This window comes from Anopheles coustani, chromosome 2, assembly GCF_943734705.1.
Source record: "Anopheles coustani chromosome 2, idAnoCousDA_361_x.2, whole genome shotgun sequence".
NCBI classification, from domain to species: Eukaryota; Metazoa; Arthropoda; class Insecta; order Diptera; family Culicidae; genus Anopheles; species Anopheles coustani.
Genome location: NC_071289.1, coordinates 24,549,654 through 24,693,832, shown reverse-complemented (window position 1 = coordinate 24,693,832; position 144,179 = coordinate 24,549,654). Strand labels below are relative to the sequence as shown.

General features: G+C 41.9%; 7 protein-coding genes across 7 annotated transcripts; 2 read left to right on the top strand and 5 right to left on the bottom strand.

Moving 5' to 3' along the window:
* Positions 1-25,642: 25,642 nt before the first annotated feature.
* Positions 25,643-26,842, bottom strand: LOC131264135 (fibrinogen C domain-containing protein 1-like). Its single transcript, XM_058266424.1, has one exon. The coding sequence runs from the start codon at positions 26,840-26,842 to the stop codon at positions 25,643-25,645; it is 1,200 nt and encodes a 399-aa protein (XP_058122407.1).
* Positions 26,843-30,184: 3,342 nt separating this feature from the next.
* On the bottom strand, positions 30,185-31,636 carry LOC131263244 (aurora kinase B). The gene is made up of 2 exons (XM_058265411.1): positions 30,742-31,636; positions 30,185-30,662 (listed from the first exon to the last, which is right to left on the bottom strand). Exons 1-2 carry the CDS (start codon positions 31,558-31,560, stop codon positions 30,582-30,584), a joined length of 900 nt encoding a protein of 299 aa, XP_058121394.1. The 5' UTR covers positions 31,561-31,636; the 3' UTR covers positions 30,185-30,581.
* Positions 31,637-51,123: 19,487 nt separating this feature from the next.
* On the bottom strand, positions 51,124-58,219 carry LOC131264134 (uncharacterized). Its single transcript, XM_058266423.1, has 5 exons — positions 57,143-58,219; positions 55,177-55,394; positions 54,308-54,854; positions 53,858-54,109; positions 51,124-53,216 (listed from the first exon to the last, which is right to left on the bottom strand). Exons 1-5 carry the CDS (start codon positions 58,217-58,219, stop codon positions 51,390-51,392), a joined length of 3,921 nt encoding a protein of 1,306 aa, XP_058122406.1. The 3' UTR covers positions 51,124-51,389.
* Positions 58,220-68,713: 10,494 nt separating this feature from the next.
* On the top strand, positions 68,714-71,166 carry LOC131262469 (transcription initiation factor IIB). The gene is made up of 5 exons (XM_058264478.1): positions 68,714-68,843; positions 68,923-69,025; positions 69,109-69,383; positions 69,455-69,829; positions 69,906-71,166. Exons 2-5 carry the CDS (start codon positions 69,009-69,011, stop codon positions 70,187-70,189), a joined length of 951 nt encoding a protein of 316 aa, XP_058120461.1. The 5' UTR covers positions 68,714-68,843; positions 68,923-69,008; the 3' UTR covers positions 70,190-71,166.
* A 311-nt stretch (positions 71,167-71,477) lies between these two features.
* Positions 71,478-72,635, top strand: LOC131264133 (transcription initiation factor IIB-like). The gene is made up of 4 exons (XM_058266422.1): positions 71,478-71,494; positions 71,588-71,832; positions 71,914-72,288; positions 72,352-72,635. The coding sequence occupies exons 1-4, from the start codon at positions 71,478-71,480 to the stop codon at positions 72,633-72,635; spliced, it is 921 nt and encodes a 306-aa protein (XP_058122405.1).
* A 2,702-nt stretch (positions 72,636-75,337) lies between these two features.
* On the bottom strand, positions 75,338-102,983 carry LOC131265109 (breast cancer anti-estrogen resistance protein 3 homolog). The gene is made up of 13 exons (XM_058267371.1): positions 102,941-102,983; positions 98,945-99,073; positions 98,720-98,860; positions 96,277-96,415; positions 82,105-82,168; positions 81,674-81,922; positions 77,896-77,998; positions 77,620-77,791; positions 76,419-77,542; positions 76,085-76,353; positions 75,824-76,016; positions 75,545-75,752; positions 75,338-75,470 (listed from the first exon to the last, which is right to left on the bottom strand). The coding sequence occupies exons 1-13, from the start codon at positions 102,981-102,983 to the stop codon at positions 75,338-75,340; spliced, it is 2,967 nt and encodes a 988-aa protein (XP_058123354.1).
* Positions 102,984-107,433: 4,450 nt separating this feature from the next.
* LOC131265822 (uncharacterized) lies at positions 107,434-125,840 on the bottom strand. The gene is made up of 6 exons (XM_058268152.1): positions 125,234-125,840; positions 109,952-110,321; positions 109,740-109,867; positions 108,631-109,673; positions 107,886-108,224; positions 107,434-107,793 (listed from the first exon to the last, which is right to left on the bottom strand). The coding sequence occupies exons 1-6, from the start codon at positions 125,838-125,840 to the stop codon at positions 107,434-107,436; spliced, it is 2,847 nt and encodes a 948-aa protein (XP_058124135.1).
* Between the last annotated feature and the right edge of the window lie 18,339 nt (positions 125,841-144,179).

The window sequence follows — 144,179 nt, the reverse complement described above, 5'->3', positions numbered from 1 at the left end:
AACTTCATTTTGTCGCCGAAACATTCCTCAATTGAGATGAAGAACAACAATAAAGGAAAAGTCGTCCTGTCAGAATTTAGAGCAAATATTATCCTTTTCTTGCAAACGCAATCGAGCAAATGTGTGGGCATTGAACAGAGTCAGCAAGCACCCAAAACCTTCACATGAAAGGACTTTCGTAAACCACAAGACCATTGGAGGGACCGGAGCGAAAAAAAGGAAAAACTTGCCGCATGATAAAGAACGATGTTTCTTGCGGAGAGAGCAACGAAAAAGGTTAATTTAATTTATGTAGAGGTTTTTCTCGATCCCTTCCCTCTGATCCTCTCTACCGTATTAGATATTTGGGAGGCGGTCGGGGCTTGTTTCTTCTTGTCAATCTTCTAGCTGTTCCTTCAAGGGAGAAGTGTTTTAATTTAGGACTTGCACTTAAAATTCCTGATCTATTTTTGTCCCTGGCATAAATTTTGAATCTGGGCCGTTTAACAAAAACATTGAATCTGATGTTTTAATGCACCTACTCAAGCATTCAAAGAAAAACACCCTGGTGAAATGGGTCCATTGAAGTGTTATTTCCAATTAAATGAACCTCAAACAGTTTCATGTTAAAATGACTTAACAGATCAAAGAATCACTTCTAGCATGGGGTAATTCTTCTTTTCATGAAACCTTTTTATTCATGTCAACGCTATCCTTCGAATCGGCATTAGACTTTCCATCTTCCAACGTCAGTGTCCTCATTGATCGAAATACACGAAAAATTATAAATATATATGCCAAATCAGCGAAAGAGAAACAATCAAATCATTGGCGATGGAAAAACGAAAAAAACACAGACAAGAGGATGGAGCTGACGAGTTTTTCCACTTTTTGATTTTCAACTGTGAGTCTAACCTTCGTGTGCTTTCATCCAACGGCGAATCTCTTTTATGGGCAGTCTGACGCAAAAAGGATTACCAGCTTGACTGGGCTTTAGCGCAACAAGTTATTGTTCTGGACAAGCTGCTTCGTTTCCTCCGTTTCCAAAACACATTTTCGGTGCGAATTTCATTGAATTTGTACCAAATTGTTGGACAACATTTGTTACCTTACAAAGAGTGATAATTGAACATTTGGGAGATAACCAATTATTGATGTTTCAATATTTTTGGAGATCTAATAATTATGTTGCAGTAAGTTTTTACAATAATTCTATCAAGAATTTCTCTTCGCTTGTATGTTCTTTTAGTTAATGACAATTATTCAAGTATTTCTGCAAGATTAAATTTTCGTGGTGAAAAACTGTTGCAAACTCTGAAGGTCGTTTATTCCAATCTGTCCCAAGTAGGAGTATTGAAATCAACCCCACTATGGAAATAATTCAATCTTGCTGAACAATTAGCCATTCTAAATGCTGTGTAAGCGAGATATTATCAAGAGAAAACTCTCTCCACTCTCACATGTGATAATAATGATGCCTTTGTGTCCGTAGAACTTCATAGTAAACTATCACCTACAACATGAGTCGGTTTCACATTTTCTTACCCACAAACTCCATTCGCAAACTTCACTTTTGCTGACGCTATTGATTACCCTGCACCATCAGGCTCTGAAGCATCCAACCACGATATGTGCCAGAAACAATGCTACCTATGCCAGGAATACTGTTATCTAGAACGTCGTTCAGTTCTTGCGATGCTATTCCTAGGTACATGTCCTTTTCTTCGCATCAGCTTGAATTTCCCCCCACGTTTTCCCCAAAGACGAAGTCACATGTTGTGGCGAACCCCGTAGCCTTAACTCTTTTTTATCTAGGAAGGATCAGCACAGCAGAACCACGAACTATTCTCGGGCTTAAGACAAAAGTTGATGGTATAGAAAACTGCACAAAATAGCAGTTTATCAATACCGATGATAGTAGAACAATAGTAACCAAGTGTAAAGACGACGGATTGGTCCATCCGTTCGAGTACTTTTCCCAGCATCCTTGTTATCTGTGGAAAAGGTGAAGTAAAATGGATAAACCTGGTGAAACCCCTTGGGAAATTCAATGATGATAAACTTCAACGGATCAATGCAAAACAAAGGAAAGTACAAATTCAGCTACCAGCACGCTTCCAGCTGTCCCGTACATATCCATAATGAATACCACAGGATTCCGTCCAAATGGCTGCTGCGCTCCTTTTCTGTTTCGGGACTTAAGAGAAATATTCACTTTGCATATAAGTAGAGATTTGACAATCGATCTAGTCGTATTCTACCTGTATATATCGATTCGAAAGCTGCAGCTACCGTGCTTTTAAATAATTTTACTGAATTTTTTTAACTGTCTCATAAATTTCAAATCGGATTTATACTTTAAAACGGTTCTGTTCAGATTTCAACTCAAACTGCTAAATAAAAATACTTCAAAGACAAGCCAAAAGCTAGTAAGGTACCTTAATATATAGCCCTAGTTTCCTACAAATAAATTTAATAAAAAGTTCCATTTCGTATAAATCATAAATTATCAAACCGCAGTGTACAACAAGTAAATTCAATCAAAAATGTTATTGCAAATTGATTTCCACCAGAATCGCTCTATCAACTGCACTCGAGTAAATCATTTTTAAAGTCAGGCTCCTTCGACACAGATCGTTATGGGCCATCCATTATTTATACGTCCTTGAAGACTACTCATCAAAGTCGACCGTCAGGCGTGATAATTTACGCCGAATAAATATTTTCATAAATATTCGTATGTCTCGGAACGCCCATGCCGATGGACCGTTGCGTAGCCCCAACCTGGGTCATTATCGTTATTCAACATTTTGGAACGCTTTTAACACCAAATCGAGTCATCAATCAAGCGCACTTTCGGTTGATCATCGAAACGGACACAAGCGCCAATCGCCACAATGTCAGTAATTTAACATTCATGGATGGAAATTGGATGCATTATTCATGTGGCGAATGCAGCTCCTACTGTCGCCTGTGCGTGTGAGTTTTTAAGCTCATTATTACGCAGACTACTGGCGCAATCTTACACACTGTATGTTTTGTCGACTTTTCATGTTGAAAAAAGAAAGTGAATGAAAACTACAGGCTCAATGGCTTTGTTACCTGCACAACTAAGCTAATAGCATAATAGAGCTCAACCATAAAAATTGTCGATCGATGCTCGATTCAATTTGCATAGCATATTCCCACCTGCTCGCCGAATGCCAATGAACTACACCATCGTCATACCAACCAACTAGTGCATTCCCATGCTTGAGGTTGAAAAGTAAATCCCATGTGCTAGACGCTCCGCTTTCTCATGGCGAATCCTCTTAGCGATGCACCGGCGTCCCTAACGCAACGAGGCGGGAATTAGAAATTGAGTGCAGATTGTGCATCGACCTGACCCGTTTCAAACGATGCTGACATTTTTAGAGCGTGAATCTGAAGACAAGGGAGGGAATAGAAAAAAGCTTCGTATGCGGTGCCACCGTTCAAGTGAGTTTAGTCATGAATTATGAATCCACTTTTGCAGCTGCATCGACTCAGTGTTGACGATAACTGAACGCAATATGAACTTGAGGATAAGAAGAATCCGTTAAAAACAAAAAAAAACAAGTCGAGATATTAATTGCTTGTTTTTGATTTTGTATAAGTATACGCGCTTGGATAACCTGTAGACACTAGAGTCGTTGAAAATAAAGGAAAAATAGTTCAAGAGAAAACAAACCTATCCTGCTTTCCACTTCATAGCCTTGTAATTAATCAAAACACAATCAATATAGATTTAAATGTTTTATTTTTCTTTTCTTACTGCGTAATAGATATAAGCATTAAAATTAATTATATATACTGTACCACTGAAATCCATCAAAGAGAGAAAAAGCTGATTTATCATATTGTTTTTACTGTAAATCCAAACACTTCACAATAATAAGCTAAAATGCTTCAATTTCTATTTAAAACAAAATTCTTTTTATACGCTACCACGTTTCGGTATCGCTGTTCTGTAGGTATATATTTTCTTTGATAGATGCTCGGCATGCGCAACTAGAAATATTTAGAGCTGAATCAAAGACTCAAAAAAAACAAGCACATCTCCATGTATGCACGCTAATGTTCCACTTTTTCTGCAATTACCGCATCAAAGTGACCGTCTCGTCGAACATAGTGGTTCTGTGCGGCAACATCGGCGCGCATTAGAGCTGATGTTTTTCTCGTTAGCCATGCCAGTGTCTCCGGGAAAATAAGAGTAAGTTTCGCGCACTCTACCCGATGCCTGTGGTTTATTTTATGGTTGTCGGATTAGCTCGCGCGCGGGCATTGGTTTCGCATACCGGTATAGCTCACCGATGCGGGCTGTGTACGAGACCGTGCTGTTGGGCTGCTTCTGTTGGATTCGCTTTTGCCCGGTCGTCGTTAATGAATAAATCATAAATCAATTTATGTTCTCGTGGCGCTTTGCCACGCGGTGTATGATGATGTCTCGTGCGATTGGCACAAATCGAACCGACAGTGTCCTGTTACCACACACACTCACACACGGAGTCATACTGGCGCGACGGGTTGTTTTTTTGTATGCATGGCTCCATTTTCTATCCCTGGTTTATTGATCGATACCCGATAGTTTCCCTCACGGGGTTCGAAGACCTTTCCAGCGATATCGGTGGCTTCAAACTAGCTACTGCTTGCTCTTTTCCTCGCTTTTAGTCACCGTTTTACCTTTTCGATGCTTTCTAAGGGTTGGACGGTGTTTGACGCTTGACCGGGTCTAGCTTTTCGGTTGATTAACCTACTACCAATTTATTGCCGCATTAGCGGCCAAATCAGTGTACGGAGGATTGCAATGATTTTTTATTTTTTCTTCTTTTTCGGTTCGCTTGAGCCCTTGATCGATTTGGCCTGGATCGAGTGGAGCTAAATAAAATACTCTCCCTTGTATCTTCATCCACTGGTTGGTTATTAATGAGTTCCGTCTCGTTTCACACCCGCGTGGCAATGACGGTGCCGGGATAAGCCGATGATGACGAGACAGTTTTAAATCACACCCGGGTTCAATGATTCATTCGAAATAAAATCAAAATCTTGAGGCTAGACTTTGCCCTCGGTTATAAATCGATTGAGGTTCAGTGAACTGCAACCACAAGAGGAATGAATTTGAAATTTGTTTCCCTTTCTTCTTTTAATTATAATTAATTTGAATAAGTACGTATTGAATCGGAGAAAAGCTAACTGATTAATGCTATATGTTTAAACCTTTTCTTTATGTTGTGATAATATCATATTTTATGAGATTTTATTTATTTACTCATGAAATATTGTATTGAAATACGAAGACCAATTCTATACACATGAACATAATAAAGCCAAAATTTTATTTATTTTGCTCTTATTCTCACCTGGCACGTATATTATGCGAAAACTTTCCCTTCCATCTGTTTCACCTACAAGCCTACAAGAAATGTTATTCGTAAACCACCAGGCGTCTCCATCGCTATTGAGTTGGTAGAATAACACCTTTCTGTCACTGGTGAACGCATGGAGGCCCGGACCGTTCACCTTTCACTTTATTTATTCACCTAATGAACTCATCCAGCGAAAACATTTACTGATAAAATTATGCTCCTCCAGTAATTGGTGGGCCACACACGCAGTTCACTTCCATGAAAACCCCCACCGTCAAGCGGAAAACATTCCCGCACAGTCTCCCTTCCGCTAGCAATGCTGTGTCACTATCACGCAACATAAGCAACGTTAATCACATTGCCAATTGATGGTTTGAAGCGTGGCCAATGTGGACGTTAGCCACAAAATGGAGGCGCCTGGTCCTCAGCAGGAGCATCGAACGAAAATAACACTTGATTCGGGGTGAAGTGGAGGGATCGAAAACGAAAAAAAAAAAACACAACCATCCACTCATCGTCACACGCAACTTGAACGCCCGACCAGCGGGTAGCATATCGCCTTTAAGCGCTACGATTACACCGTTTCAGCTCGGGCAGACTATTAGCCGGAAACGGATCTCTGAAGTGTTCGTTACCGTTCGCTCAACATCATCATCATCCACTTCCAACCATTTAGTGACCGTTCCCCGTGGCATGGTCCTTTGCCACATTCGCCTCAGGTTGAGTGGCACAAGCTACGATCGTTTCTGCGCAAACATCAGCTACATAAATGCATTATCGTGGTTTTCGGACCGTACATCACTTCTCTTCTCTTTTTCTCTGACACATTCACTCATCCAAATTCCGTATGGTCGGAACAAAAAAAAATTTGCTCGCTTGATTCGGTAACAACCTTAATAGGATGAATCACTCCACGGAGCATGGCTCAAATGTTTGGGAAACATGATAAAAGTAGGCAGAAGCAAACGGTTCGGCTAAACTGATGGCGATTTAGTCGGGAAAGAAAATAACAAAACAGAGAAAACACCGGTGAAACTTATGTGTGTACAACCTTTCTCGACAAAGCTGAAAGTAATTTTTAACGAGCTGATTGCTTTATACAAACCAAAAAAGACAAAAAGAAGTCATGATACAAAAAAATCAGCCCTTCTCAAACACTCAGTGTCAATTAAATTTCCATAAACTGGAAGGCCCATTTGATACATCGACAATTTTGATTGAATTGCGATATCAATCCATAACATGCTTATTTACGCCCTTTGAACATCGAGGTAATTGAACCAAAGAGGTATTAAAGCCCACATAAAACATTTCCCATTAAACATGCTATTATTTTACAACCATCTCCCGTACTGAATGTACCAACGAATGTAACTTTAAAAACACCCCCTGTTACTACATCCCACGTAATCAGTGCGCAAACACGTGATGGTTACACGGTACAATGAACACATCAACCGCAAGCTATCATGACAGCGGAGGATTAAAATAAATGATAGCGTTCACTCTTTCCATGCGAGTAACAATAACTGTCGGTATTTTTATTGAAATACACACGAATCTGGGTGCAAAGATTAACCTTTCGAATGGGGCCGAACTTCATCAAATAGCGATAATTCACAGAGCATTTGTATATGCAGCATTGACTTTAATTTGCCACCCGAATTTGAAATTAAATGCATTTCCTCATTATCCTCATTATGTTTCCCTATAGTTCTGTTGACGATTGCAATTGTAAATCATTTTAGTTCATGATAAAAATAATACTTTATTCTTAAATAAGTCACTACCAGCCATAGCGAGCTGTTTGATACCGAAAAAAATGTATGTAAATATACCATCACCAGACGGAAAACAGACTGTGTTGTGTGCAAGTATCTGTAATGAATTAAAACATTTTGAACAGGTAGATAGACCAACTAACATGGTTTCGGTGCACGATGTTTCCTAATAAAGTAATTCTATCTACAAGGAAAGGTTGATAACTTTGGTTTTCTCGTTAACTTCGTGATATACCGCGCTAATGCAAGCCTTAGTACCAGGAAGTTATATCCACCGGAAATGCAAATCATCACAAACATGAACGCATTATTCCTGGCCCAGTAGCTAATCTGGTCAGGACCTCCCCTGGAGCGATATCCACCGGACATGGAAATAAACAGATACTATTGAGGCAGATGCATACCGGATTTCCCGCAGGATCAATAAAGTGCACACCGTGTCATACCGTGGCGCTCACGACTACCAATATGTAAGGAACCAAAACTACCAACACGTGCCTGAACAGTGAGCGTAAGCTGACCTTGGATAGTCGGCGATGCGGAACTGGCACCAAGGAAAAGTATTTGATAGTGTTTAGTTTTGTTCCTTTTGATTACTAAACAACGGAAGAAAAAAACCCCGTCAGAACAGAACTACACGAGAACTATCCCGATGTTAGCTGATAAGAAAAGTAATGTAGAGAAACGAACAGGGAAACAAGCTGAAATAAAAAGGGCTTCTTCCCTCGTAGGTCAACGATGGTGGATGGAAGGAATCAGACCGGAACATTCGATTGGGCCAATCGGTGCCAAACGGAAACGTCCTGCAACAGACACAACCTTCACGTGGGTTGAGCGACGGGATACGGGTAAAGAAAAAAAGCGAAAAACGATACCGTCTTACCTGCAGCCTTGCTTTTCCGGTCCGGTAATACAAGTCACACTGGAAATATTCACGACGTCAGCTGCGTTTTTTTTATTCCTCGCCAGGGAAACTTTTCCCTCCGGGTGTTTCTTGATCCATTTTCAAGGGGAATGAATTTTGCACGAACCAATGCACACGAACGCGTACCGATAAACCCCTTTTTCTGCCATCGTAGGCGAGCAAACGTTGTGTTGTGAATCCGACTCCATCGGTCGTTTGTCCGGTTGCTTGGATTTTACCTGAACCTGAAGGAAAGCAAAAACGTGCTTGATTTTCCGTCCCCTAGTTTAGCAGCTTCGCTAGCTTGAGCGAAATTTGATTTTTGCAACGGGTTGTTCAAACGAAACAAAGACCCTGTTTTTTTTATTTGCAAGTCTATTTGTTACTGTAATGGCTGTATGATTATAACGATTAGTGTTTCTTTTCGTTGACCATCGTTCTAATACAAAACCATCTTAGTTGAAGTAAGAAGAACTCGTATGTTCAGCCAAATTATTCGAAAACAATGAAATACTTCAAATATTGTTTCAATAATTATTTCTACAAATTTCTCGAAACTCCATAAGGTAAACACAAGTTTAGGAACAATAAATTGTATGAGAAAATTTTACAGCATATTTTCAACTTGTGTCATTCAAGATGAAAAAGGTCTCCCAAAGGAAGCACAATATTGATCTATCGTATTGATGGGCCGTGCACTTGAAAATCCGTTTAATCCTTATTGCTTTTAACTATGGATCCAATGGGAACACTCACAAGGTTTTTTTTACGAAAGAACAAACGACGACTAAGCGTTTAACGACATGCTCGTGCGTCTGCATGTCCATCGTCTAGCCATTTCGTTTAATATATTTGCGTTTTTAACTCCAGCTAACCTCCCATCGACCATGTGATTCTTTCACACCGACATAATGACCCACATTAATGGTTTGCGGCAAACAGCAAACACCAAGACGCATTCAATGCACAATCAGGACAAATTAGAAGGTTTGAACCAGCAATGGTGTTGCGATTGCTTCAGGAAAAATCCGAGTTTCCGTTTAAACGCAACAATGCTCATCATCAGTAGATGAAAAAAATGCACCATGCAAATACTATCACACGGGGAACCAACATGTAGAAAGAAAGAAATATGTTGACCGGAGTAGAAACGGCCTGAAACGGCCATTAACATCTCCGGTAGGAACGAATGGCTCGAGATCCGGCGCCGGTTTCGGTCTGGCGCACGGTTGAAACTAAAAACAACATAAACAGTCAACAGCGATCCTGGGTGTCGGTGTACCAATGCCGACGCCTCCCGGACCGGACGCTCGCTGCATTGGTTGGCCACCGGGGAGTGTGAGCTCGAGGGGCGAAATTAATGCCAACGGTCAAAACGGAATCCACGCTCGGGAAGGATTTTAAACGCTTCCACACGCGCCGCAACAGCTACGATGGAAAATCCAATTTAAATGTAAATAACACCGATCGGAAGATAAAGTCGCAGGTCCACTAGCTATACTAGCACTTTGACAACGGTAGCAACACGGTCAGCTTGTCCGGGGCACGACCTTCATCGCCTGCTTCGTCATCAACAACATCAACAACAGAATCCGCCACAAAACAGCTATCCTGTCTCTAGGCTCTAGCCCGTACGGACACGATGCGGCGGTAGGTCGATATTGAAAAATGCCACCAACAATATTGCTGGCGACAGTCGCTTCATCCACAACGAAACCTCCACGGTGGTCACTTGTCACCGGAACTGGCTTCGGCACAGGTCGGATGGATTAAGCGTGGCCTCAATGTTTCTCTGTAAAGCGGAACCGGAGGTAAGTAAATCATTATTACAAGCACTGGCTTTTGTCCCTCCAATTCTTTTCGCCTCAATTTTGTGCGATACATTTTTCATGCAAGATTCAACTCAAGTGATGGTCGCTCGTATTGATTTTGATGAAGGATACAATCCTAAAAATAGGAAGCATCTGGGATCATCTTCTTGTTTCTGTTTATTCATAACAAGCTTCAAAAAGTTTTTGGTCCCTGCATTTCTTTTCAGGATAATGAGATTCACTTTAGCCTTTATTTAGTAGACACATTTAGTTTTTGATTCATTTGCTGTGATTCGGCTATAATGCTAAAAAAAGTAACTATAGACACTTAAAATTATTGTTAACCACATTTTTACGAAAACATAACTTGTTTTGAAACACACAGTAAAGTTATAAATTGCTTAATATGTAATTATTTGATCCCCAAACATTTCATAATGTAATTTTATGAGTCAAATCACACTTATTTAGCAGAGCAACGGAACAGCCATCATCTATTTGTTTAAATTTGTTTACATTTGGATTTCAAAAAAAAGTGAAAACGATCTTATTTTACAGCTGTGATCTTGAGCAAAACCCAAATAATTTCCATGATGACGAAAATGAATTGATAAATCATATCATAGTCAATAAATAGGCATTAGATGAGGACTTTTGGACGCTGTAATTGAACAATTTTTCATGATGGGACCCTCATGCTCACCATGGCGCGAAAAAGGAATTTCAGCTATCAAATGGAATTTTCAAATATTTCCCTCCATCCACAAAGGAACGAGCGCTGTCCTCAAAGAAGTCGATAATCGCTCGTTGAGTGTTTTGGTTTTTTTAGGGTGATAAACGAAATGTCTTCACTTGCTGGCCCCAGATTCGGGTGCCAAATACGATACGAAGAATGTCCTTGCGTCTATACTGGCCAACCACAAAATGCCGAATGCCGCTTGGAGTTTGTAATTAATTTTCTTAATCACATTGTCATCATGCCTTGCCCCGGAAACAGCGAGATGCGGGGAAAAAAAATGCTGCTGTGTACTTTTCGATAGCGGGAGACAAGATTGTCCCGTGCTTCGAGTTTCCCGAAGTTGTTGCAAAAATAGGTCCATTCGAGACGTTGCCACGGCCGCGGGGGAATTGCGTAGTGACGAGACAAAAAGCGATAAGAAATGGAATAAGCTAGATTAAACATTCCATCTTATCGCACAGATTCAATTAATTCGAAGAATTCCATCTTCCCACCAAACGATCGGTTTTAGCTTCTCTTTTAGTGGAAAATGGCATTTTCCTTCCGTCCTGCTTATAAAGTAGTGTTAAACAGAAACTTTGGCACGGCCTCTATGGTAAACTCTGAGTTTAGCAATTATTTTGTTATGATTATGGATGCAATACGCGACGAAGCAGGAGATCAGTGGAAAGGGAACAATTATTTACACATTGAAGGATCAACCGTGCCACGTTTCAAGAGGAAACGAAAGAAGTTGGAAAACTCTTCCACCACGGCAAATTGAATCTGGTTAATGTTGAGAAAATAAGAAAAATATCAGTAAAGATGCTATTGTCCTTCACACTTTTCATCAGGCAACAGAGATATCTATGCAGAAACAGCTCAATGGCATCTCAGAAATGTATGCTTCCTCATCTGTTCAAGTATGGCAAGCTGAACTCGATCAGCATTCTTTAGAACTATAATTAAAATTACTTAACAAACCGATAGGATTACACTCAATCAATTACAGAGTGTTTAGCCCTTCGATGAATTGTTAGCACAAATTATTCAACACATTGCGTTACGCAGTACACTCGATAACGATGACACCTTCTTATATATTGTGGTCAATTGTGGTAAATTTTCCAGCTTGGATGATTTCTTACCATCAGCTGGAACTACCCAAGTTGGCCAATGTTGTGCCCAACTTCATTCGACTATGTAGCTTTCATAGAAACTTGAAGCCTTTAAAAGATTTACCTTCACTCTCCTAAATCGTTGCAGTTACGTTACCTCAAACGTGCTCTAGTAGGAAAGCGTAGGTTACATCAGAATTATCTTCCTTTTATGTTGGTTATTTCTTGGTTTCCAGAATGTATGTCCTTGAGTTTGCGTTTCTTCATTATTTTCCTCCGATGAAACACAACACGCAATATTGACCAATGAATTTATTATATTTATTAATAAGAAAGTGTATCGATATCGTTACTTTATCGGCTGGACTTTTTTCAATCCCGGAAATTAGAATTTCTTTATATGATCGTTTCACACAAACACATTCAAAAAGTATAATAAATTGTTAGCAAAAATAATATTAAATGATAAACATTTTTTCCAATACCGCCACATACCTTCCTAGAAATATCTTACTTCCGGCGAATGTTCTCTTTCTCTGTTTGCTTCAACAAAACCTAAACCGTTCAATGCAACAGGATAAAATATGGGAGTAAAAAGCTCACCAATAACCTTGGCAGCAAAAAAAAAACTCGTCGTCTGATGAAAGTTGGAAGGGAAAGTCATATCGAACGGAAACTGGAAAAAAACGCTGAATAATCAAAAATAAAGCGAAGCAACTTTTTATCGACAGACCCGCCAAGTTAGAGGACTGGCAAACGAACCACTTTCGCTTTTCATCCCTCGCTCCCCACGTCGAGCGCGTAAATACGCCTCTGTCCACGGCACTTCCGGTCGTAAATTATTTCGATGCCATCCCGGTCAACTCGAGAAAGCCCGGTTATTCCGTGGACCCATTTCCATGTAGTAGTAATTTATTGGCCATACAGTTTTGCGGCGACGGGTTTGACGTATTATTTATTGAATGTCCTTCCAGTCGCCTTCTCATGGTGGATTACGAGACGGATGCAAGGGACGGATGATGGGATACCGCTGGGCGGAGGGCAAATTGCAAATTCCTGTTTTGCCTCCCCGACCCGGAAGAGGTGGGCTTCTTAATCTAAATCTCTTATTCGCTGCCCAATGTCGAAACCTTACTACGACTTTCTGTGCAATCCGCGGGGCGGAAGATGGAATTCCGTTTGCAAATTGGCACTCCATTTTCACGCCCCAGCTGCTCGAGGTTTGAAGCAGAATTAATGCGTTCTCGATGGTATCGGATTGGAATTGTTTTCTTCAACTCCCGAAGAGTTGCATTTTGGGACAGAAAAGTTTCGAAAGGGATTTAAAACTCTTTCGAGTTATTTATCTAAACAAAATTGGTTTGCCCTCGGTTAGTCAGAGGATTTCTAAGTCAATGTAAAGGATTTTTTCTTTGTTTGTCAATTTAGTCACATTTCTCAATAATGAATTTGTGAAACTGGCAATAAATCCTACAAATTTTTCTGCACCGATTGAATCAACAAAAAAATTGCTCACGGCTAAAGTTTGCTGACGTCTTGGTAGTTATAATTCGCATAATTCCATGAACATCGATAAATTAAATGAATAAATCATGGATAAGCATTAAACATAAAATAAAATAGATAATTGAAAATTACTTACACTACATCACGTTATTTATTCTCTGAATTTTCAAACGAAATATGCATTACTATTTTGCATCTAGCAAACTTGCTTCACCCTGAGAAATAATTTAATGTGGCTTACCATAATTCTAGCCACTTCCTTTTCTACACAGTGGTAAAAAACATGTTTCACGCTGATGACTACACCACTCACTCAAGTTAAGCAGTGCATCCGACGCAAAAACTACTTCCATCCGCAGTGAAGCCCGGTTTCCCGGGTCAAGTACTACCAACCGTGTTAAAAATAGCTCGGATAAGCTGGAAAACATTAATACCACTCAAGTTTACTTTTTCTGCTCCACAAACAGTGAACCACCATGCAGCTTTTGAAACACGAGTTCCTGGTTAGCAGTAATGGAGATTTAAATGTTTGCTTTGTTGCGCGTTTGCGGTCACACTTGAAAAACGTCCTTATTTGTATGTGCTATCCTGAAATCTATTAAAATTATAACAAACTCGACAATCGTAAAATTGAAACAAGACAAAATTATTTTATTTATCTAACGAATAACAGTTCGTGTCTCATATGTGCTAAATTATCTGATGTTTAATACTTCAACTGAAAGTAAACAACATTTACACGTACAGTATAATCCAAAAATGTTTACACTTGGTTCAAAGAGCCAAAACAGCCAGTAATGTTGAGATTCTATCAACATTTGTTGATCGCTAACGTTAGGCAACGTTTGTTGTTTTACATCACTACCGATGTTTGACCACGCGCATTGAAACAATTTCTATGCTTTGGAACGTGCGCTTGCATGAATATTTACTATCCCGTTGTATGCCGGGGAACGCTTCCGTCCCGATCCGGATTCATTAACAAAGGAGCAAGAAATTTCGTTTCCCGATCAGATGGATCGATAGTTTTCGGTAGCAAACATTCCCAACGAACTCTCCCCTTCCAAGAAAGGCCCACCGAGCAGCTAATCGATGAAACGGAAGGATCGCGTACCGACGGTCCTGTTCCGGATCATAAACATGTCGATGTTCGTTACGCTCAATGCATGCCAGTGGCCCATGCGGGGCCACGTTGATTATTTCACACGATCAGCACACCATCCCCGAGCCGCTTGCATCCGTCTCGTCGTTGGCCAGCTTTTCGCGCAACGCTTTAGCAAGGTGGTCTTTCAATGCGAATGAACGTACCAACCTTTCCGGAGCGGGATTCCGTCGACACCGTTCCGGACCGCCGTAAAGCACAATATTTGTTTTACGAGATTTTTATTGAATGCCGTAAAATGCACCCACTCCATGGATTCAATAGGGTAAAGTTCGAACCAGACACCGATGGATAGAGAGAGAGAGAGAGAGGGAATTCCACCAAGCAGCCCATTTTCCGCTCGCGGAAAGCTGTTTTGTACGGAAAATTAATGAAACACTAGCAGGACGCATAAAAAGCAACACTCCAGTTACTACCTTTGCAATCACAATTTGTAAACCGTGTTCGTTCTGTTTCCGCGTCAAGTGTCAGCCATTTTTACGTGGAATAAATGTTATTACAGACGCTGAAAAAAAAAGAAAAACAACAACCAAACATTGCGGAATTTTAAGACTATTGGTAAAGAGTTCGTTGATGTTCGCACTAAAATGTATTTATGAAGAGACTCCATTAAATTCGAACGTGACCTTGAGCATAATACTTACGGGAAAGGTACGCTAGAGAATAAACAATCGGCATCTAACAATCACTCAAACAATTCGAGATGAAAAAATCTGGCAGTTAACCACTCTTGAAACTAACTCCATATGTTTTCTATTTTGATTAAAATTCAATAAAAATTTGGGTTCCCGAGATACTCTTAAATTTGGGCCGTCGTGACCCGAACACGAGCCAAAAAAATAGTACACAGCACAATGTTTCCTCATGTTTTGTATGGTATTTTGCTTTTGATTGATTTTTATGGTAAATTGTGGTTAAATGACATAAAATGTGAATGTTTTTATCAGTTGAACTGTAGTTGATAACAAATTTACTTAGCTTTTTTTTCAAAATGGTCAGAAACTACTTTGCTACTATTATCTCGCAAGGTTAGGACTAGTTTAGATTTCTATTCCTGTTATCCTTGATTTAGCAACAGTTTTCCGAAGCGACTCTTCAGAGTTTATTTTAGTGTATTTGTACTGCTTCTGAGATTGAACTCTTGTAAATGCATTGACTAACGCTAGCACACTAACACAACCATTGCGAAAGGCATGATTTGTCCAATTGCCGGAAAAAGTTGTTTTATGTCGCCTGGATTCACTTAATTTTGAATTCATCAGAAAACGGAAGCTACAGAAAATCAAACTCGTTAAGCCCAAGCGAAAAAGCTAAGGCACAAGGAGTAAAAGTTCTAAATCTACTGACTTCGACGACTTCTTTTGCGGTTGACTATTGGCAAAAAAATACCAAATTAAATAAAGATGCAACTTTCAGTTACGAAGTTGATTCTGCGGTTGACTTTTACTTTTCAAACATACCTTCCTTTTCCCTCTGCTGAACTTATAGTTCAGGTAAGCTAGGTTAAACTAAACGTTGTCGTTAACGATTTGATTCTTCAATCTACGATCATGCGAGTGGACCATTTGGCAACGTCATAATAGCAATGCAAATCCCACGCTAATGCGTTGTTTGTCAAGTGGCTCACGTATCGTAAATCAACATATCATTATCCCGTTGCTCCAAGCTTCTTTTTACTTACCGTTTTCCCTTCACGGGAAAGCTTCACATGTGGCATATGGTAAGACAACCTGTTGCATTCCGAAACGAACCAAACTCAACGTTAAGCTGATCGTTCTCATCGGGAAACGGAAGGCTCCATGATGCAGCCGGATTTATTCAACATCACCTCGTGAACCCCTTCCCCTCCGCGGCTGGCAAGGAGTACGTCAAAGTAAACTCTAAAATACGGCAAATCGTCGACAAACAGTCACGGAACTTCCTCTTCCGATCGTGAAGATGGATCTGATTAACACCAATACCGACCGCTTTGAGGTGAGTCAACGAAGCGAAGTCAACAAGTTGAAAAGTATATCAAATTCTTTAGTAATCGAAAGATAATAACATTGTATTCTGATTGGTGCATTCACGAATGGTACGTAATGATTTGGATAATTTTACATTACTTATTTTATTTTATTTTTTAGGTGAATGTTCGCCATGTAGTACTACACATCATTTTTTACAAAGTTTTTAAACCAATCTTCTCTCAAATAATTACAGACAAATAGTTGATCTACGGCGCCCCACTCATTAGTTCAATCTATCAAGAATCTCACCATATGAATATGAAAACCAACTTTCCGATAGAAATGTTGAAGCATACGGCAACATGCTCTTCATTGCTTGGCAGAAAATTACTTTGTTAAACTATTTCCATCGAGCGTAACGCACTGATTGGCAAATCCATTTGAGGCTTAGAACTTCCAAGGTTAAAATGCATTCAACAACGGGAAACGATAGAGAAACCGCTAACGAATGGTTTGAAGCAACAACATCCAACCATTGCATTGCTCGATCGCCTTCATGGGTCGATTATTCGTGCTACTGGCAACCACCGCAACTAGCACTTCCTCCGAGAAACACACGGAACACCTATCGTGATTGTGCCCAGGCTAAACTAGGCTAACCTCAAACAGAAGTACCAGACCCATCCGTTTCTCGAAGCGAAGACGCCCCACGGCGAGCGAAGGGAGAGGAATTTAAATTCGTAATAAATTATTCATTGCACCAGGAAAGGCAAGCAACGTTCCATCAATTGTGGTGCTTGTTTATTCCGAGCCTTCCTTGCCGGTACCGGGAAGGGGGATGCGAAATCAAGTTGAGTACTCTCTTAAAATTTATCTCCATCAACGAGCGCACCGTTAAACAACGGATGCCTCCAGAAGGCACATTCCATTCGTGCCTAATTAATCCACCTCCGTTGTGCACGACTGCACAAACAAACGTCTGACTGGTTCGGGTCGGCGGAATTGAAGAAATCTGTTGCTGCAATGCTGCCACCACGAGGCACCATCAGCAGCCAAGTCAGCGTTGCCCACGGCAGACCCGGTCCTGGTAGTCGTCGAACGCAAAATCCTTCCTCAATTCCAGAGCAGTCGTTTGGTGAGGAACTTTTCGGAAACTAGTCCACAGACCCGGCGACGCGTGTAATGCTCCGCATCCTGGAAGCTTAAAACAGGAACGAGCGAAGAAGATTTCGAAAGGGAGAGAAACAAGCACTTGCAGTCAGCTGAATATCGTAGGACTTCAAAAAAGGGACGCAAATTAACATCGCTGCAATCTAGTTCTGGAACTGTTGCCGGTACGTGAAAAGATTCCGGTCGCCCGCTCCGGAGCAACAAATGGATGCTAATCAGAGAAACCTTAGGAGGGAGATCTTCCGAAAGAACCGCCTTTTCTGTAAGTGTCGGTCAACGGACAGGAAAAACACTTGCACCATCCAGCGCAGAGAACCGATGGGCGACGGACGAACTTTTGCCTGCAGGTTTTTTCTTTTCTATTCTTTATAAACCCACTCTTAACGCTGCACTTTCTACGAGGACAACCTCGCGGATAACAGAAACGATAATGGGCGGCCCTTTTCACGAAGCCGAGGCGCGCGGATTCTTGGAGCAAACAAAAACTTTACATTTTAAGAGCAAGCCAGCGGGCGAAGCGAACCGATGGCCGGAAAGAAAGCTGGACGGAAACCGGGTCCCAACCCAAACCCCTCCGCGGTACGGAACTTTCCCACGGTCGGATTAATTGCATTCCGTTAAATGACATTGTATTTTCAGCGAAAGCAAACAACTTCCAGGGGGCAGCATAAATTCCGCTTAATTTGAGTGTTTTCATGCTGTCCCCTCCCGGGGGACCGTTTGTGAAAAGCGGGTACTCGCGAGGGAAGCTTTGCAGCCTGCCCGGTGGACTAATGAGGGCGAGCTAATTATCTAGACATTGTGCAATAGAGTACGTCTTATCAGAGACGTTTCCCGCTCGCATCGGACCGGGAAAGTGGAATCGCGGAAATTAAACTCATTATGGTAGTTTGCAACTTTAGCCTTCAGTGTGGCGTTGTGTGTAACGTTACAATTTCATCAAATATGATCAAAAGGGGTCGATTATTCATTTAAAATGCAGTGTATTGAATGATTTCAGAAAGTACACGTTTAAATTATATTTATTGAATCTTCCACAAACTATTTAAAACATCACAAATATTTATCGATATATTAGTTGTTAGCTATGAAATAGAAACTGAAGATTTTAAAATATTGGAACTGTCAGTTACATCGTTAAAATATACTTAATTTTATATCAACTCTTAAGTTCGACTCATTTCTACCATATTTGTAAATCAAATTTGATTTGGCGATTTTATATTTCTTCAGTTTATGATGAACAAAAGTACTTGTTACTCTATCGGAAAAATCAATATGAGCAAAGCTCGAATCGATAAAACACCAAAAAAATTGAACCTGTACTTGTACTAAAAATTGAACCAAAAATTGATTGTGAGGCTTCCTTCCCAAAGTTCCCTTGAGCAGGGGAAAACTAATCGAAACTCCGTTGTCTTTTCTTTTCGCACCATCCAATGAGTCGGGCATGGCGTCAATGTGTTTAATTGATGGCAACATCGGTCAACCGCTGAAATATACGAACATTTCTGCACAAACACTCAAAAAATTGACAGCGAATAAGAGAAACTTTTTCCCTGCCCAACGCTCGATAAAGTGTGTGCGTGTGTGACATACACCTTGTCGCAACATCACGGTGGCCAATTAGTAACTTTTCACAATTAAATCACCAATTCACCTGCACAACTCACAACTCTGTTTTTCTCATTAATATGTTGAATATCGTCCGCGTTCGAACCTTAAGCGGGATCGACTAAGTTTCCAAGCGTGGCACAGATCAAATCCCAACGGGCCAAAATGTGTCCAATTAAACAGCTCTTTAGCGAAGTAAATGATTTCTGATATACGACTGTTACACTTCCCTGTCGATATCTCTCAATTTAAAATGCTTCCAGAAGTCTGCAACCTGTTTTTTTCATGGCCCTCCCTTGTGTTTTACTTTTCCAATCAACCGTCCGCTCATGTCGCCACTAAACTCCTTCGAAAAAAGTCGTCCGGGAACGAGCCAAGGGAACGGAAAAACTTTTCACTCAATCAACCCAAAAAACCGCAACTTTCCGATGACCCTTCAGGACCCGGTACGCGGTTCAAGTGGAACAGACCACTTTGGCACAGCGTGAAACGGTTTATTTTTTACATCCTTTCGATACGCGATTTATTTTCTCCCTCTTTCCCCTTTCGTCGGCCAGCTTTGGCTATGTTTCTGTCGTTAGCCGCTGCCTGCTTCCGGAAAATCTCGTTTGTTCATTTCCCTCAACCAACCGGATGTCCGGGTATTACCGTTGTTTGCGTTAAACTTCATCGTCCGCAACGAGCACACCGACGGTTCAGTGAAAGCGCACGTTAACATCGAACACTTTTCCGGCGCATTGGGTGTGCGGTGAATTCAATTTTCCCGCCCATAATCAACACCACTTTCGTGTGCGCTGTGCTTGTCTCTTTCGCCGAAAAAACTTTTCCCACTTTCTTTGACTAGCTTCCATTCACTCTGTTAGTTGCAAAAGTCACGGAAAGTACAAAACAAATTTTTAAAAATGATTTCATCCAAAATAATAGAAAAAAACATATTTTCAAAAAATGTTGGTTGTTCAGTAATAAATGATTAGTAAAACAAATCTCCTTTTTTCATTACATGGGCAAACGGGTTGAAAATAATTTAAGTTCATTTACGATTTGTCCTTTCCCCGCCTTGAAGACGTTTCACAAACCAAAATGGTAAATATTATACGATGGGAAAAGACCGTAAAATGTTGTTCGATCGACCAGAGGCAACCATGCGTTCGTGCGCTTCGTTCCAGCTCAAGTAACGGTCCATGAAAAGTGGCAAATTTAACGTTCCACCCGCCATTTTCTACCGGCCACAAAATGGCAATCCCCAAATCCCGATCGTTAAACGCCTGCCCGGTCATTAATGAACGCTCTATGTGCAACGGGCAAATTTATTCCACCGTTACGACGGAATGACGATCCATCCGGAATGGCTTCCATGACATCTTGCATCACCGTAATACACGTCGGGCGCGAGAGGAAAAAGGGAAAGTATCCCGCCGCGCGCCCCGAAAGGTTTTACCCGTAATCATCTTCATTTTCTATTCTATTGAGCATTTAAAAACGTATAATCAACGAACAAGCGCGCCCATCACGGTGAATTGATTTTCCTTGACGCCGGATCGAGGCGAGTGCGACGCCTTATTCCGATCGGAATCAAAGTCAGCAAAATTCCTACCAAACGCCGCTTCAATACAAGTAACATTTTCCTTCGTTTTCCCAATACCCAGTGTAGGGGAACTGGTGCATGGGATGCCGGTGCGACGGATGGACGTTCGTTCGCCTCATTACGAGCGTTTCTCTCTTGAAGGTGGCGCATTTGAGGTACGTAGAAGCGGAACTGGCATCCCCAGATCCCTGGGACTGGGTTATTAATTTATTTTAAGAGCTATTAAATTTAATATCGATCACCAACCAGGTTCACGTCTGCCAGACAGTTGAGTTTGAGGGTGGTGAGGGCAAATGCTTTGTTCTTCGGATGGTCGTCCAATCACGGCAGGGTGAAATTTCGGTTCGTCGTAAATGAATCCGGGCTAAACTGATTATTGCCTTTGCTGGTGCTAATAATTTAAATTCGAGTATAAAATTATTCCTTGCTTCTCATTCGATTTCCATGTACGAATCCAGTTTTTAGAATTTGTTTTACTCAAATCATTGTAAGTCTTAAATTCAAATAAATTATTTGATAGAAAAGTTTTACTTTCATCCATCGATTTGTAGATAAAAAATTGTCCGCAATTAATTACAATCCTTCTGACATCGATCGATTCATTTAATTCCACGACCACGACCTAAGTTTTCCCAATCGATTGGATTCGTTTCGTAGCTCCGGTTCCGGTGGGAGACTTTGGGAAAGTTCCTAATTTAAATGGATGCTGCTAAATAAATTTCCATTTGATTTGATTTTTTTCTTTAATTAATGGTTCTCTTTTGTACCCGAAACAATTCTGCCCATCTTTTGGCTTCAAGAGGACTCATTAGAAATTATTCATCTAAATCTCATCGATGATGGGGATACTTGAAATGGAAGGCTTTATTTTACGGTTTTTAATTTTAATACACTCAAAAACCCTTCAAGATACCACTTGACGCAATGGTGTTGATTGAAAAATAATGTTTATTTATCTAGATCACGATTTCACTAAGAAGCTTACCAGTTGTACGATGTTATGATGCGCTGTATACTACAGTAACCATAGGAAAATACATTTTTCCTGCAAAAAACCTGAAAAAATGGGTTATCGAGCCCTTTCATCTTCAGTGCTACCTGAAGGCCTAGACCTTTCGGTTTAAAGGTCGCCCATCGAACCCTATCAAACAGGTTCAAAGCAAATTAGCTTTCTTTCCCCCCTCAAACCTCGATCATGATTGTCGGCGACACTCCAGAGGTGCTTCAACCAGGTTTAATAGAAAGCAATTTTATCAAAACCTACCGAGCAACCGAGCAACCGAGCAACCGACTTTGCCGACATCCGACGGTGTACCAGGCGCCTCCATTCCGAAGTGGGTAAGTCCGGAGCGAAAATGCCGGGAAGGAAAAATGGTATTGACCCCCGGGAAGGAAATTGGCGGGGCCACAGCAGAGGCCGTGCAAATGGGGAAGAAAATAATAATTTTCACTCCACTCGGCAAGGAAATCAGCGGTACGTGCCGAAGACGACGCGGACCCGGATCGCGTTCAATTAATTCGATAACGTTAACCTTCGCTGGAAATGAGATGGCCAAGATCCGGATGGTGGCACGATAAATGGGGGCTCAAATAATGGGAAAACCTGGAAGCTTGGTTCGTGCTTAGCAGTCGACACAAAGGTTGTGATCGCCAGCGCAGATTTGCTTGTGTTACGAAAGTAGCTCGTTGAAAAAAGAGCAAAATAATAAAAAATCGCACTTCCGGAGTACGTGCGGTACGGGTAAATTAACTTTGCTTGGGGTAATAGCCACCGGTATGGTGTGGTATTTTATTCCCTAACTTAATTTGGCAGTCACTGAATAGAGCTGCGAACCAGTTCTTACTTGAACTCTATAACTTTAAGTTCTATTTGCGATTGTTGACTTCATCGTGTTGTTTGAGTTTAAATTTCAATATCAATCCACCTTCAACATAACTGGAAAAACTGTTATAATTATACCTTTTTCGTTATTATATAGAAGAAATAGAGTAGAAATAGATAAAAACCCAAAACATAGTTTTCATTTCTCACATTTGCGAGATTTCATTCGAAAAGCTTGCTTAAATAATTAATTTGAAGGACTAATTTCATTGTCTGGCTCTCTAAGAAATGTGTACTATCAATTGGTTGAATTAAATTAAAATTAAATAGTTGTAATACGTCACGTGTTGTGTCTGTAATTTTTTCTGTTCGTCTATTGAATTTTATGCCTCAAAATATTCTAAATTAAAGTATTATAAACAGTTCTTAATATCAAGAACCAGGTGCTTATTCTCAATTAACTTTATAATTATTACCTAGCAAATTGATTCCGTGTTAGAAAATTTAACATTAAACACTAAACGGCTTCGTTAAGTACACGAGATCGATATTGAACGCATTGCCAAGTCGTGGAAAGCTGGCAATCTACGGTACAATCAGCCATTATGGTCAAGGAAAATGGCACCACACGTTCGAAGAGGCGCATACCATTTTGTTATTTGCCGCGTTGGAGTCACAGACTTTCCAACGTGAAACCAGTCTCAAACTATCGTTACCTCTATGGACCATCTATCGATAAGCGAGACGTAAAGGTGACTCTAATTAGATGTTCCTTTTCGTATGCTTGCACAGATATTATGCGTATACTATCATGAAAACTACTTTGCATCAACCATGTTCTGTGTTAGTGTTCTGTATGCGACTAACGGCTACCTGATGGTCCGCAATACGAAATCATGACCTGTGGTAAGGTAGAGTGTTAGCCTCACATTCCAAACCGTTACCCTTAGGGGTGCCTTAAAATGCAATGACGATGATTTAGCCGTGCATTGCGGAACTTATTTTCTAATATGTGGGGATGAAATCCCACGAGTCTGACCACTCCAGTCGGGGCTATAAAAGATAATTAAGAGATTATTCACACGGCTGGCCGAGATACTATTGGATTTTGTTTTTCTCCGCTGCTCGTTCCACTCCCAACTCCGTCTCTCCGGGAACAATCGATGGCAAAAATGGACGTAATAGCCACTTCCGCTAGTTGGAGCTCTGCATCACAAACACTGCCGGCCCCAATATCGTTCCCGCGGGAGTCCTGATGAGTGTATGCCTGATGGTGGTTTCCCAGAACCACAGGCTTCCCGAAATTCACTTAGCCACCACAGGCATTCCGGTGGAGCCTGGTTGAGTAGTCCACTGCGTCTGCCTGCTACGAAACTTGGCCACCACAAAGCGTTGGCTTAATCACATAGCCACTTTCCAGCCCGGCAACATGCTTCCGTGACCTCGGGTCACCTGCACGGGTCCGCCTGGACACACAGAACAGGATGAACGAGATTGAATTTTCAATTTCAACCGTACAGTGTTCGAGCTTGTAAGAGCGGGAGAGAGCACGGCTCGAAAGTACTCCCACCGTAATGGACGGGGGAAAAATGTCCGGCAGCATTCTTTCCCACCGCACCATAATGGCACTCCAGGGCGTCTATTGGAATGGAAAATCTTTCCAATACCACCACTGTGATCGAACCGTGCGAGCGAATGGTTTCCACTCGATAGACGAATGCAAATTATGTCCAACACAAAGGTGACCGGAAAGAATTAAACCCGCCCCACACAGGCGGATACTGGCGTCAATGGGTGCAGATTTGTGGTTTGAAGACTTGATACGTTTTATCGTGCACCTCATACACGGTCACCAGGGAAAAAAAGCTTTCGAAAACCTACTCAAGTATGAAAATCTCCTTGACAATAGTAAAACCATCTATGACCTTTGTATATTTGAAAGCTTTAGAAACATCAGTTTAGAAATCGACCGGATGGATTGGAGCAGTTAGAATGTTTATTGCTGGAAAAGAAAGTATAAAACTTGTATTCCTTTGATCTAGCCAATAAAGGCGCCCCGATGTTAAATGTAGCTACACTACTTAAAACGCTCCCTGTTAATCAAAAACACGGCACACAGTGCTGTTGCGCGTGAACCCTCGGCATTCGGTTGGAAAGTGCCGGAAATAAATTAAAATTTATTCACCTTGGCACACTAATTCAATCTTGGCCCCCCAGAAGCTATCATGACGCTTATTCACTTACCCGGCAGTGGAGCAAGCAAAGCAAAACATGAAAGAAGGAAATGTATGCTTCTAGAATTCCGAAACAGCCTACAGAGGCAGGAGGGGGTTTGAATGGGTAGCGTAGTGCCTTAAAGTAACTTAATTATGTAACATGCTTGTTGCTGTCTTTCCATCGGTAAGAAATGCCACCATTCAGGTATGCTAACGAGATGATAGCATTATAACATTATAATGAAAAATACAGTACAATACAACGAAGTGGGAAAATGGGTCAGTTACGTTGAGCAGAATCAGAAATCCGTTTTTTCCATCCCTTGTTTGCTACAATAGGCAAAATTGAGTTTTTCCAAAAATAGTTTTATTAAGTTGATTTGAATTGGATTAAGTTTTATAATCAACATGTTCATGTTACAAGTAACGAACATTTTGATTTTAATAATAATTGTTAAAATGTTTTACCAAGTGGACAACTTTTTAACGAAACTTATACAATCGACTCCATTAACTGATATAAAGTATATTTTCATAAAAAAAATTAATTTAGCATAACAATTTTATTCAAACACATTTCATTGTGGCAAAGCCTTAGTAAAGGCAAAATTATAGTATGATATAAGCTGAAATGTGACATTATGTATCGCTTCATTCACGTAAAAGGATTTTTGTTTTATTGATTCAACCGTATATTTATGATTTGCTCTGAATTGTTCGTGAGTTATATTTGTTCTTAAGTATTTAAAATAATGTTCCTCCTTTTTTGGCCTATATATTCGTTTTAAAACGGGCTTCATTATATCGTCTACTCCAAAATGCAACTCTTATTCGGATGGTTACGAACATTTCATATAGTTTTTTAATTCATGTAGTTGTGTCAACTATTTTATTATAAAACTTGAGGGGTGAAAGGTGTTACAAAATCAATAGTAAAGGACCTCTCGAACCATCATCCTCGAATAGGCCAGACATCGGCGCTCGTGCGTTGAAAAGTACCAGTACATAGACGATAGACTGTTCAGCGAGTTCTGGTAACGCCCGTTTAGATTTGCCTTGGTACACATGACGTACCACCATGCCCCTTGCCGATCAACGGCGCAGTTTATCGGGTTGTCATACTCGTCATTATTGCGATCCGCGGTGGTAAACTTCCCACCCAAGTTGTAGGACATCGAATCATCAGCGGTACCATTGTATTTGCCCAACTGTTTCAGCACGTACTGCTCTTCCTCGCTTCCGATCACAAAGTCATCGTAATGCGCGTACCCGTAGTTGCCTGAAAAGTCCGTTACCTCGACCAACAACTCGTGTCGACGATGGAAAGTCATCTGATGAAGATTTTCTAGACCCAACCAAAACTCGCCACTAAGATCACCGAAACCGTCCCGGTACTTGGTCCAATTTTGGTAGAAGTCTTGCTGCCCGTTGTACCGATACTGGAACACAGTCCAGCCTCCGCCATGTTTATTCTGTTCACAGTAAACGTGCAACGGTTTGGAATGGGGCTTTAGCTGGATTTGGTATTGTCCCGACAGCCCCGAGCGTACTTCCCGGCACGATCTGTAGGTTTGATCATCCGCCTTAGCTGCAGGGATCAAGTCGGTAGAAGCTTCCTCTTGGTCGGGGAGCTGCACGGCATCGTTTTGATTGTTTCCAGCATGATTCGGGTTGCCGATTAGCCTGTTTTCGACAAGCATTACATCATTGCACTCGTTCTGCATTGTAGGCACTGTATTGCGCAAAGATTCCTGCAACTGGTTCATTTTGGCCACCAACACGTTCTCCATCGCACGCAGTGCATTCTGGTGAGCGTTCTCTCTCGCCTTCATATTGTCCGCCATTCGGTCCATTTTGTCCTCCAACGCCGTTATTCTTGCTTGCAAACTCCGGGCAATCGCATCCAATTTTTGCTGCAAACTCACCTCGCTCCCATTCACTTTACGCTCCAGACTTTCCAGTTTCACCACAACGTCGGGAACCACTGGTTCCTGCGCAAAGGGTTGATCGAGCCGGTTCTCCCCTGCCTGCCGGCCATGCTCGGCGAGATGCTGTTTGTTCCCGTTCAGCTTCACGCTGTGGTCTATGTCCTGCAGCTTGTCTTGGATAAAGTTGAGCTTGCTCATTAGATCATCAATGCCGAATCCACTGGCAGACGGGAGGACCAGCGCTGACCAAAACGCCACGAAACACGTCAACAAAAAACACCCGCGAGCACTCATGTCTTATCGCAGCAGCATGCGACTTCGAAACACGTCCAATAGCGACTGATTCTAAATATTCGCCTGTGTAGATGCACTATCAAACCGAATGAAGATCACGTTCTACGTTCTGCTCGTGTCTTGGTTTAAACTCGTGGTTGGCGGGAAGAGCGCAGCTGATTACGCTCAGCTGAGCCCTCTGTATAAACAAAGGGTGACTAGGAAGAATTCTGAAAATTATTTTAAAAATAACATCAAAATAAAAAAAAATAAATAAATGAATCCAACGAATGTAAACGATCACTTAAAAAACTAACAAAACAATTTAGGAATGGAGATAGTTAACAAAGGTATTCTTATTTTGACAACGTTTTTCGATGGTAGAAAATATGGAATATAAAAATAATATAACGAATTTATCTACACGTTTACATTCCCCACTTATTATAACACCTAAGTATCAATCATGCGTTGGATTTTAATATTATCGAAACTCTCGCAATCCACAATAGTGTAGATGGATTGAAGGTACAATGTCTTATCTTGGAGTATTTTGTTTTTGATGTTCCAATAAAATCCCCGCGCTTCCCATGACTGAATAAGAATGAGAATGTTTGAGGTAGTCTGGAGCCTTATCACTGTTCGGAATACCAGTAAAAAATCATTTTGTACCAGCGCCAAAATAACAATAATCTTTAAACAAACAACCATTACAATGTATTTAAAGCCATAATCACAAACACCTAAGGAACCTCATTTATGCTACATTAATTAAAAAGGTCAATATAAACTAACGTGACCAAGTCAAGGAACGTGCAAAACGTATGTTATAAAGAGATTGCGTTGGGAAAAAGGCGAAATGTGTGCAACCTAAAAAAGCTGCATCAATCCGAAAACCTAGAGCTCTACTTACTTATGAAAATGTAGGCTTGACGGTGAACGTCCGCTACCCGGGAATCATGCGCGAGAACAAAACATGAAGTTTCCCTGCCCCACCTTGTGATTGTTTCATTTTTCTGCGACGTTTGATAGAAATGAAGGGGAAAACGATTGACTTTATCAGTAAAAGTTTGATTAATATTTAATTATACTTCGTTCAAGAGTGGTTTAAACTAATCATGTGTCATTTTTCGCTTTCAATATAAAATAACAAATTTCACAAAACCCGTTAAGAAAATATTTTGAATTTATTTTGATAAAAGTTGAAAAGGGTTTTTAAGTAAATTTGCATGAATAATGGACAATCGTATGAAACGACCGTTTTAATACAATAATTGGCACAATATGGTAACATATTCCCACTAATTGACTAGCAAAAGCCGCGGTTTCTATTTTACTTATTTTGATGTACTGCCTGTTTCTTTGTTGTATGCATTTTTCGTTAGAAAAAGCACGTACTCTGTGATGAACGACCGACCAACCACAAACCAATTTATCCTTGAAATGGAAGAACAATAAACGAATAATTAACAATGTCCAGTGGGAAAGCGCGCAACAAAGTAGAGGGATCATCCCGAAGATCTGCTATATACTCATGTTCCAGTTTGTGAAAAATATGCCACTAACAAAGTGGTGGGGTGATGTTAAAGCACAAAAAAACGGTGACTTTCCATCCTGCAAGGGAAAGTATGGTGGAGTGACCCCAAAAGGACACTGCTTTATTTATTTTGCCCTCCCCCATGTTGCTGTCAACCATGATGGTGTGTCGCAAGCGGAACATTTTTCCATTTAGATTATGTCACACTGCAGATTGCATTCTTCTTCTTTGAATAAGGTAAAAAATAAAACTGGTGTGACTTGTAAAAATGTTCTTGATATTTGTTGGCTTATAAAGTGCCAAGAGAACTTACAATGCTACTAGAAAATTGAAAAAAGAGTAAATGTATCGCCGTAGTCTTTTTGGTCAAAACATTTTTCCCATCTCCACCATTTTTCTATAAAGCGAAGCAGGATAACCATTCCATTCCAGGATAAATTCCCATTTGTATTCCAATTTATGATGGATAACTTTTTATCTCGCGTACTTCCCGTGTACGGTGTTCTACACATTCAATCGTCGGGAATACCCTGTCCCATTCTAAACCGTATTGTTGCATTTGGTCCTTTGGAGCCTCCCACAGACAAGGATCACACGCGAAATGAACCGGCTACACATGATAGTGGACCTACCCGTCCGTCAGCATGATGAAGAACACCCTAGCGACCTCACGGGCCACGGTCACCAGAAGGAAGTGCAGGACGAAGTGTCCTCGAGTGAAAATTCGCAGGATTGCGGTGGTGAGCTTTTACAACACGCTTCCACGTTGTAGCGAGCACAATCCTGAATGCCGTTGGTAAGCCCAGGCAGTTGATAGTTTGCTCGTTTTGTACTTTTGGCGAACATTTTTCCAGTTTCTTGTGATGGAGTTGTGAGTCGATTGTCAGACGTGATTTTCATTGGACATTCTTTGATCATTTTTATTTCCCGCAGCTGTAACAAACCCATCTTCACTGTCATTCGAGTTATGTTTCGGACGGTGGCAATACATTGCTACCCTTACTCAGGCTCGTTTGAAAAAGGTCCTTATCTCTTGGGTTTCTGCTCATAGTTGACTGTACCGGTTCACCATCTCATCTTTACAGATAGATCTTTTAGGCCAAAACAAACACTAAGGACGATCTGCTTCCCAATTTGAATCAACCTACATGAATAGAACGTAGCAATACGGTGGATCGATTCTTATTTATGAGATGAGAACCCGTACAAAGGGATGACAAACACGTCGGAATGTGTTTCGTTTTTAAAACGATGATCACGGTTTTCATCGATTACATACTTTTTTCAGACGCATCATTTAATATGTGCTAGCAACAGGTCAGTAGAATAAATCTAAAAGTTAGCGAGCAAGCTCGGTTCCAAGCATGTAAAGAACCGTAAAAGCCTCAAAATTTACACAACTCAAACGATAGAAGTCATTGATCCTTGGAAAATGATTTCAAACATTCCATTTGATTTTGAATTTTGTTTTCTTAAAAATGTTTGAAACCAATGGATTCATTCTGTAAAACATTAATAACGAAATAAATATTTCAACTGCATACTGTAATTATAAGAGCATCGATTAGAAATGAATTAGCTAAATCCATGATTGTCATCATTAAATCTTTAAAAAATGATAGCTTATCATTCTTAAAATTTAGTTGAAAAATAACCAAATCCTATTTTGTATGAAGCTCGTGTAAAATTATATTCATTTGCCACTTGTTCAAAGGTAGCGCTTTTGGCTAATCCCGTTTTGTAATAGAACTTCTAACCTACCCAAAACCTTCGAAAATCAATTAATTGTTCATTTCCTCCAATATAGCAACCGCACACCAAATAAAAGAAAGATCGGAAATAAATTCGATGAATGGGACTAAACCGGTTGAGACAAAATATGTTTTAAAATGTTTGAAGTATGGGAATCGAAGTAATATAGCTTACAAGCAATTTAACATACAAATATCCAACCAAGCTGAACTAATGACAAGTAGTACAAATAGTTGTGAATTTGTCTAGACAATCTAGGTTTTTAATGCTTCTTGAATTATATTTAAACAGTTTGGGAATAGAGGAATATTCTAGATTCTCGAATGATTTGTTTAGACTTGTTTGTCGATAATGAACTGTTTTGCGAATATAATATTATTTCTGCATCTGTAAGACCCACGGATGATTCATGACGTTGCGCAGCGTAATACGGGAACTGCTTGGAATGCGCAAGAGCTGAAAAGAAAAAAAAAAACAAATTAAGCACCCGGACAACGATCTGCCATCTGCAAGTTACTTCACGGCTATAGCCTACCTTCGAGATGAGATCGATTGCCCCCTTACTCAAGTGGCGCGGATAAACGATATCGATCCGTCGGATCTTTTCATACGTATTCTGCGTGTTCTGTGATTCAAACGGCGGGTTACCTACGAGAAACTCGTAGCACAGAATACCCAAACACCACTGATCGACCGAATCGTCGTAATGCTTGCCGTCCACCATCTCCGGAGGAAGGTAATCGAGTGTGCCGCACATCGTCTTGCGCTTGTTCGACTTGGTGTGCGCGGACCAGCCGAAATCGGCCAGCTTGATGTTGTCGTCGTCGGTGAGCAGAATGTTTTCTGGCTTCAGATCCCGGTGGATAACATGGTTCGCGTGGCAGTAGTTGAGAGCATCGGCCACTTGCGATATGTACCGCGCCGAACGACGTTCATCAAAGCGTCCCTTTGGCGAAGCCTTCAGGTGCTTGTACAGCTCGCCTTGAGCGGCCAACTCGAGCGCTAGGTAGATACGCCGATCGTCATGGAACCAGGTGTAGAGACGGAGAATGTGTTTGTGTTTGAGACGCGATTGAATTTCGATCTCACGTAGCAGCTGCTTTTCGACGTTCCACTTAGTAAGCTGCGACTTGAACATCACTTTCATTGCCACCATAAAACCGGTCTCGCGTTCTCTGGATAGGTAGACGCGACCGAATTTACCACGACCAAGCGGACGGCCGACTTCAAAGTCGGCTGTTGACCACTCGTACGGATTCTCGTAGGCAGGGTGCTGCATCATTTTGATGGTCGTATGGAGCACCTCCGAGTGGGTTACATCTCCGTTATCACTAATCGTTTCAAAAACATCCATGGTGGGTAAATTGGAGACTATCTTCGTTCTTGAGTCTCTGTTAGACGCGCGCGCAGTTTGTTTTCGACTGTTTCCGTTGACGTTTACTGTTTTGAATTGAAGAAGTGCCTAGAGTTGGAACCATAACCATGCACCTAGTCCAAAGCAGTTCCTTTTACAGGAACGACAGAATTAGAGTCATGATCCGGACTCAAAACATTACAGGCTAGTTCCGGTTTTCGTCGACCTCGATAGATGAACAGATATCCGACATACACCGCGTATATGTGGTTGTACATCTCAGGAATTTCGAGGCGAATGTAGCCGAAAGTCTCAAAGCTTCTATAAAAATAAACCAACCAACATCTCAGGAATTTACATCGATGTTATAAACCCAATCTGCTGTCAAATTTTCTAAACCGCGTATCTCCGAATCCGTGTATGTCGAGTATCATCTGAAAATCCCTATTTTACAGCCTCTTTTTAGTTTAACCGTCACCCGTTCAACCGCCTACCCGGGTAGTTTTTGGAGTTTTGCTTTGTTCTAACTTTTGATTGGATTGACGTATCGGCATGAAATTTTTAGAATGCCTAGAAAAACTCATTTTCTATCGTTTTGCTAAAGAAACAAATTTTTTCAAGGAATTTAAATAATTTTTATTTGCGTTTTTCGGTTGATACCCCTCAAACGTTCAACCGGACTACCCGGGTAGTCCATACATTTTGTATGGGAGACTCCGTTTTCCTGTACTTAAGACTTAATAACTTTTTATCTAGACGTCGGATCGATTTGAAATTTTCAGTGAAGGTACTTGAGAGTGTTTCCAAAAATATTGTATAATTTTTATATTTTTAAAAATTCATTAAGTATGTTAATTTGAGGTTCCAAAAAATTTCACCATACACATTTACAACCATTTATCTGTGTAGTTCATATATTTGACATAGAAGATTGCTTTTTCTGTATTTTAGTACTGATGTATTTGCTCGTAGATACTTAACTACTTTAAATTTTTTGGAAAATTGCATAAAATATCATAAAAATTAATAAACTCACAGTCGCTTCATGCTATCTTCATGCTTCAACTGGGAACAGAGTTTTGTCCGTTATTTAATTCTATTTTCGTCAGAAATGCTGTTCCTAGTAATTCTTCTATAAGTCTGTTCGGTTTTATCTATTCTAAGGATTGAGTTTTTCCATAACGCTCACTTTTACTCAGCTTTTGTTGTACTTTGAATCACACACATAGGCGATTAGAAGCGGATTAATATACGTGTTTGTGGCGTACATTTTCTGAACAAAATGATGTGAAGCATACTTGTATTTAATATTAGATTAAGATTTTTATACCTAAACGTAAGGCATAAATATTTAAATGATCGAATTCGTGTTTTCGAATGAAACAATCCTACTTGAACATTGAACATTTCTAAAACACTTTTGGAAAAAAAATTGAATAATTTTCTGAAAATTTCAAGCAATTCAGCTTCAATGATCAAAGATATGTATACTGAAATACAGAAAATGCAAACTCCTATATAAAATGTTGAAGCTACACAGGTTTGGGTCATAGATGTGAAGGGTGAAATTTTTTGGAACCTCAAATTAACATAGTTAATGAGTTTTTAAAATTATAAATGTTATACAATATTTTGAGAAACACCTTCAAGTATCTTCACTAAAAATTTCAAATCGATCCGACGTCTAGAAAAAAAATTATTAAGTCTTAAGTACAGGAAAACGGAGTCGGTAAAATCCCAAATGAAGCCCCCCCGGCGCCGCATCGTCATCATTTTTTCCACGTTTGCGCCTGAAAGTTATGCAATAGGTGGCACATCAATTCAGTTTGAATATTTGAACCGTTGATGTTCCGTTAGAAGCTGTAATGATTTGAACTAATCGGTTAAACTGAGCAAGTTGGACATCATAAACCAATGAGTCGGAGTGAAAAACTGAGTATGAAACGGCGGCGCGCCCGCAGCGAGCGTAGCGAGCGGACTGCGCTAGGTCTACCGAAAAAGGGAGTTTGTTATAAATTTGTGAAATAAGGTAACTCATACCGCACCCCTAGGTTGATGGCGTAGCCGAATTTTCATACACTCATGCAAGTTATGCATGAGGGAGTTTATGTTGTACATCCTTTCCAGTATAATAATCATCTTTAATTTAACGAGATTTCAATTCAAACGGTTCACACAACGGCATTTGTTTCACCAATTGCATACCTTTAAGGTACATCCGCTCACAAATGGTGTAGCCACGACAGCGATTTTGGCTGGGGGGGCTTCATTTGGGATTTTACCACGGAGTCTCCCATACAAAATGTATGGACTACCCGGGTAGTCCGGTTGAACGTCTACGTATGTAGGTTTGGTTGAACGGGTGACGGTTAATGAATAAGTCCAGTTCCGAAACTTGAATTCGAAACTCCCACCACTAGTTTTAGAAACACGGCTTTTTGTTCGTGTCGCCTTTTTGAAACGCACTGACGTGCGTCACCCGAACAGAGAGCATCTTTTAAATTAAAAAAAAAACTAGTTCGGTCTCCGAAATTTGACGGTAAGAAAATTCGCATAATTTATTTAATGCCATCAAATAAAAACTGTAAAGAAACAATCGCCGATTAACTGGGATTTGACCGAGCAATCGTCGAATAATCGAATTCCACCGATAATCGAACTGTTTAAAAATAAACTTCAACAATATTCTGCTGTTTTTACTTTGCCCGAGAAGTGTGAGTATGAGTAGAGCAAAACCAGTCAAATAAATGCCTTATGTAATCAACAAGTCAAATAAAAACCAACATTTGTGCCATGTTTTCTAGAAATTCACAGAGTTTAAGACAAAATAAAGATAACCCAAAGGCTAAATAAAAAAAATAAAGATCGTCCTCTATCCTCCAAGGCCGTTTATGAGAATAATTTTCATATTCAACATGTTTGTAGCTTTACCGGCCGAGAGAAAAACGATATTTTTTATAAAGAATCGTTATGCATGTGAAAAGCCCAAAAGTGCGTTTGAAAAACGCCCACAAGATACACCACAGAAAACCGTAATCAAAACGATAAATTGTTTTTGAAGATGAAACCACCAACCGCAAAATTCGAAGCATTCCTAATCCTTTCCGCATGCCACCCGGGAGTAAAAATTAAATATTTTAAAATGATGTAGCTTTTAATTAAAATTTGGTACCCTGCAGAACCATGAAGATAAAAGGTTTCGGGGTGTTTTTGAACCGGTCACCGGTTCCTTACCTATTTCCTTGGACAAACGACAGTGGAAAAAAGGACTAGTGAAAAACCTCTCTTAATTATTGCTTCTCTCACATTCGGCACAGAAAACTAAATCCTAGAGAATTATTTTCACAAAATGGTAACTTATGAGTAACAAACTTTTCTTACTAACCAAAAACTTTTTCTTACTGGCTATTTTCAAAGATTCCAGTGACTAAACGAAACAAAAGGAGGTAGAGTATATAAATTGCGTTAAATTTAAAATCACTGGGTTTTTATTAAAATCTCATTTCTAAATAATTCCTGGATAAAATTGAACATAATTGAAGTCACTTCTTAAAGATTAATAGTTTTATCAAGTATGGAATATGCCATTATTTCGCAATCACATCTAGTGGCTGTCAATTAACATGTGCTTTACACAGATGGCTTCCCAAAGAGAATACTGATACTTTTGTCCTTATTTAACTAGTCATCAATAATAAATATATGCCACGTGCTATAAAAAATATTTCTAAATATTCAAATAATTTCTGTTTTTTTAATCTTTTTTGTCGTCTTACACTCCTCGTTTTTTATGTGGACATTGAATATGCACAGTTACTTCTGAATGTAATAATAAGTTATGTTGTGAAATTAATTTTTTTTGTCACATTTTTTGTTTTATATACAACCAATATGTATCCAGATTGCCATGCCTTTCCTTTAAGTGACAGTTTTCTTTCAGGACCTTCCCTCACTTTGATTGATATAAGCGATAACGATTAAGTGAAAATATGCCAGTTTTTTTTTTTGCCGTGGGTTCGAATCCCAACATAGACCGGGCCCTCCTCTGTACGAGAGGACTGACTATCCACGTGCTCAAAGGGTATAAGTCTCGTAAGCCCTTAACGGGTGGCATGACCAACAAGGTCGTTACGCCAAGAAGAAGAAGATGCCAGTTGTTATTCGCGAAGCAATAACATCTTCAGAGTCAAAGTGGAGGCCGTTTTTCAGCATATCTCACTTATGCACAACAACACTTTTTTTAAGAAAACTGAAGCTATATTTCTATTAAAATGTTTACATGCATAGAGATTTTCCTTAACAGGATGGCAACTACTAAGAAAATAACTTACGTCTCTTAAAGAGATGAACAAAGTTTTTGTAATGGACTGGTTGTAGCTTGAACGCTTGTAATGCACAACAACACTTCGTCAATGAAGTTTTACAAGCTAATGCTCAATAAAACAGACTTTCTATACTGCAGTGAAATGATTTTAGAATAGAAGAATAGAACATAGATAAATGTTTATTACTTTTAATTTTAAATTTTTAGTGATTAAACTACCTCACGCAGCATCATTTTTGTAAAGGCCATTGAGCGCGAATCATTTTTCAAATACCACCAATGCAGTGATGTCCAATCATCTGTTACGTTTTTGTATGGTCCATTGAGATTAGAATCGCTGCAGACTACGTACCACCAGGCACCATGAGTTTTCTCGGCACACTGGTAAGATGAAGCTTTGTCATTGTCCCTATCCTTTGTGGAGAATTTCATGCCATTGTGGTACTTCAAGGAATCTCCAGCCGTTCCATTATAATTTTCAATATTCAGTTTAAATCCCTCCCCTTCATTTCCAATCCTGAATTTGTCGTATCTTGCATAACCATAATTTCCCTCGTAGTCCCTGATTTCCAACAACAGTTCATGTCTTCTAGTTGACGTCAACATGTGGAGATATTTTAACCCCAACCAAAATTCACCGGTGAGATTTCCAAAACCGTCACGATAATCGGTCCAATTGCGGAAGAAGTCGACATCACCATTGAAACGATGTTGGAATGTAATCCACCCTCCCCCGAAAGCTACCTGTTCACAGTAAACCTTTACAAACTGACCGGGTGCTAGCTGAATGTCGTATGTTCCTGACACTTTGGGTGCTGACCGGCATGAACTATGAGCAGTAATTGACACAATTTTCGATTGATTTCTGATGAACTCAGTCTGAAAATCGGTCATCTTTTTAGTTTCATTTTGAAAATTTTGCATGGCGGATTGCAGCGTATGCTCATAAGAACTATTCTTCTTCGCTATCAATTTGTTCTCCAGTTGTTCAAATAGAGTTCTCGAATCGGCCTCTGTGCTCTTCACAATCCGCCCCACTTCGTGCAACGACACTTGCCTGGTCTGAATGGATTTGTCCAATTCCTTCATAGTACGATCTATTTCCTGCAAACATCGATAGAACGCTTTGATATGTTGCTCTAAAATTTCTTATTTTCTCTTATGTCTTCCAGCCACATACCTTCATTCCAGATTGAGCCTCTTTCAACGTGTTGTCCATTTCCTTAAAGATGGTCTCAAATTCCAACAGTTTGTTATGGAGGTTGTCGTCTCTCTCTTTAAACGTACGTTCAATTTCCTGCATTGATAAATAATTAGCTTCATGCACAGATTCAACAACATTTCTCTTAATTCACCTTCAATGCACGTTCCAATTTATCTAGTCTATCCCGTTGTTGGCCATCGTCGGGCTTTACTTCATCCACACTACGGGAAACCTCTTTTGGTGTGTTCTGACATCTTTGATCTTTCATTTTCAAATGTTGTTCGATATCCTGCAGCTTATACTGCGGGAAGATGATTTTGCTTAAGAGCAAATTCATACCGAAGCTATTCGAAGCAGATGTAAAGTGAACTGAACACAGTACACCAACCAATAGCAAAATCACACGCGCACGAAATTTCATCACTAGCAGATCGCGAAACAGGAACAACTCACAGATGGACGCACTTTATTTTCTGACGTTCGTGTGCGGAGTTTGCCGATGTTTTATAAGGCCCTGGAACATTCGATAGAGCGCAAAATAAGATGATAAGATGATCGTGGTTTTTGTGAGCATTGGAGAAGTAAGTTATAAGGTAACCCTTGAAGGTGTAGGCGTTGTTTTAAAACAACCATACTTTTAAACAACATTAAAACCTAATGCTTGTAATACGAACGGTTGCAATGGTTGTAGAAATATTACGCATCAGATTCGTTGGTTTCGCTTTCAATAAAATTACAAAATAAATCGATTTCAACACTATAACTAAACCAAATGTAACATTTCACATTCATCTATCTTAAAGAAAAACATTTCTCTTTTTTCATCATGATGCCTCTTTTATATATTAATACATATCTTCTTCTTCTTGGCGTAACGACCTCTTGGTCATGCCTGTCTGTTGAGGGCTTACGAGACTTGTTACCTTGTGCGTACGTGGATAGTCAGTTCTCTCGTACAGGGGAGGGTCCGGTCTCGATTGGGATTCGAACCCCCGCCGTCGAGGTGGTGAGCCCCTGAGAGAAGAAAAAATGGAATCCTTGAGAAGTATGGTGAGAAAATGGAATCCTAGAGAAGTATTTCCACAAAATGGTACTTATAAGTCACAATCTTTTCTTACTGGCTAAAAACTATATGTTCCAAATGTTCGAGTGGGTAAACGAAGGCAAAAGGAGAAAGAACAGATAAATTGTGAAAAGTGTGAATTTATTGAGCTTCCAGCAACATTTCACTCCACAACAATTCCTAGATATAATTGAACATACTGGTGGTCACTTCGTAAAGAGCATTAGTTTTATCTAGCGTCGAAAGTGCCATTATTTCACTATCACACCTAGTGGGAGTCAATTAACATGCGGTTTACACACATGCCTCCAAAAAAGGAATACTGATACACTTGTCCTTTTTTACTAGTAACCAATGATAAACATAGAGCAAGATTTAAAAAACGATTATTGTATTATTCAGTATTTTGTTTAACTTATAATTTTAAACGATTCAAATCGAAAACATCATCTGATCGTCTTGTATCACGCACTACCCGCTAGACATTTCAGCGCAAATACCAAATACTCTTCATTTTTATATGGGCCGTAACTCATAGTAAAAAGCAGCAGTTTTTTTGTTCGTGCTGAGGATGTTTGAGGGAAACCGGAAATGTCTAGCGGAGATGACAATTTTTTTCTGAAAATTTGAATAATTTCTGTTTGTTAATCTTTTTGTCATCTTCTTCTTCTTATTTTAGCGAGGATTTACTCCAGTACGGCTTTTGAATCCAGCTTCCTGGGCCTTCGCAAGCTAACCTGGAGACATAGACCTCTATGGTATTAAGGTTTTTGTCATCTTACACTCCTAGAATTTTATGTGGACATTAAAAATGCCCAGAGGTAATCGAATGCTTTAATCTTTGTAACCATACCATACCATACGATGTTGTGACATTGAATTTTTTAAATGCCTTTTCTGTTTGAAATATAACCATTATGTATCTAGATTGCCATGCCTTTCCTTTACGTGGCAGTTTTCTTTCAAGACCTTCCCTCACTTCGATTGATATAAGCGATAACGATTAAGTGGAAATATGCTAGTTTTTATTCGCAAAGCAATAACATCTTCAGAGTCAAAGTGGATGCCGTTTTTCGTATCTCACTTATGCACAACAACACTTGAACATGATAAACTAACACTCAATAAAACAAACTTTCTACGCCTCAGTGAAATAATTTCTCAATAGAACATCGATAAAAATGTTATTGTTGGAAACGTTTCGGTCCAACGAAGCTAGCCGAACATAAACGTCGCCGCGACGGCGATGTTTTTGGAAAATATAAAAAGGATCGAATGATGCGCCTTCGATCTCTTGTTAAAACGTAAGCGAGAAAGCCAGACGATTTTTTGGCTATTGTTGTTACAATAAAAACGGTCTGTTCACAAAGGCAAGAAAAGCTGGATAACTTCTATTCTCGGTTCACGTAGAGCCCGTTAAAGACGATTGTCTTGAACAGTTATTATTGTTCTTTGAATTTTTGTGATTAAACTACCTCACGCAGCATCATTTTTGCAGAGGCCATTGGGCGATATTTATTTTTAAAATGATGCCAATGGATTGTTGTCTCATTATTTGTTACGTTTTGATATAGTCCATTGAGATTAGAAAAGCTGCACCTGTTGTACCACCAGGCACCATGACACAATTCGGCACAATGTTTGGTTGAAAAATTATCATTGTCCCTATCCTTTGTGCTGAATTTCATGTTATTGTGCCATCCTAATGAATCTCCAGCGTTTCCACTATATCTTGCAACCTTCAGTTTAAATCCCTCCGCTTCATTGCCAATCTTAAATTCAGCGTATTTTGCATAACCATAATTTCCCTCGTAATCCGTGAGTTCCACCAACAGTTCATATTTTCTAGTTGACGTCAACGTGTGGAGATATTTCAACCCCAACCAAAATTCACCGTTGAGATTTCCAAAACCATCGCGATAATCGGTCCAGTTTCGGAAGAAGTCGACTTCTCCATTGAAACGACGTTGGAATAAAATCCAACCTCCACCTAAACTTGCCTGTTCACAGTAAACCTTCAAAAACTGACCGGGTACTAGTTGAATGTTATAATAACCTAATTCTTTAGGTACTGACCGGCATGAACTATAAGCGGTAACATCCTCCATGTTCGATTGATTTGTGCTAAACTCAGTCTGAAGATTAGTTACCTTCTTGGGTTCACTTTGCAAATTGTCCAGTTGTTCAAATCGAGGTCTCGAATCGGCCTCTGTGCTGTTTACAATCCGCGCCACTTCCTGCAACGAAACTTCCCTTGCCAGTGTTGTTTTGTCCAATTCCTTCGCAGTGCGATATGTTCCCTGCAAACATCGATGCAACGCTTTGATATGTTGCTCTAAACTTATTATTTTCTCTTATGTCTTCCAACCACATACCTTCATTTCAGACTGAACCTCTTTCAACGTGTTGTCCATTGCCTTAAAGATGGTCTCAAATTCCAACAGTTTTTTATGGAGGTTGTCAATTTCCTACATAGATAAATAATTAGCTTCTTGCACAGATGCAACAACATTTGTCTTTATTCACCTTCAATGCACGTTCCAATTTGTCTAGTCCATCCCGTTGTAGGCCATCGTCCTGCTTTACTATGGGAACCTCTTTTGGGGTGTTCTGACAGCTGTGATCCTTCATTTTCAAATTTTGATCGATATCCTGTAGCTTGTCCTGCAGGGAGTCGAATTTGCTTAAGAGCAAATCCATACTAGAGCTATTGGAAGCAGAGGTAAAGTGAACTGAACACAGTACACCAACCAATAGCAAAATCACACGCGCACGAAATTTCATCACTAGAAGATCGCGAAACAGGAACAACTCTACAGCTAGACTCACTTTGTTTTCTAATCATGTGTGGAGTTGGAAGACGTTTTATATAGCACCGGAACATTCGGGAGCGCGCAAAATTAGGTGATAAGATGATCGTGGTTTTTGTGGGCAATGGAGAAATAATCTCCAAGCTAACCCTTGAAGGTGTAGGTGTTGTTTTAAAACAACCGCACTTTTCAAAACCATTACATTTCAATGCTTGTAATGCGAACGGTTCTAACGGTTGTACAAATATTATGCATCAAATTACTTTATTTCGTTAATAATTAAATGAAAACATAAATCGACTTCAACACTATAACTAAACCAAAACTCAAATTTCACAATCATATATTATCATCATTAAAACAACGACAAAGCAAATAGAAAGCGATTTCAACATTCTGAAGTATTTTTTGAAAAGTTTTGATGGCAAAAAAGTAAGAAACCACTTCAGTTCATACAGCCTGGATGTAGAAACCTCGTAAGAGTTGTTTAAGGGTTAACAAAAGTCACCATTTGGGGTTTTCCTTCATTTAATTATGATTGAACATTTTGCTACGGTTTGCAAAAAAATCGACGCGTGTCTGTTATCAGTCAGCTATAGCTCCTGATCCTTATGAACTCCTTATCTAGCCCCATTCCGACCGTCTCGCCAATCTGCCTATGACTATAAACAATAAAAGAATAAGATTTGTTTTGCGATTTTTTTTCTGGTTGCATGACCTAAACCTTGAACATTTTGCAATGTTATATGTAAACTGACATGGGACATCACATTGAAAGAATATGAAATAAAGGGAAATTCCATGAACATGTTTTACGCTTCCTTCAAACAGCTTTGAAAAAGTATTGGATTATTAGTTGTTGCAATGAATGGAAACATATATTTTTCGTCGTAAGTGACTTAACAAGTTATATTATTTTGACCATGATCAGTTTTCTTCGAAAATCGAAAACACCTAGGATGAACATTCGAAAGCGCGCAAAATAAGATGATAAGATGATCGTGGTTTTTGTGGGCAATGGAGAAGTAAGCTGCAAGCTAACCCTTGAAGGTGTAGATGTTGTTTGAAAAGAACCATACTTTGAAACTAAATTACATTGGGAACGGTTCCAACGATTGCCGAAATATTATGCATTAGATGCATTTTTTTCGCTTATAATAATGAAAAGATAAATCGATTTCAACACTATAACTAAACCAAATCTAACATTTCACATTCATATATCATCATCATTAAAACAATAACAAAGCAAATAGAAAGCTATTTCAACACTCTGAAGTATTTTTAACACAGAACATATTGTGTACTAGATACAATAATAATACATAAATGGGGGTCCGCGACAGCCGAGCGGTAGCGCCGGTTAGAAAATCGGCCCATCAGCGCCGGGGCCCACCACCTCGACGGCGTGGGTTAGAATCCCAACCGAGACCAAACCCTCCCCCTGTACGAGAGGACTGACTATCCACGTACAACAGCGAAACAAGTCCCTTAACCGGCAGGCATGATCAAGAGGTCGTTACGCCATGAAGAAGAAGAAGAAGAAGAAGAAGAATAATACATAAAGCGATGGGTTGTCCATCAAACAAAAAGTTTCATTGACTAAACAATTGGCAACCACTTCAGTTCATATAGCCAGAATGTAGAAGCATCGTAAAGTTTGTTTATACCCTTATTAGACGAGGGCTTTTTCTGTCTTTATCTTTACCCAGTATTTTTCTGCCAAAATTGGCTTTTGTCATAAAAATGCTGTCCGCTCGTGTAATAACGCAAAGTTCCACAAAATGTGTTTTGCAGTTAATTGATCATTTTCATGTTTGAATTTAGCGTATTGTTCATCCTAGAGTAACGAACAAAATCTGTAGCAAACAACAGAGCAAAAAGTAAACAAATCGCCACTTTGACATAAAAATACTAGTCGAAAGAAAATCGGAACCGGGCACGACAGCAATTTTGCTGTCAATGGCCATATGACACTATCTTCCAAAATCGACGGACAGAAATATTCCTCGTCTAATAAGGGTATTAAGGGTTAACAAAAGTCACCATTTGGGTTTTCCTGCATTTAATTATGATTTTGAACATTTTGCTACGGTGTTCGAATAAACATGCGCGTATCTGTTATCAGTCAGCTATAGCTTCAGACCCTTGAGAACTCCTTATCTAGCTCCATTTCGGCCGTCTCGGTGATGTGCCTGTGACTATGAACAACAAAGGAATAAGATTTATTTTGCAGTTTCTTGCGATTTTTTTTTCTGGTTGCATAACCTAAACCTTGAACATTTAGCAATGCTATATGTGCACCGAAATGGGACATCACATTGAATGAATATGAAATAAAGGGAATTTCCATGAACATGTTTTACGAATCCTTCAGACAGCTATGTAATTTTGACCATGATCGGTTTTTCTTTGGAAATCGAAATCACCTAGGATGAACATTCGAGAGTTCGCAAAATAAGATGAAAAGATGATCGTTGTTTTTGTAAGCAATAAAGAAGTAAGCTGCAAGCTAACCCTTGAAGTTGTAGGTGTTTTTTTAAAACAACCGCACTTTGCAACAATATTACATTCCAATGCTTGTAATGCGAACGGTTCTAACGGTTGCCGAAATGTTATGGATTAGATACTTTTGTTTCACTTATAATAACATGAAAACATAAATCGATTTCAACACTATAACTAAACCAAATCTTACATTTCACATTCATATATCATCATCATTTAAACCAGTGATGTCAAACTCGTTTTCAGTGTGGTTTGAGCCAAACAGTCAATCATCACCTTCAAATTTTTTAAATATTATATTACTTTTTATAAAATTTATAATTTTCAGTAAATGATAAGGTTTCTTTAACACTATTGTGCATTTTGATTTTTAGTAAATTTAAGATTAAAAAAAAGTAAATGTGCATTATTACAACAGCTAACTTATTGCTCCACTTCTGTTATTTTATTTAGAATGCTCTTGTAGTTCATGACGTTTGTTTTGTATGAACACCATGTTTTCGCTTGTCTCGAAAATCTGTGTGAAATCTTTGCTCTTGTCAACCGTAATATATCGGCGTGATGTGGATCAAAGTTATATATCACTTTCTTATAGAAATTGTTTAAATTGACGTTTGTTCAGTTCTCTCGCTCCCAATTCATTCAATTCACCAAAAAACATTTTGCTATTCAAACAAAAGCTAATACTGAAAGATCCGATCGGATTTGTTTTATTTATAACTTTAAGCGATTTAAGGTGAAAACATGACATCTATGCTATGAAAAATATTTCTGAAAATTTAAATTATTTTTGTCTTTCAATCCCAGTGTCATTTTACACTCTTTGCTTTTTATGCGGGCATAAAATATGCGCAGAGCTAAGCAAATGCTTCAATTTTCGTAATCATAAATTAAGTTGTGAGGTCCGCAACAGCCGAGCGGTAGCGCCGGTTAGAAAAATCGACCCATGTACGAGAGGACTGACTATCCACGTACAACAGGGAAACAAGTCTCGTAAGCTCTTAACGGGCAGGCATGACCAAGAGGTCGTTACGCCAAGAAGAAAAAGAAGTTAAGTTGTGAAATTAAAATGTGTTGGTTACCTTTTGTGTTTCAAATCCATCCAGCCTGTATCTAGATTTCTATGCTTTCATTAAAGTGACAGTTTTCTTTCCATACCTTCCCTCACTTCAATCGAAATAAACGATGATGATTTAGTGGAAATATGCCACTTTTTATTCGCAAAGCAATAACATCTTCAGAGTCAAAGTACAGGTCGTTTTTCTCACTTATGCACAACAACACTTCCTCAATGATGTTTTACAAACTAAAGCTCAATGAAACAGACTTTCTATACCGTAGTGAGACCGAGTACCGACAATTGAATATTTATAAAATGTGTATAGTTTTCAGCTGAATTTGTGATTACACAACCTCACGCAGCATCATTTTTGTAAAGGCCATTGAGCGCCGATCATTTTTCAAAAACCACCAATGAAGAGATGTCCAATTATCTGTTACGTTTTTATATAGTCCATTAAGATTAGAATAGCTGCACACCTTATACCACCAGGCACCATGGGATGAGTTGGCACATTGAAAATTTGCATTGTCATTGTCCCTATCCTTTGTGGAGAATTTCATGCCATTGTTCATATCCAATGAATCTCCAGCCGTTCCAGTATATTTTCCAATCTTCAGTTTAAATCCTTCACCTTCATTTCCAATCGAGAAATCGTCGTATCTTGCATAACCTTGATTTCCCTGGTAGTCCTTGACTACCACCAACAGTTCATGTTTTCTAGTTGACGTCAACTTGTGCAAATATTTTAATCCTAACCAGAATTCACTGGTGAGATTTCCAAAACCTTCGCGATATTCCGTCCAATTACGGAAGAAGTCTACCTTACCATTGAAACGATTTTGGAATACAATCCACCCCCCACCGAAAGGAGCATGTTCACAATAAACTTTCACAAACTGACCGGGTGCTAGTTGAATGTCGTATATTCCTGACACTTTAGGTGCTGACCGGCATGAGCTATAAGCAGTATCCACAATTTTCGATTGGTTTTTGATAAGTTCATCACTTATCTTCTTAGTTTCACTTAGCAAATTTTTCATCGAGGCTTGCAACGTGTTGTTCATTGTCCTAAAGCTGGCCTGAAATTCCAACAGTTTTTTATGGAGTTTGTCGTCTCTCTCTTTAAACGTGCGTTCAATTTCCTGCAATGATAAATAATTAGCTTCATGCACAGATTCAACAACATTCGTCTTTTTCACCTTCAATGCACGTTCCAATTTGTCAAGTCTATCCCATTGTTGGCCATCGTTCTGGTTTACTTTATCCGCACTATGGGAAACCTCCGTTGGGGTGTTCTGACAGCTATTTCTTATTATCAAATTTTGTTCGATATACTGCAGATTGTCCTGCATTATTTTGAGTTTAGTTAGGAGAAAATCCTCCTTGATGCTATTGGAAGCAGAGGTAAAGTGAACTGAACACAGTACACCAACCAATAGCAAAGTGACACACGCACGAAATTTCATCACTAGAAGTTCGCGATACAGGAACAACTTGATAGATAGACTCACTTTAGTTTCTGACGATCATGTGTGGAGATTGCAGATGTTTTATAAGCCCTCGCAACATTCGAAAGGGCGCAAAATAAGACGATAAGCTGATTGTGGTTGTTGTGGGTAACGGAGAAGTAAGCTGTTGACTAAGGAAGCCTTGAAGGTGTAGGGTTTGTTGTTAAACAATCGTACTTTCAAACAGCATTACATTCCAATCCTTATGATGCGAACGGTTGTAACAGTTGTAGAAATATTATGCATTATATTCCTTTGTTTAGTTTATAATAGAATGTAAAAATTGATCGTGTAATCAACATTATTACTAAACCGAATCTAATATTTCAAATTCATAGTTCTAAAAGAACCTCTATATACATGGTACATGGTGTATAAGGATTACATTTGAAGGATTTAAACTGAAGTGAAAGCAATCAAACAAAAATCTATCATATGTATATAACCATGGTTAAAATAATAACAAATGCCGATCGAAAGCGATGTGAACACTATGAAGCATATTTAACACATAATATGATGTGTACCAGATACAAAAATAATACATAAAGGGATGGGATCAGATAAAAACGACACATTGTAACCGAATGCCAATTAGTTAACAAAACAAGTGGAATCCACTTCGTTCATACAGCCAGGATGTAGAAAAATTGTGAGAGTTGTTTAAGGGTTAGCAAAACGTCATCGTTGGGGTTTATCCCCTATTTAATTAGGATTGAACATTTTGTCACGGTGTTCGAATAAACATTCTTTCAAGTCATCCAACGGTTTACGGGTAAAGGGGGGTTATCAGTCAGCTGTAGCTCCCGGTTCTTTAGAACTCGTTATCTAGCTCCATACCGGGAATCTCGCCAATCTGTCTATGACTATAAACAATTAAAGAATAAGATTTGTTTTGAAGATTCTTACGATGTATTGTTTCTAGTTGACCTTAGCCTCGAATATTGCTCATTACTTACATTCATTGCCAGTAACATGGTGTATAAGGATTACATTTAAACTGAAGTGAAAGCAATCAAACAAAATACCATCATATATTATCATCGATAAAACAATAAATAATAATACTAATTTTAAGTTCAAACAGACAAAATTGTCCATTGAATAAACTAGTAATAAAAATATTAATAATAATAATAATAATACTATCAATGCAAATAAACAATTATGATTGAACATTTTGTCATGGTGTTCACATAAACATTCTTTCGAGTCATCCAACGGTTTACGGGTAAAGGGGGGTTATCAGTCAGCTATAGCTCCCGATTCTTTAGAACTTGTTATCTAGCTCCATACCGGGAATCTCGCCAATCTGCCTATTACTATAAACAATTAAAGAATAAGATTTGTTTTGAAGATTCTTACGCTGTATTTTTTCTAGTTGACCTTAACCTCAAACATTGCTCATTACTTACACAGCCAGCCTCATACGTGCGCTCTCCGAGAAACGTCGGATTTCAACGGTTGACGAGCAGTAAGGCTTTCGTCGACCGTACCTATAAGGCGCGCAATAAAAGATAAGTGTATGATTATTCCGCGACTTGAAAGAACACAAAAATATGGAAATAATTGAGGGTATTATGATCCAGTTCCGCGTTATTGCTCGAAAGTTTTCGCATATTTGCTCGAATAGCAACCAAGGTATATAGATATATAGTTTTCAACAATTTTCGAGCACTTTGATTTTTAATCAATTTTCAAAACGATCGAGTTATTGGTGTGTTTTATTATTTTTTTTTGGTAAAAGAGTAAATGAGGCCCCGGGCTAGATTCTCCTCTTCCTGCTGGTTCACATTAAGCGCCTGAAGCTATGCAAAGCGCGACACATGCATTCGTTTCGATTTTTGAACGCTAACGGTTCGCTTAAAAGAACATAACGGTTTAAACTAATCACGCAGTGGAGGTTGAATGCGGGTTAACATACTTTTACATGTTAAGTTACTAGTAAGTAAACTATACCACACATGATGGACAGCATGAAACAATGAGTTTAGCCGAAGAAATGATTTGGAAACGGCGGCGCGCCCGCAGCGAGCGCAGCGAGCGGACTGCGCTAGGTCTACCGAAAAAGAGAGTTTGTTATATTTTTGAGAAATAAGGGGGGCCCGTGGGCCCCCCTCATACCGCACCCCCTAGGTTGATTGCGTAGCCGAAATTAACGGTACACACTACGATTCAAATACTCGTAGGTTGAATTTAACGAACTAATGTATCACCAATTGCATACATTCAGTTTAAACGTCCACAAGAGGTGTAGCCACGATCGAAAACATGGCGGCCGGGGCCTCATTTACTCTTTTACCTTTTTTTTTTATGTGGCACAACATCCCCTAGTGGGACAAGGCCTCTCTCCGAAGAGAGTTTGTGTGACCGAAAGACGGTATATTATAGATCGGTGGTCAGCCGTTCGTTATACCGGAGGGTGCCAGACTCGAGATTCGATCCCACACCTTTGGTGTGGTGTTTCCTCGCGCTACCGCTGCGCCATGGGCACCCACATGGGTGTGTTTTATACTATGGCTAAATGGCTAAATAAATCAAAGTGACTTATCAAAACACAACGTTGATATGAAAAGTACGTCCTGAGTTATCATGTTCTTGGTAAATACCAAGATCTATAGAAGCCACATATGCCTCGGAAACATACGGTCTATAGAGATCCATCGACCAGGAGGTGCTTGAAACTGCTCGACGATAACGACGCGCGTCGTTTCGTATCCGCGCAACGTCTCGACACGTAGGTGGTGTCGTTTTGGATCGTCGAGACGGCCAGCCATTTTTTCGCTTTTTTCAAAGTGTTGTTTTTCCTTTTTTATGGGCCAGCGCCGAGAAGTTTGTCGTTTCCGCGCTCCCAATCGTGATAACCTCAAATATTAGGTCCGCAAATAAATAACGGCTTTTTCGAAATCGATGGATTCCACTGTTGACTGAATCGTCATAATTTTAACATATAGTAGCATATAGTAAACAAACTGTATGGTCAGATTGGTGATTTCATTGTTTCTTAATATAGTTATATTATCTGGGAAATGTTGAATTCTGAGCCGTATTACCACCATTAGCACCATTTGCTGTTGCAGCGTTTCGGGAGCTTCGACAAGTTTACGGAGACGATATTCGCAATAAAACTAAGTGCGGTGGTTGGTTTTGGTGCTTTAAAAATGGCTATTTCGATGTCAACGACGGTGCGCGTCAAGGAAGATCGCCAAGCGCTAATCAATTGGTGGCATTGATCGACGAGGATGCAAGCCAAAAACAAGAAGGGCCTAGTTCAGAGTAAACAGTCACCCGCCAGGCTATTTCTAAGCGTCTGCATGCATTTAGATGACCACAATACGCGAAGAGGCATGACAAGGACATTCTCCTGCACGACAACGCTCGGCCTCACGTTGGTAGATCAGTGAAAACTTATCTGGAAACGCTGAAATGGGATGTTTTATTCCACCCGCTGTATTCACCCGACCTTGCCCCATCAGATTTTTACCAGTTCCGGTCCATGGCACATGGATTGGCTGACCAGCAGTTCTTCTCCTATGAACAGATCCAGAATTGGGTTGATACCTGAATTGCATCGAAAAACGTACCATTTTTCCGAAAATGAATCCGCGATTCACCCGAAAAGTTGAAGAAAGTAATAAATAATAATTGCCAATACTTTGATTGACCCAATTTCTACAAATCAAAATGCCACGAGTAAAAATAAACTTATGAAAAAATGGCCGTTATTTATTTGCGCACCTAATATGAAATAAAGGGAATTTCCATACACATGTTTTAAGTATTCATCTGATAACTCTAGAAAAGTATAGGAATAGTGTGTTTTAATTAGTTGAAACATATATTTTTCATAGTAAGTGATTCAACAAGTTACGTTATTTTGACTATGATCGATTTTTTAATAAAAATTGTAAATGTTTTATAAAGTATCGTGTTTTTGAAAATGTTTCTCTCTTCGACCTCTCTCGTATGAAATAGATCTAAAGTTTATCATAAATTATAGTTGCTGTTCTTATTTACTGTTTATTTCAGTGATGCAGTGAATGCATTATTATGACTGTCTAATAAAGAAGTTATTCTCCAAAAATTATCACTGATACGAAACTAAGCCAACCGAACAAATTACTACGAATGTAATCACAATTGTTGTTTGGAGAACAAAACGGAATCTAAAAACAAGTATGTCGATTAGAAGTCTCGAAAAAAAAAGAAATTCCTATTACTTAAAATGTTAGATTTGACTAGTTAATCTGGTAAATGAAGGAAAAGTACCTAACGTACAACATTCAGCAACAAGGCGATATGTAGTGTATGAAAAAAAATTATTATTCATAATTTTTATGTATTCTAGAGCGTTGTTGAAAACCCATTTAGTTCAAATTATTCTACACTTACCCTTAGATCATCCAATATTAAAGTTGAGAAAACAAACAACTTTTTTGCATTTATTTTATTGCAACGAATTCCAGAAGAAGAATAATAACTAAATGCAACTTACCAATCAAGTCATCATTAGCAATCACAAGTAAAAACTGTGGTATTTGAGAATGGAACAGATCCACTCTACTCTTAAGCTGTTTCTGTTTCCGTTGCGGGTAAAACACTGGGATTATTTAATTTAATTTAATTAGGTAAACGATCTGTCCTCAAATGCAAAATTATTATTCGACATCGTCCAACGTCTTATAACTTCAAGTGTCCTACGCTTAAAGATTCAAGGCCTTGTGACTGTTCAACTTCTTTTTCTTCTTCTTCTTGGCGTAACGACCTTGGTCATGCCTGCCCGTTAAGGGCTTACGAGACTTGTTTCCCTGTTGTACGTGGATAGTCAGTCCTCTCGTACAAGGGAGGGTCCGGTATCGGTTGGGATTCGAACCCACGCCGTCGACGTGGTGAGCTTCGGCGCTCATGGGCCGATTTTCTAACTGGCGCTACACCCGGCTGTCATGCACTGTTCAACTGTATTTCTCTATATATTTACAATTTAGCAGTCATGTAAAAGAAGTTCAAGTAAAATGGAAGTAATACATGTGGTTTATTTGATGTGGACTTAATTATCTTAAATTAACATTATTTTCAGACACCCTTAAAAGAGTCATGTGAAGGACGGTGCTGCAGCAGAACACAAACGCTTGGGAGTCCCACATTCCTAGAATTCATTTCAGCTTGAAACCAGGACAAACATGCATGCAAGCAAAAGATTTGAAGAGGAAAAGTTCTTTGAAATAGGACAGGGTCGAATTTCGTCTTACGCTGAGTACAGCACAGAACGGCGCCAAACGGTTGTCGATGTCTTTTCGTACGAGGTAGCTAATGTACGACATGTCTGTGAGTGTGTTTAATTGCTGATGTTCACTGCTGTGGGGGGCTTTTATCGGGGCTTTGTCGATCTGGCTCTTGTGAGTTCTGTCCACCGAGCAGCTGTTCGTTCACCTCCTCCATAACATCATCGTCCGACACCAACACAAGTTCCACCGGTCCCAGGGGCAAGTATGGCCCGGTTAAGGGCAGTGGTTCGTCATCCTGGTCCTCCTGGTCCACCGAGTGTTGTTGTAGCGGTTCTTCTGAAATCTGATGGGACTGCTCTTGGTTTGATTCCTTTGAAAGATTCACGTCATCTGTTTCTTCCGATTGTGTGGTGGCATTCGATGGGGCAGATTCTGGGGCAGCCGAGCCAGCGTACCGGGAGTGTAACATGTCTAGCTTAGTAGTCAAGCTGGACCCTCTGCGTACCGTTTGGTTCATTTGTCGCAGAAGTCGCTGGTTTTCGCCCTCGAGTCGCTCAAGACGTTCGGCCCGTGCCGACGTGTACTCACGTTCTTTGTCCGTTAAACAGGACAAATCGACGGAAGGGACTGGAGCAACTTCTTCTACCGTGCGACCGGTCCTACCGCCCGAACTGCCCGGCACTGGCGAAGCCGAATCTGCCTGCCGTGCGATGAAACCACTGTGAATCTCATCAATCTGCGCCGCTATCTCCGTCCCTCGGTTGACCGTTTTCGAGAGTCTATTGCGGAACTCGCGTGCCTCACGTTCGAGCCGTTCGAGTCGCTCGGCACGTCTCTGAAGATATTTCTCCTCGTCCTCGCTCAGCACACCGGAAGGAGTCGTATTCTTATCGTTGTTTTCAGAATCGACCACCCGGGGCCGCTCGGAACCCTCGGTCGATGTCGTCGGTGTAGGTGATGCATATCGGTCCAGCCGGGAGTTCAGCTCAGCCATACGCAACAAACGTGCCTCCCGCTTCCGTTGGAACTGCTCCTCGCTCGATAGTGCCTGCTCGGACTCGGCCGTACTCGTCGACGCGGCGTCACGTCCGTCCACAGCCAAACATCCCAGCTCCTCCTCGCTCAGCTCACTTGCACTTTCGTTCTCACTGTACTCGCCCTCGGCATCATCATTTCCCGTGCCCGTACGCTCGTGATCCTCGCCGCCATCGTCATCGCCGTCCTCCTCGTCGTCCTCACCATCATCCGCCTCATCGTCCTCGGTGAGATTCATCAACCGCAGGAACATTTCCTGTGCCGTTTCGGGCGCATCCTTACGCTTTTTCTTTCCCTTCTTCCCTGGCGCACCCGCCTTTCCACGCTTCTTTCGCAACGCCACCACCGGAAGCCCGTCCGCATCGGCTACCGCGTCTTCCTCGTCCGGAAAAAGTGGCAAATCTTCGATCTTTTCATTACAGAACCGATTGGCACGTTCCACGTTTTCCAACGACTTCATATCGGACTCGCTGCGAGCCTTGTGCATCGCCGTGGCGGCCAGCACCAGCTGGTAAATGTTCGTTAGTGAGCTACTGAGGAATCGCTGGTCCAACCGGCGCCCCGTCAGTTCTCCACCCAACCCTTCCCGTCGCCTTCTGCCGTCCTCCTGTACGATCGAAAATTGCGACTTCTGACGGTGTCCGACGGTGTTGCTGTCGTCATCTTCGTCCGACGGCTGCTCGTCACTGTAGCCGCTCTCGCCCGAATTGTTCAACGAGTCCTGCTTCCGCCGGGCGGCAAAGTCCGCCTTCAGCGACCTCCACTGGTCCTCGGACTCGATGTTCTTCTGCCGGGCGGCGGACCACTTCAGCCGGCAGTACTCGAGCTCCTCCTTCAGTTCGCTCAACAGGCGACGCTTCTGCTGGAGGTGGTAGCGCAATATTTGCTCCTGAGTGTGCAGCTGACGATGCTGGCGCTGTGGGTGGTGCAAACGTGGCAGCGGGATGAAAAAGAAAACACTTTAATTTCTTAAACTGTCAGTAACGTAAGGCAGAATCTGCCGAAAAGAGAGATTCGTGTAAAAGACTGTTCTGGAATGTTCGTTTAACCCTTGAAGTTACCAGTTTGAAAGGAGTGCTCAAAATTTAGATGATTTATTGAATATATTGCCTCTACGATAGAAATTTTGTTCTAATTATTAATACTCTCCTAATTATAGGTTTATTGGGTTGCTTAATTTAAAAAAATAAGTTTAAATTTCAATTAAGCACGAAGTTAATGCGCATTTCATTAGATTAATTTTTATTTTATGATAAGTATTGCAATATTTTATAGTAATTCGAAAAAAATTTAGCACATTAAAAGTTAAACGAAAAACGAAGAACTGTATAGTGAGCAACATACTGCTTTTCAAACCAATTTAAAACAAAATGCTTTATAGAAACAGAAAAAAGGTAGTAAGAAAACACAATCTCGAAGTCAATCTAAACTAAGCTTTAAAGCCTACCCACAACCATTCCAACGTCACCAAACAATTCCATTTTAACCCAAGGTTGTCAAAAAGTCTCCCAAATCACGGAAATGACACACGGCGCACAAAGCAGACGGCCGGCTTACCTGCATTTTTCCCACCAGATGCCAGGTCTTCGTCAGCTCCAAGCTCACTGCACTGAGGCGCTTCTCCTGCGTGTCGAGCCGGCGCTCGAGGTGCGAGTTCAGGGTCCGCAGCCGGTTCGTTTCCTTCTTCAGCGACTTCTTCTCCAGGATCAGGTCCTTCAGCTTGATGTACGTTTTGCTCACGCTAACGACCGTTTTCGGGCCTCTGCTGGTTTGCACCGACTTGAGACACTCCTCGCTTTCACCGCCTTCCTACAAATCAAAGAGAAACGGAGGTGAAATTTGAGCAACCTCATCGTTAACGTCGTCCCCGTCATGGAGTCGCCTTTTAACGTCACCGCTTTCTGTAGCGGAGAGCTTATCAGAGACGACAGTTCCCAGAATTCTGGCTAACTAACTTCTTAAACCTCAGCCCCATTCCGCCCACTCCCTACGCCCTCCATCACTCACCACAAATGGGACCGGTTGGGCCCGTTCCTGGTGATTCACCAGCTCAATCAGCACACGCCACACCTTCGGCAGCTTGTCAGCAATCTCCTCCGGTGAAGCTTTCTGCACTTCGGTAAACTCGTCCTCCTCTCCGCTGGCCTCTTCCCCCGCTTCCTCGCCGTTTCCTTTGCCCGTGGTCTCCCGAGACTCTTCGGCCTCGGATTCGTTCGCTTCGTCCACTTCCGCGACGAGATCGTACAGGGCTCGTGGCAGGAAGGCGCCCGTGTCCAGCGTTTCCGCCTCCTCCTTGGTCATCTCGATCAGTAGCGCTCGGTTTTCTTCCAGCACCGCCGCCAGTTTATCGATGTTGATGTCTCCCGCGGTTGGTTTGCGGCTCATGCCGAGCAGGAACTTCGAAATAAACTGATTGACGACACCCATCTCCAGCTGCAGCTGGCGCGTTTCGGCCTGCGAATGGGACAGCTTCTCCTGCGTTTGCTCCTGCTCGGCCCGCAGTCGACTCAGGTCGGTTTGCAAGCTTTCTACGAGTGATTCCAGATTTTTATTCCTACCGAGCCAACAAAGAGCGCACATTAACGACGATAAAGTCACGATTGAAAGCAAATGTGTGTGGAAAGCAATTTCTCAAAAAATCTCGAGCAACGGAAAATATATGCCCGCTATTCAATTAGCAGCACCGCTTGGCGGATGGAAACTTGGCCCGTTCCGTAGACAAAAATATCTCACCAGAAAGGCACACGCGGCGCAATAATATTTATGTGCGTCGTTGACCGCAAAGTCTGCACTGCAACGGGCCCCCGTGAGACATTGTGTCGGCCGGATCGGACCATTTCCTTATTTATCTTCCCTCGGACGTATTCTGTACTCACTTTTCCTGCTCGGTTGCCAGCTCGCCCTTCTTCAGATCCAACTGGCGGAGTAAATTGTCGCGCTCCATCCTCGAAACTCGTTCGCGCTCCTCGTAGAGGTCTCTTAGGTTGCGAATGTTTGTCAGCTGTCGATCATACTCCCGACGCAGATCGTCGGACATAATCTGCACCTCGCGCTCCTGTAGTGTGTCTTCGATCTGGCGTAGTTTTCCCTTCAACTGAAATGTGGAAAACCAGAGCACAGGGGACAATCAGACGCGAGACGTACGACACCGCCGTGAGTCACGGTAGGTTAAAAGTTGTTGTTGACGTGAGCGTTGTTTAGCGGTTGTATTTTCTTTTTTTTTGCCGACCATTTGTTTCGTCGAGGATATTCTAGGAGGTTTATTGTGAAATTGAGATAGCTCATCGTCCAGATTGAGCTCATTTCCATCGCCTTTGATTGTGAATCATCCAATTAAATAGGTTGAAGGGTACACTCACACGCTCAGCAAGTAGTGGCTCGGTAGAAAACTATTACAGTCCGTTTGAACTGCCCTTTTTACAGCAATGATTTCTAGGAAATATTGAAAACGTTTCGAATATGTTTTGTTTCTTCCTACAACTGGTATTCGTGAGTGTGCATTTAAATCCATATTGCAAACTTGATAAACCAAACAATAAAGATAATTGGCATTTAAACTCAACATGATATTCCGATTAAATGTTGTTAAGACAATTTAAAGTGACTTAAATACCATATTATTGCCACTTAAGCCTACATGTATGAACGTAGGATGAACGTAGCTTAAACCATAAAATTTAAACGAATCCGCTGAAATGCGGTATTTGAACACAAGTATTTCAAAAAGGTAATTGCTTTTACCAACAAAGTCGTATTTAGAAGACCACAGAAAAAACAATAGCTTAATTCAGTTGCTCTTTTTTGGTATGTGCAAGACTTTGAGTGGTTTAAAAATTTCAGCAAAAGTTGTTCCGGTGAATAAATTGAATTGAAATAAATTAACCTTGATTTAAATAATGTTAGCTAGAAAACATCATACCAATAATAAGGTGTTTAAGAGGAAACATTAGAAATTGAAATGACAAAAGGAAACAGCAATAAGCTCGATACGTTTCATTTTCTTGATTTCATGGTTCTTATTAAGTGTTTTTTCTTCTCAAAACTAGTTCAACATTGTTAATTAGTTTGAATAACTTTACCTGAATGTACTATTCATCAATTTAGTTTTACTTTACATTTTACAAACTTCAGTAAGGTATGGTGCTTCTTCATATCATATGCAAAATGAATGTGAATTAAATTGAGTAATCTTTGGGCCAAGATAGTATAAAAAGGTATTGGTAAAATCGTTTGCATTTCAGGAACGGTAGGCATTTTTAAACATGAAATAAAACTGTTTCAGGTAATTCGGATAGCTGACAAAATATTGTATGATCATTCCCCACATTCTTTGTTCGTGTACAGGCGTATTTCCGTATCTCAATTGGCTACCATTTCAATACTCTGTTTCTTTTTCTTAATTCTCCCAGCGATGCAGCTTCCAGTAAAGTTCACGCTATCCACACATCGATTGTCCACTTCCATCTATGGAACGCCAGTAAGGTCAAGCGTGCGTCCGCTCATTCTCGTACCGTACGTACGCGCAAACTTCCCACCAAGAGATCATTGCGTCCATAGATCGCGACCGGCTGGTTCCGCATCATAAACGAATGCCGTTGACGCGCGGACCGCCGACGACCAGACACGGCGACCTTCACATTGGTCGGTCTGCACGTGTGTTTCGTACAAGTTCAACACCTGATCTCACATGCGCCCGTCGTCTGGTTGATCCAAAAGGTTGTTCCTTCCCGTTGGATCGGGCCCAAATCGCAGCACCAATTAGTACGAACAGCGGCGACGGCCAAAACATCACTCGCAAATCACTCGCCACAAGCTCACACCGGGACCACGAGATGCGCTTACCTGCTCGACCTGATCTTCCCGAATGGCGATGATCTCCTTGCCGGCCTTGATGACGTCCTTGAGCGTGCGCACCTGATTCCGCAGCTGCCCAACGTCCGTCTGCAGCGATAGTACCTCCGCCTGGGCGATCTGCAGCTGGAACTGCGACTCGGCCAGTTCCGCTTTCAGCGCCCGAATGCTGCCGCTCTGTCGCGTGCTCTCCTCGAGCGATTCGTCCTGCAGCGCGTGAAGCTGCGTCCGTAACTGACCGAGCTCACGGCGTAGCTCCAACGCGTCACCGGTCGCGCGCTGCAGCTCGAGCTGTGACTCAGCCAGTTCTTTCTTCAGCGCCAAACGCTCGTCGTGTGCACGGTCCGCGCCATCGGTGGCGATGGTGTGCGTGTGTTCGTCGTCGCGATCGCGATCCACCACATTTGCCGCGCGATCTTCGCTTTGTTCGCGGGCCGATGATCTCCGATCGGACGACTCGCCCTTCGCCTCCAGCTCACCGTTCGCTCCGTCATCACCAACGAACTCCGTCATCAATGCGGCTGCTCCCTCATCTGCCTCCGGGCGACCGTCGTTGGATGACAGTTGGTTCAACGAACTGCACTTGCCCAGCTGTTGCTCCTGCTGCTGGACGTACTTGATGAGCGCCCGGTTGCGGCCCTTCTCCTCCGCCAAGGCCGCCCGCAGGTATTCCAGCTCGTGGCGCACGTTTGACAGTTTCGCCTGGTGCACCTCGCGCTTTAGCTGCAGCTCCTGGCGAAATGTGGCCAACTCCGCCGTCATCTTCCGGGCACGACACTGTGCCATCCCATCGTCATCGGTGTCTGCCTCCTCGGCGTCGCCATCATCGACGCCATCTTTCAACCCCACGCACGCGACATTTTCCACACCCACTTCATCCGATCGTCGATCCTCGACGTCGGCGTCTGTTTCTTTTCCACCACCCTCTTCCACTGTGGGAAGTGCTGTGGACACTTTTTCCTCCACCACCTGCAGCACCGTCTGCGGTTGCTCCCCGACGGTGCCGGAGTGGGTTCCTCCAGCGGAACTGTTTTCCCGGCCAACGCTGGCCGACTGTATGCCTCCCATTTATTTTGTGTTCACCACGTTAACTGTAACAACGGCACACAAAGAAGGCAAAAAACGAGCACACACTACAACACACACACACACACACACAACCTAGAAGTAACGAAAAATAAGAATGAAGAAAAACGAACGCTTGTACGAATTTTCCCCGTGACACTTGACGCTGGGGTTTTTCTTCAGACGTCCCTTTACCCGGGACGTTCGTACAACGGAGCAAAATAAAACGTGTCTCACGCGCGGTTGACAATTAATTCGGTTTCCGTGTCACAGGAAGGAGAAAAAACACATTGTGACGGCAAAAACATCCTCCCGGGATTTATTTCCCTCAAACACAACAAGCGCAATTTCTGATGCGAAATTATCAAATGGAAAACACGGCCTTTAACGTGCGTTGAAAAGAAGCACAATTCCCTTTGGATTATATCAAACAAACGCAACAGAAATCATTCGCGAAGGAAAATCGGTCTCGGAGCGGAAAAGCGATTGCGATGCCAACCGACCAGAAGGGAAAACGCTCTACACTACGAACCGAACGTCTTTTCGAGTGGCAGCGATCGTTGAGACTGATCTATTTTTGGCAGACCCAACGGTGCAGTTGACCGGCGGACACCGTCTCCCGTGCGCTGTCCGAAGCATTTTGCGCCCAATTTTCCACCCCCGTTGTGGTCTCCCCTCGGTCCATGTGTCCGTGAAAAAACACATTGGGCGTGCGCGCTCGGATAAGATCGTGCCGTGTGCGGTTGCGCAATTTCTCGCTTCCTATGACTTTTTTATGCCTTTTTCGTCCTATTTTTTATTGGGTATAGTTTTGTTCCTTTTTTGAAAATCCGAAGAAGAGGCAACAGTTCGGTCGTCTAAGAACGGAAGAAGATTCCCTCCCTGCTTCGTCATTACAACACTGATTTTATCTATTTTTATAATAAAATACAAATCCGGCACCAAATCGTGCGGCGGTAGACTAAATATGAGAAATCTCAAGTGGACCAAGCTCGCGTAATCCGATCCTCGCAGTTGTTGCGTTCGAAAGGCTGCAGGGGGGATACTCGGCGAAAATCTGTTGATGATCGTTTTTAGAGAGACGTACAGACGGTTCTCCTTCTCTGTTTAGAGAGCGTTTACATAGAGATGCCGAAGAAGCGCTCGACGAAAATTAATAGGAAACTAATTAAAACGCCGCAAGGCAAATATTTCGCTACATAACCACCGATGGCGGTTGGGGGATGTAAATACTTTTTTTCAAACAACCTTGATACACTGCGCAACCACGTGCATTTTCCATGCGCAAGCGAATGTTTCAATGATCTCGTTGTGAAAAAAACTGAGATACTGAAGAGAGTCAAGGAAAGGGAAAACTTGCATTTTCTTTGCTTCGGCAGTTGCACGGTTTGAATGGAGCTATTCTCCGTTCTCTGGAGGCTTGAGGAAAATGCATTTTCTCAGTGATTAAAATGGGTCATAAATCTCTTCTTTCAAGTGGGAATAATGTATTGAAGGAATATTTCTTCATTTTGAAATTAGTGCCATGACCTGTTATTGGTTTATCGGCACCGCCATCCATCAATCTATCAATAAATTCATTTTATATTTTCATGTCTTCGGTTTGTTTAAACTTATTTCTATTCGTTTCATCAAAAGGCGACACAAACATTCTGCCTATAACTTATCTGTAAGCAAGAGCTAACCAAAATTCTTATATTTTCAAGTCAATATCTACAATAGTTTCCACAAACATGTTGCCTTCTCAATACTGCACCACAAACCATGGTTTACGCTTTCTGGTTCGATTTCATTCCGTTCCAAAATCAGATGGAAAGTGTTGACCAACTAATTTGTTCGAACGTTCGTCTCCGAACCGACTCGCCGCAAGCCGTTGTCCGATCGCGTCCGAGAAGAGAATTCATTCAATCTTGGTGTTTGCCTTTCGTTATGTTACCGCCCATAAATTGTACCGGCCACTCTCGCCTGCGTGTGCTGGACTTCCAGCACCAACCGAAGGCAGCATGCTGCCATCCACGAGCTGCCGACGTTGGATGAGGTGGAAAATTCGTGGAAGTAAATACAACCTCCGAAGCAAATGGTGCACAAGATGGAGGTCGAAATCCATTTGCGTTCTTTATTAGAAATTCTTCTTCCGTCGACACCACCGCTCGAGCAACTGTTTGTCAAACGAAGGCAGACACCTGGACCGATAGCACGACGATGCTGGCAACCTACACCGAAAACCCTGGACCGAGGCTGAAAGATGCCAGATAAATATTCAAATAAATTTCTCTCATCACCATCATCACCGTCATTTCCCCGGAGCTTCTCGGGGGCGTCGGTTCTTCTCACCGGTCTTACGGTCGTCAACCGGTCCATCTTGCGATGTCGCCGAGATTGAGGGAGGCTTCCGTCAATAACCATCGGCAACGGCTTCCTTTAGCACCCGGTTCGGGTTGGGATGCAAAACTCCAGAACCGATTTATCAACTCTCGCTTCGGTCGCCTTCGAATCTTAATCCAATTGAATCTGTGCGAGAAAAAGTCCAGCAAGCTGCTTGGAAAAACCGTGGACGATCTTCGTACGTTGGGAAAGTATTGCACTGTAATTTAATTTGCAAATTTAAATGAGATCAACAACAGTCTACTATTTCGAAACCGTTTGCAAGTTTAATCAAAGCGAATATTGGAAATTTTTGGGTACAAAGCCGTTTCAATGTTTATTGAAGTTTCGAGGAATTAAACGAATTTAGAAAATCAATAAATGGTTTAACTTTTGAAGTTTCTTAACATTTGCAAAAATAATTAAACCAAATTTTGATCATTCAAAACAAAAAATAATTGGACAATCAATTTACAATGAATATTTGAATTCTGAATGTGTCGAATAAAATTTTATGAAATTTATTGAATAACCCAAGTCGGTACAGTTCGTAAAATATTTAATGTGACTTGTGCTATCACTTACAAAACAGTAGATAAAATTCAATTTGAAACCCCATTTTCACTGAAACTCTACAACCATTTGTATTCAAGTAGTTTAAGTTAAGCGTTCACGCGATACTAGATTTTATTACGCCAAATATCATCCGGCGATCGAAATTTGGTAATTTGTGCCAATCCGTGCTCGTCAAAACTTACCTAATACCCACTTTCCGCTGCTAATCACGATTATGTCTTCGGGTTAGGTAGTTTGTTGCCCGGTCCTGCAGTAAGACACTTTTGCCGGTTTCAGAGGGAAAAGTTTCTCTACGTAAAATCTCACGTTCGACCGGCTTAAACGTAACCAGGGCAAAAGAGTGTTTACAGAAATAATTAACATACGAATCGAATAAAGCTTCCCGCTCGTAGCACTTTTCCCGATTTTTCGTAGTCGGCGCCCTAGCGTGTACACTATCCTTTGTGACAATGGTTCTTGTATCTCGACGTGGAAAAGGGCCAACTTTGTGCTCCATTTCAACCCGAGGTCAGCGGTACGGGGAAACACAATAATCCCAATCAGGCACACTTGAGACCCGACTGCTAACTTTGTCATCGGTAGAAAAAAGAGAATCGGATCCCCTTTCGATGCACCTGGACCTCCATTTCGTCGTGTTTTGGAAGTTGAAATCACTAAATCGAGGATATTCAATAAATTGTTGAATCCTTGGGTGAATAAAACCCTTTCTTGGTCCATCAATTTGAGAAGATTGATGTTTTCGGTTGAAAACTTTCGAAAGGTAAATCTAAATTCGAGAGTGGAATGAACGAAGGAGGGTAGAATTTCACGAAATAGATAGTTATACCACAGTTAGATATCAGAAGCAGACTGTAAGTATTTGTTTTCACTTGTAAGAGTCTGGGACTCTTTTGAAGTAATTCTTTCATTCGTCAGTTATTCGTCTCAGGAGCTGTTTGGATAAATATAACCCTTACGTGGACATGTGCAGAATCGGTTCAATTAAACCTGCTTAAATTATTCACGTTTATGATAAAACTAATTTTCTTACAGTAAAAAGTGCTATGTATACATGATTTGCGATTTATTTTACAGTACTTCTAGTACTCCAGAACTTTTACCACTCCAAAAGGAAGTGATGAAAAAGTTCAAGTGGTGGAGCGAAAGCATGAAACCATCCCCTAGAAGTACCCGGTTCTATGAAATACTCTGCCCGGGAATTTTTTTTTTCCTCTGCGGAGGAAAAGAATTCCAGGTTAATCATTCTTTTTCCCAAGAGAAATTCATAATCGCCGCTCCGTTGAGAAAAAGTTCAAGTTCATGGTGCTCCAGTTAAGTCCGGTACCATCGACTATTGCTGACCGTCTTGCTTTTATTTTGCCAAAAATGATGCACAGTAATATCGTCGGTTAGGATTGTTCCTACAAACTTTTCCCGCAGTGTCCACCTCTCATTTGCATTCGTGGCCGTGCGAATGGTGCGGTAGAAATGAAATTCTATCGCATCCTGGCCATTCCCAAAGAATGCCGTTAAAATGGCAACAGCAGTGGAAAGGCCGGGATCAAAAAAGCCACGAGCTCAATCGTTCGGAAGACCAAACCTTCTTCCCACACATTGCGTCTTTTACATCTACTTTTTATATCGTCCAAGATGCGAAGAATGTTCTGCAACCGGTTTTCGACGTAGGTGTTACCCGAAGTCTGTGGGAAAAGTTTTCCAGCCAGTAAAACACGACCAAAATTACGAAACGCTGTGAGCTATTCCCACACTTTCAGGTTCTCACTCTCACTCGTGCGCTTTAGTGTGGGAAACTTTTTCGAAAACTGTTGAAAGAAAAAAAGGCAACCAAACCGGGGAAACAGTGAACGAGTGAAATTCGGGCTAAGTAGTGTATATTAAATGGCACTTTTACCAGCGCCAATCGTGTGCCAGACAAAGTAGTTTGCATAGATCTTCGACGAAGCAGTTTGTAAACTCATCGAAAATATTATGGGGAGCTTTTCTGCAAGTTTTTGTTAATGGGAATGCGAACGAGTTAATGAATAAAGAAGTTTGAGTTTAAGAGATTGCAATTCTAAAGATATTACAATTCGAAAGAAGAACACAAAACCGAATTGTTTAATCCTTTTAGAAATGCTGTGTACCAAACTATGCTAAAACATAAAATAAAAACTCATATCGAATCACAGATAAATTTAAAATGAATAAAAACTGCGGTTTGTTTGACGATATTTTATTTCATAACTAGTTTATTTCCGACTAGTTCATTAGCATGTAAACATTCTTCCAATATGTTTGTTCCACCGCCGAACTCATTCGTCTTGGCCACCTGACGCAACGCATTTGCAAACTAATCATTCCGAAGCGAAACTTCCCGCACGGGAAACTTCGCTCTCCTGCGAGTGCTCTCCGGTGACTGCTTCCATCCGGCTCCTTTCCGGCTCGAACTTAATCATACAGATAAATTCGAATTAATTAAAACTTTTCCACATACGTACGCAAGTACTCCACGTAAGTTACGCAATAGGAGGTGCATAATGAGGTCGTTCTACCGTACTTTCAATTCAAGGCAAATTTGCAGCCTCTTACCCGATCGGAAAACGCCAGCCCAACCCGGGGCCCTCAACGTGCCAGAAGATAAATAAGTCTCGAGGAAAATAAACGTAACAGAACCACCACAACTTTCCATTGCGTCAAGTACGAAACGAACGGTAGCAACTTGCTCGTAACTTGTTGGCTCACCTAAGCCATCTTAGTCACGGCTTTCACCACACGCGGCCCACCTCGGCGTTTACCGCAGTGTCAACAAATCTTCCGAGTGGCCCCGTAGAGCCTTCGCTACCTCCGGCAGGCACAAAGGAAACTTCTTAATAACCCCATACACGTGTACAAATAAATAAAGACAGCTGAAAATTATGTGCGAATGAAAAGAGCACCCATACCGACCATGAGAATCTTGGCCCAAATTGAGGAGCCCGAACACCTGAACGAGATAAGCAGGTGGAGCGTGCCGCCTCCGGGAAGGGTTTTTCGCGGAACGAACATCGTTAACACGGGAGTCAAAACGGAAAAGGCAACTGTTCGGATGATAAATTGGATAAGTTTGAATACGTACGCTTCGCACATGCAAAACTTTTACCCAAACTGTATTTGACGTAGGGAAAATTTTCCCTCAAAGAGAGGGAGAGAGAACTGGCAGAAGAGTTTTGAAGCCAGCAAAAATGGTGTATTGCATGTGTATTGATATTTCATAATTAGACACGTTAAATGCCAATTAGCATGACTTTCTATGAAACGTATTTCACTGTGCTGTGCAAAAAGTTATCTGAATTTCATTTGAAATTGGTTTATAGCAGTTTATTAATTTGTTTTTGAATATTAGAAAAAACATCATCAACGTATCGCATTAAGATCAATTTTCCCGTCATTTAAAAAACATATTTTTTATCGGCTTCGGGTTCATTTCATAATTGCCATGCCAGGTATATTTGCAACAACACCCCACTTAAATCCCGTATTTTATAGAGCACGATGTAGTTTGTTGCAGCCAAACTTTAATCATTCCCACGAACCAATTCTACGAGCGACGAAACACTATGGTCATTTATCTGCATAAATTACCTCTATTATGTACCACTCAAGCAATGTCCATTTCGTGCCCCATTTCTACCTTCAATAGAACGCTGTTTGCCGGCTGCCATTTTACCGTACGCCATTTTACTAATAAGCATTGGAGCCCCGTAGGAGCAGAAACATGGAGCACCAAATTCTGCCGGTGCTGGTAATTGAGATGATAAATTTACCACCTCCGCTGGCCAGCGTTTCCGCTCGAGCAGAGCGCATCCGTTTGAAAGCGCGGAAACTGTGACCAACATGTTTGTCACACCCGCCCCGTGATGACGCTTGGTGTTAGTTATAGTTGCACCATACCTGCATACAACTTGGAGAACATTTCCTTTTCAATTATGTACTCGCTGGTTTCTGCTTGCAATATGCGGAAAGTGTTTACGTACTTACGAGATTCCGTTGAATCGTGTTGAACATGGCGAGAGTAGTACAAGGATTTGATCTACGTCGCTGCTTTCCCTTCTTATCTTTTCACATCCAATCTATTTCGTTTGCCTCTTGGTCCATCTTTCTGTCCTCCGTAAGGGGCTGGATTATAATCTAATTCTATTCTATGCGACACGACCAGGCATTCATACTCGATTGCAAAGAATAAAATTTCCATTAAATGAAAGTGTAATTCGCGCATGGAAAGATTTTCTAATGAAAGCTTTCACTGATAGCTATAACCTTTTGTATCACGATAGCAGTACTGATGAAGTTGTGACTAAGGATAGCATCAGAGTGTAAAAGTTATGTACTGCAACGATATTTTACTCGTACAGGCCGTAATAATTTCACCACTAATAAATCAAATGCATTTGTAAAGTCGCTACTTCACCGCGTATCTAATTATTGCAATTCTGGATTATTTCTGCATAGAACACACAGTGTTTGTGTGTTTAACGTGTAAATTTCTAACCTACTCCACATCCACAAACCAATATTTTGAAAACCACGAGGATTCAAAAAGGATAAAAACCTAACCCCCTATATTGCATTGAAAATGGAGGCGCCCAGTACTTTACATCAACACATTTCTACACTGGATGCTGCGAGTTTTTCGTAGATGATACAGGCTGCCCTTTGTGTCATCAAGATTATTAAAGTAGGTCATAGTGTCTCCCATTATGATTTTTATTATAAGAGATGCATACTTTCAGCTTGCGACCGCCAATACTGCGATCTGCCCTCAATAGATACGAAAGAACCGAACATTTTCAAGCGTTTTGAAGAAATTGTATTGAATTAAGCAGACATTAGCGGAAAAAAATTTCCATCACCTTTTAAAGTTAATGACAATAAATCAACTATGCAGTTTGAATTACACAAAGCCGCTACCAAATACTCTAAATTTGCTAGCTGACCAAAACTCGAAACCTGAATTTGAGTTAAGCAAAGCGAATATTAAATCACGCTATTCACTATGGCCATAAATCTAATTTACTAGCCAGTGATTTATTTACCAGAGGGACCAACGAGCAGTCAACTGATTCACTAACTGGCTTGCATACTGACAAAATGCCCTTGGTATGCTGCACGACTTCTCATTGTGGTATACCGAGGATTGCGAGCTACTACGATGACGGACATTCGTTCCACGGACTACCTGGTGCCTCCTTTCGACATACCAGAGATCAGCCAAGAACAAGTTCGCGATGGATGTGGCCGGTGAATTATTTCACAGTTTATGAATATCTAACGCCCTCGTCGCGCCTTGTCACCACGCTGTCATGGGCACGCTATTTGAACGACCAGCTCGCTCGTCAATATACAGCGCATCCATCCTCATACATCGGACTCTCGATAGCTTCCGGCTGGCCTGGGTTAGCTTTCGCTGATTCTGATGAACCACTACTGAACTACTTCTTGCACCAGTCCCACTCTCAAGTGAGCCAAGTGGGGGGAATGGGACTGTGGTTGCCGAAAATCAGCGTTCATTGCAGTCTTTGACGCGACCGTGTTGTGCATCGGTGGGCTTTATTCCGAAGCGCACGGTGCATTATTTATTATTCATCGGGTTGTCAGAATTGCAGATGCGCTCCATTATACGGGTTTGTGGTGGAAATCGAAGTGAAGTGGGCACACGAGTGGACATCGCTTACGGCAGGAGGACTCGAGAACTTGACACTACCGGATAGCCTCCCCCAGCTTGGTTCGGAGGTCAAATAGTGACGATCCAGCTAGGACCAGTAATTCTGCACCTAATTATAAATTTCCCCGTGCCGCTTTCTAGAGCGGCGGGTTTGCTATCAACAACTTCAATATTCGCTTCATGCCTGACTTGCATGATTGCCGCCACTAAGCATAAGCCGGATTTAAATGGAGGCAAATGGAATGGACACTTTGTCAAGCGTTCCCTACCTTAAAGATTTAACCGTTGGCTGGAATGTCTTTCCGATTAGTATAAATTTGCTTTCGTTCGGTTACGCTTTAAATTGAAGACTGATAGAGCAACAACAATTAGATCATTATATTAAAAAATCATTCTAAATGTATAGCTTCAATCTACAACACTGCGGAACCCAGCTATCCATTTATCTAAGCATCCATGTGTTTAGGGGTTCTTCTATAGCCTCCCTTGCATATCAAGCTATCTCCACACGTTTGAATAGAACATGAACAATCAAATTTAATACAAACTAACATAATTAAATAACTCATTTAATTAGTAAACGTATAACACACTCCATGGCGATTGTATATCCAAGATTCGAACCGTCTGAAGTATCCGTTTGAACAACTAATGAATCGATCATGAACATTCAACGAGCATGGTTCGTTTTTCAAACATAACTTTCATCGCGTTTGGTATTTAAAAATCACGAAAACAAAAATCGAACAATTTGTAGTCTAACTTTGGAGACCGAAGATTAAAATTTGAAACCAGTTAATAACTGCAACCGATTTCACTAAAATCTAACATTCGTGCATGTTTGATGTTACGAGACATTTTTTTCTGGAAAGCGTGATGCCGTGACTATCACGGATGACATAATGTATTGGAAGCTAGATTACAGAGACAGCTAAGCAACCTGGTACTGTGTGTCCATTTTGAAGTATATTACAATATATATCTAATGTATATGAGACAAAATTCTCTAAGTCGATGAACCATGAGAGCTGTTTTATTCACTAGTTCAAGTTTGAATTACCCACCACTAGCTCTATATTTTCGCCGCTCCGTTTTGGGGCGAAAACAAGGCTGCTCCCAAGGTTGGTTTATGTGGAGCGATTTGGCAAGTAAACATAGCGCCATCTTGGAATTTATCTTACCCAAAACAAACATTCGTAATGAACGTTTGAACTCAATTCTGTAACAAAAAACAGCTAAACCAAGATGTGAAACATATGATTCCTGTATCAGAAAATCGATTTTATTGGAACTTTAAAGCAAACACCCATCTGTGTATCTACAGCACCCGGCAATTCTAACCTCGAAATTGGGTCATTTTGGTCATCAATACCAACAAGGTAAAGAGACATGAAAAGCTGTGACGATCCAACCTCTAGTAATCTTTGTCTAGATCGACTCGTTATGTGACTAATTCGACTCAAATCATTGTGTGTCGATTCAAACAGTTTAGGATCAAGTCAGAATCGAATCAAATCGAGTCCCAAAAAAATCAAATCTGATTCGAATCGAATCTTCTTCTTCTTCGATTTTGCGAGCTAGATTATATCGTCCTGTGACAGGTCACCCATTCACATTCAGAGGCTTACTTGCTCTTTGCCAGTAGCTTTGACAGTAGAGTCATATCGCTAAATCCTAATCGAATCAAATCTTTATAATCCGTCAAATGAGATCCAAATCTTTTGAATCTGTCAGATGGGATTCGAATCCTTAGAATCTGTCAAATGGGATTCGAATCTTTAGAATCCGTCTAGGGATCGATTCTTTGAATCTTCCGAATCCCGATTCTGCCAACACTAGTCGGTATGTCAAAGTGACAAACGGTCAAGCGCAGAGTGGCATACACAAACAACAGAGCATCTACGAAAGCAAAATTGAAATTAATATTAATCATAAATTTAGAACCAATTCTTTACAGTGCGTTTATCCAGTGTGTCTAGTGACGAAATTGCATTTCGAACTGATAAAGTGAAGTGTTGCTTGATTGTACAAACTACCTTCTTCCACCAATCTTTGATTCGAGATTAACGCGTAGAACGTTTTACAGGAACGAGCATCGCGTTGGCTTAGATAGTTCCTAGGCCGAGAACTTAATTCCCGGCACCTTGTTTTTTTTTTAATTTCCACCGAAAAATGGCCAGTTCATCAAGGTTTGTCTCTGGCAAACGCGCATCAACAACTTCTTTCGACAATGCGTAATGGATGTTTTGGTTTGTTTTCTATCCATCTGCAGGGACAACCATCTAAACAAAGTATGTTGCTACTCGCACCCGGAAGCACCGTTGATAGAGGATTATCGAGCGGGGGACATGATATGCTCAGAGTGTGGCCTAGTTGTCGGTGACCGCGTCATCGATGTGGGTTCCGAGTGGCGAACCTTCAGCAACGAAAAGGCGGGTGTCGATCCGTCCCGTGTTGGTGGTCCTGAGAATCCCCTCCTGAGCGGTGGTGACCTGTCCACCATGATTGGTCCCGGCACCGGTCCGGCTTCGTTCGATGCGTTCGGAAGTAGGTTACGATGTGGTTTTTGAACTCTGGACCAATATCTAACCATGTCTACCTTCGTTGCATTATTTCAGCTGCAAAATATCAGAACCGCCGTACTATGAGCAGCTCCGATAGGGCTTTGATTGCCGCTTTCAAGGAAATCAGTACGATGGCGGACAGAATCAACTTGCCGAAAACGATAACCGATCGCGCCAACAATCTGTTCAAGCAGGTGCACGATGGTAAAAATCTGAAAGGCAGATCGAACGACGCCAAGGCTTCCGCTTGTCTGTACATCGCCTGCCGCCAGGAGGGCGTACCGCGAACGTTCAAAGAGATCTGTGCTGTCAGCAAGATCAGTAAAAAGGAAATCGGCCGCTGCTTCAAACTCACACTCAAGGCACTCGCTACCTCTGTCGATCTCATCACAACCGCTGACTTTATGTCTCGGTTCTGTGCGAATCTGGGTATGTTTTTAAACCTCGGAGCTGTCCGTTTCCCTTATATTCTTATGTTAATTATCCTTCGGATCCATCGATTCAGACCTCCCGAACGTGGTGCAGCGTGCCGCAACGCACATTGCGCGTAAGGCGGTCGAAATGGACATCGTACCTGGAAGGTCACCGATCTCGGTAGCGGCTGCTGCAATCTACATGGCCTCGCAAGCGTCGGATAACAAGAAAACTCACAAGGAAATTGGTGACATTGCCGGTGTGGCTGACGTAACGATTCGCCAGTCTTACCGGTTGATGTACCCGCACGCCGCCGAACTGTTTCCGGAGGATTTCAATTTCTTCACACCGATCGAACAATTGCCGCCGGTGTAGAATTCTTTGATGTTCGGAGATTTAGCAGACGCGTCGCGTACAACAGACAAATCCTTACAGTCGTACACATTCGTACACTTATAGCTACTGCGGAGCTATACCAAAGGCTAGGGCTTGTTTATATTATTCAAAAATGTTGAATTCGGGATAATTGGACAAATCAGCACCCGTTGTACGTATTCCCTTCAACCGATAGATAGATCCCGAGAAAATTTGTTTCGTTCAACAAACATGGCGCGGAACGTTTCAACGCCATTTATTCGGGTACGAAAGTTATCAAAAAACAGATTCGAGAACAGTGACTCTTATTCGGTATATATTTTTTATCATGTTTTTTTTTTGTTTTTTAATGAAACGAAAGGGTACTTCAAAGTGTTCCCTTTATTTGATCTATAGTACATCGTCCCTTTTTTCCTCCCCACTACAAATTCTACCAACGGGAGTACAAACTTTTCCACAGATGATTGAATTATTTAATAAAGTAAGGTATATATGTGCTGAACGAACGTGAATCTTTAAGCCAAGCGTAGCGGAATGGTCTACAGAATCCAGCATGGCGGGTGTTGTTCGAAATGCTAAACTATTCTTGTGAATATTTATTCGTTACGAGCCCGAATAAGAGAGTGTCGCAAGTGGCCACAATCGAGCAATATCCATGGGCCGATGTAAACGCTACCCAAAGCGGGGGTCACTTGACGAAGGGATGTATTATTTTTCACGTTCAATTATATATCTTTGTAAGAACTATTTACTTAGTTGAAGGTTTACTTTTTAATTTGCGTCACGTTAGCTCAACACGTTGGACGTAATATGGATGGAAATGGATCAGTACATACAAGCAAAAACACACATTTATGCACATCACCGCGATGAGGATTAGTGGTTAGAAAGTGCATACGTTGAACTGATTTATAAGGTCTAAAAAATATAAAATTCATGAAAACACTCGACTTTGGCCTTGTTTATTTCGAATAAGAGCATAGACCAATGACTGTAAAATAAAAATCTGTTTAATCTAAGTTTCTTAGGCTAAGACGAGAGTGACTGTATAGGCGTTAACGGTAAGTTCATGTAGCATCTATCCCAGAGTCGGTCGTTATTGTTTTTACCACCTTTGCACATTTTTTTTTGAAAAATCAAATCTAGTTAACATACGTTTTGTTTCCTTTAGTACCCCGAATCTGTGTTAAGTCTAAACTAAATCCTCATCGGAGTAGTCCTGATTCGATGCATGCCAGTTTTCACTCAGTACGAATCAGATTTGTTAACCAAGTTGGATCGCTTAAACATGGCCACAAAGAAACTGTTAGTAATTTGAAAGGGCCTATTGCTAATGTGGTGATATTGGTTTCAGTGTAACAGATTTAATACGTTTTTCGATTTCTCTTTCATTCAAAGTTACCGTCCCGAACCGTTATGCTGCGTATATCACCCGCTGGCGCAATTGCTAGATGATCATCACACCGGTGATATGATATGTCCCGAATGTGGACTGGTAGTTTGTGAGCGTGCCATAGATCCATCTTGCGAGTGGCGCACGTTCTCCAATGAACCGACCAAGGTGAATCCTTCGCGCATCGGTGGAATGCAGGATACACTTGCCCAGGATAGCAACCTATCGACTGTCGTCGGTTCCGGAACAGGTATGTTGGAATCACTAAACAGGAGTAAAGTATCGGGTCAGATGGTGACGGTGATGAAATACAACTTGTTTGTCACTTCAGAATACGACTATAAATGCACCTTCAAAATGGATGCCACGGCGCGCTCTCTAATGACGGGTTTCGACGAAATCATAACGATGTCTGAGCGAATCAATGCTACGCAGTCAACCATACATCGAGCAAAGCTAATATTCAAGCAGGTGCACCAGGGGGACAGTTTGAAGTACCGCGCGATCGGGGCCAAAGCAGCGGCCTGTCTGTACGTTGCCTGCCGGCAGGACGGTGTCCCGCGTTCGTTCAAAGAGATCTGCGCCGTCACCGCTGTCAGCAAGAAGGAGATCGGACGATGCTTCAAGATCATCATCAAGACGCTGACTTCGTCGATGGAAATGATTACCTCGGAAGATTTTATGTCGCGGTTTTGTTCGAATCTCGGCAAGTAGCACAATTTAGTCACCATTGATCCATTAAATTTGACCCAATTTGATATTTTTGTAGGGCTCTCAGGGGAAGATCAAAAAGTGGCAATCCATATTGCCCAGCAGGCTAGTACACTGGCCATCGTGGAAGGCAGATCACCGATCTCTGTGGCAGCTGCAGCAATCTACATGGTCTCACAAGCGTCGAACAGCAAGAAAACCTACGAGGAAATTGGTAGCATTGCCGGCGTATCTGAGTTGACAATCCGGCAGTGCTATAAGCTGATGTATCCGCACGCCCGTGAACTGTTCCCGCCAGATTTCGCCAACGTGGTTCCTATCGACCAGCTGCCTTCTGAGTAAGGAAAGTTTTATTTATCTGTAACTTAACGTCCGGGTTTCATATAAATAGTGGAAAAATAATGGGCCTGTTCGTAATCGATCCGAACCTTTCTTTCATACTTCCTCAAACTCGATGGTGGTGGCCATTTTCTTTTTCTGAAATAAATGTTCAAGTCGATTGGGCATCAAATGCTTGCTTATTTGCTTTATGCGCTGTTGAGCTGTAAAACCCACCTTCTGTAAATTAAGCCAGTTGTAGTTTCAGTTTTCAATTCAGTAGTTAGTAAATCAGTTTCGGTAATAGTTTACCATAGGTTTGATATAAGTTTCCTTCAAAGTACAGTTAGTTTTAAATAATTTATTTTCGTACATTGGGTTTCCGATATTTTTTCCGGTTTTATATAGTTGAAAAATTAAAGAGCATTTTGTACAACATATCTTGACAAGTACTTCGTTTCCACACTAATATAATACTTTTCAGTTACACACTCACATCCTCCTCTCCGCTTTCCAGTAAGCCATCGTCCAGTCAAACACCCCGTGTGTTGCCCATTGCCCCACGCAGTCCATATCGTCCCGAAGCGGACAACATATTTAGTGGTTTTTAATTTTGTCAATACCAAATGTAATGCAGTGTTTATTTTCGCAGGAAGCAGTACGATGTCTCCATTCTTTTTTCTGCTGTATGTGAGTGTTTGTCCTCTGTTCTCTTCTATGGTATCTTTCATATATATTATCGCCTCTTCCGATATAAAGATTAAGCAATCACTTACTAAAAATTATTATCAAACAATTGTAAGAGTTTGCGCTCCTTCAGAAGCTCATTGTCCGGTACCAATGCTTTAGGATGCTGCTAAACTCTCGGACTCAAGATATCATTTGCGTTACGTTGGAGTTAGATTAGGTAATTTCTTTTACACTTTGGTTCCTACGTCAGGGATTTGTGCGTGGGATTCCAAATCCGTGCGATCTATAGGGCTATGCGATAGGGTGTACTATATGTTAGGAAAATGGGAATAAGTGATATATTGTCCAACAGATGATGATGATGGTATACCCTCCGAGATTCCTTATCTTTCGTGGTTTTGGCTGCCATCATTCGTAGTGGTATCTTACATAGCGAAACGGGGATAGCCCGTTCGATGACTCGTTTCTACGCTAACTTTTGAAATGCATAATACCTATGCCCTGAATAGAAAATGTTCAGTTGAGGGAATTATTATTAAGTTTCGTGCTTGCTGTTTTTTTTTTAAATACTCAATGTCTCAAAGTGATCTCTATGTATTACTGATACATTTCATTCAAATTCTTTAGTTCTACCTGAGATTAACTCAAAATAATGTTTCCAAATCTTGCTGCTGTGCATTTTACCATTCGAACACTTTGTCCAGGTGAACGAATATTCTAATGGGATTGATATATTTCGATGGTTTTATAAACCGGTTCCTTGCAGGTAAAATAATGTGGTGACGTTTTATCCTCGTTCATATTGCTTGCTTGAGAAAACGGAAACTTTACTTTATGGTCTTCGGCACTGTAGGAGGAAGTGGTTTACGGAGAGTATATTTCCTACTCGCTAATAATCTTTCCTATGGTCATTCGTTTGATTTCGCTCGTATTGCTGCAGATGTGACCTCCTTCTTTGACCAGCGTTTTCGGCCTATTATAACCTTGGTGTATTGCTGACAGATTTGTTATATGCTAAAATAATCAGGTATTATTAGGGATTACCGGACATTGAGTAGGTGCTTTTTGAAAAGGTTTTCAGAACCAACCAAAACTCTATCTACTATGCGCTTCTTCCGTATGCAATACGAATATGGGACTTTTTTCCTTTTTCAAAATTCTCAAATGCTAATTTTTTCCCAATCAAATTCGGAAAATGAATGTCCGAATAGTGCGTCATGCATACGTCTTTTGGTATTTTTTGTTCAATATGTGTATATTAATCGCGTTTTGGTATATTTTGACTAGATTTCCCCACTACACTACGGGGCGTCGTTCTTATCTTTGTAGGCTTTTCGGAAAACTTCTGCTTCAGCCTTTTTTGCTCCGTATTATAATATTTCAAATCTAAGTTTAGTATCTCTCTGCTGCTACATGCTGATCGTTGCTTTTATCGGCAGTTATTTTGTTCTATTGTGTGTTGCTTTAAATCGCATTTATCGGTGCTTCTGTGTTCTCTATCAAAAATTTCTCTCCAAAAAACGTATGCTGTCAGCCCGAGGGCTTATGTTTGCAAAAACCAATCTTCTCCCGTTACAGCATCTCCTATAGTTTTATTTTTCAACAATTGTGTTGTTGAAATAGAATCGGTTTTCTTTTAAATACCTTTTCGTTCATCTTCCTTTTCGTAATTCATAAGTTGTGGGTTATTATTGTTTGATCCTTTGATGTTTCCCGTTTTCAAAACCATTCTGCAAATATTCTCTATCCATTTGAGTAATTTTTCAAAGAGTTTTGTTGTATCGTTTTCAGTTTACCATTACTGTTTGCTCTACAAATTTTGATTATAATTTTTATTCGTACTGAAGTTGTTTACTGGATTAGTATGGTAAAGTCTCGATGCTTTATGTTGATTTCAATTCCACTGTAAAGATTCGACGCTTGGCCTAGTACAAGTAACAGCGGTAGTATGTTGTAGTGGTAGATAGTAGTTTGGTGGTTAGGATGAAAAGGATGATGCAAAGCTAAGTGATAGGAACCACACACGCATGCGCTTCCTATCCCGCTGACGGATCACCACAAAACTTTTCCGCCATCACCGTGAGCACGTGTTCAAATTTGGCATGGCGCTCCTCCGCCGGAACCAGCGCACCTTTGCTTCCCCAGAGGAATTTCATCTGAAACTCGGTCCTAAAACGAAGCGTTACGTCATTAGTGATAAGGAAAGGGTGTTCAGTGTGAAGACCATACAGGCCGGAACGTACTTGAACGCATCCTCCATCAGCGGATCGAGACGGCTCGTGTCCTGCAGGATGGTTTGAGCATTCTTTTTATAGAGGGATAGATTGCTGATAAAGCTGCGTGCTGCATCGAGGTGTGCGAAGAGAACCGAAAAGCCAAAGTCCTGATTGTTGGTTTCCCACGGCGTAACACAGCACGCAACCAGCGATGGACATGCGGACGTGGGATTTGCTGGAGAAATTAGTAAAAGGTCTAACGTAAGTGTCACGTACATTCGATCAGGATTGAGTTGAGTCTGTTACCGAAGACGTCGTTTATAGTGCGATCCTTAACCAGCACGTAGGGCAGTATGTGCGGGATGGTCGTGTTCGGTGCCTGCGGGTTTGAGCAATCGTTCATACTGTTCAGCGTTGGTCGTAGCTTCGCTTCGAAGTTGAATGCACTATCGGTGAACTTTTGGCGCAGCATATGCCAGGTCGATTCGAGTTTTTGAATCTATTAAAAAAAAGATGTTAGTGGTGAATCTTCGGTTGGCTTTGGAGTGCGTGTTGTGCGATGCGTACCTGTGGCATCGAGAGTCCCAGCATGATGGCACTGAACCCGAACAGGTTACCGAGGGCCGTTTTCGTTTCGACCGCAATCTGAATCCACTTGTTGAGGGTTTCCGCACGCTCAAGGTCACTCTGGCAGGTGAGGATAGTGACGGCCACCAGCAGCTTCATGCATTCGGTTCGCTCGATCAAATCGAGTCGGTACTGTTTACCCTGATCGAGCGTTATCAGCTCAAGCCCTGTACAGTTCAGTGGGTCGTCCTTTCGACTTTCGTCTTTCTCTGTAATGTGAAAGGATCAATTTGTTAAACATCAATCACACGAGCAAATACGACCACGAACCCACCTAATATCAATCCTATATCGACCCTCGTCAGATGGTTCGCAATGACGCGCGGTCCGGACTCGCACAGCATCATCCGGAAGGTGTTTAGCGTGCCACTGTCCAGCGGCTTGCAGTCACAAAACGGCAGCAGCAACGTGTTGAAATTTTCCAAATCGAACCGAGAAATCTGCTCGAAGCTCGGTATCTGCATCGCCAGCAGTGCTTCCTCGGCCGCCACCGGATCAATTTCCGCGTGCGATCGTAGCGTCACCGACGACAGGGAGGTCGGCATGAAGCGAGGATTTTTTAGTACCACTCCGCCAACCCCACGGTGCGGCAACGCTACCTCCTCCCCCGTGGCGGAACTCTGGGCCGAATCACCGGATCCATTGCCGGAGTCGGAACCACTCGGATGGTACGAGCCCATCCCTCCACGCCCTCCTCCGTGAACGCCGTGGCCACCCTGTACCGCGGATTGCGTATCGGAGTCCTTCATCGACTCGCGCCTCTGCAGCGTCCCTCCACCTGCGCCGCCACGGATCGGTTTCGGTGGTGGACTCGGTGGTTGCTCGTCGTCCTCCGCGAACTGTTTCTGCTCCAGGCACGGGCTCAGCGAGTGCTCGCTCGGTTCCTTGTTGATGCTGGATGCCCGCGAACTGAGTTTCCCGTGCGACGATCGCAGACTGGCCGAACGAGGTAACGATTGCGAGCTGCTCTTGAGCTGTGCCAACGTTCCCCCGGTGTCCGTCGAACAGGGGCGTGACAGGGTTTGCGATTTTACGACCCCATCAGCACTGGAACTCTTTTCTTCCCCCGCCAGCGGTCTCCCGTTGGTCGTGTCGGAGCTGTGTATGACCCCGTCCGCACTGTTGCACTTCTCGGTGGAATCGGCAAGCCGCGATGGTCTCGTGAGTCCCGGCGGTTTGCCTTCCGTGGCACCGTTCGTTGCGCTGCTGATGACTCCATCGCCACTGCTACTAAACTGCTGCTGTTGACCCCCTGCGCTCTGGCCCGCTTGTAGTGGGGTGAGCGATTGCGAGCGTTGCTTTTTGCTTGGCAACCGTGGCGGAGTTTCCCGTTTGGTCCGAGGTGGCGACGACATCGGGCTGCGGTACGAGTTCGTCTGCTGCGTATATGGGTTGTACCTGGGGCCGGGAAAGAAAAGATTGCATAAGAATCGGTGCCCTGTGTGAGGTTACATTGAGGTCAGTCTCAAACCTACCGAAAGCCCGGTGAAGACGGCACCGGCGAGGGTGAATTAAGTGGACTCGGTCCACGGATGCCGGCCATACCGACGGCATTCTGTGGACACTTTCCGGCGTAGAACGACAGCGGGTATGTTCGGTTGCACGGAAATTGAATTCTCGCTCCCGACGCAACCGATATAGCTTTGCCTGTTTACGTAGAATGGAAGAGAACGGGCATGGTTCGTAAGCAAAGCAGTGGGGAAAAAACCCACAACGCACTCACGCGTACGACAAACGTATCGGAACCTTACCGGAGCCTACGTAGAAGGTAATCAAATCAGGAACTGTGTCGTACGCGTCATCCTCGAACTGGTACTGTACTCGCTCGTATACGGTTTCGGGTTGCAGCAGCAGCTGTGGACGTAGAAAAGGATGAAATGGTAGAGAAAATGAAGAATGCAGCCATTTTCGGGGGTGTTAACGTGATAAACGTGCTGTCGACGCAAGTTTGCCCATCGCCCGTGATAAATGGTGTGGTATCATCGGGTTCAATGACGACGTGTGCGCCAAGTAATCAACCGCCGTCTAATGTCGTTTGCCGGTTCATCTTCCACTCGGTGGCAGAAGTGGTCCGTTCCACGGCAGTTCATTAATATCTGCTCTACCACGCTCTACCACTTTTCGCTCTCGACAAGCTCAAGTATGTAAAGCTACCCAGCGATGTGTTTAGGGCCTTCGACTCGACGCTTCATTTAGGCACCATGGGAGCAAGTAGTGCATTTTGGGATTACAGTTTTCGAACAACAAAATTGGAATAACAAGGAATTACATTTGAGAGACTGATACAAATTTGTCGCAGGATTTGTTTGTAGTGATTATATGAATTTTTGGGTTGCTATCTTTAAACATGTTTATCACTTGATCACTAGATACATGATTATAAAATAAATATAGTAAAGTCTTTAGGCCCCAACCCACATTATCCTATATCGACTCCGCTATGGAATTCTTTATTTTGTTAAAAAAAATATCATTTGGCCTCTTTTGTTTATCGATCTGCGCTCTGTGCCACCGGGCTGAACAGTACTCCATGGAGCATCATTTCCCGAGCATCCTTTTCAGAGCTTCTCCATTGGCTTATCGAACATCGTAACGAGAGAAAAAAACATCCTCATTGCGCGGCCTGGGAAGGAATGACTTTTGGTTCGTTAGGTTTCAAGTGATCGATCATAATGGTATTTTGATTCGCTTTGTACATTTTCTTCCTGGTTACGGTGCCAGTGAAACAGTGCTTCGTCGGTACCGAAGCGCGGAAAATGGGAACGTTCCCGGGATGTACATGGAAGACGTCCTCGTTCGGTAGAAGTATGCCGGCGAATCAATCATGCGCGATGGGGCATGGCTGAAGTCATAGTTGATGTACTGATAGAATTGATGTGAACAAAATCGAACGATGCATCGGAGAGATGCGGAAGACATCATGTTAATGATGGCTAAAGTCGTTCAAATCGATTTCCATTGTGCAAACCTGGGGGACAGCCTTTTAATTAACGTCTAGTGGTTCGTAGATTGAACGCTGCTCAATTATTGTCCTGAAATTAGATTCTTCTAGTTCAATTTCCTCTTTTGTGGTGAATATTTTCGAATGACTTCTAATAAAAGCATTGAAAAGATTATTTATAATGCTAGTATACTCAAAATATGTAGGCTTCCCAAAGAATTCAATGTTTTCCATTTCTTGTTTTTGTGCTCAACAACACTTTTTTTAAATCATTTCATTGTTTTGTTTTCATTTCTTTGTTGTTTTATTTTTAAAAATCTATTAATGATTAAAACTAGAGGGTTACGAGCTCGTGTTTTTTTATTACAAAAAAATCTTTTATCATAAAACATAGTCCTTTAAATGTTCTTGCGGAAATTAATGAATAAATACTTTGAGGAAGTAGAAATTTGTATAAAACATTAGAAGTGCCATGTGCTGTGATGTGCAGCTTAAGTAAAAAACACCTTCGCAAAGGAAAAGTATAAAATCTCTATAAATCATCTTCTACTTACAGTTCTAAAATCTGAGTAATTTTAATTTATTCAATTATCTATCTTTGGTACTACTTGTTTTATTTCTTTTTTTAAACTCCTTTCGATCATGAAAGCAAGCCAAACATCCAATTCAATTAATGCCCACTAGTCTGACTCCAAGAGAACACCAATTGAGATGTTCTTTTTTCGCGCAACCAAACTGCACAGTGACTGTGGTTCATCTTTAGCGTTCTTTGAGTGGAACCTTGGGTCCACGTTTAATTCTAGATGGGTGGAAAATACTGCGACAAGCACGAACAACCACAGTCGACTTATGACGGCGGTACACACAGTTCAAAACAAAGCCAAACGGGCTCGAGTGAGCTTACACTCTCATCTCATTTAGTGCCCTTCAAACGAACGCCTCGAGCAGCCTGTAATCTTGTGATGTTTTCTTATGTTTTTCCCACTCGAGTCCCGCTGGCTGCTGAGTGTTGCACCGCCACAATGCAGCCTGTGGAATTGTCGGTATAGTGGCAGCAACTGCACTGCTCAAGACTACCTCTTGTGCTTTTTCCTTACGTCTTCTCCAATGGAAAATGAAGGAAAACGTCGTTGAGCGAGTGCTATCGCAAGTGCAAAGTTCATTCAGGCACTAAAAACTTTCCCACGTGACGTTCGTGCTGCACTTGCGAATCGCCAGCATCTTCTAGTGCCTTTCTGGTCTTAGAGACCTCCGGGAGCGACCTCGGCGACCACCTGGAGAGCGTGAAGTGGAGCAGTGGGTGTGCGGTGAACAGTAAACTCCCAACCCGAACGGCCGAACCCTGCCGGGAAAATTACGATCTACGTGGACGCACACTGATGAAGCTGCCGTAAAATATGCTGTACGAGCACCGTCTGTTTGGGAGCACAGAAAAACTTCCCATGTAAGTCTCGAGTGCACTTTCTCACTCACACGCAGGGAGAAGGTAAACTTTCACCACCGCACTGTGCGGCATTATGCAAATTTATATACAGTTCTTCCTGATTTACAAAACTAGATGCTTTCAGACGGATTGGAAGCTTTTTCACGTCTTTTGTGATACTTTAACGATTCATGTACTTTTTGACACTAGAAATGTCTGGTAGTTGTTTCGTGACCAACATCGAAGAGCTGGTTTTGGAATAAGTTTTTGTAATAACTACGAAGTACGTTTTTAAGCGTTAAATGTTACAATTTATAGGTGGAAATTTAATGAAGTTTCATAATGTTTGAAACGACAAACAGCTTTATTCGAGCTCTTCAACTGCGCACAAACGCACGAATCAAGTTATAAGAAATTGGTATAATCACTTCGTGAGCATTCATTGTTCACTGCCAATTATTACAACAGATAATAATAGCTATTGTTTTTACAATTTTTATATACTGTATTTAGTTCTGATTACTGTTTATACTCTCAATACTAAAGCAACCCAAAAGAATGTTTTTATTCTCGATTTTATAGGAATGAATATTTCAGTCATTTCGTACATCATTTTCGATGCAATAATTTCATTTAAAAATTTTTGGCGAATTTAGTACCACACATCAATCAGAAAGATCGGTACTTTTACAGTTAAATATGCCTTCTTCTGTTTCTTATACTATTATGAGTATATAGTTGTCATCGGACAATTTTATTTACTTGTTATATCAACCATAACAATGTATGTCTGTACCATGATGATAACAAGTGTTTAAAAAAAATAGTTTACTGAAGCAAGTATTAAATTCCATGCGTTTAAATTTCTTTATAAATCGTCTAATATTGTTTTGATAGTGGTATTAACTTTTTCTCTAAAGATTGTGCCATTTTATAATCCTTAAATTATTTATAATATTGAAAAACCATTTTCATTGCCCCAAAAAAAAAGGCCAAATGCTCCTTTAGAGCACGAACATCTCTGAAAAACTCATAAAAATGCTGTGCAGCACAGGAAGGAAGGCAAAATTCTGATTATGTTTGCACCCGGAGCTCGACGAAGGAGGCGCCTGGTGTCTGGTCGCCAGGCAACCCACCGTCTTTTTACCAGACCAGACCGACTTACCTTGTTGATAACGAAGTGAAGCGTGGGTCCCTTGGTTCGGCACGTGAGCACGTAGTTGCCCGGCTGCGAGACGCAGTCGCGCACCAGGAAGTCGCCCTCCCTCTGCACGATCTCCTCCGCCCGCTGCCGCGGGATCGGCCCATGGTACCAGGCGTGCGATCGTAGGTCCCGCGAGTCCAGCGAGAGCTCCCACTCGAGGGCCTTCTTCAGTGCAACAGCTTCATTTCCGCCGTCCGGTGTTGTTGTTTCCTGCTTCCGCCGGGGAGGATGCCCATGGGTTTGGTGGAAAATTTTCGAGGTTTTCCATTGTGTGCCGGATTTTGCGTTCGCAAAGTGGCGAGGCAAACAGAAGACGAATTAATCAAAACGCCACGGACCAGCAGAGGAGGGCTAAATCGCTCGCCACGAAGAGGACGAGGACGAATGCTTACCATATCTAAAAGATCGCCACAGCTCTTACTCTGCTTGGTGTTTGCCGGCGACAGACATTCGTAGCTGTGGAATGGGATGGAAAGAAAAGCAGATTAATTTAATTAAACAGTATTCGTGCATTGTGTTCCAAATGGTGACGATGAGGATGGTGGAAGACTTCCGTCAGCAAAAAAAAAACGTCAATATCCAGTCCAAAGAATAGAGTAGGCATAAGATTAGGTTAAGTTAAGTTCGTACCGTTTTCGGTAACTCCCCTGGGTTTAATCAGTAAGAGCAACAAGCAACACACAGCATTTTGCAACAGCAGGACAGCAAAACCGGTAGGAAGGAAATGGATATTACCGTTGATGGGAACGTTTACTGAATTTTACTGTTTCGGCAAACGATTTTGTTTTTCTATTGGAAATCTCGAACGGTGGAAATCATTTCCATCCGTAGGAAAAGGAATATTAAGGTAAACACAATTGATTTTCTTTTCGTCTTTTTATGTACTTGTTGCCGATTGAAATTTTTTAAATTTCTCTTTTGGTGATTTGCCATTGCTCAATTTCAAAATTGAACCAAGCCTAATTTTTGCACAGTAAATTTGAAAAACATTCGTTTACAGCGCATTAGAACCAATGTTCAGTAAATCCCTCCTTCCACGAAGGTAGTCCATGGATCGAAACTATAAAAGCAATATCAATGTCAGGCTATATCTGCCTTGGTCGATTGGAGCGCAGATTCGTTGGCCTGTTTTTGATTACATCCTTTAACTCTGGCATGAGAAAAAAAGGACCACTTACAACCAACCAACCCACCAGCAGTCGTTGTGAGATCAATATTGACTTTCAACCATATAAGCGACAGACTGCCGTGAGCCCTTTCGACGGCAAAAAGACGGCGGGAAGATTCGTTCGCTTTATGCCAAAACCGGTGTTTTTTCCATCGATGGCAGGGAACCCCGGGTGCCATTTGCTTTTCGTACGAAACGTGTCATCATTGCAAGCGTTTGTTGGTGAGATGCATTTACCGTCGCTTTTTTTTATTTTTGGGTGTTGCCTGCACTTCGGTGCGATAAATCGAAACGAAACGATAGGTTCAATTTGAGAGGTAAATAAAGTTAACTGTCGGAAACGTTCGGAGTGCACATTCAATTAAACGTTCGTCCGGGCGGCCGGTGGGTGGGAGACTTGTGGCCCTCGGGGAGCATTTGAAGCTTGGTATGGGAGCACGATGAACCGTTGATTTTGGTGGGAATTGTAATGTTGTCGAGGCGAGTGTAGAACTGAAACTTCATCCCGCTGTCAAATAATACATACTTTCAACCGTGGCAAGAAAGGAAAGAATGTGTTCACTGAATTCGTTATTTTCCTTTTTGTCAACCCTTTTTCAGCGAAAGTTTGGTATTGCTATTCTTCTTTGGATGTTCGGGTTTTTTTCCCTCCATCACAAAAGACATCCTTTCGTAAAGCTTCCCGCATAGCAACGACGAGATCCGACGGTTGGAAATGCTCCGAAGGCTGTGACTCGTTTCCCCCCGGGGACCATGTTTGCCTTGTGGAAAGTCGAAAAGCGTCCGTCCGTGGCCGGCGTTCGTCCCCGGCAAGTGTCACCTTCTGTCCTGCGGCGCAGCAGAAGCGAACGAACACGGACGGGACAGATAAACAGACATTCCGTCGGGTGTCGTTTTATTGTCATTTTTTCCGCCTAGGCATCAATGCCACCCACACTGGCTGGAAGGACAGGACTGTGGTCGGTTGGCGTCCGCTGGCTTGGACCGGTCCGTCGTTAAAGTCTGACGTTCCAGGATGCTTATTTTTTGTGTTGCTCCTTGCTGTGGCCAGCAAATTGTTGCTCCACGGAAAAATGCGAGGGCGTAACTGGTTTATTTGAGAAATTGCCTCGGTAAAAACGGTTTACCGAAAGGCACTGTTTTATTTTTTCCTTATTATTGTTTTCATTGCATAACAGCCCCATGAGCTTACGGACAAACGTACATATGTACTGAGATATGTGACATGCATTTAGTGATGCGCTCCAGCATACGAACTGATTTGTTCCACCACCACCACCCGAGAGGGTGAGCAGCTTGGCGTTTTCCGGTTCTTTTGATCCTTCAAAGCCAGCTTCTCATCGTTCGGACGTGCAAATGATTACAGGACGCTCCGCATGAACGTCCTTGCCCAGACGAATGGCGCAACATCCCCGGTGGGAATGTAATTTTATGCTTCCGATGGTTTCCGTTGGGTGTGTGGTTTGGGCGTGTTGTTTGTGAGTGTATTGCCAATTAAGGAAAAGGTTGTCTCGACAGGTTTTGTGTTGGGAATTCGCTTTGATGAAGGGGTATCAGGTACGGAATGGCATCAGGTAGTTGCAACATACTTGCTTGATTTGAAAGCAAATACATTTCCAAGCGTCAGGAATTGGATGGCATGCAATCAAATTATGCTACGGGAACTTTTATCAACTCGGAATTATAAGTTTTTATCAGATATTTAGGAAAAGACACTTAAATTCAATCTGAACAACGTTGAAACTAGGAACAAAGCGGCGAACAGCAAATTAATTTTAATATTACTAGTTTTCCACTTTTGATTAAAAATTATGCTCATTCTGTAATACTAGAGCAATGGCAAAACAGTTGAATGACATTTTATTTCGAATTCCAATAATAAAACATAAATTGAATTCTACGGTGTCACAATTTAAACATCTTGCTTATTTTTTTATTATAAACAATTGCTACATAAAATTGCCTCTATTCGTCCTTAACAAGACATTTCAAAATGTTCGAATCCAATTATTTGATGATCAAAAACGCAATTGGACTATTTTCAAATAAGTTACAAACATAGGTGTTGAACAAAACACATAAGAATTTAGAGGCAAAAACCTCCTTTTCTTTTCTCTTGATAACCTGAAAAAATGCGATACGCATCATAATAATAAAGAAATGTTTGAATCATATCATGCAGTTGAATTCAATGCAACATTGCCCAAGAACCGTTCTGGACATGCTTGTTTCCGATTAACTTATATTGGAGAAACTCCGTAAAAGTCTGAGACGTTAGCCAAATGTTAAACACCCGAAGGATGGTTGTTGAAAATAATGGTCGGTACAACTTATGGCATAAAAATTGCATCCCGGGGGCACTTTATGTTCCGCTCCTTTCCTGGACAAAGCCTTATATCCTGCCCGCAAAGTACACAGAGAAAATTCTCGCTTCTAAACAAATAGCTGAAAAAGGACAACAACAAAATTTCCACCACGCTTACGATTGTTTTCCCGTATGCCGGCAGATAGTTGTTTGCCTAGCCTTTTCAAGTGCATTGTCGGTGTATGCACAGTAGCGAAACGACACAGCAGTGAGCGGTGACAATTTTCTTTTTTGTGTATCTCTCCATTATTCTTTGTCACCGTCTGCACCGTGGTTATCATCACGGCCAGACAATCGCCCGTTTCCAACGGCTGCGCATGGCGGAAAATCTTGTTAGTCGGCTGCCTGGAAGCGAATTCGAAATGAACTTTAAATTCCTTTCTATCATTCTGTTCATTTACAAACGTTACTTGCTTTAAAATAAACTGTTTTCATTTTTCCTCCTTATTCAACCTTTTTGATCCGCTATTTTCATATTCTTTTATCTTATTCATTTAAATAAAATATTACACTTTTATTAACCAGTGTTGTTGACATATAGTACAACAATACACAAAACAATACCAAAAACCCTAGCTATCTATTTTAACAATCTCAAATACTTAAAACAAAGCCTGGATTCGTAGACAAGACGAAAAAGAATGATCAGACACCTAACCACTCCCGGGGCGCAGACTTAAACGTCTTTACCAACACACAATCCAATTTTCTACCAGTTTGTTTCATGTTATTGTCCGAGCAATAATCGTTGTAAGGACCAACATACGGTTCGAATCGTCACGTTCATGGCTTCCCTTCTGGTACTGCTAGAAAAGGGTGTCCCCCAACCACAGGATAATCCTAAGCCGCAGACAGACGAAACCCGGTTCGCGGAGAGTGTGTGGGGGGCATGTTTTTCCGTGCTGCACTTTGCACCCAATGCGATAAAACCACAATCACACTGCACACACCTAAGGTTGCACCCCTTTTGGGTGGGAGAGGGAGGGGGGGAGTATTTGTGGTGACTTTTCGTAAAGCTGGAATCGAATACAATTTGCTTTTTCTTCAACACCTTCGGATACCAAAACCTTCTACCGCTCCAAGTGGGACGAACAATTGATGAATTTAAACTGAATTTTCTCCCCTCGCGCTCCGAAGTGGCTCGCGCTTTTCCGTTCCGCAACGAACAAATTGACCCCGGCAAACGATCAATCACCTCCATCAGGTGACGTGTCCAATTTACGTCGCCATATCACTTTTGGCTGCTGGTTTTTATGCCTAAATTATGCACCCTTCGGCTTTGTGCTGCCGGCTTGACAAGCAAGGATAACATCGCGTCGGTCGCAGAAGGTGCTTCCCTCCGATTGAAAACGCTTCCGGGGCCGCGCATATTCTCAGCGGCACGTGATCAAAGACTTGTCTAGTGTCTCCGACGTGAGAGTACTGCTCCTCTTCCCCCTGTCCCGTATCCGCGGCTGCGTTGAATTATTCATACACGAAAGCAGCCCACCCCCACCACTTGCTCCGTTTTACAGAACTCATTACGTGCAAAAGTTTGATAAATAAATCCCCGCTTCAGGCTTCCACGGTTCGGATCGACTTTTAGCGTGTCACCCCGGCGGAAAACGGGTGAATATAAACCCCGACGGATGCGGATCGGTCGGCGACCGAAGTCAACATCTGTCTGACGAGATGATGCGCCACGATGCATCAGACGGAATAAATTATGTGTGGAACCGATGTCAAGAGTAACGAATGGTTCCGTGGGAGACCTCAGACGGAAGGATCCTTTCCCAAAGGAGTGAATATATCGTGAAACTACCACGCGCCAGTGCAGTTCTGATAGCGCCGCTTATTGCATGTATCGTCTGCGCGTTCGATGTTTGGTGGCCGGAAAAGAAAAACCAAACCGTCGTGATTTGCTCCTTGCGTGTTTTCAATTTCAACTCAGCATTTGCACAAGCAAAACGGAGGAAAACCACGGTGGAAGTGTGCGGTAAGCTTTATTGATTTTTTATGCGCCCATTCAGAAATTCAACACAGATGGTGCGCAACCCTCGCTGTTGACGGATCTCGCGCGTATCGCGAGAAGCATCGTTTACGATGAAGATAAGGACATTATGAAGCATTAATAAAAATGGGGTTACGGCATAGTGGCAAGCACAAAAGCGCGGTCTCCCTTCTTGCCGATCTGACGAGTGCCATTCTCAACTTTGACCACCCATTTCTACTGCATTGCTATTAAAAATGCGTTTTATGTGTCGTCTTATTCAAACGAAATGATATGATTATAAACTCGACAGTATGATTTGAGATAATATTTAAATGCTGATTGAAAAAAAAGCGAGCAGAAGAATGAAAGAAGTAACACAGTTTTAAAATTTGTATAATAACATGGAGAAGGAAACATAAATGTGATTCCTATTTTCATTGGTAAACTTTTACGAATAAATCATCAATGTTAAGATTACTTCGGAGTAGCAATCAAGCTTCCACTGCGCTATGTACCTAGTTTCAAAATGTGCCGATATATTTATCCATTATTTCCACTCCGCGTTCGAAAACAAACAAAAGGGCTTCGTTTCGCTTTTCTTCCAGTTTTTGCATGACAAAAGTGCGATAGCACATCGCTTAATTTTACGTCAACCATCCGTAATAAGGCGCTTGATTTACGATTAAAGCAGGCCGACCAAGCAACAAGAAGCACTCAGCAATTTCCCATGAGATTTATTTGTGTTCGTGTACAACGGTTCTTCTTGTTTTTTCACCAGAGTGAAAACGGCCTGAACAACAATAACTCTCGAGTTGAAGCACCCGGTAGAGGGAATTATCATCGGGAATTGCTTATTTTATTCATGGTTTCACAGCAGCTTTGAATCGTGTGGTTTTTTGAAGATTGTCCACCGTGAGGAATTATTCTAGCCTCATGTTTTCTTTTGATGTTATGTTATTTGCGGTTCAATAGTTTAAAGCTGTTTGTTTTACTCAATTCTAAGCTCATTTTGGTTTCTACTTTAAAGAAAATGCATTCATCCGCGTTTATAATGTGTTTTTTTTCTTGTTCCAAAATCGTTTCGCACTGGATAAGGATACGCAAGACTCATGGTTTCCATTAGCAAACTGATTCATCATGCTCACCGTTTGATGCTGCAAGGTGCGAAAACTTCCATTTAATTCCTTTCGGCTTTCCCGACTGTTCTTACTGGCGCGAAACGAACCTTTCATCGTGAATCTTTCTCACCTTCACACAAGGATAAAATAAACAGAAAGGACGTACTGCACCAGACCGACGGTGCGATGACGATGATAAACGATGACGAATGAAAATTTTCCACGAATAGTGGTTTCCACCGCACGCCAGTTCTACGCTGTCAATTTTTTCTTTTCCCCGGTGAATGAAAATGCAATGCTCGCCGACCCGACGCGAGGGCAATCTTCAAGTGGTTACAATGAATTTTCATTTAATATTTATATCGGGGTCTTTTTATGAACCAAAGGGAAGGAGTGCTGTTGCTAAATTTCGATTCCCGGAAAAGGCCAGCTCTTGTTGGTGCCCTGATATCGACATGCACCACGCGTTGTGACAAGATCAGGCACATTTACATACTCGTGCCCACGATAGTCGCATGGAAAACCCACCGAATGGGCTAGAGGCGAACGAACACGATACGCCCCAGTTCAAGAAAATGCCGGGCTTAGGGATGAAAATGATGAATATGCTAAGCCTTTAGGGGGTGATTAAACCTTAATTGCCCTTTGCATAGGGTGAAAACTTTCGTGGAACGTTTATTTTGGGTCAATATGAGAAAGGTGATAGCTCTGGGAGTTTAAACGATAACGAACTTATTTAATTGTGTTATTTGTTCATCAACAATATCGCGGTGCTGAATAGTTTTTATTTATCTTAAGCACTTAAGTATGATTTTAACTAAAAATCGAATGTTTGTTCTAGGTAAAAGCCCAATTTACTAACCTTGTGTGTTTACCTCAACAATTTTTCCAGTAAATCATTGTGTTTTACCCTATGAACTGCTCTTTAATCTCAAAAGTACCATCAAGGGCCAAATAAAATTCGAGATCCTCATGCTAGGCATATTTATGCAGCGATACTATTATCGCTAATTTTCTATCCGCGACAACGCAAGGGGAATTGGGCACAATATGCTTGCATTAAAAACTACAGGGTAGCTCGTAAACAGAATTTGTAATTAATTTTATAACCTCCCTTAAGCTTACCGACCCTTGGTGGAGATCAAAACAAAATTGTTTTTCGAGGGAGAGACTCAAAACGCTGCCATAAAATAGAAGACTTTAGAAGACGTACATAACAAGTTTCAAGGCGATTCGTTCTCCCTTTTGGAAGCAATTTCGATTGTGAAGTCCTCTCAACCACTATACACCATAGTAAATTTGACATACAATTTGATTTCATAGATGGCACACATGAGTTCTACAAACTTGCCTTGAAGAATTGAATTACGAAAAAATCGCAATCTCACCAAACTCTGATTTTATAATTGCAGGGTATAACATTTTCTATGAAGTGACATCATTATGCAAAGGTTTGCCGAGCTCCGAAAGCTACTTCAGTAAAAATACACCTATAGAAAAATAACTCTCTCCTGCACATTTAAGAATTTTCACATAATTGCCCCAGGGCTGATACCATGTCCTGCAGGAAAATGAATCTGTTTTAAAGACAACCTGAAGGGAAACGGAACCCAACAAAATCCATACCCTCACATCTACGTAATATGGACAAAAAAAAACGCCTGTCGGGCGCCAGGAAACCTATTACTACATCTCGTCTGTCCTACCAGTGCAGATCTTTTTTGTCTTCGGGCGAAATGGTGAATGCTCCGAAGGAAATCTGCACCCTGCAAAAGGTAAAGCCGTTCGAGAGTTTTCCGTGCCTCCCTGGAATGGTGGATAAATGGAAGGATTTTATTTTAATATCACCCTCGCCCACCCATAAGAAGCTGCCGTTCGCTTTGCAACATGGCTTCATTTTGGCCATTTTCCACATTCAAAGAAAAGAAAACCAAACCAAAGAGAGCCGGTGCTGCATAATGATTGCTTTTCGTGTCAGTATCAAAGGAGATCAACGAAGGAGGCTGTTCGTGAGGAAAAGAAAACTTTGCACTTGTGGAAAAAAAAGGCCACAACCAATCGTACCGCCATGATAGTTTGCGATGATGTGTGCGGTTTGGATTGAAAAACTTTAGCGTTGGCCGGTTTTCAATTTCGCACATTCTCCAACAGGCCGTTGCCGTAGGCTTTCCCTGTGCGGTAAAGGGAATGCGAATGCAATGGTTCTGGAGGGGGAGACAAAATGCCAGCGGTGTCTGATAACCGGGACGCGAGTCATTGCTGGCGAAAAAAGGACAGCAGGATGCTGTCAGGATGTTGCATCCGGTTGCCTTTTAAAAAACATCCATTTCCTACAACGGATACGAAGGGTGCCATTTGTTTGGGTGATGGTTTTGCGCTCGTGATAAAACTGATCCCTAGCATATTTTTGATATTTTCCTACCATTCGTGAAGGGGTAAATCGTCATCATACCCTCAACTGTACCCCATGACAACGCGCTGACCGGTCGACCCTATGCTGACGATGTGAAATGTTATCAAACAGAGACCTAATCCTAATCTCTCAAACTCGCTCTACTGGTTGATGCGTCCAGTGATCCATCCCCGTTAGGCGTCCTCATGGCAACGTTTTAATTAATGTCTAATGGAACTAAATATCAATTTGACTCCCAAAACCGAGCCACAACCACGAGAAACGCAATTATTGTGCAATGTACGACCACAGCAGGACCTCCAGTACGGGCGATTTTATCGATCGCGATTGCTCTCCGGGATCCTGGCAGGATTCGAGACGCCATCGCCGAAGTGAATCATGCTTCCGGAAACCCATCCACGGTGGTTGGAGGGAGGGAACTCGGCTGCACACCACACTAAACTATCTCCCCGACATCAGGGGGTGTACGTGTGCATGTTTGTGTGCGCAAAGGACATATTCCGGTCTTGACATCCTGTGGGCTGCGTGTCGAGTGAAACGAGTGGAGTTTGTCGTCGGTAGGGTGAGCTCAGGCCGCATGATGTACGCTCGTTTTAAGCGAGTTCCGCTGCACGATAATGAATTCAATTACCACCTTTGTTTACATCGTTTTCCTCTTTTTGCCATAATTCAATCACTCAATTGCAATTGCGCTTTACTTGCGTCATTTACTTCGCTACCGGATTATTTTACTTCTCTATGGTACACCTTTATATTTTAGACATCGCAAGCCACGATTGTATTTATAATTGGAAAATTTCAATTATAGTTAAGCTCTTTTCTCTTGACACATACCTGTCATAAGTGACATGATAATACACAACCAATATTTCGTTTAAACAGAAAGTTATAGAGTTTTGTAGGTAGACCCAGCGTTTTTGGTTGGTGTTTAATTTCAATTTCCATATTTTAGCAAAATAATATAAATCCTCAGAGGTTTTATTTTGCGGAAGTTCGCGAGTAAAAAAAAGTAGTTACGATTAAACTTTATCTTACCACACGCAAAACTAACGGAAAACAAAACCGATAGCTACTGTTTAGTGTGTTCTTTTCAAAATAAAATTTATCCTTATTACGATTGAAGTAAGCAACGTTACTTGTCATGTAGATAACAAATATAAAAAAAACTTTCTAAAAACATAAACGTCTGAAATAAAATTTACCAAACGTTACGGGTCATGTAGATAACAAAACTAGTATTTAGTAGTTTTTAATAAAATATACTTCTAAACGAAAATATCAGACATAACTGAGCTTCTACCAATCTATTTAGCATTGTTGTACGAACAAAGCTGGTAAGTTGGAATTACGATTGGATGAGCCTCAAAACACACGACACTTTCGGGTCCATTTTAATCCCTCGGGCCTTGGAAAAGGCAGCGGTTTGCGTTCAGGTAATTTTGTACCGTCCTCACGTCCAACCGGCTCTCATTAGGTGTGTTACCTCGGTACCCAAAACAGTAATTAACCTTTCGCCATTCAGTCGTTTGCCGTTTGACCGCTTCCTGTCGCCGGTTTTGGCTTGACCACCTCCAAATGATCGTTACAACGGTCTCCGGTAATACGAGCATGGGAAGTATGCGCATTCTTTCTTTTAAGTAGGGGCAATAAAGTAAACTAACACAGGTATCGACACGATGTCATTAAGTCCGATTCCCGTGGAAAGATATGCCCGAAGAATGTGCCAGATAAAATGAACTTCGTTGCGTCGGTGAAAAGCGATTGAATTCTAATTACAATTTCATTAAAAATCGCGCTAAAGAAAGGGGGGGGGGGGGGCGAATGTAAATAAACAAACCCTCGAAAAAAAAGCTAAACATCAGCGGACAAACAAACACACATACGCATCCCCACTTGTTCGGCCTCCAACACTTTTGGGGCGGTAGCTATGGAAAATGCCGACTTTTCCTCCTGAAGACGGGGCTTGGCGAGAGTATTATTATTCCTTCACACGATGGAGACAACATTTGCAGGAGTACAACAACAAGGACCAGCCTTTTTCCATCTCCCGCTCACGCCAATCGAAAGTATTCTCTTTAGTTCTCTACACAACACGGCCGTTGTTTGGGGGATTTTCCTCTCTTGTGAGGAAAATGAGTTCCCCCGGGCACATTTGCAAACTCATTGTCGCAGACTTTATTTTCCTTTCTGTAAATACTACTGTAAACTGTCCCTGTGGTTTCTCTCGCATACGGTCTGATTTTTTCCTGCTTTGTTAATTTCGTTTATATGTTGTTACAATAAACCATTCTCTTGGCAGCTTTCTCTCTTTCTTACATTCTCTCTCTCTCTCTCCTCCAATTTTTCCATTGATAAATCGACGTGACAAGAAAATAGATCACCTCACGGTAAATCATACAATTATGATCTCCAAGCCACCCCAGGATCTCTGAAGGAAAACTTGAAAGTACGAAAATCCGCTCGTGCATAATTTTCCTACGATAGAATGGTACATTTGCTACACTCCCACGCACGCACGCATACACACTCACATTGCAGCTCGATAGCAGTCGGAACTCAGCCGTGCATGTTGTGGTCCGCTCCGGGAAGGGTGTATCCTTTTTAGCTGGAGCTGGAATCGATGCACTGGTTTGTGATTTCCATACCTGGCAGTTTTGTTAGTTTTCCGTTCGAACCAGAAGTGATGTTGCCTCGGTTTTTCCTCGTGTTTATTTTACAGATATAATATACCACAACTATCTAGTTGCTGCACCACAAAGTTGTTCACAACGATACGACCCGATATGACCCGTTTGCTTCAACTTTCGATCACAGACACAACATAACACAGAAAAACACACCCTTTTTCTCGCTAGGATTCGGGCGCGTACCAGAGACGTCCGAATGGAAAGGATCTTCACTGTGAAGGGAAAAGCCTTTCATCCGCTTCCAGAGCTCGAGCGGAAAACACTAAATTGGTGTCACTAGGCACAACCCGTGAACTAGCTCCTCGATTCACTCTAGGGCTCCGGAGATAGCACAAAACCACTCAACGGCACATCACATGACGCTGGACCTGCATGAAGCTGCATCGGAAAATTCGCACAAACAAACTTTACATAGCATTCGGCTGCACGGGGCTGCAAAGGGCAGGGCAAAATCGGGAGGTTTTCACCAGCACCTACACCTTCGCGAAGCGACAGGAAAACAGAAGGGGAAGTGGAGTGAGCAAATAAAACTACACGCCCGGCCGCAGTTCGATCATCCGAACGCAGGAAGATTCAACACTGGACTGAATGGTTCCGTCTGCAGCAAGTTGTTCGAGACTGCCCGCCGAGAGAACGAGAGCAGGGAAGAGAAAGAGTGGCTGTGTGCGAAAGAAAATGAGCGACTCACAGGAAAAGGAAAGTGAGCGAAAAACACCGATGAGAATGGAAAGTATCCTCGGTTTATCCTGGCACAAACAAACGTTGGTGCGAACAGTGTCTCTCCAACGGGCAGGAAATGGAAACGGAAATGGCAGTAGTGGTTGGTGGAAAAACACACTCGGCAAACAATGAACGGTTGAGTGTCCTGGCCCGGTACGGTTGCCAAGGGAATCTGGCAGGCGAAGGACGTGGCTCTCCCGTATGCTCCACGATAAGCGTTTGATAAGAGGTCCTTTTTTCGTACGAGCATGTGGCCGCCCTCCGACGTAGTACTATGACGGCCAGTGAATGTTTGCTCTCCTGCAAAGTTGTTTTTTTTTTCGAGCAGCCGGCAAGTGGCAAGTCCTACTACTACGGCCACTACCACAACCGTACGCCAGATTCATTCATTACGCGGCTTGAAAGCGGCGAACCCCGGGAGGCTCAAGAGGATAGATAGAGCGTACAGCAGGAGAAAAAGGATACTATTTGTGGATACGGAGTTTTTGTTTCCCCGAAAGAGAAAATGAAAACAGACCAACAGTAAAGTTGTTCTGCTCCTCAAGGATCCCTTCTCACAACGTCACAACGAAATATGACCAAAAACCTGGCGGAAAACAGACGACGAGAAGTACGCAATACCACACAAATAAAAATCCCCTCCAGGATGTTTTTCCTTTCTTATCCCTTTTTAGTTTTTTTCCGCCCTTGCATGTTGCATTAAACCGAGCGAAGGCTCAATCATGATTTATGTGCACCCTCCTCGAGCGGCCTGCCTCCCGCTGCCGCTGGGAAAAACGGAGGGTTTGGGTTCCTTCCGGAACACGCTTTCTGCCTATTGTGTACGGCGCCCTTGTGCTTATCTGTGTGCTGCCGGTAGGGGAGAGAAAATTGTATGTACGAAATGTTTGCGTCGTCAAGTACGAGAGGGTTTAACAAAAAGATACAGGGAATCTTAAGGTGAGTGTGTATAGTGCTTGCTGTTGTGATTACAGTTGTTAATTACGGGCGGTAAAAGTGAATCGTGAATTTTAAATAAAATAGGGTGAAACCTACACAGTAATATCCATTGTTGGCTAGTAATAAATGGTCTACCAGATAAATATGGATATTCAAACATGAAATTAGATATCCAAAATTTCAAAATAAAATAAACAAGTTGTAGGCCGTAAGCAAATTGTAATTTTTGTCTACATTGTTGTAATTTTCCATAGGGTAGTTGTAATATTGTTCTATACTGTGTTACCGGTTCGATAAACCATTCAAAATAAACACTCATGAAATATACAAAAACTGCACTTTCAAAAGATATAGTAGACAAAAAGCGCATGCGTATTATAAATCGTAAGGCATTATGTAGTGTAATGGACCTTTCAACAAATTTGTGTACTGCTTTATGAACTGATCTAAGTTGATATCAGTTGAGATAAAATGTACAACTATTAAAACTAAATGTAAAGCCATAGCGTAAAACGTTCAAAAATCATAGCTTATTCAAAACCAGTATATTTAGATAAATTCAACTTAGATCAGTTCAGTAGATTTCAACTAATTTCTTTTATTGTACTAAAAGACTTTTGATTTCAACAAAAAATATAAGAAATAACGAAAAAAAATGATTTCAAAGCACTCTAAAAGGAAAATGTTACGATTCCGTGGTTCTTCCTAAAATCCAGACTTTGTGTCCGAGACCACGTTATACAGCTTTGCCTGTGTTTCGTTAGCCGAGACGCAAACCCATAGAAACTGACAGCCTTTTCTGAGGGGATCTGGGATTTATCTGTGTTCGTCTGTTTATTTTTTCTAATTTTCTTAGAAGAGTAACAAACACAACAAGTATTTTTGAAACTCGAAGTTAAATGTTTCAACCGGTATCTTTTTAACATTTTCCAAATTTTCTAGAAAATACTTCGAGCCCGTAGTAGATTATGGCAAGGATGAAGCTTTAAAGCTTTCAAAATATCCTTACGAGGGATCATATTTACAATTTCCCGGGAAACTATTTTCCACCTGCTTTTTGTTCCATTTGAACGTGTCACTCGTTTTACTTCATTTTTAAGAGGTTTTCCGTCTGCGTTACCGTCTTAAATATTGTTAAAAATCTACGACCCTTTAGGAGAACAAACTATTTTGCCTACTCACATGCTTTCCGTTTCGGCCAACGTGCTTGCCGTGTGGTTGCTTCTGGCTCCATCCACCGCCACGCTGTGCCGCAGCAACGCCCTTTTGTGCTGATGCACTCCATCCGTTCCATTCCGTTGGTTTGCCTTTGAGTTGGACTCTGCGAAAGTAAACATAGAAACTGGTTACAGAAAACAATAACGCACCTCCGTACGGAATTAAGTGTTTGCAAGCAGCGTCTTTAAGCATCGACCGACTGCGCCTCGGTGACAGTGGGCACGATAGAGCTGCCCTTCAGCGGCTAAGTCTAGAAAAATATGCCCTCTTACGTGAAATGGGAACACAGCAAAACGAGCCCAGCACACACTTCTGCTGACGGCGCAAACTTTTACGCATGGCACTTCAAGAAAACCGCTCCCCGCAAGGCACCAGAACGGATCGAAACTGTCTGCTTTGAAACCGCGAGCAAAGCACTGTGGGGATTTAAATTTCCTTCGCCGTGCCAACCGCGTCGATGGCGGACAGTGTGTGTCTGTCGAGCGATCGAGAAACAGTTGATACAGCTGTGATAAAATTCTCACCCGATCAGTCGTACGAGCGATGAATTGCATACTGTGCAGATGGATCTTCACCGCTCGTTACTCGTTGTAGTGTGCAGCTTTTGTGTTTAGAAACTGGCAAGGGGTACCATTCTTAGGTCAAATTTGAAATGCAAGTTTCTTTGCTTTGCAATTCAAGTGGTTTAAATTACTTGATTTATTCTTCGTTTTGTGTGAGGCAGCAACGTATGTCATTTTTGTTCTCTCTATTTCTAAGTGTCGTAATCATGTTTACTCTCTTAGGTTCGCCTTTAGTATGCTAAAAAATTGAATTATTTACCATCAGCAAGCAATTTCCTCTTGTTTATCTTTTTTAATGCCTTTTCAATGCATTTCTCAACAAGTTTTCGATATTGAATTGAATCTATAAGAAATTGAATTATTTACTATCAGTAAGCAATTTCCTGTTGTTTGCCTTTTTCAATGCTTTAAAATAGTATTTCCCTAAAAAATTACTTTTTTTTATTTATAATAGTATGTTGCCAATAATCTGGCGGTGATAAAGATAATACTACCAGACTTCTTTTAAGAAGATATAAACTATTACATGTATGCGAAGTTGAGCATAAAAAAGCAAAATTAATATAGTCAGTTATTAACCAACAAATCGGTTTCTAAACTACAATCTTGGCCAACACGAAAGGGAACCCGTTGGAACATGTGAAACGATATTACTTTACATAACTGCTATTTACTGAACACTTCCTTTTTGTCACACCTTTATTTGCATACTGTAACAGAATAATCTAATTTGCGAAACATTTCCTTTTACATTTTATTCCTGCACCAGAAACCCATTTACCGTAAATCAGGCTCATTAATAATTTTCTCTCTCCCTCTTGAGACTGTGTAGGGCTTTCGCCCGTTTGGTCCATATGGACATGGTCTGGCACACACACACACACACACTCAGATACCGTCACCAGCATATCAGCCGTGGCAGCATCCGCGTGATTTGTTGGTCCACGGAGGCCACCCCTTTTTTCCGCTCGCTCATCACGCCCGTTATCGCGAGCAAAAGCGGCGGTAATTTATGCACCTCGTTCGTCGTCGCCAGGTACGTCGACGATGTCCGTCATGCAGATAAATTATCGCTTGCAAAACCCGTGCCCCGTGCCGTGTACCACCACCGAAACCTTATCTTACCTCCATATTCTTTCTCTCCAACAGGTCAATTATAAATGGATGGAAAGCCGGGACGGGGTGGGGAGAAAAATATGTATTTCCAAAATGTAACAAACCACAAGACACATGTTTCTCGTTGTGGCCTCGCAGAAAGCGAGCTTAGCAAGTAACAAATTGCCGGGCAAAAATAAAACAAGGGCACCAGCCAAGATGATCTCGGTGCGAGAAAAATTACTGGCTCACTGGAGCCTTCCCATAACTTCAAGCAACCGTGGCTGGTGAGCTTTGAACTCGCAGAAAGAGCTTCCCGACGACGGTTGGGGCAGATGAGGCTTGGAAGATTACAGTTTAATCTACTTTCGAAAATCTCCGACCGTGTCCCGTTCCGAGGTTTGAGTGTTCTTGTGGATGCTCAGCTCCAGCTTTCTTTCCCGAGAAATGGATCTTATCGGGTCTGCTCTGTTATCATGGCAAATACTTCTTCGTGCTGTGTCCCGTACTCGGGACACGTAGCGCCATTAAATTATCTCATTTTATCGCCGTCGAGAAGGGTCTACTCTCTAAACACACACATAGCAGGATGTATAAACACGCAAGATCAAACGGGGCATGGGCTGGTCGTAAGCCTCGATGCTGTTAAATTTGTTGATTCATTCGCTTGATTGGAAGATTACTTACAAACGTACTTAACATTCAAGAGAAAAAATCGAGCGATACTAAAATGTCCCAAAATGGCTTACCTTGTACCAGCTTTTCGCGAAGGGCCACGAGGCTACTGACGATTCGCGCCCGGTGGGCATTGTTCCGGATGCCAAGCTTCTTGATGTCCGCCTCGGTGAGAAACAGCAACTCCTCCACACCGTTGAACGATTTAAATTTGTCTGCCGAAAAAAAATATCGTTGGCCGTTGAACATCGCTAAAGTCGGAAAGGCACACACATTTTCTTTCGGCTGATTTTTCCTACCTCCATACTCGGCCAAGTCCAACCGCTGCAACCATTCCGCCGTCTCCATGTGCGGCAGCGAGGTGATGACCAGGGCGGCATGCTTCTTCCGGCGGCTGGCCGTGCCGAACTTGTAGCTCCAGGAAATGCCTTCGAAAGCGGAGAGCATACTTTGAGAACGGAACAGCGGCATCGGGAGTGTGTTTCACTGATTGCACCTCCAACTGGAGACCACCTTTCTTAATTTTTTGTTGTTTTAGTTTCGTCTATTTCTTCTATTGGCACGGAGGCATTAAACACAACACAGCACCCCCAAAAAAACACGTGCCACTCTTGACACACGTTTCGGAGTGTGTAGGACGTGTCGAAATTAGCACGCACGCACCCAGCGGCATACAATCGGACGATTGTTCAACGAAACCGGAACAACGGTTGTTGTTGATAGACACTCGTGTTTCTTAACCACCATATGCATGTACAATTGAGCGATCGTCTGCGAAGTGTAATTATTCTCAACAAAACCTACTACAAAAAGAATGCCACAAGGTTATAATTTTAAGACTTATTATTTATACGTGCTTCTAGAAGGAATTGATGAAGGCAAAAACACATTCATTTCCGGTACACTTTTTCACGCGAAACATTCTTGTATAATCTTGCGCAATTATGGGCTAGGGCAGGGTTCGGTAAGCTTTGTTTTCGCGGAGGTTTGATTTACGACAAATCTCATGTAGGAGAAGTCGGATTTCTTAAATTTGTGATAAGAACCTCATCCGATAACAAATTTGCTGTTTGAATTAGAGTACATACATTTTATTTGATGCACTTAAATTGTAAGTTTTTGCGTTCAACCGGTTAGACCACATTTTGTTTATTTGCTTTTGCTTTTATTGGAATTAAACTGATTTAAATTGATTATCAACAACCTCAAATACAGACTCGAAACAAACTCTAAATATTAAGGAATAGTTTTTTACAGATAAATTAAACTTTTTTCGTTCAGAAAAATTGTACTGAAATAACTCTTCCGGTTTTAGAAATGCCAAAATAGAATTCTATCCGTGAATCAGAGTTTAAGCATCCCTAAGCCTGCCTAGCCTCAATTCACGTAACCGGCCAAACAACCAAACTTTAAGACATTAGAACCCCATCCTAGTAGACTTTTTAAAACATGTTGAAAGTAATGTTCTATCACATATTATTTTTTAATAGCTTTATCAACTGCCTTCTTCAATAGAAACTTCAACACATGAGCACACAATGAATAAGTGTGAACCAACGTTGTTTTTCAAGCAATCGTGGAGGTACAGAATTTTTCACACTCCAATGGCACTTGCACTAATCGGTCACGCGATTTCGGACGCTGCTCTGCCATGGCGAAAAGTCTTCGCCTCTATTGATGAAGGATGCTGTTAAAAAGAATGATTCTTGGAAACGGCCAATACCGAGCAGATTTCCAAAGATGCCCTTTCGGGCGTAACATACACCTTTTACGGATCGTCTTCCCGTTGCAGTTTTCTCACAGCGTGTGATACGGAATATCCATATATCATCTCCTTCCGGCGAGGTTCATAAGCTCCGACTTATTTTACTCGACTCTCCCCAGGTGTGATTTATGCGAATGCATAAAGTTTTCGATTTAATAGTTTGACGTAAGCGATTTTGTTAATACAACCACAAACAGTGCGCGCGGTTTGTGATAACGCACCGGGCAGCATCTGTTCAACCGAACTGTCAATTCGCCGGTTATCAGCAGATCGAGCTTCTATTTCCTTCGCGCGTAGGTGGAATTTAGCGATAAGAAAAGCAGTGAATCGATAAGCCTTGATTTCTGCAATACCGGTTGGCATGGACAAAGCTGGTAGCCTAACGACTGATAACCATGGTGCCAAGGCCTTTGAATACATCCACAGGCATTCCAACAAATACAGTTTTATCAAAGAAACTGTGATGGTAAAAATATATAATACATTCTACGAACCTATAAATGCGCAATATACAAAACCACGACAACTACTTGTTTGGTTTTGATGTACAAAAATCTTACGAAACATTTCATTTGAAAACAATCATATTTGTAGTATGTTGTGTTTGTGAATATGAATTGCGGAAAAAAATCCAAGTTTATTAACATATAATCATGGTCTTGTAATATTATGATGAGTGTACTATTGTGAATTAGCACTTTATATTCCGTTGAATCTTTTACAAGCAAATTCAACTGTTCCGCATCACTTTCCGAAATTTGATAATATTTTTACTTGGACGTGTTTGTCTAAAACTCCCTACGAGCTTTCATAACTACAGCGACTAACTAATTTGGACAGCTGTATCTCACATTCCATCAAATGAAAACTAATTTATATTTACAGTACACGACCGATCAATATCGCACTCTTCCGTGAATCTGTCGATTTCAAAGGAAGAGGATCGTTGTTTTCGCTGTTAATTCGCGGCACTTCCAGCAGCATAAAGTCGCACCGATCTGCTGGTTCACAAACAGCATAGTAGGGACATGCACATGCCGGTCTGTGTGGTCGCTTTCGCTTTCTGTTTGCAAAAACGTGCAACCGCTTGCATAGCAAAGTTCCAATCACCATTCTCACGCACGCATATTTCGCTGTTCGCCCGTCGCAGTGATTAATTTAAATTATTCACTTCTTCTCATCGGGCGTTTACGTTATGCTCCGCTTTAGACACGATCTGCTGGACGTTGCTACGAGAACGGGGGGTTCGATCGCAATGTGTTTTTACTCCTGAACGATGTTTCTGCTCATGTGCATGATTTTATGAGATGTTTTTTTTTTAGTTCCTGGTCTTATTTTACTCTTGAACAGGGAGTGCTGCATTGAGTTGAGCTGGTCAGGCAACCACTGGGTTCGGCTTCTACTGTCGATGGCGTCACATTCCTCGGCCATACGATGGGTTAATTTCGCGGTCGGTGCAGGTGCAAGAGCTGCCCCGATTGCGTATGCAGGCCGGTTCGCGTGCATATCATATTTGAGCCGCACTCGTTTTAATTACCGTGCGGTAGAACAACGTCGACACCGGAGGGACAGAAATGTGACCAAAGGTACGCTTGTATGGTCGTATGGACATGGTTTCATTTAGAGAAATTTAAAATGTAAATCCATCGAATTCACTTAAAACCATCCATATTTGAACATTTTTTGATAGTATTCCAATTGAAATATGACTGTTTGAAGGAATGTCAATGTTTGAAGAAACATAAAAACAAATTAGTTTTTTCTTGTTGCATATCCAATTTTCCTCTGCACTTTATCATCGTAAACGAACGAATCAGGATATTTTCAATAATATTGTTGTTGTTTTAATGTTTCTACGTTCCCTCCAAAATTCGTTCTACATACACAAGGGTTAACTATCTCCTTCAAACGCAATTCCACTCGCAACAAAAACTCTTTCCGCTTAAGCTATGCTGTTGTTTAATTTACATATTTGTTTCCCCTTTTCCCGCCATCACCCTCCTGTGCATTGCACCAAAAGGTGGCCAACTTCCATTCGCACACAGTTAAAAGCTATCAGAGTTTAAAACGAAACTGATTATGAGCGTGGCGTAAGGCAATCAGCCGGATAATTAAGATAAATGGAGCCGATATGCTGCCAGCCCCCGGAGCCCAGCTCCCGGGACGAACCCCGGGGACTTCAGCTCGCCGTGTGCAATCGGTGTGAAATCTTAGACGAGACTCGCCTCAAGAACGCTACCATCAGCAGTATGGCGAACCACACCAACCAATGTGCAACGGGGTTGCATTTTGCATACGGGAAAGTGTAATATCACCGGCGAGGGGGTGGCGCACTGGCGCGTTCTTTCCCTTCTCGTAAGTCGCAAATGGGATTAAGTAAATTTTTATTCCCAGGACCGGTTTGGCAAGTTTCGCGAAGCTAATTTCACTAAACAGACGGAAAACTAATTAACGCTTACGAGGTGGTATCGTGCACGAAGGACTTGATTCGTTTTATTTTTGTACTTAGTTATCTTCCACATTGACTTACTCTGAGACCGTCGTTTATCCAGTTTGCTCGTGGTTTTCCCCATCTTTCAGCAGCGTTTCGTGTTGGTTGTGGTCCAGGGTGAAGCGGCACTCTTCCACGAATAGAGCTCGTTATTAATGTCCTGCTAATCAAATCAAAGCATGTCCTAGTTCCTCCACCAGCCTGATGAGCTTGTCACAATGACGATGACTCGCTTCCATTTCGCTGACGGGCACGTTTCCTGTTTGGAAAATGAAGAAAAATTGACCCCAACTGTAACCATCATTACTACTTCGGTGCCAGAACTAATGCCCGAGAGCCCGGGGAGATAATGAGCTTCAATTTGTTTTGATCTCGAGATAGCCCGAGGTTCGAGTAAGAAGATTTGCTCCCCTGACCCATTCGACCTTTTCGCCAAGAAGTTGTGACGGCGGGAGTTCATGAAATCACCCATAATGCAAGCCACTTTTCGGGTGAAGATTCACACGAGTCCGGGATGCTGCTGCTGCTGTGGCCGAAGATGATGCGACGCTACCATGTCGTGGTCAAAAAATGATCCGGACTTACCGGTTTGGAGCCTGCTTCCTCATTCACTCACATCCCCCGGACGCTCTCTTACTTCATTCCACCCGAAAATGGGGGGCCGGTTTCAAGGAGTTTGGATTAGTGTTTGTCTTCTAATGCGCTTACCACCCGTGTGCTCGGTGGCGGTGAATATTTAATGAACGCCGCGGGTCCACGAATGATGTCACGATCGGTTTATGTTTGTGTAGCCACCGAGGGAGGGAGATGTAGCTTTATTCGCGGGATAAGCAGTATTTCGTCGTATATGCGCGGATTTGCTAAATTCTTGAACGACCCGGTACGTAACACTTTGGCGTTCTTGTTTGCTGTCCGTTCAACTCGTCAAGAACGAGAAGTCAACACTGCGAAAGCCACCTTGCTCTGGCTGTTCTGGTGTTTCTGGCCGTATTTGGAATGCGGAATCATGTTGTTGTTTTACGACTGCTCGATCGTGCAGTTCTTTTTCTCTTCGCTTAGCACCACCCATTTATGGGTGCATTGATTAACGGACGTTTGATCGAAGTATGAGATAAGCAAGCTAAATATTTAAATATTTTTAAAATTGTACACGTTAGGCTATCGATTGTTACACCATAGAAATTATTTATAGTATTTCTATTGTCTAAACACTTAATACGACTGAATTAATGTATACCTTCAGATCGAAAATCTCGAATAAGATTTTATGCGAAAAGATCGAATCCTCTTTTATATCTTGGCAGTATTCTTAATTTAGAATAGACTGGAAATGTTGGTTTATCAGAGAGATTCAAAATGGATTAAGATGAACACGTTCGACACGTCTTTTTCAATTTATTTTTACAATTTTGTTGATTCGTTTGTCCTAGCAGGTTGTTTCATTGTTTTCTCAATAACGTTTCCTATTTATTTCGAACTATTTTTTTATTCATTTCAAATGTTATGTTGCATCATATTTATAGTTTCATAATTCAATTTTCTTCTAGTATCTCTTTGTATAGTTATCACTATCGCGTAGGCTGCTATCACTTCTACAAACTAAATCATTTTGTATCGTCATAATTAGTTCCTTAGAAATCGGCCCAACACTTTTCTACTCCCATCACGTCCCGCACGATCCGCCCCGTACGTACACTTTCCCCTCCGCTCGGGTGCATCAATCCACTACACTTACCAGCGCCATCGTCGGCTGCGTTTATCGCACGATTGCAATCGTCTGGGTACGAAATCGTTTGTTTGCCTCTACCAACAGCTGCACACAGGCTGCATCCGCCGAGCGCCCTCGATGCATTTAATGCAAATTGAATGACCTCGGCGCATCTAAACACTGGCGAGGGCGTGCACGGGGTCGAGTGAGACGGCACGAAATACTGCCATTATTGCAGGCACGATCGGTGCAGTGACGATGCAATTGGTGCGATCACTTTTAATCGATCGGTTCCGCACGTTTAGCGGCTGTGAGATCATTCACCGTGGCGAATCACGTACTCGACTAGGTCGAAACCGGGAAGGATTTCTTCTGCGAGGTGTGGTGGGTTTCTTTCCTATCAACTTCCCTTCCGAATCGATCCACCGACACGGACCAATGAGTCGTATAAGCGTTCACTTTTTATTACACACATAAATAAATTTCAACTACCGTGGTTTCACTTCATTTTCACACTGGTTAGGCACGAAAAGAATGATCATTATCCCATCAAACAAGGTTGAACGATTCACGATACTCGCAAACAGATGTAGCTACTTGGGAAATTCCATTCTAGATGTACTTACTCGGGAATCACATAATCATCGCTTTGGTTTTGCTCACCAAAGTGACACACTATCACTACTAACTGACTTTAACGTAGCAGATTACCTTCCGTTAACGACCAGTAGGCACTTATCAGCGGTTATCTGATTCTGATCTCGACACAATACCGTAGAACTGTAGTTGATATCCACACACGGCCCACAAGACATTGAGAAACTTCTTCAAAGAGGGTTGACCGAAGAATGTATCAACATCACATCGGGGGAGCATGCTTGCAACATCATGCGTATGATAAAGACATGTACACAAGGTTAGATGCTTGATAAACTCTTCAACGAACATTAACCAACATAGGTTTAAAATACACAATGTTTCACCACTAACTAACTGATGTAATGTTCGTCAACACTTCAATTTGTCCGTTGCTCGGTAGCGAAACTTAAAAAAGTGCATGTAATTGACGCGAGACGATGACAGTTGCGCGTGCGACTCGATGACGCGCCCGGTCGATACTACTCCGAGGTGGCCGTAGAAGCCGCTGGTCAGAGGTGCGCGCAGCTCAATCGTGCCGTGACGTCATCCGTATCGGCGAGGGTGGATTGAAAAATGGTGGGTGTTTAGTTTACAGACACCTGAAAGGATGATTATTTTAACACGATCAAATATGCCATTTATCATACAAAGATATTCAACCTTCAGCAAACCTAAAATAATTTTGAAAAATGAGTAAATAATTTGTGTATTCAACGAAGAACATTATTTTTAATTTTTTTTAACAGTATAGCCTCTGGAATATTTTTAAGCATGAAAACTTGACAAATCATTTGTGTGAAAGTTGTTCACTTACAATTAATCTGACTTCACACTATTTTAAAGAAATATAATAAAACCAACCAACAAAACAAGTCACTTTTCAACTCACTCGCGTGTCAATAAAAACCTTTTCTTTCCTCAAGACCTCCATCACTTCACACCTTTCTTTCTTGTGCTTCCTTATCTGCCGGGAACCTTATGGGAAGGTGGCCGCCACACGGTATCACTTTCTTCTCCGGACGCGCATGCCGACGGTCCGACGTCCTCCCCGGACGGAGACGGCAACGGCAAGGGAATGCAAATATTTGACTATCGCACCGTCATGCGCTGAGCCATGCGCGTCGGCGTGTGGGATCGTTTTTTTTTTAGTTTTTACTTTTTGTTTTGCTCTGGTATCGCATTTTCTACTGAATGGTGGTTTTTGGTGGCCATCATGGCGTGAACAACAGTACTAAAATCCCCAAAGTAAGAGGATGTTGATAGCCAAATCGAAACGGAAAGCTGTTGTCAGCATAGAACTTTACCGAATTAAGATCATGTTGCTAGTTTCCATACATTTGAAAGAAAGTATTAGAGTAGAACTATTATCCGTTGTGCTAGGAACCACGCCAAATTGAGTTAGCAATATAATAAATTGTTTATGAGATGTTAAAATATATATTATATGTTTCATCACCATGAGTTTGCCGCGGAATAATCTAGTTTTCTATAGTTTAGTACTTTTAAACCATGATCCAGAGTGTCAAACTAAAAACATTCAAATGTTATTCAGAGAGGTTTGATGCCAATGAAAAGATAAATTAATGTACCACGATTTTACATAAGATTTTATTTGCTAATATTTATATTGCAGGTCGGATAACCATCACCATTACCATCACCCACCAGATTTATAATTTTAGCCAATTTCATTCCTGATTTGTATTACATATCTTTATGTCTTTGAGGCGATAAATTTGAAGAGGACAGATTCTTTTAACTTTCTTCCAAATCACGTTTAAAAACAAATGGGATATGTTCAAAGCTTAAATATTTGTTTATTACTAAAATATCGCTAACCTACTGTACATTGTTTGGGCTTCTAACAACTTATCATACTCTGAGTTCGTCAAACATTGCCTACATCATCCACCGTCTATCCTATGCCAGAGAAAATATTGGATAACACATTAGAGAGCGAGCACTTTTTATCTAATCCCGTACACTTTTACGTCCATTACAGTCTCTACATCTGTCTTTCTTCGGTGTGTTTTACTAATACGTATATTCGGTTTATGACACATAATATGGTACGTGCGTTGTCTCTTCTGCCAATCGATGTACGATTTACCGACAAACAAACATGTGTTTTCAACACATAGAGCCTCATCCGTTAAGTTTAAATTCGTCTCAGATCGTCCGTATCTCAGGCGTACTTCAGCTTGTTCGCGTTCACATCGGGAAAGAACGTCCCTGCCGTTTTGACCAGTGAAATAGAATCTTTCCCATGGTGCGTTGGCGCCGCAGAAGTCGGTGGCATCGGTCCACTCGAGCCACTAGTCGCACTGCTTCGAAACACTGAAGCCGCCACCTCCGGTTCCATTCCACCGATAGGCGTCCGATAATCCACCAAGGGGGGTCCAACCTGTCTCGCCAGCGACGGTGGATACGCCAGCAAGGGTTTCTCCAGTGCCGCCCGGTCACCGTGGCACTCGTGGTTCTTAATGTCGGCGAACGTCTCGAAAAGGTTCCGACAGACGACACACTTAAGGTGGTTAGACCGGACCTGGAAGCGGAAAACCGGATGCGTAAGTCGTCTGAGGCATGTTCTGATGAACGTTGGCTTACCTTTTCCTGATGTTCTTGACTTTGTGTGACGGTGGCCACCGGTTCATGCTTCACTTCCCGCATGTGACGTTCGAGCAGTTGGGAAAAGTTGCCAAACAGTGCCGCCGAGTCGAACCCACCGAGCTGCGGTACATTTGTGGCCAATGGCAGGTAGTTGCTTCCTGGGAAGTACTGTGTGGTAGTGGAACTGTTGGTACCGGATCCATCGGAGAGACTCCTTCCGGTCATTCCATTACGGTCCGCCTCTTGTACCACCGCCGGTGTGACGTCCCTTGACGAAACGCTTGCCGAGTGGACATCCGTGGACGGTTTGGACTCACTCTTCTCCAACTTGAAGCTGGTGAATATGGCTTGCGGTGAGTCCTGGACCTGTTTTCGAGGGGTTTCAATGGTTGCAAAAGAGGGTGCACAACACCCGGACCGGGAATAGAGCTTTGTTGTATTATTTCTGTCTCTTGCATGACGTTCGACTGCGGTTAGAGACAAAATCTCTATGTCATCCATTCTGGATGACTAGCAGTCTACGGGCGATTTTGTAATGGATGAGATGAGTTTGTCATGATTGAGATGATAGAAACAAGGTGATTTAGAGAAGTTTGATAGTCTACAGTAGTTAGTGGAGGGACAAGATAGGCTGTCTGTCCTGTACAAACGTTAAGATAAGATATGGGAAAGAATACGAAAGAGAGGAAATGGAAAGTTAATGAGTTACAAAGTTTTGAAAGGAGTTACCCACAAATAGGGGCTAGGGGGCCACATGCAACACGATACTTACGTTGTTATACACCTCCATCACGTGGTTTTTACGCGGACGACCTCGCTTCCGGTTGAACAGGGTTTTGCTGGAGCTGAACTGAAGAAAGTTTGCCGTTTCCAGCAGTGTCCGATGATCCCGATCGAGGGGTGAAGAACCATCGTGGGGTGATCCTTTCGAGCTGACGGGAGTACTCGACGCCACCGAGGTGTCGTCTTTTTTAAGAAGACGATAGTCGACCGAAGGATTCGACAGTAATTTCGAACGAGGCGGCGTACTGCTTAGCACTGGTTCCTTTTTCAGGTACAACGGTACATCTGTGTGTTGATCCCGGTGATCGGTGGTGTCGTCTGGTTTGTATTTCCGCTTCGTACCAAGAGATTCCTCATGGCCTGCCGCCACCGTGGTTTGTGCCTGTCCAGCTATATGATCCAGAAGGGTCGCTGGAGGTACACCCATTGCACTGCCGTACAATTGGCTCAGGTAAGCTTCCTCAATGCTTCCCATCATCGTGAGATTGCGTAACATTTCCACGTTCTCCGGAGCGAACACCTGCTCGTAGCTCATCTGCTGCAACAGCTGAAGGCGCATATGGTACATCATTTGGATCGGTAGCGTACGGAAGGTTATTTCCGCCATAACCGACAGTAGATCGAGGAACGGGTTCTTCCCTGTCAAACTCGAACCGTCTGACACCGTCGCTGGAGCTGGTGATAGCCTTGGTTCCTCGACGACGCCGACGGGCCGCTCGGGTACATTCTCACCAGCGGCCGGAACCGCTTCATCCGGCTTCGGTTGGTTACTGATTTTACCCAGCAAACTCCGGGCCATCTGAAACCGCCGGTAGTCCACTTCCGTATCCATGCGCTCGTGTTTGCGCTTGTGACTCAACAGCTGACCGCTCGAGTGGAGCACATAGCGACAGTTTTCGTGCATGCAGTGGATGTGATTGCACACCCGCGAAAACCGACAATCTTTGTAGGTGCAGTCTTCCGTCTTAAGGAACTTCTTGTAGCCATCCCGCAGGAGCATTTCGTCCTTCTGGTGGTATGTTTTATGTTTCTCTGCAACAGGCAAGAAAATCTGTTAGTACCAAAGTTACTCACCGGTTTAATCCACCTTTAACCTACCCATGTCAGCTTTATTTTTGAAGGTGTATTTGCAATTTTCTCTTCTGCAGTGAAAGTGCGTCGTCCTTTGCGATCGAAACACACAATAATCCGTGTTGCATTCTTCCGTTGCCCGAAACCGTTGAAATCTGAATCGAATAGAAAATGTGTATCAAAAATAAGAGGCTTGCCATTTTTTCCACCACTTCCTCCGTTTTCTTTTCTTTACTCACCCATTCTTGACGATCGCCTCATGCTTCCGGTGATAGTTGGCATGCATCTGGACGTCGCTGGTGCTGATGTACACCTTATCACAGTTCTCGTGCACGCAATGGTAGTGGGTGTGCTTGTGGTTGTGCTGGCACGCACCGTACTGAATGCTGCAGTCGTCCGACGAGGAAAACCGGTAGAATCCGTACTTGAGCGATTCCTTGCGCTTCTTGTGCCACTTCAGGTGACGGATGATTTCGTACTTCTTGTACAGAACCTTCCCCCGGCAGAACGTGTCGTGGCAGTGAAAGTGCTCGTGCAGGCTCTCGTACTGACACTTTTCGTGCTTGCACTCGTACCCGGACGCGTATCGCTGTATCAAACCGTAATTATCTGAAAACGGGGAAATGAAAAAAGGAAAAGTCGTTAACGTCTGATTTCGCCGGAATGTATGCAACAGTGCGAACACTGTGCTGTCGGTTACAGCCTTTCTCCTTCCAATTCCTAAATGTTTCAACACAATTTCGAAATTATTCAACTTTTCATGCTCAATTTCACAGCTGTTTAGCAAGTTGTATAGCTTGAAACATTAAAGACGGTTGAAATTCGTATATTGAATTCTATCATCCATCCCATGATTAAGAGATTCTCTAACAAATATGTAGTAATGATATGTTTAGCAGAAAATATAATAAGCCAGTTTCCCCTTCTTTGTTAACCAATTTTGAAATTATGGATAGTGTAAAAATTATTGATAGTGTGTCCAATTTACCACGAATTTTACAGTTTTTGTTACCCATTGAAAAGTTTGCTTTTTTCTCGTTTTGTTTGTATTTATTCTTAAGTGGTAATCGTACGAGATACGCATTTAAAACACAAAAAAATAGATTTACTTTCTCTACTTTTAGTTAGAATGAACCCGTTGAAGGTGTGCTCTTCGATCCTTTTATATAACTAAAGACATCCCCCTATGCTGACGCAGCGATGATGTTTATCTGAAAGTTCTGTTGTAGCTCAATTTGTTCAGTAGTTTCAACAGATAGTATGTCGAACTTACACTCAACTAAACGAACTGGGTTTTGTATAGCTCGTTTTCTTTGATGGCAATTTTGATTAAATAATGATTTGTTTAAAAAAAAAAATCGCAGTTTGTTCAATATTAATCGTTCGAAACATGTTAGAATTATCTTATCAGTTTGCCGGCAATGTAAGCAAATACCATTGCATCCCCACCCAAACTGCCAGCTGGTGCCATGCTTCACTTCTTCCGGCGTAAATCCGCTCAGGCCAACAATTGCTCCACACCTACTGCACTTGGCGCAAATCAAAATCATATCAAAAACTCGACTTTGCTTCCGCTACCAAATCGGGAGCAAAATCAAGTTCAAATTACGCGTTTTCGTTGTTCAGCCTCACTGATACCTACAAGGCAAACCACACTCCGAGCACTTCCCGCCATGGGTCAACCCTCACATAAGGCCATGGATTAGCCCCAGCGAAGCGACAGCTCCGTCAGCAATTTGAGCCGATTACACTTGTAAATATTCCAAAAAGTGGAAGGAATTCCGGCATGCCCCGTTTCTGAGTTTTGATTATTATTTGATTCGACTTTTCAAGATTTTCGTCCTCATTTCACGTTTTTTCTCGTTTCGCTTCGATCGGCCAAAGCTAACCGTCCACATGTGCATGTGTCTGAGCGTGCTTTGTTTTACTGACGTAAGATATTTTGCATTTTCTCCTGCTCCATTTTCTCCCGGCCTGGGTGTTTTACTTTATCGCCTTTTTGTTTCTTTTAATCACATCGCGCAATCCGAATCCGGCGCTCGATCTGCGCGCTAACAAAGTATCAAATCGCGAACCTCAGAAAGGGGCAGGTTCTGCTTTAGCTAAGTCATTGCAAAGACCTGCGCCCCGGTGAAGGACGAAAGCAAATGGACGACGACGAAGGGTGTTTAAAAATCGGGGGAGAATGGAAAAATTAACCATGATCTTGACTATGTTGACCAGTGGCCGGCGGGGGGAAGTGGGTGAACCTGCCGCGCGGTGCGGAGGAGAACCGAAGAAAAAAAATGTGTACCAAAAGCCAAATCGAAAAATGACAGAAACCAGTATTTTGATGAATATGTGAAGGAGATCAATGCTAATGGTATGTCAGAAATTTCCGAAAATTCCACCCAACCCCAAACCGACCGCGCTGACGCCAACGAGAACTCGCAAAATGTTAGTTCTCCTCCCGATTTCGACCAATATACTGGGCACGATCGGACCGAGCGAGTGAGTTCGTTTCATTTGATTTATTTTAATTCAACCAATATTTCTTGCCGCTCCGCATCATCGGTTATCGTCGGCCTTAGCCTGACGCTGGTTGACTGCTCTATGAACGCAACTCAACCCCCTCTTCATGGGGGCTGGGGGGGGTGGTGAAAAAATAAGCCAACACCAAACGACTGGACACCACTCCGTTAGGCATACATTTTTTCAGTCATTTGATCGGTTCGGTTTTTGCCACTAAAGGAAACATCTCATGATGTCTGTATTTTTAATATACATTTTTCTTCTTTCACGTTGCTCTCACTGCTGGATAATTTCAAAAGATTCATTTAGTTCCAGGGGGTGAGAAGCTCCATAGGAAAATAGGTTTTAGCTCCAGTTTTTTGTTTGCTTGGCGAAATATTTCCAGTGAATGTAGCGACTTCAAACACACGCTGTCAATCGATCGGAGAGAAAGGCTACACAACGGATGCACGATGTCGGCTCGTTCGAAGGAGATTTTAATGCTAGGATACTCAAAGGAAAGGAAAGTACATAAACCAAAGACAAATGCACAGTGAACCCTTGCAGAGACAAGGCGTTAAAAGAGCGTAGAAAAATGAGCTGCTGTTTTTGACAGGGGAACTGGGGGAGTGTGTTTGCTGTACACAGTTTGTGACAGTTTAAAATATTTTAATTATTTTAATAAATTTTACTGTACAATGTTGGTTGATCTAATAAATTAAACGGGCCACGATTGCGTTGAAAACAAATGCATAAGCTCATCTCAAGTTTCTAAAGCAGCATTGATCTATGTATGCCCTTTCAAAGCATCCTTTGTGTGCTAGTTTTGTAGATATACTTATAAAACATTCGATAAATATGTCAAATATAATTTTTGCAAAATTTAAACATGTATTTATCCAAAGTTAAAATAATGTCACATCATTCTAGGCTCTGTTTCAATATTTTTCTAGTAGCTCAAATTTAATTGCTCTCTTAAGGGTTAATAAGTATGTAAGAAAAGGCATAAAAAGAATCATTTCATCATCTCGTAATGGGCATTAAGCTAAAAATAAGTTAACTTGTTTTTTTTTTAACGAAAGGAAGGACGCAGCATTTTTTCTCACTATTTTGCACACGAAATAAATAACAAAATAACTCTCGTTGGATGACAGATTTAAGGTGAATGGGATGCGTGCGTTTTCAATGAACGGCCTTCACGTTTAATGTGTATAGCAAGTGTTGAAAGTGGCAAGTAGCATTTATAAATGGTTAGGAGAGAACTGTAAAGCAAATGTCAGTCTATTCGAGAGAGAATCAACCACAATTTGATGGATACAGGTTAAAATATTTGAAATATAATGCTACTACTTTTTTTAAACGCTCAATCAGCTTTCCATTATGATCCAGTAAAGCGTTTTGCTATTAACTCCCCCCCAATATGTTTCTCACTTTTTAACATAGATTTGTGAAAGATGTTACGAGTTACAAGCTTAACATCCATCTATTCTAATCAATCCAATCTCCAACCGACTAGAAACTTGCAATTGCTTGATGTGCCTCACTCAAACTGTTTCTAAAATTGGACAAACTCACCTCAGGACATCGAGAAAGTGGAATTACTTTTCGAGCGACCCGACACCTTCGAAAGAAAGTAAAAAAAACCTCAATCACTTTATTCGCTTTGAGCACAATCAAGCTCATCATGCTGTTTTCGGCCGTTCATTACCAAACCATCCAGGTCTATTTTCTCCACCAACCGTTCCTTCTGTTGGGCTTTCGATGGCCTTTCCCCAACTGCTTCTTCCATTCGCTATATTTTAACCGCATCCTCCTGCCCCAGGTTGGGGGTGGCTCGGGGAGACCACGATCGACATTGCCACTTACGGGTCGGTCCAATTGGTTTGGGCTTTTGGTTTGAATTTTACGCTGAAACGTAGCATTTTTCTCCCTTTAATCTAATATAGAAAGAGATGATGATGCCGATCACAAAGATCAGATTGATAGACTGCCTCCCGAGGATGATGGTCCTCGTACTCGGGGCGAAGAAGAAAAAACTTAAGTGACCCATAACGTGGAAGGGAATCCCGTGGGGCAGCGGGAAAATGAGAGAAGAAGAAGAAAAAAACACCATCCCCACCACCATTCGGAAGTGTGTGGAAAAGCAGCATCCAAAACGCACATCATCTCAACGGAACGCACACAAACGCAAATCATGATTCGATAAATGTGTTTTTTAACATCAATCAATTCATTGTTTTCATTGCGTTTGCCTTTTGGCTGACGGTTGGTTGGTTCGGTTGGTTTCGGTTGGTCCGTTTGAAGGCCGCGGATCTGCTCCCGCGACTCCCGCCCTGTTTTTATGCGTTTTTTTTATGCTCAATTTCGATCTTTTCAATAATTTCTTTCCCCCTCCTATTTCGTTCGCCACATTTTATCGCGCCCGAAGTCCGATTGATGATTCGTTTATGACTTACGTTTATGATTAACGCTTGTGATTTAGTTTATGATTTTTCTGCTCTCTTCTTTCGAACCGCGGCGGAACAACATATGATGTGACAAGTGTCCAGGTGGGAACGAGAAAAAGGACTCGCAAAAGGGGATTTTCGAATTTGACATCGTTATCCACCTGCTCCCTGTCGTTCTCGCCGAACGGAACGAATTTAGACTTTTGACTTTTTGCAACTCTTTGCCGACACAGGATCTTGGGTTTCATTTATGTATGTTTTTTTTTTCTTGCCTGACCATTTCCAGCTCTATCTGTAAATCAATATCGATTAGAAACAACGCTGCAAGTGAGCTAGAAGCAGGCCAGAGCTGCGAAGGGAACTGAACAACAGCACACACCGACACGCTTAATCTTCCTACATCAATCCTCCCGATTGAGGCGTTTGGGGCCACGCTGAAGGTGAACGATTTAAATATCCCAAAATAGAGCTGGCCGGTTTGAAGCTGAACTGGACAATAATGAAGTACGGCTCGTCGACGAGGAGAGCGATCGTTGAGGCAGCAACCGGTAATAAACTACAATACAAAAAATATCAACACTATACGTGGCAAAATGTGGCCAACAAACACACAGGAACACAGGAAAAAGAAACAGAGCCTACCGAAGACAACTGGACCACTTGGAAGTGGCCACGCGGGGCAGCAGATTAGAAGCGTACAAGAAAAGCGAGGGAAAAAAACACCAAATGGAATTGTGAAAAAAAAGTGATGTAAAAAAGCCACATACACACCGCGCAGTGTTCAGAAATAACAAGTTATCATACAGATTGCCGAAGAGAACTTGCAGCCAACAACGGGGACACGGGGGGATCGGGTTACGGGAGGTGGCAAACGGTGGCATTGGGTGAAGCAAATAGAGCCGCGGTAAACCGCAAGGAACGCCACACGGCCAGCGGAAGAGGATAAGGTCCGAACTGGAATTAAGCGATGGTAATCTCCCGAAAGGCCACCAAAATGTGGAGCCACCGGGCGAATGTGGTTTGTAAGATTTGCGCACGCGTTTGCTTTCGAAGGTTAGTTTTTTAAGGGTAACTCACGGACTTGCTCCAATTGGCCGTTGTTTCTTTTTTAATCCGCAGTAACAAAACCGGTAGGGTTGAAATTATCGTCGAACAAAACTTCGGAAATCGGATCGATCCACACGATACCGAACAACGTTGGACTCCGGGGCGTGATGTTTTTCTTGAGAGGTACAGTTCGATTTGGTCCTTTCCCTAACTGAACCGGGACTCGTACCGGGAATTTGTTTTTGGGTCCATTAAGCGCAAATCCGAAACAAACGGTGTACAATTTAAACGGAAAAAGAAAGAAAAATGAATTCCCCAAATAAGACATGTTTTTTTCTTAAATGCATCAAACACAACTCGCAAAGAAAGCTAAAACCTAAAAGAGCTAAATCGAGGGTAACCTAGCCCAAGCAGACTCGTCGCCATCGCACTTAAAAGCTATCCGGGCGAACAAAAAACCCGGAGTGCGTACCTCGAGATGGAGGCAGAAAGGAGGTGAAAAGCATATTCAAAGCCCGAGAGAGCATTCCGAACCGTGACGTCAACAAATTATGTATGAAATTATTTACCAAAATTATTATATTTCTCCACGGGCCTGATTGATTTATCGAACACATTAAACTAGTTCAAATTGATTTTCGCCTCGGTCTACCCTGGCAGGTCCCTGGGTCGGGGTGAGGCATGGACGGTGGGGATGGAGCGACTCCTCCTAGGTGGCGTTTTCTTGGTGCTTAGGTTCGCCTCCGCCGGATTCCCTCCGGCTCAAACTGTGACTTGCCAAAAGGAAGACGTCTTGGACGACCTAGAAGACACACCGGGGAAACGATCGTAGGACGAGTTCAACCGGCTTCAACCGATTGTGAACGCCATCGACACACTCTAGGCTGTGTTTTTGTATGTGTGTGTGTGTTTTTTTTCTGGAGAAAAAATGTTCCTTGTCCATAATTTTTTACTTTAAAATTCGACCGGGTCCGAATGCTGTATTTACTCCATTTATGCCACACTCTTCTCGAGCCTCCAGAACGGCGTCGGGGGTAGGATGTCTAGATAGGCTTTTCTCGCGCTTCGCGTGCCTGCCCCAGCACCATCAACACCAACCCTCCAACGACTCCCAGGAAGATCCGTTGCTTTTGGGTATTTATTTTCCTTACACAGCAACGAGCGTGCGCGCGCGCTCGAACGGCCGATCCGGCTCGTGCTAATCTGCGGAATTTTGTGGCTCCTCCCGAGGCCTGACTCTAGCGCTTTTTTCTTTCCATTTTTCAACCCCAACACAGAAGCTCCACCATTAGGGAGCAGAGTCTTTCATTTTGGCGTAATGATACGGTGGCCTAAAACATTCCCAGTGATCCAGGGCGAAGCTGGGCGAAGAAGCCTGGCCAAGAAAGCGACCGGTTCGCGCGCCCGGCTGGCGTCAACTGGTTCGTCCCGCGCGAGGTACTCATTTTCGGCCAAAGGGATGACGTTTTCGAAATGCTGACCTCCCGAAGCAAATCAACAAAAAAAAAAACAACAAAAGGAAACCACCTCGAACGGGCGAGCGAATTGTCTTAAAAGCTTCCGCATAATCTACTTATTTGCGTTCGACGCCGACACTGACATGACGGACGATTTTTATTGGGCACAAAGTTGTGCTTGTTTCGTTGCTTTGGCGAGTTTTCATTTTATTTTATTTTGGGACCAACAGAACTCGGGCGATTAGATCGCGTTGGGAAACGAACGAGCATGAAAGGGTGATTTTTATTATGTCCTTAATGTTTGACTGCTACAAGGCATCCCAGAATGAGCTTGTCTATGATCCGATGGATGTTATACTTGCAAGTATCAAATACTTGTCAAGTATTTCCATTGATATTTGCAAATCTCTACTTGTAAGGCTTTGATCAAACTTTTTCTTTTAGCTGTAAACTTGTACAAGGGATTTTAATGATCGTTTAATTTCGACAACGAAACAGCATGTGATATGAGGATAAGATAAGTTTGTTGCTACACTGTCCTACATAAAAGAGAACTTCTTATACCGGAAAATTGAGAAACGTAGAATTGGTTTGCCAATATTGAACAACTAAGCTGATAAACATGATGTTTTTGCTAGTAATCTTAAAAGACATTAGAGAAGCGAAAAACTATTAATTAAAAAAAGCTGCCAACGTGTTGGTACAAAAGTATAAATATGTTTTTAAAACTTTGAATAAACCTTTGCCAGAAGGTTTTTATATCCAAAAAATGTTAAATATTTTCATAAAACTAAGGAAAATAACTTTAAAAAATGCTAGATATAGCGTATGAACGAGGTAAGGCTGTCATGAATTATTCATTCATTATGAACTATTGAAAACATAAACAAGTAAATATTTATGTTGCTGTGAGGTCTTCAGCGCTGTGCAATATTTCGCGCGAACTCGAGATTCGATTTCGTTTCCGGAAAAATCCGTTCCTCGTTATGCTTGCTCAACCACAAGCCCTACGCCACTCACTGTCAGGTCCATCTGTTCCAGATAATTCAACTCAAAAACAAAAGAAAAGGCCACATCAACGAAAATACCCTCCGACGGATATAACGTCAAGTGGCTGGAACTGATATACATTCATATGTACTAAGACTTTCTCAAGCAGCTTCCCAACGTCAGGTTCAAGAAAATCATTGAGGAAGAATTTTATCAAACACAACATCGCCCCTACGAAGGACCATTGACCGGCAGCATCGGTCAAGCCGTTTGCCTCGCCAGAAGAAGGTTCGTTCGGTCGAAGGATAAACACAAAGAGTATGTTTTGATTTTCAGCGAAAGCATCATTGCAGCAGCTCATGTTTCCACCGTTCTGGGTCGGGGCAAAGCAAATAAACACTAGAACTGCCGTGGGACTGGTTTTTATTAGGCTTGATTGAATCATGCACTCTCCGGGCTTAATTAAATAACAGATTCTGAGCAATTCTGTCCGAAATGTACGTTTATGCTGTTGATACGTAACTCGTTCAATCGTGATGCATTTGCAAACATGAAACAGTTCGAAATATGCTTGAGCCTTATGTTTTTATGGTATTTTTAATCCATTCAAAATTATGTTAAAGACATATGCACGACCATACAAATGCAAATGAAGAATTAAAACCGCTAGCAGAACGTTTTCACTCTTTTTGAAACCCTACCGACACCGATACTCCAAAGACAATTGAATTCGTGGCCAAAATCAACCGGAAGCCCGTTCGTTCCGTTGTGTTTTACCCTTCAAACCGGGCGGGTAAGAACTTTTTATTTCTACTTGTAAAGCTATGTATAACCCACTGCCCATGTGCGTACATGCATGCTGGAATAATAAATATGTTAACCCATAAAAGCACTTGCTCATCGAATGCCCATCGGCAGAATATATAAATGGCCGATATAGGCGCCGGACCGACAGGAAATGGTATTTCTTTATTCTCCCCAGTGACATCATCAATTACACACACACACGCTAGGTGCGATGGGAGGAATGCGGTCGCCCATTTCAAAACAATAGCCCCATCGGGAGTTCTTATGACAAACCGTCAGTGGATGCGGCAATGGAACACAAGTAAGCTAAATTGCCTTGCGGACGACGGTGAATCGTGAGTGCAAGTATTCTAACAATGTTGCTTTATACACATAATTTGGAATATTTATTTAATGTTTTCTTTATTTTTTGTACATTTCATTTAGAATGTTAAATGAATGTTTTCAATATTTATGCACAAAGTTAATTTCGCAACTGAAATAATAATGTTTTTGGCTACAAAAAGCATAGAAATATGTTTTGCCTGCAGCTATAACTTAACAGCATTGGAACAAAACAAGGGATAAACTATGTACAAAGCAACAGAAACAAATATAAAGATTTTTTCACAATTGTTTACTATAGTTGACCAGCGTCGAAACAAGAAATTTATAAGTATTCTAACACATTAATTATTGAGAATAATGAAAAATGTACGTAATATCTTGAAGAAAAAATTACAAAAAATGAAATAAAAATCATCTTTCGGTTGAGTAACCATAATTTAGCTAACTGGAATCAAATTAAATTGATTCCATTTAACCCATTTTATTTCAATGTATCCAATATAAAAATTTAATTTATAAATTTCAAAATTTTGTTTCCTTTTGCAAGAAAAGTTTGCCTAATCAAACATAACTTTAACATTCATAATTTATGTCATTATAAATCCATGTACCATCTCGCGGTAAAGTGTCACCTAACGCAACATAAACGGACAATGCGTAATACCTCCGAGTTCTGTGCCACATTTGCCTAGAATCACCGATGGCGCACGACAGTGACAATGGTACCGACTAAACCTCTGGCAATATGGAGATAGTTCGAAAAAGAAAGGAACGATCAACTACCAACATCACGCATCAACGGAATGAAGGGAAAAAAATCAACATAACAACATTCAAATGATCGCACAAATGGCGCATACATGTTTCCATCCGCGGGGCAGAATCGCACCGAGTCCTAGCGGCCTTTGATTCGCTTTGATTTGCTTTCCCTTTCCCCGGGAGGGGGCAATCTCTCTGTGGTCGCACAAACCCACAAACACCCAGCACCAACCGAGCGCGTTCATTTGCTTGTGAAAAGTTGCATTCCAGCAAGTGTATGAAACGAAATCAACCACCAGAGAAATCTCCCCCCGTTCTGCGACTGGGGACCAATTTTTTTTTGTTCCTTTCCTCGATGCTTTATTGGTTTATTGTGACTAATTTGGTTTGATTGCGGTTTCCGCGGGTATGTAGGAAAAATTTTCCGCCTCGAACGGTTTCAGTTTGTTTAAGCGTCCCAAACGCTCGAGCTCGGAAAAGAGGAGATAGGAGATAGGGAACGAGGCCAAGCCTCCCACGGGAACGGAGGAGGGGGCGATCTCGGTAGAAAGGTTAATTTCATTGATTGAGCACAGTTTTCCCATCCCTTCTTGGGCCCTTTTGGAAGCGGCCGAGAAATGCGCTCGCAATCTCGGAGCCCGGCGGCTCGGAGGAATTGATAAAACGTATCGTCCATCCTTCGGCCATCCCTTCCGTCCATTCTTCACTCTTTGTGGCGGAAGCTAGCTTTTAATTTATTCCCGGTTACGATGACAAAACTTTACTTCATCGTTATTATTGCAACGAAAGCAAGCCCATTCGGGACTGGGAAATTGGTACTGACACGAACGAAACTCTGCCGTCAAATGATTCAACAGTGGATCCGCTGAATCTTGCCCGGATACGTGCGGTCGGGCATAGATTTGGTGCCAAGTGGTCACTTTCTGCGTCATCAGTAATTCAAACCATCGGATGATGTGTAATATCACTTAATGAACGAGTCGGTAGGGATGAATTCAACGCAATAGTTTCAATAAGTGCCATTTCCTTTCAGTTGAAACATATTTTTATTCATTGATTTTTTAAATATTTCCACAATTTTTCATTTTGACAATCACATAGATTTACCTAAATTGCCCTATCAAAATAGCAATACGTTTCAAAACGTACAATAACAAAGCGGGACGAGAAAGGCCAACAATTTATTTAAATGTAAAAGATGCACTTGAAAATGTTGCTGCTTTTTTTATACACAATCAACGAGAGCTAAACAATCCGATAGTACCGAGCGAAAGCCACCTTCGGCGTGGCCAAAACAAACAAAAAACCGTTTCTTTTACTATTTTTAAAATTGATCATCGGTAGTTATTTTCGTAAGAACAACGACTATTCTTTCAAGGTGCACACTTTCCCCGGTAAAGATCGCTGCCAATGCGCATTGTCATCTGATCTGGCGACGAAACGCGATCGATTAATTTGTGAGAGAGGTTCGATTTTGTGAAGACAGCACAGGGGAGAAAAATCTCATCCTAAAACCCACTGTTTGCGGTGGAAAAAATGTCCCGAAATATAAACGTAACATCGTCATTTGTCTGACTGTTCACCTTCGCCAAGTTGTTTACAGCGACCACAATTGATCGTCCACCAATGCATCGGCGGACGGATAGTTGGCTACTTGGTTGAGAATTTGAGGCTAAAAAAGAGGCATGTTTATATTTCATTAGGGAATCGTCGATTCTTGTTTCATCCATTTATGTTGCAGAAGTAATATAAGAAATCAAATTGGTATCTAAATTAAATCTGCTATCTTTTTAGTGGACAAAACCATGTATCAAATCAAAAGCAAATAAACACAATAATATCTTCAAATAAGGGACACTTTTCCAGAACAGAACATCTTATGCGTAAAATAAAAGTCGCTGTATCGAATACAAAATCAAGCATGTGTTTCGTCGTTTAAAATGATGATTCAATGTTTGGACCCTGAACACAAGTTTTGAGGACAAAACTATTTTGAAACGGAGCAATTATCATGGCCTTAAAAAAGACTAGGGTTATTGGAATTGATTTTTACTATAAAATACTATATTCATTTTAATTCCTCTTATTTACAATGATTCGACTTTTATGAAGAAGGAAATAGCTCACGGTTGCCAATTCTCTTAATCATTTCAATATACTTAAGCATTCGTCTTATGCTCTCTCGGGTAAAACCCCGACGATCACGAATACCTCCAGTTCAATGTTCAATTCTATTTATAATATCAGGGAGGTTCGTTTTGGAACTTGTTTCCCTACGTTGAGAAAAGCTTCAACTCCCTGCTCACATGCTTCCAGTTCACCGAACATAAATCAACGAATGATGAAAAAACCTCACCACACTTTACTTTAGCTTCTTTTTTTTCAAAGGTTTCACCCGCGGATTAGATATCCTTTCGTATAGGAACGGCTTTGCCCAATTTGATTTCGAATGATTTTCAACTCTTTCTTTTCGGTGATCTCTTCATAGACCGACAGCCGGACAAAGCCGAACGCGAGGAGAAATGAAACCCCTAAAACCGAAAGAAACAACGAAAACAAAATTCTCCTGTCCAACAAGGATCATTCTTTCGCTCCTTCCTCCGCTCATTCGCTCGTTCCCCCTGCTCATTCCTGCCCCTGGGCCCATCGGTTGCTGCTTCCATCTTTCGATTTATTATTTCGCTTGCTCTTGAATCAATCTATCATCGGCACTTAATGTCAATTTCTCACTTGTTTTCATCTATTCCCAAATGGATCGTGCTTTTCTGCTTCTCCCTGCTTCCTGCCCCGCCTCAGCCCCCCGAGCCCGGCTCTGCGACCGGTACATGTATGTTATTATATGCTTTTGAACTTTTCTCTCCTAATTCCCTGACCCCGCCGGTTTTTCGGGACGGAATTTTTGCCCAAACCAACACGGCAGGGAAGGAAAAATCTGACGGCGTCATGGCGTATCGCTAGGCATTCACAGGTTCAATCCGATTCGACCGCTCGGTCGCGTATCGAGATCCTTCAGTCGAATAAAAATAGGAAACAAGTGGAATGGAACATTAGAAGCCCATAAAAGGAAGAAAGCAAAGCACGGACCGGGCAGACACATCATCTTTCGCCCGGTTTCGAGTGCCCGAAAGATGTTGATTTTGGAGCGCGATCTCGAAAACGACACTCGATCTCGGCAGGGCCAGGGTTTAACGAAGAAATTTTTTAATGTTTCAACAGCATCAGCAAAGGAGGGAGAAAAAATCTCAATTTCAATTCCACGGTTCCATGCGCTTTGCCAGAAATCTCATGGCTCGGGCTGCCCCATGCGACATCAGGCCGACCGAAGTCGATACAACACTTTTATGAAAATCAATTAGAAGTTAATTTAGCGGCAAAATTTCTCCGCGATCAGCGACAACCCTTTGAGTTTCCTCACTCTCATCAAATTCATCATTCCTTGCTTTGTCCGCCACTCCGTTGTTTCTTGTTTTCGTGTATCACTCGTTGGGCATTTATTGATTCCATTTGTTGCCGGTTTTGTTTTCCCTCCCGGATCCCGTGCCCCTCGTTCGTATTAACGTTCGTCGGTTATTTCTAGATTCGGAGGTTGTTCTTATCCCGGGATTAATTATATTTCATGTCTAAGCACTTCTTTTTGCCAAGCGCCTTCATGGTAAGCGATTGGGAAGAATCGAAAAAAATGTTGTATATCTTTTACTCCGCCTCGACACCGAACTCTCTAATCCTTCCCTCGTTAAGAGGCCGACCCTCCCGTCATTTAAGGAATCTGTCGATTCCCGCTTCCCGCGCTCAAACCCCTCATCGCGCGCCCCCGTTCCCGCATTCGTTTATTTAAGAATGAGAATTTTATTATGTGCCGTTTTATTGGACAATGTTGACCGGCGTAATGGAGCGCGCGGGGAATTGTCCGACGTTAATGCGAGCCTTTTGAATATGCTTAATATCGCTCGACGCTGCCGCCACACATCGAAACCCCCTGGCAAGAAACTGGACAAGAAATGAAATTGTGTTAGAATCTCAGGGCTAGAAGTTAACTGAACAGTGAACCTCGGGGATGGGGAAAAAAGTGGAAAACAAAGTACAACTTTGTGGCCTTCCGCAAGAGGGGCACGAGTCCTAAACACATGACGCGGTGTATGATTTTGATGTGTGGCACGATGATGCTGGCGATGCTGAGACAGTGAGAGTTAAATTTACGATCGACCCGGCATGAGACAGTTGAGTCTCGGAACTCTACAGCTTCACTTTATGCTGATCTGGTAACGCCGGTCCACATCATGGGAGGGAGGAGGAACGTTTACTATCGCGAGTCTATTTTTTGTTATCTCTTAAATGGGACAATTTTAGCACATTACCGTTATGTGTGAAATTGTCATTCAAGCTCGCGTAAAAAGCATGTGAAGCAGGTCATGTTTACTCTCACTCAACGACCGAGAAGCCACCAGAGCAAGGCAAAGTGAGACATTCCTTAATTTTATTATATTTTGTTTCGCGCGAAAAGCGATCTTTTAACTATTACGTAACCATACGTACTCGTACCATACTTCCAAAACTTAGCGTGTGAATTGAAAAAACATAAAAAGTAATTGTTGATCAACTTAACCCAATGAAATCGAAACATTTCCAATATTGTCAAAAATTAAAAATTGTCAATTTTGTTCTTACTATAATGTTAACCCAAAAGGAGAAAAAGATGAGATGACCAAAACGCATCCTATAGGTGTCAATTTTCGTGAAACGTATGAAAATCGTAGTTTGTGGGAGTTCTTCTCATTTGTAAGGATCATTGTGACCAATGCAAAAGATCTAAATCCCTTGAAAAAACAAAACAAACTTTTAAAAAGCTTCTTTAGTACCGCTCGTGTAAACCTACCGATACTATTTAATAAATTGTGTTTTATATTGTCAATACTGTTGATGTCAAATTTGTACCCTTGTATTAAACCGTTTGAGTAACACGAATGGTTGGACAAAGACATAAATTATGACAATTAATTTTCAATATGTACTTCATTTAACTTCCTAATCAATTTAACTAAAAGCGCAAGTATCAGCAAAATACTTTATAATTACAACAATGACCAGCTTTAAAAGACAAATCAATTTTAAGGAACTTAAAAGCAGCCCACTTTAAATTATGCTTATCGGATTTAAACGAACTAACGTTTCTTCGCAATAAAACCCCTCCTAAACTCACCGTGAAGCAGCTCGAGGATGGTCGCCATGCTTTCGTCCTTCTCGCTATCGGCTAGAAATTTGCTAAACTCACTAAACTTCGCCTCGTCCATCTCGCCCAGGCGGCTCTTGATCGAGTTGTTGTTGATGTTCGTACCGATCGCACTCGCACTGCCACTGTTATTGTTGTTATTGTTTGCGCCGAGCGGACCGATGCTATTGTTGTTGTTGTTGTTGTTGTTGAACGGATCGGTGAACTTGCCGCCAACGAGGCCACTGTCACCGGCACCGTAGATCGCTGTCGTGCAGCTACTGCCACTGCTGCGATCACTTCCGGCCGTGTAGTCGAGCGAGGATGTCGTCTGACCCCGTGCGCCCGCGCCCCCCGGCTGATCCTCGCCTTCCGCCTCGCCCAGCTGTGGCTCACCGTCGCTCTCGGTGATGCTTCCCGTCCGATGGCGTGCATCCTTTGCGCATGCCCTGCTGTTGATGTCCGCCGCGTTCGAGCTCACGCTCGCATCCTCGTCCACGCTCGTGAAGCGTAGCCTTTTCGCCGACGGTGGCGACAGATCGCGGCCAGGATATACCACCCCGAGGTCCTGTTCTTCGGTGCTCTCCGGCGACATCATGGCAGGCGAGTGCGGAATGGAGCACACACACACTTTGGGACCTTTCCCACGCACCTTTAAATATTTTGTGATCGCACTTCTTCTAAATCCCACTGCTCTGTTTCTTTAGGTTATCACCCCAACACATTTGATCACTTCAAAACTAACTTCAGAAATGGGAGATGTCGTACAAAATTATCGTAAACATTTCACTAGGTACTTATCAATGAGATATTAATTATCTGGCAATCGCCATCAGCACGATATCCTATCACGCTCGAGTACATTTGTCACGCAACCGAGGGGATTCTTTCGCTAATTAAACTAAAGCAATCGCTCCTTGATTATCTCAGTAACCACGGGTTACTGGGACCTTCGCGTGCAAAGGTTTCAAACCGATCGCGCACTTTGCACCTACGAAAGGCTCTTGCGTACGCACGCACGCTCACAGCACGATCCTGTTGGTAGAGTGTCCGCGGCAGAACTGACAGCGGCCCGGTACGTCATAATTCATGCACGCAATCGCGGAACCACCACGAGACCGCTCGGGATCCGCGACAAGGCGCGCACAGCATTCGCGCTCGCCCTCTCTCACTCTCGCGCACTCAACCGCGGCTTGCTCGGATGGTTTCGGGCGATGGTAGAGCGAGCTTACGCCGAGGTTCTGGTAAACACGTCCATCTCGCGCCGTCGATCAAACCGCCCCGATCCCCTGGCGCTGGCAGATGACGGATCGCGTCAGAAAACACCGCCGACACGTCACCGTCGACGGCAGGCTTTTGTTTTCGTACAGTTGTTGTTTTTGTTTTTATTGTTTGTGTTATCGGACTGGCTTCTTTGGGTGATTTTCTGCTAGCGCCACAAACCCCGAACCGTTCGGAAGCAGTTTTCACCGGATGATTACACTGTTGATGTCTTCAGCTCTCAGCGCACTCGGCGCCCTATCTTATCACAGAACCCCGCTTAGGACGCCCACACAAACAAAACCGAGTTTTCGTAGCCAAACTCGGCGGACATTTGCTAACGAAACCAGCACACCAGCGCGCGATAAACTATCCCATGGGGGAGAAATTGTTCCAGCATTCGTACGATTATCAATGTCACCAAGGAGTTTGAATGAATAACACCGAATGCTGTGCAACTACTAATCTGGGTGGGTTTTCCCGACGAAATAAAGCCCTAAGTTGTCTTTTATATCACACCAAACGCGCGATTCACATGATTCACATTCGGCCCGTGGGCTCCGGGATGTTTACTCCGTCCGAAACAGGCTGTGATTTTTATTTGGTAAATTTTGTGGGTTTCTTTTATTTTTATTCCCCGCCAAGTGCATCACTTTCCGAGAAAAAAGATTTTAACGTAACCGCTTCTGCCTTTGACAATATGATTCAACCGGATAAATTAAAATTCCACTGTTCCATTTTAACTTGGGGATTTTTGTTTATCACTTCGGGCTTTGCAAAAGACGCAAATAACGAAACGGAGAGTTAGCATGCGAGTCAATCGGGTGCTGCTGTCGTCCACTAACACCGGTTAATCTTGTTTCGTAGATTCCATTTACTATTCTGGTGTAAAAACAACCATCGCATAATCAACTAAACGGTAAGGAACGAAATCAGCGCCCTTGTGAAATGTTGTGAAATCCTTCATTCAACTTTTTGCCACCAGCTAACCCGTCGGTGTTGTTGTTTTTCACTCCAATCGATGGAATTCTAAATTGGTAACCATATTTAACCATGCCGGAGGGTTATTATTATTATCAGGCGGTCTTACGCGTCTTATCGTTCTCCTCCGACCGGCACACTTCTAATAAAACTTATTTTTTAGTTCCATTCCAACGCAACACACGCTATCATGTAGCAATGGCTCGAAGCTGTCCCACGGACGGTAACCGGTCTACTGATCAGTCAACCATCGTGCCGATCTTCAAACGGCCTGCTCGGGTTGAAGGCGCTATCGCACCAAGTGTGGCACTTGGATGAGGGAAAAACGGAGGAAAAACAGACAAAATCTTCGGACACCCCGGAGACAGAGCGTCAGCACAACAAAGCATCAAGGAAGGGCACCCAGTCGAAAAAAAAAACCTTCACCACCATCTAAATACACGCAAACGCACATTTTTCGTCCATAATCAACAGGCACCGAAAATCATCATCCGTTCGCGCACGGTTTATGTGCGCGCACGCATAAGTGCACCCTTTGAAACGGATTTTTCTAAAGGATTTCCTTTCGCCTCGTCCAATGCAGCATTTTTCCCTCTTCTCTACAACATTGTTCCTTCTTTCCCACTCACACCGCTGGCTTCCAAGTGTCCTGCGCGTGCTCCTTCCCGTTCGAAACCCCTTCCGAACAAACAGCAACCATCAATAATGTGCGCTGCAACGCCGAAAAATATGCAAATTAAAAAAAGATATTTTTTGAGGGAAATCAAGCACTTTTTATGCTCGGTTCCAACGGATTCTTCAACCCCGTTCGCCGCAGTTTTCAACAATCGCTGGGAAATTTACGTCTCATGCTGCTCCAGGGGGAAAATCATATTAGCATGGGATTTCGGCTTTTTTACTTTTCCTGGTTTTTTTTGCCATGCTGTATTAGTTCAAATCAATCTCAACCGGCTGGCGGTTGCTTGCTGAGCCGAAAAGGGTTGGCCTGCGATTGCTGAGCTGGAGTGTGGAAATACAATCACTTTTTGAGAAAAAAAAATCAAGAAAATATATTTTATTTGCTCGTAACATTTGCGTTACTCAAAATGCGAGATTTGAATGAGAGCAAGAAGTAACAACCGTTCAACGGAAATTATAGCGCGTTTGGTAATTTTTATCTTTGATCAATCGATCGAAAATAAACCATCTGATGCATTATAATAGTAAACACATTTTGATACCAAAAAGCCTACATTGTTGAACGGTTTGGTGATTCACCCTTAACGATTATTTAAACAAAAAATTAGGAGAAAAGAAAGCAAAACGGCACAAAAATATTTGTAACGATTATGCGCCGGATGATTTCGATTCCCTTCACGTCATAACGCGTGCTCCTCCATTCTTCCTTCCACCGCCATGGACGACCTTTTTCTTCGCTTGCTTTCGCTTCTTTCGCTCTCCTTGATGTACAAGCCAACCAGCATTTCTTATGTACCCTGTTCGAACGCTCGTCCTCCCCTACCCCTTCTGGAACGTTGCGTCTTTTCTTTCAAGATTGTTCAACTTCCACCCGTTCATTCATCCCTTCGTTCTGACTAATCCCGATGCGCATCCTATTCCTATTCCAACTTGTGCGCCCTTTCGAACACCGTTCGTTCTCTATGGTGACCCCGTTCTTACCGAAGCAGCCCAGCCCAGCATGCCGCTACATATGGGCCAGCATGGATAATTTTCGTTGTAAATTGAATTTAACTCTTTTCTTCCTGCTTCCAAAGACGCGGCATCGCCAGTTTTCTGGCCCACTTACAACTGCAAGAAATGGCCCACTTACAACTGCAACTCTACCAAACGCATTACATTGCTTGTAAAATGTAGTTTCGATTGAAGGTCACGTGCAGCTAGCATTAACACAGAGCGTGCATTGACAGCACCCATCCAAATTAAACCAATAAAACCTATAAAAAGGGTTTGAATAGACAACACATAAAACTTAAAAATGTCTTAAATCAGTTGCGCCCAGATAAAAGTAGATTACAAAAACTTAAAAGTTTTTAAAACCTTATTTTCTCTGAACTTTAATAAAATGAATAACTTCTGAGTTGCTCCAAGTTTCAAAAATAATAAACTGTAGGGTTTATTAACACCGTTTACTATTTATTTGCTTTTCAATCCGTTAATGGGAGCTACAGATATCTTGTTGAAGTCACTTTTATTATTTTACAGCTACAAATTATTCAACTAATCAAAATCGGCTCGAGAAATGTATATTCCGTACGATGCGATTTCTTTTCTTATGCTCTTAAGTCATGATTTCTTCGCTCGTACCCTTTGGCCCTCTTTTTTCCATCGTCATTCTTCTGCAGCTGAATGAACTCTCCAGTTGCTCAACAATAATAAATAAATATTTTTCAATTGGTACCAGAATGTGAATTCGGATAATGTTGACCAGTTTCTCTGGCAGCTTTTCCCATCCCTTACCCCCCAGCCCACCCGCTTTCGATCGGGATGGGTCGCGAATCGAGAAATTCTCCTCCCTTTCTGGCCCATCCCGTTGCTGGGCGTTTCCTACGTGCTCTAGATGCTGATTTCTTTCTTTTGTATCATATTTCTCAAATGTTTTTTTCATTTTTTCTCGTTTTTTCTTCTTCACCAAGCATCGCAAATATCTGCATCTTGCTTTGCCCTCCCCTCTCTCGGTACGTGTTGATTCGACTCATTCCATATTCTTTCCCTTCGACTGGCATGATTTCGATGGCAGTGACTTTTCGCACACAAGTGTTTCTCTAAGTAGGACCGACGACACGGTGCCGATCGACGAAGCGCGAAGCGGAAAATATGGGCCCAAAAATATCGAAATCCAAACACCATGGCACAATGCCCTCCCCATCGAGCCCGGGAGTCGTCAGCCTCGTCGGCCGCGCGCGGATTCGGGAAAAGTGATTGGAATATTAATGATTCATGCTGTGATGTATGGATTGATTTCTCATGCCCCGCGCGGCGACGACCGAGAACCGGAGGGAATGTCTTTTAACCGGGCCGCCACGCTAATGTTACAGTTTTTCGGGAAAGAAATTGATTTTTTCTCCCCCCTTTTTTTGCGCCCTTCATCTTTGAATGTCCTCGGCAGAAAGTGCGATCCAATCGTACCGGTGGAAGTGGAATTTATTCGACAAGGCTTTTTGAGGCTTTTCGGCCAATTTGGATTTCCACGGCCGACGGTTTCTGCCCGCCAAGAATGCACGCCGGTGAAAACGGACCAATTCTGACATGGTCCGTATTTTGAGGTATTTTATAACAAGGCAAACCGAATTGTTTCAATTCTCCAACGGTTAAACGGGGCAATGAGGCAGAATAATCTAAAAATAACAAGTGCAGTTCAAAAACATAACCGTAGCGTTGCAAGAGCATCAAAAATATACTATATGGTATACCACCAGCACTCAGCACTGATATAACACAAAATTACATCAACAACTTCAAATGGGTTCTCTATGACTTTTTCCAACTTCAAATATCGAAGCAAGACGAATATTACATCCACCTCCCATGCGAAGACACCAAACGTCAGATTCTTATTAAATCAATAGATCTATTCGAAGAAATTGTGACCGAAAGCCATTCAAAACTAACTCGAAACACGTGATTCACGCAGTGCGTATAAGTCAACTTTACCGAATTCGTATGTCGCCGGCATAGCGCGGGCCATTGTTTGCCGAAAATTTTAATTTATGTAGTGCTCTTTTTCGGCGGTTTTTCCATAAGCAACGAAAAAAACCCTCACTCACAACCGCGCATAACCCGTTCTTCAGCCACACTTATCAGCGTGCAGGAAGTTATACATTTATAGCGGCGACAAAAACCACTACGAACCATCTCCTTTTTGGTGCGCCGGAACAATTCCTACCGCTTTTAGCGGCGAGCAGAACTTCCGAAGGCCGAACATCCACCCTCGAAATCCAGCACTGCACCTGCCGCCGAGGTGGCCATTGCACATTCCTGCGCACACCGACTGCATACGGCATTATTCTGTACCGTCATATTTTTATATGCCCATGTTGGCTTGTGCCCTGTATCCATTAGGGCTTTCAATGAACGCACATTCGAAGCTCACCATTCCAGTTTTTCCTTGTCACATTCGATTGATTTTAAAACAATGTGTGGAATAATATCATCTTATTCTTTCCTGTCCTAAGAACATTAGCCTTATAAACTATTTATTCAAAACACAAAAAATATACAATGAACATAAAACAAACGGCCTTTAAAATTTTGCTTCATTATCTTAGTTTTATTGATTTATTGTTACAATGTTCATATTTTTTATCTATGAGTGTTTTATTTTATGATTTATGTATTCATGTGTCATATTTTTTCTATGTTACCTATTGCACTTTTGCTCTTCTAGGTTTTTATCAGTCAGCCTCAGTTTATAATACCTTAGCAACATAACCTTTTAAACCCGATACATAACTATGCAAAAATTTGGCATTTTTATATCGGATGACATAAAACTAAGATGTAGATCAAATTAAACAGGTTAATCAAAATATAAGCAACGCTGGGACACACCCTTTACAAATAAGTAGAAAAAAGATGGTAACTGTCCTTTGAACTATCAAGATTTTCCTTTTCTTGCATGATTAGAATTCTTATGTTTCGTTGCTTCTTGTACTATGCCTTTTTCAATTCCGATGAAATATTGTGTGCCGTTCTTCCATCGGTAAGGAAATTCCATCAACATGCAAGATTAGAACTGTCGGCAGTTCACTTCTACGAGTGACACAATGTCACAATACCCCAGTCGTCATTGGCATACGGTTTGCCTAACTGGAACCCTGCCGACACGTAGCAAACATTTGTTTTCCTTGCAATGGCATAATGTTCCAGCCACTTTCCGGCCAACAATGATCGCTAGACTACACGCAAATTAGCGATGACCGTGTAGGAAAGCATCGGGAATCGATTGATACAAACCAAAAAATATTCAATTCTGATACCGAACACACACACCAATACTTAAACACGGACATGAAGGATCCTCCGGCAAGGCTTGGGCGCACCGCGCCAAAAGCCGTCGATTTTAATTGTTTCATTGTATTCGAATTCAATTGTTTTTAATACCATATTTATCGGACGGTTATTTACCATTTTGTCCATAAATATTGTGCTTTTTTACTGAATTTTCGGCCCTACTCCGTTGGGAGGTGGAAAGCGATGCATAAATTATCCAGATCGGTCAGCACCGACCACGGGGCGTGCGTGACGTTACGATTTGTGATTTGTTTCACCTGACGATTATTATTATTTTTATTAGCCTCCGTCCAGCCCGAAACGGACCCGGTGCTCATCCGTGTTCCGGCACGTACACGCTCCGAATGAGGGGCTTTGCTGTGTACGGTGTGTCAATTTTCGTTTCTTTTCAATTTAAATTTCATTCCATCCCAATATGCTGCTTTTTAGTTTCTTTTTCGTTTTTCTTTGTAGGCCGTACGCAAACAAAATGGCTGGCGGAATGGAGGCACCAAAAATAAAAACTATTGCACATCGGATCCATTGATTCCCGCGTGTGTGGCGACGGACGCATTGGACGGACGACCGTGCCCGACCACAATGATAATTGTATGCTGCATTTGGATAAATGATCGTTTCTAGTTTGAATTATTTTAATGATAGGAAACGGACCTAATACGTGCAGTCGCATAAGTACATTCGCACAAATAAGCACAATGCGCGTCGCCATCGCTGCCGGTGCTCGTGCTGGTGAGCCGCCATGATACCGGACGAATTAAATGCTCACGTAGGGCCGCTTGGGCCGCAGGGGAAATGGCAAGGTGCTGCAAAGTTGCCAGTTCGGTAAGAAAATAAAAAAGATTAATAAAAGGCGAATTGAATATTGAATTCTTTTCTGCCTTCCAATCGCTGCGATTCGTAACATTCATCATTATTTGTGCGTGAAGCATCGAACCGATGTGTTTTGCCTCCCTCACCTGACTCACTCTCCACCCGTCTATCTGTTTTTCCTTCATCACTCGATTAGGGAATCCCCCTCTTCCGGTATGCAAAACTCCATTCACCCCGCGCAAACTGCAGTCCAGCTCTCAAATGGGGCCTATGTCGACAAATTTGTATCTAATTTGTACAAAAAACAATTGGCCCATCCCCACCACCCCTAGACAAAACACACGTTTCTACCACCGCTTGCAGCTACGACCCGAATACCCAACAGGGACACATTCCAAAATGGCGAATGGTGGCGAAATTGTTTCTATTCTGTTTTCAATACACATTTTTCCATAAGCGAACCGGCAAACGATGGCGTTGAGTTGATTTATGCTGCACGCAAATAGTTGCAGTGTATTGTGTTTTAGAGAAGCGACTGGATAAACCCACTGGGGATGCAGTTTTTCTGCGTGTTTTGCGTGTTTTTATTGTTTTTCACCATCAACGATTGGGCGCCGCGTGACACGATGTGGATGATTTCATAGTACATGGATATATTGGTCACCCCGGGGTTGCGAGCTAGCGTGTGTTATGTTTTTGATACAAATGCAAAAATGTCCCTCCGTTCATCGGCAATGGCGACAATTTGTTCGGCGTCCATGATTGAATCGTTGTCAACCCCTTCACACTTGGTCTCCGTAATGGTGATAGTAATTTGAAGGTTTTGTTTCTATTATTTCACTGCCATTTGATCGCCGAACGCGCACCATGCACGCCTTGGCGGGGCTGCATTGTATGGTAATGGCTGCAATTGGAATGGCACACATATGGCTGGCGTTGGATATGTTAAATGATCGATGGTATGCCACGAGAAAGCAAGAAAATATGTGCAAAGCTATCATTAGAGTCGATGTCTAGAAGAAAAAGAATTGTATTGATCTATAAACACCGATTGATGGATTGATATAATTATAGACTCAGAGAAGAGCGCTAGCACGACGACGCAATTCGAAAGTTGAAATAATATCGATGCACAAATGAAAACGCACAACATGCTTTGGATGCAAGACCTTGCTTTTATAGTGGCATAAATAATTATATTTTCATAAACATTAATATTAATTATGAATAATTATATTTTCTTATTAATAGAAATGAAAAGTTATAATGTTATGAACAAAATCGATCTAAAAGGACAAATCTATGTGAAGTTGCTAAACACAGTTCCCCTGTAATGTTTCCCATTGTAACGAAATAGCAAAATAACCCTTTTAAAAAACGAAAACAAAGGCAACCATTTTCAACAAGACATTGTTATCTATACAATGCAACGTGTGATACACTCAGCACAGCCTTGAATAAACATAGAGAAAAACAGTCGTAACGCAAATGCTCATCCTTACCTCCAAGAAAAGGTTCTTTCGATTTCGGTTTCGTAACTTTTCCCACATTCTTTTTTTCTCTTCATTCTCGCTAAGAGATGAGACTGCCTGGGATTTCCCGGCGTGTAGGAAACGAAAGAGCGTCTCATAAACCCTTTTACCTGCTCACGAACACCCCGGGGAGATTTCCTAAGGTTTTTTTTTTGACAGAAAAACGCATCTTGTTCATTGCATTCCATGAGGAAGTGCGATTTACGACAACGTTTTCCATTTTTTATCTGTTCGTTGTTACCCATCTCTTGATTTTCGGTAAATAAAAGATGCAAACGCGATTTAATTACCTTCGCTCGGTTAATTCCCCACGTCCACAAACAATATGCATAAAATATTGTTCAATCTGGAATTTAAAAAAAAACGATGGGTAACATCATTCCACCAACGGTTATGCGTTTTTCCCAAACCCCCGGTCCTAGTAGGGTTCATGGTGTGCTATTACCATTCGCCCGGGCAGTTTTTCGATCGACGTTTATTAATTTTTGGCCCGCACAGCATTCTTTTTTGTCAGCAAACTTTACGCATTTTTCCGCGAGTTGAAGCGTCGTTATCCTTTCTTCGGCGGGGTTTTCCCTTCGCCCCGTAATCCCGGGTCACCCATCCCGGGTACAATGTTTTCGAACAAGCATTGCAGCATCATCATAATTCTGCGCTCCTGGCGGGGAAAGGATTTTCGCGACCGTTCTTTTTTTTTTTGTTTCTACCTCGGTTCGATTTTAATATTCCCACTTTCGCCATGTAGCCCCGTTTCAGCCCTTCCCAGGGTCCCGGGGAGTGCTGATCCTATCGACCCGGGCAAAATTCGCAAAGGTGTGTGACACAGCGGACGCAATCATTTAAAAAAGTAAACCCCGGAACCGTCAGCAGCCAGGAAAAACGCAAACATAAATGAACAAGAGAAATTAGCATAATTTTGCATATTTTCCACCAACCCCTTCGTTCCCGGCCGACCCGCAGGGTGGCGAGAAATCCGAGAATCGAAAGGGAAAAAGGATTAATACGATCAACATGGGACCGGTAAAGGCGATGTCGCATATTTCGGCTTCCCCCGGATTCGGGCGCCCTTTTGACGAATGCGGTTACTGACTGTGTATTTTCATTCCGATCCTGAACGAGAACGGGATTCTTCTCATCTTGTTTGATCCGTTGGCGGAGTTCGTAAAAAAGTCCGTGCCTTTCCTTCGGATGTCGTCCAGACTATTATCATCAGCCACCATTTTTATGATTGCGAACCAAACGCATCTATCCCAATTAGTTGATCCCAGTAGGCCCGTGTATATTTTGTTTCCAAGCCCATCAATGTATGCCGAGGAAAATCCGAACGTTTTCGAAAGCGCGCAAGGTTCTCTGTTTTGGCACAAACATTTGCATTTTCTCGTGGTGCATTCGAACCAATGGTTGGCTTTTCGCCCTCGGTAGGGTTGTGTGACATTTTAGTTTAATATTTTAGTTCGTTTCCAGGGGGGAATTTGACGCTTATGCAAATGAGCATCTATTTGCACGGATATTTGCATCCGTCCTTGGTGCACGATTTACGACCTGCCAAGATGCAGCCGGCCATTTGTGATTTTCGGTATGCTTTCGAACGTCATTAATCGCAAATCGAAGCAGTTCGCTTGCCCGGTGTTATGTTGAACGGAGGGAAAAACAGGCGTTAAGAGGATTTGGCGTGAAGTGATTGATTTAGCATATTCGTCGGAACGTCGCGACTAATGTACACCCTTAACCAAACGATGTACAAGTAATCACTGAACAATGTAAACACACACATATGCATACTTCCTAGCCACTGCTAAGGAAATGGAACCATTCAATGGCGATGGTTGTACGCGGTTTCCCGAAATGGAACGAAACGAATAATATCGTGGAATTTTTACTTTTTGTTTTGCATTCATATTTTTCCGCCATTCGCTCGCGTGGCAGCTGTGTGGAGTTTTGAATTACACCACCATAGCACAACGGTTGCAGAATATTAACGGCCAAATTATCGAGCTCCTATTCCAGGGCCGTTCATTTAACGTCGTACGGGGACACTTTTTGGTGATTGAGCCTTGAATTAGTGGGTACGATTTCTAATATGTTTGGTCGATGATGTCGCAGGATTTTGGCAAGTGAAACAACTGCAGTTTAGTAGAAACAGAAATAAGTTTTTGAAAGTTCATCTTTATTATTTGCAATAACTTTGAAAAACGTTTACATAATTTGCTTAGTTTCGTTGGGAAATGTTCAATTTGATAAGTTTTGTCGTTTGCTTGAGCATGTCTTTTGTCTCCAAATGTTCTGAAAGGTGAAGTAAAAAGTAAAAAGATCAGTAAAAATCCCTTGTTAAATGATCTAATTATATTTTAATTCGATTCCTTTTATTTTGACATTTAAGGTGAACTACTTATGCATTCAAGTTTCATTTAATAATCGAAATAAAAACTAGAATATTAAAAGTCAGTTAGATTCGAAAAAAGTCGAGTTCAAATTCTTAACTAACATTTTATTTGTTTCAGATATTTCCAAGGCATGATTAGGCAATGATTTTCCCTAAACTCTCAACGTATTGCAATCGTGCCGAAGTGTTTCCCGCGAAGCACGTGCGCGTTGTAATCCGGGATGAAGCTAACTTATTTGCCACTTTTCACACCAAACTTTGCCAACCGTACCGTACGGTTTTCCCTAATGAAGGCGCTTTAAGTAAATTATTTCCAAACCAATTCGATAAACTTTCCCGCCCTCCTGGGGGCGCATGACGTTACAATTTTACCTTGCGATCGAAGGTTAACGGCGCAGTATGTACAGCTTGGGCGAGATAACATAAGGAGATCCGTAGATGGCGAAAGACAGAGAGGGTAGAAATAAACTTCAGGCCATGAATAAAGTGAGCTGTTGCTGGTTGATTCAAAAGTTTCCACCGTGAAAAAGTTTGCTCTCCAAACTGGAGGAAGAGCCCCATTCCATTCTGAATGCCAAAGTGTCCTTATACCGTCCGATCGTACCGAGGGAGAAAGCCGACTCAAACCGGTGAAATGAACCAAAACTTTCGCTCGGTGATCGTTTCAACCGGATCGCTTTAAGTACCGGTTCGGGAAAAGTTTTCCAACTGCATGTCGCACGTGGCTTGCGTACGATTCCGACGCCCTTGCGCAGGAAAGCAATAAACTTGTGCTCTTCTAGGCTGGAGAGTCGGGCAAAACGTGAATCATCGTGATGCAAAACATCGTCGTCTTCACTTGACTCCTGCCAACCGGGGCGATAATTTATTCAAGCTCTTCGTCGTCGCTGTTGCCGGGTAAGAGGGCACAACTTTTCGCAGTTAATTATTTACTGATTTCGTTCCCCATAAACATCGGTATTGAGCATCGTCACCCGTCCCACATTCGCGCCCTTTCGCGTTGATCCTGATTGATCCTGGCTGTTGGCCCAACCGCACGAACCAAACGCCAACAATGCGAGCCGAAGCTGTTCACCAGTAATTTGTAGAATATAAAACGATAAATCACGGTGGTCCATGATGGTGTAGGAGGGTTGAACTAAAGTTTTTCTCCAACTAGGTACTGTGACAGTAAACGCGCCACTCATGGATAAGTTAAGTGGATTTGTTTGGATAACATCATCAAGATTGTTAGCGTTTAAGTGGAGTCGAGCTAGGAGTTGGCATGATCTGAAGTAACATGAAATTTAGCTTAGACCGAGAACATCGAGAGCTGTTTGTTCAATTCACAACTGTAAGGAAACATAGAGAACTTTATTCGTTTGTTTGAATTCGAGTTTAATGAAATTTATCTTCAGGTAATCCTTAAAATAACGAAATAAAAGTATTTTATTGTGTTCAAGAGTAAAAAATATCCATTTTGGTTACACTATTTGGGTCTTTTGTTAAAAATAATCAGTATTGTAAAAGTAAAAAATAAGTATTTCATCGAACGCACTTAACACCATCGGCATGCATTACAGCGCAAAACTTCCCTTCATGGCCTACAAAAAAAACGTGTAGCAACATTACTCCCACCTTGGCATGGAGCCGTCGAGTTTCTTACCAGCCTTTTCTATCCACGTACACCTTTTGTACCGGCTTCGGTCCGCTCCATTCCGCATCTCCCGGCGGAACGTCCCAAGGCGGACGGTTGATTTATCCTTTGCCTTTGCATTTTCCACCTTTTGTGTCAAAGAAAAGAATCTCCCGTAGAGTTTCGGCTGCGGAGTGGGATTGAAAAACGAAAATCAGGAGCCACTCAACTTTCTGCAATTGATCAAACGCGCTAAGAATCCACCGTACGTTACGTAATGGGGGCAGTAATAATAGAACTGAAACTCATGCCTGCAGGCGGAAAGGGCGAATCCTTTTTCCGTACCTTGACTTTTTTTCTCTTTTCATTTTTCTTTTGCTGCTTTTTGTTTGCGGCTTTATTGTATTGAAAAAGCTTTTCGGGGGCGTCGACAAACGATGAACCGCCAGCGCTGATTTAAGTGCAAATATTCAAACTCAAACATGAAAAATTGACGTCGCTCCAAGGTGGCTCATGATAATGCTTACAATGATGTCAGCAAACTGGGGAAGTGGCGTATAGTGGAAAGGATTTCAGCGACAAAGAGGAAAACCATTTCCGAAAAGTATGAGGGTAAGTAAAAGTAAACGATAGAACTAATTCAAACACTTAATTATGAAAGAAAATACACATTTAAAAAAAACATTAAGATTGTAATGATTTTTAAATTCTTTCATATAAATCCATCTGTTATTTACTTGCGTGGAAAGCATGAAATTTTATTGGATTATTTCGAGGTTGAATGTTACTATTTTTAAAGAAATAAATTTAGATACTATGATGCAACTGTGCAAATAAAACATATCAAATGAAAGTCCCGTTGCTTCCCGTCCAAACTAATTTTGAACGCCGTATAGATGATCTCAGATTCGGGCTTCATTTCACACATTTCGAAGAAAGTGAGATGGGAAATCAAGAAATAAAAAAAAAGTTTAAAATAGCCAAAACTATACAAAAGTTTCGTTCCGCACCGAAATGAACCATTTCGAAAAGTATACGACGGAAGGTGTTTGCTAACAGAGGGCACACTGCTGCAAGTGTTTACTTTCTCTACCATATACGCCGAGTCGTACCGCAATGAATGAATGAACGAATAAATACAACGCTTTTCCGGAAGCGGTCGATTCGAATTCGGTTGCCTTTATTAATGCAATCGGGCAACCGTTGTCGGTGGCTTTTTCATTTCATTAAAACTTTACCATTCGCTTGTGCTGGCCAGCATAGCCAGCATACGATAATAGCCCTGCGCCCTGATTGTGTGCACAAGTGTGGCGGGAGGCAAGCATAAAACACTTCCCAACATCGCTGTGGTTTGGTGTAAGGGCGTCAGGTTTAGGGTATTGGTGGTAGGGACGATTTGCTGCAACAAAGGCTATGATGGCAAACCATGTGCCGTATGAGCATAAAAATCGGGCCATTCTCATTTTCATTTTATAGAACTTTTTTGAACTTCTGCTTCAACTAGTAAACAAGAGCCCAGCATTTGAATCGCACTGGAGCAGTAATCGAAACTGCACACAGGTGCAGTCATGTAACCTGGATGGAGGTAGGCAAAAGTTCAGGATATATGTATTGTTTTTAATGATTTGAATAGTGTTTGTATATATTATCGGTACCGGGCTTAGTAGTTTTTCCCTTGAGTCGCATTTGTTTATGCACATTCGTTTTGTAAGTTGGTTTTAAAACTCATGTTCTATAGAAACTGTTAACATTACTTCCAGCTGGTTACATCGATTGACAATATTAAAACATATTATATTGTTGCGTTGAATAGTATGTTTTCTATTTGCCTACATATGGAATGTGAACCGGTATATCTACAGGTAAGTCTATGCCCTAAATAGCTCCTAAATCCTTATCACGAAAATTCTTAGCTACAAAGGAAACTTTTGAACGAATTCTATCAATCAAAAGTTTACCTTCATTGTCTCTTGCTATCATATTTATCAGATATTCTTTAAGCGTTTCTGAATATGACATGAAGTATGGATATTTCACTAAAAAAACGTTACGTTTACGTACATTGTATATGTTACATTATATACTTGTTCTATAATGAAGATAGTTATATTAATAAATAAATAACTTGAAATGAATTGATCGTATACAAATCAAAGTGTTTTAACTGAATCTCACAACTCAAGCTAAGACTGCTTGCTTTTCAATGTGCTAAGCGTTTCTTTTGAACTGCACTTAAGCCCCTACCCAACCTCTACATCGCACCGGCACAGCAGAATTTTCATCCCGAAGTCGCTCAGTTTCGCAACATAAATCAAGATATTTGCATCGCATTCCTGCACCGAATTCTCACCTCGAGCGCAATCCGTCGGGCGAACGGGAAATCTGTGCCAGACCGAACCACTCGGGGAATGCTCCCCGAACAACCTGCACCATCCATTCCTGTCGATAATCCGCTCCACCATCTGCCAGGTGAAAGGTGAAATTATTCTTTCATTCTTCAAACGATCGGTTGCATACTTAGCGATGCAATGAAGCCCGGCATCCTCCGTGTTCCAAACGGTCGTGTTTGGTTGTTGCCGTTGTTCCACACCGTAAACCACACCGGAACTGCTGTGCTGTGTTCTGTACAAGCAGATTTTGACAACGCGATGGATCGTTAAGGAATGCAAATTTGAAAATGTCTTCCCTCATTTATAATGGTATGTTATGGGGAAAGGGGTGAAAATTGCTGACCCCGTAGCGTAGATTGGATCGAAAGAGGTTAAAAGGTGTTTCTAGAGAAATCCGTGAAACATCAAGGGAAAACCTCATATACTTTGAATAAGACATTATCATTTGTGGTACCATTTATTTCATAGCACTTCCACAACATTACATTCCCACGATGAGCAAAGTTTTCGGAAAACTCTTTATTCCCATAACCATCAAGGATCCTTTTCGGCTCGTCAAAGTGACAAAACCTCCGGAGACTGTCTACCAAAGGAAAAGCACCCTGGCACTTCCAATATATTGTTAGGGTAATGCGTCGCAAATTGGAAAACTGATTGATTTTTCACTTTCTTCAATTTGATCTTTGTTTTTATTTCACTTCAAAGTGCACCCTTCTCCCGATGGCCTAGTTCTTTCGTAGGAGTGCACGGTTGAGAAAGTAAAACCTTCGTGCTTTTGCCATCCCGTTGTTCCTGCCACACTTTTTGATTGATAGTTTGTACTGCGGGGACTTTAGAAAAGGCGGGCATGAAGATGAGGTGCGAATGGGGCTCGTGTAAGTGTGCGACTCAAACGAGCCTGCCTGAGACGGGCGGCCTCAAGCCTGCTATTGGTGAATCCGGGGCAAGAAAAGGGACAAAAAAGGTACAGGAAACAGGTCTGCAAAACAGGCCAAAGTGAACGAGCGAAGTAGCGCAGGGATTTCGCTCAATTTCCATGCCAACTTTGAGCAAATCTAATATTAAACGAAAGTAAATTGGAAAAATCCACGGAATCAATCGAACCGTGTTCTGTGAGCAGTACCGAGGGTTTTTTTGCGAAGCGCCTTAAGAAACAAAGACATCGACATCGAAAGGCTCTTTATCGACGCGAATAGTGATCCGATACCTTGCGTTTTGATCGTGGAAACCAATTTTTGAACAATTTTCATTTTACCTTTATTCGATTTTCTCAGAACGCTAACGAGCCATCTTCAACTGCCGTCTGAAGTACGAGCATTTTCATTGATAAAACATTCCGTAGTGAACAAGTTCATTTTAGTACAAATATAACGTTTCAATAAAACGCTCAGCAGACTTTTCCATGGTCAGCACCATTCACTTAATTCATTGATATATTAATTAAATTTTCATGATACTGCCAAGCTATTCATCCTTCTTTGTTGGCTGAATTTCTTTCACCATCTTCATCTCTCTATTTCACCAAACAAATATTACAAATAAACGATTTCTGTTTAACTGACGTTTCCAGCGCGCTGCTTGACTTCCATTTTCTGTGTTTTTTTTTTCTTTAACAACCGAACGGAAAATCGAACCAGAAAAGGAACATCGCACGGTGAGAGCACTTCGTGCTGTGGATCATTCAAATTTCCATTTATTTGCTTTCATTCCATTAGCAGTTCACGTTCGCGACGCGATGAGATGGGGAGTGAAAGGACTTCTCTTCAGTCATGAAAAGAAATTCAAAATCTTAGCTTTCGTCAGATTGGCAGCGGAACAGAACAGAAAATTGATCTAATAAAAATAGGATCACTTGAATAAACTAACCAACAACGGGCTCGTATTAAACTCGATATTCAACACTTGACATAAAATGGAATTTAAATTTAACACGTTAAGCGCTACGCGCAAATTGTAACGGGCTCTGTCGGCCCGAGCAGACCGACGCCGGCTTACGAGGAAGAACACTGTCGGCCCCACGGGGCCGACGTAGCGCTTAACGTGTTAAAAGGATAATGATGATGTGAATAAGAATAAAAATGTTTCTTCTAAGTGTTTATCAAATTCTCTACATACCGATATCAGACAAGTACACCTAGTAAAATTTTACATTTTGTGTGCCTTACAAAAGGTAGTAACATTATCATTTAAGTTTCCTCTGCAAGCGGAGGCATTCATGAATTCACAATAGCATGTAATCTGATTCAAATAAATAGCATGAAGCGTTTAACAGATCAAATGAAAGTATCCTCATCCAGAAGAGGCCACCTGGAAGTGGCCAAGCAACGAGACCCCAACCCCGGAAAACGAACCGTCCCGCCGACGAGGATGACATTTTCAAAGGTAAAAATCCCCGGTGTTCTTTTGCCACTGGAAAAATAACCTCCCGAAAGCTTTTCCGCGTTCTTTTTCCGTTCTTTGGGCATTATTTATTTTCTCCCACACCACTAAACACGGGCACCAACAAACCGAACTGTCGGTCGGAATCAAGATTGTCGGCGGCAAACCGTCGTCATCCATTTGCCAGTTCTTCGGCTGGGTGGGAAGGCTGCCGGCGGAGCTGGCGAGAAAGGTAAAAAAATGACTTAAGTGCACATTATTTATGCATCATTATGTTAAACGTAAATCCGGACCGGTGCCGGAATCCGCGAGGGGCTCCGTTACGATAATTTGATTTCAATTTCCAAAGCCGATTAATTTAAATTTGATCCACTTCTCGGTCGATGTCGCTGTCAAAAGGTCAGTGCCTAATCGTAGCTCGAACACCGTCGATAGAGTTTTCTCAACCGTCCATTGAGTGGGGGAAATGAAAAATGAATTCCCTAAAACGATAAGATCAACGAAATAAGATTCAACGAAAACCGTTTTCTTGTTTCCACCGTAAAGCGAATGATTTGCAAGGATGTCTGTGGGGATG

Excerpts from the sequence above, each read along its gene's own strand:
- LOC131265109 (XM_058267371.1), bottom strand. The coding sequence starts at position 102,983 with ATGGGGAAAACCACGAGCAAACTGGATAAACGACGGTCTCAGA. Across the intron at positions 99,074-102,940 it reads GGATAAACGACGGTCTCAGA|GCATTTCCTGGAGCTACAAG; the intron begins GTAAGTCAATGT and ends CCGCTTTCGAAG. Across the intron at positions 76,017-76,084 it reads TGGGACTCTCGATGCCACAG|ATTCAAAAACTCGAATCGAC; the intron begins GTACGCATCGCA and ends TTTTTTTAATAG.
- LOC131264135 (XM_058266424.1), bottom strand. The coding sequence starts at position 26,842 with ATGAGCAAGCTCAACTTTATCCAAGACAAGCTGCAGGACATAGACCAC.
- LOC131265822 (XM_058268152.1), bottom strand. The coding sequence starts at position 125,840 with ATGATGTCGCCGGAGAGCACCGAAGAACAGGACCTCGGGGTGGTATAT. Across the intron at positions 110,322-125,233 it reads CATCCTCGAGCTGCTTCACG|ATAATTACGGTTTGATACAG; the intron begins GTGAGTTTAGGA and ends CCCCGTTTTCAG. Across the intron at positions 109,868-109,951 it reads GAGGCGATCGTCAAGAATGG|ATTTCAACGGTTTCGGGCAA; the intron begins GTGAGTAAAGAA and ends TATTCGATTCAG.
- LOC131264133 (XM_058266422.1), top strand. Across the intron at positions 71,833-71,913 it reads TGTCGTCGGTTCCGGAACAG|AATACGACTATAAATGCACC; the intron begins GTATGTTGGAAT and ends TTGTCACTTCAG. Across the intron at positions 72,289-72,351 it reads GCGGTTTTGTTCGAATCTCG|GGCTCTCAGGGGAAGATCAA; the intron begins GCAAGTAGCACA and ends ATATTTTTGTAG.
- LOC131263244 (XM_058265411.1), bottom strand. The coding sequence starts at position 31,560 with ATGGATGTTTTTGAAACGATTAGTGATAACGGAGATGTAACCCACTCG. Across the intron at positions 30,663-30,741 it reads CAATCGATCTCATCTCGAAG|CTCTTGCGCATTCCAAGCAG; the intron begins GTAGGCTATAGC and ends TTTTCTTTTCAG.
- LOC131262469 (XM_058264478.1), top strand. Across the intron at positions 69,384-69,454 it reads TTCGTTCGATGCGTTCGGAA|CTGCAAAATATCAGAACCGC; the intron begins GTAGGTTACGAT and ends GCATTATTTCAG. Across the intron at positions 69,830-69,905 it reads TCGGTTCTGTGCGAATCTGG|ACCTCCCGAACGTGGTGCAG; the intron begins GTATGTTTTTAA and ends CCATCGATTCAG.
- LOC131264134 (XM_058266423.1), bottom strand. The coding sequence starts at position 58,219 with ATGGGAGGCATACAGTCGGCCAGCGTTGGCCGGGAAAACAGTTCCGCT. Across the intron at positions 55,395-57,142 it reads GGGAAGATCAGGTCGAGCAG|TTGAAGGGAAAACTACGCCA; the intron begins GTAAGCGCATCT and ends TCCACATTTCAG. Across the intron at positions 53,217-53,857 it reads ATCTGGTGGGAAAAATGCAG|CGCCAGCATCGTCAGCTGCA; the intron begins GTAAGCCGGCCG and ends CACCACCCACAG.